Source organism: Drosophila novamexicana, unplaced genomic scaffold, assembly GCF_003285875.2.
Source record: "Drosophila novamexicana strain 15010-1031.04,08,12 unplaced genomic scaffold, DnovRS2.1 tig00000434-arrow-pilon, whole genome shotgun sequence".
In the NCBI taxonomy this organism is placed as follows: Eukaryota; Metazoa; Arthropoda; class Insecta; order Diptera; family Drosophilidae; genus Drosophila; species Drosophila novamexicana.
In genome coordinates this window covers 2,794,997-2,939,175 of record NW_020824802.1, presented here as the reverse complement: position 1 = coordinate 2,939,175, position 144,179 = coordinate 2,794,997, and the positions used below count along the sequence as shown (strand labels likewise).

General features: G+C 39.6%; 4 protein-coding genes and 1 long non-coding RNA gene across 9 annotated transcripts in view; 2 read left to right on the top strand and 3 right to left on the bottom strand.

Moving 5' to 3' along the window:
- The window catches only part of LOC115760371 (cytochrome P450 307a1-like), an 8,775-nt gene extending 2,707 nt beyond the window's left edge, over positions 1-6,068 (top strand). For 2 of the 4 annotated variants that reach the window (XM_030701666.1, XM_030701664.1), the window contains one exon: positions 4,364-6,068. In XM_030701666.1, coding sequence (XP_030557526.1) covers positions 4,364-5,673 — 1,310 coding nt within the window. In that variant the 3' untranslated portion in view covers positions 5,674-6,068. Of the gene's footprint in view, positions 1-4,363 lie in introns of those variants that run through there. The other 2 variants (XM_030701667.1, XM_030701668.1) reach the window with 2 other exon arrangements.
- Positions 6,069-28,893: 22,825 nt separating this feature from the next.
- Positions 28,894-29,866, bottom strand: LOC115760402. 2 transcript variants are annotated; one of them, XR_004017635.1, is made up of 4 exons: positions 29,576-29,866; positions 29,404-29,450; positions 29,277-29,342; positions 28,894-29,208 (listed from the first exon to the last, which is right to left on the bottom strand). It is a non-coding gene; the product is annotated as an uncharacterized LOC115760402 (long non-coding RNA). The 2 variants fall into 2 exon arrangements; XR_004017636.1 differs by having other exon boundaries at positions 29,404-29,447.
- Positions 29,867-60,821: 30,955 nt separating this feature from the next.
- Positions 60,822-79,236, bottom strand: LOC115760399 (ubiquitin-conjugating enzyme E2 G1). The gene is made up of 3 exons (XM_030701700.1): positions 79,062-79,236; positions 68,868-68,970; positions 60,822-61,262 (listed from the first exon to the last, which is right to left on the bottom strand). Exons 1-3 carry the CDS (start codon positions 79,105-79,107, stop codon positions 60,905-60,907), a joined length of 507 nt encoding a protein of 168 aa, XP_030557560.1. The 5' UTR covers positions 79,108-79,236; the 3' UTR covers positions 60,822-60,904.
- Positions 79,237-82,275: 3,039 nt separating this feature from the next.
- Positions 82,276-112,421, top strand: LOC115760413 (putative uncharacterized protein DDB_G0283779). Its single transcript, XM_030701717.1, has 2 exons — positions 82,276-82,580; positions 112,366-112,421. Exons 1-2 carry the CDS (start codon positions 82,307-82,309, stop codon positions 112,395-112,397), a joined length of 306 nt encoding a protein of 101 aa, XP_030557577.1. The 5' UTR covers positions 82,276-82,306; the 3' UTR covers positions 112,398-112,421.
- Positions 112,422-130,885: 18,464 nt separating this feature from the next.
- LOC115760365 (programmed cell death protein 6) lies at positions 130,886-139,847 on the bottom strand. Its single transcript, XM_030701653.1, has 3 exons — positions 139,687-139,847; positions 139,130-139,505; positions 130,886-131,168 (listed from the first exon to the last, which is right to left on the bottom strand). Exons 1-3 carry the CDS (start codon positions 139,743-139,745, stop codon positions 131,067-131,069), a joined length of 537 nt encoding a protein of 178 aa, XP_030557513.1. The 5' UTR covers positions 139,746-139,847; the 3' UTR covers positions 130,886-131,066.
- Positions 139,848-144,179: the final 4,332 nt, after the last annotated feature.

The following is a 144,179-nucleotide window of genomic DNA, read 5'->3' as shown; positions in this document are numbered from 1 at the left end:
GCCTTACTATGATAATTGTTAGCACTGGTAGAGTCAAATGACTGACGAAGTTACACCTTATTCCCCTCGTATCACTGACAGGCTAGCTGCGTAAACGATGCCTAATTAAGGCAATTATGATAATACAGAAATTATGGAAAAATTAACAACTTTTCTTCAAAGGGACAAGATTTAGACAAAAATGCTTTCAAATGTCAAACTTGTTGTTGTATTGAAAAGTATATATTTTAGGTTTTAGCATTTTTAGTTTCCGAAGTGGACGCGCTGAAACAGAAGGACAAACAAACAGATAACAGGTCGGACGAACAGACCGTCGGATGGATCGATTCAACTCGTCATCCTGATCAAGAATAGCTTATCTTACTAAAGTCGGAAGTGCTTTTTGCTTTATATAACATATAATTGCAAAATTAATCTCCTTTTTCAAAATCTGCAACAAGTGGGGTAGCTGCTACAGCATTTAATGCCATACCTTAAAAGTCTTAGCTTTGAATATGCTGAATATTTATGTCTAATAGCATGTGCGATGTATCTTATAAATCGGTTAGGTTACTTGAAGGCTTTACATAGTTTCGTTGATCCCATACCTTTGAGTTCAAATTGTTATTGTTATGGCTAGCAAGGTATATAATGTGCACATGCGGCTGTAGATAAGAATTTTTTGTTAATCTTTCACTAGTCTATGAAAATGTTATTAGGTAGCAGTGACCATATTTTTGGCAAATTGTTATTTTCTTAACAATGAAGTAATGCTTTCACAGTTGAAAAACACTTCGTTATCGCAATATAGTAAAACGGTCGCCTCTGGAAATAAGCTCACCATTTTCATAATGGGGACTGTTATACCAGCTATCATTTACGATGCGATGTGTTGTACAATTGATTATTTCAAAAACTTGTCAATACAAGAACTGTTTTTTAATAATATGAAAAAAACGTCTAAGTTCAAAATTTAGACACCATATGAAACTATCGGCGTTATTCTATGTTTTTATTTTGGGAAACTGTTCATATCTTGCATTGGTGTAATTTTTCAAGTTTATACCGGCTTTATAGGCAATCTTGTACATTTTAATACCATGAACCCATTGAAAATGGGTAAAAAGGGAATATTGTATTTGTGCAAACTGCAAATGTATGTAACAGGCAGAAGGAAGCATCTCCGACCCGATAAGGTAAAGTAAGTATATTCTTGATCAGCATCAACAGACCGTCCGTCTGTCTGTTCGTATGTATGTATGAACGCAAGGATCTCAAGACCTATAAGAGCTAGAGACTTGAAAATTTAGATGTATGTGCTCCTAGTCGATGCGCAGATCGAGTTTGTTTCCGATATTCGATAACTTACTCTGTTTCCAAGCAATCGAGAAGAATCGATATCGACACCCAGTGTTTTGAGCAAATTGGGTAAATAATAAGAGCTAGAGCCACCAAACATGATATGTTGCTTCTAGAATATTTTAGATATTTGAAGTATCTTTCATTTCATACCTATTGCCACCTCCCCGCTACTATCCCAGAGCTATAATTCAAGTTAATAACCCAACTTTTGTTGCCAACCAATTTAAACCACAATTTAAATGCAATTGACTTTTTCATAATACACAAATATTCTATGGTAGAATAAGATATACTGTAGAAAATTTCATAAATAGATCGGTTAAGAAACACCAAAGTTATATGCAACTGGGCAATTAAATGGGGCAGCAGCTTTAATAATTTCTGTATACATGTACACACACACATTCATGCGCGTCTGCTTCGCATTCTAATAGCATGGTAATTGCATTTTTTTTATACCCATTGAAAATGGGTAAAAAGGTTATATTGTATTTGTGCAAAATCCAAAGGTATGTAACAGGCAGAAGGAAGCATCTCCGACCCCACAAAGTATATATATTCTTGATCAGCATCAATAGCCGAGTCGATCTAGCCATGTCCGTCTGTCTGTCCGTCCGTCCGTTGTCCGCCGGTATGTATGAACGCAAGGATCTCAGAACCTACAAGAGCTAGAGACTTGAAATTTTAGATGTAGGTGCTCCTAGCTTAGCTCCCGCGCAGATCGAGTTTGTTTCCGATAATCAATAACTTACTCCGTTTCCAAGCAATCGATAAAAATATATCCTGTTTTTTGGGCAATTTTGGTTAATAATAAGAGCTATAGTCACCAAACTTGACATATAGCTTCTAAAATAGAATATATATATGCATTTGATGTTGGAAGAAGATGGTTTAGGGTATCCCCTAGTCGGGAGCTCCCGACTAGAACCTCTTTTTTGTTTTCTTGCTGGTGTGGCTGTTGAGTAGAGTCGACAGCAAGTAATTCGGCCAGTGGCGAGTTCGAACCGTGCCAAGGGAACTTTTTTAAATTTATTTGGTGTTGGAATAAGAGAGTTCAGGGTATTCCCTAGTCGGAAGCTCCCGACTAGAACCTCTTACTTGTTAAAAATTCTATAGTAGTCGCGAAGGACTACATCAGGCTACGGTCACGTTAGCTTACTGCGCTAATCCTTGTCGGGGGACGTGTAGCGAAGTCTTATCGGCGTAAGTGCAGTCTAACCTAGCAATTATCGCATCAAAATTCAATATCGTGTTATGCGACCACTTGTAATGCTCTGCTAACTGCGCCTACTATTGAGGCTGTCACAGGTTGGTGTCCAATATATTTTGGTTTGGGGTTTGCTCTAGAGGACTACTTTGGTATTCGAAGATCAGATTTTGGTTTTGAAATAATGAATTATAAATATATAATGTCATTATGATGAATGATATATATATATATATATATTATATATATATATATATAATAATTATATATATAATCGATGTTTGTATATTTACAGATTTTAATTTTTGATCTAATTTCAGTTGGTCTTAAAATGATTTACATACATAAGTGATCTGTCACTTTACCTATGTACATTTGCAGGTGCAGGTGCTTGTTAAAAGTTTACCCTTTCGGTCCAACGGACTGCTACGGGAAATAAGGGGTCAACATTCATTTATCAATTGAAATCCAAAATCAAAAAAAAGAAGCGCTCGCGTCAGACGAGTGCCAATAATTAAATTTCCTTTTGCGCCCATTCATACACATTTGTGTGTGTGTCTGTGTGTAGAGGTCGAAAATCAGACATCTCAATCTTGCATCGGGGACAGACTGGCAAGCAAGCAACAAGCACACAAGAGCATAACTGCTTCTATTCATATACAAAAACTGCAAGTATGCGTGAATAGCGAGTCCAAAATATTTTAAATTCACACATGCCAACGCTTAGGTACCCTTACCAACGATAACGAGCTAAAATGTAATAATTTCGCATAGACGTGGCAAACCTGTTCTCTATTTCATATTACTCGTAGGGTAGAAATGACTGCGGCATTTGAAAAAAATTTAATTTGTGCGCATTTATGCTTGTCGGAAACATACACACACACATTTACACGATCCCTAAACATGAGAGAGCACTTAGAGTAAGTGCGAGCGAGATAAGAATAAACAGCGTTCTATCGATCTACCGTTCTATCTCACAAATGATAAGGAAGAGAGTGCGCCAAGCAGTTCCAGTAGTATTAGCGAATAAAAAGATATCATATGTATATCTTACTCCCTTACTCGCGATTTTGGACCAGATGCAAGCGATATTTTTGGGCCCAATTTCCCTCTATGAGATGTCCAGTCTACATGTTCTTTGGTTAGTGATTGTATGTAAGGGCTAGGTGACGTCACTATGTTTCGAATTCCTATTTATTTACTGGTGTTTCCCGGATGTCCATGTTTTTTACTTAAAATATTATACAATTTTAGACCCATTTCCCGCTCGTGGAAAACTTATATCTACATGAACTAAACGCTTTAAAATATATGTCATGGATACATTACAAAATATGTAAGTTTGCCAACTCTTGAATTTAAAGCCCAAACGTGTTTCACCCCTTTTAGTCTAGTGGTGTGAACCATAAATCTGAAAAATAGCCTTTTTGTCCCGCGTTTTTCACCAAAAGTGGTGGGTTTTGCGAAAAGTGTAAAAGACATCTCAAATAAATGTGTTTATACTTTTAGAAGTGAAGCGGGTAGCGTTGTTGTTTTTCATAAGTCATGCAAAGTTGCACAGCTGTCGCAAGTGCTCTTGTGAAGCTAAAACAAACTACAAATATGTTATTTTTTGCTTGTGATGTATACTCATTTATTTAGGAAAATTATGATACTGTCAATAAACTGACATAAAAAATTTGAAAACATTATGAAAATTATAATTATGATTTTACAATCCTAATCCTTAAAATTAAGATGTCGCAATATACACAAATAACCATTTTTATTCTTATTTGCTTCAAAATAGTCATATATCTTTCTATTTTACAGCTCTTGCCCTTTGCGACTGGTCATTGTTACAACAGAAACGTCGAAACTTGGCCCGACGACACTGCTCTCCTCGAGAAACATCATCATATTTCGCAAAAATGTCTCGTATCGGTTGCAATGAAATTGATAATTTAATGCAAAATTTACAAAACGCCATTAAGCCTGGCAAGCCCCTTGATTTGAAACCTCTTATTCTTAAAGCATGCGCAAATATGTTTAGTCAATATATGTGCTCAATGCGGTTCGATTATGAAGACAAAGAATTTCAACAAGTTGTTCTGTATTTCGATGAAATTTTTTGGGAAATTAATCAAGGACATCCATTAGATTTTTTACCTTGGCTTTTGCCTATTTACATTAATCACACGCAAAAAATATGCCATTGGTCTGCCACTATTCGCAAATTTATTTTGGAGCGGGTAATTAATGAAAGAGAGTTGCATATCGATATAGATGAACCTGACATTGATTTTACAGATGCGCTCCTGAAGAGTCTTATAGAAAATAAAAATGTGTCACGTAATACAATTATTTTTATGCTAGAAGATTTTATAGGTGGTCACTCAGCTGTTGGAAACTTAGTTATGCTAGCTCTTGCTTACGTAGCCAAGGATCCTGTTATTGGAAAAAAAATTCAATGCGAAATCGATTGTGTATCCGAAAGCAGTCAACGAACTATTACCTTACATGATATGGATAAAATGCCTTATACCATGGCTACTATATTGGAAGTCTTACGATACTCATCGTCACCCATTGTTCCCCATGTAGCCACAGAGGATACATCGATATCAGGTTATGACATTACTAGCGGCAGTATTGTTTTTATAAATAATTATGTGCTCAACATGAGCCAGAAGTACTGGAAGGATCCTGATAGATTTCAACCAGAAAGATTTTTAGAAGAAGTGACTAGTAGTGTGTCAATGCCACAAAAATGTTATGGCAAAAGGAGATGCTCCGAAGAGTCTGATTCAGGTATTGAGTTTGAAAAAGATGCAAGAATACACAATTCTTCTGCTGAACATCAATATATACCAAGCAAGTTAAATAAACAAAATATGAGAGAAAACTATAAGCCAAAAAAATTGCAGCTAAAAAAGAATATTCCCCATTTTTTGCCTTTCAGTATTGGAAAGCGCACATGCATTGGACAAAATTTGGTGCGTGGATTTGGATTTGTTTTGTTAGCCAATATAATAAAAACATACAATATAAATAGTGTTGATCTTTCAACAATTAAAATAAAACCTGCTAGCGTAGCTTTACCTACAATTTGCTTTCCGTTAGTATTAACACCAAGAGTATAATATTCAATTTTTTAACAATGGTTGAAACACGTATATAATATTCAACATACATTTAATATATATTGAATTATTTTAGTGCGGTAATGCAATTTAATTTGTTTTCATGGCTTTTTGTTTTTGCTCACACGTTTTAAGTATTGCATTAGGAAGTAAAGAAGCACATTGAGTTATTAAATATTATAAATAGCTCATAAGCCGATACCATGAAGCTTAAAGGCATATTCCAATATATATAGTTCTATATATGCATGTCTAACATATATATGTATGAAAATAAATAATATGTGTAAGCGAATGTTAAATATCTGCTCTTATATTTTAAACAATTGAAGAATATATCTTGTCCTATACGTATTTTAAGTCTATATTTTGAATCTTTAAGTTCTCTTCATGCACATAAGTAGGTTCATAAAGAGTTTTTCGAAAGACTGAAAACGTGTAGTTTTATATGCTTCTAATTATTTATTTAATAAATAAAATATATTGCAATCTTATATTATTATATTTGGCGGGTAAGAATGGACATAAAAATGAAAAATTAAGCAGATCGTATATATATATATATATATATTATTTTGGGGACATTGACATGATTCCGTTGTCCAAGGAAAATGAGAATTTGGGAGTGAAAGACCAGTGCGAAAATAAATACACTTGCCTAGCATCGATGTCTAGTATTTAGTGCTCGCACTACATGCCCAAGATCCTATCAATTCCCTAGAATTTGTAGTGTCTAGGGGTTGTATAACAACATCGCCAGACAAGATCCAAGTAATATCGAATATCCAACCACCACCTACGTTGTTCGGCCTCAAATCGTTTTTGGGCCTATCTAGCTATTCCAGATGCATTAAAAGACGTTTAAAATGGAGCAAACGGAAATATAGGCACTAACCATTTCTCCAACTAACTAATTTCTCCACCCCTCGTGAAATATCATCATTCAAAATAAATGTTTCACATGATATGTTCCCTATCATTTGTGAAGTTTAAGACTGCTATCGCATTTTATACGAGTTTACTGTAAATAAAAAAGTTTTCACAATCACTTTTGCTTATTTTTTGGCAATGTTATATGATTTTATGGGGCATCTGATATAGCTGCTGATGTGGGTTCCGATTCTATTAGTTGGGCGCCAGTTATGAAATTGGATGTCTTCTGGTTGTCGCTTGGGTGTACGTTAACTAGCACCGCCGGAGAAGTATATTTATTGGGACTTGTTTTTATCTACAAAGCCAAATATAACCAAGCGGAAGCGGTAACGCTGACCTTGCGCTCTGTGTAGGCCATCAGTCTGAGAAGCGTCGCAACTAGAGCATTGAGCCGATACCATGAAGCTTAAAGGCATATTCCAACATATATAGTTCTATATATGTATGTCTAACATATGTATGTATGAAAACAAGTAAGAGGTTCTAGTCGGGAGCTCCCGACTAGGGGATACCCTGAACCCTCTTCTTCCAACATCAAATGCATATATATATTCTATTTTAGAAGCTATATGTCAAGTTTGGTGACTATAGCTCGTATTATTAACCAAAATTGCCCAAAAAACAGGATATATTTTTATCGATTGCTTGGAAACGGAGTAAGTTATTGATTATCGGAAACAAACTCGATCTGCGCGGGAGCTAAGCTAGGAGCACCTACATCTAAAATTTCAAGTGTCTAGCTCTTATAGGTTCTGATATCCTTGCGTTCATACATACGGACGGAGGGGCGGACAGACAGACGGCCATTTTTAGTGGGTTCAGGGTATACAAAAAAGTTCCCTTGGCAGTTTTCGAACTCGCAACTGACCGCATTACTTGCTGTCGACTCTACTCAACAGTCACACCAGCAAAAAAAAAAAATAAAACAAGTAAGAGGTTCTAGTCGGGAGCTCCCATTCATACACATTTGTGTGTGTATGTGTGTGTGTGTGTGTCTGTGTGTAGAGGTCAAAAATCAGAAATCTCAAAATCTTGTCAAATTTGCATCGGGGGCAGGCAGGCAAGCAAGCAACAAGCACACAAGAGCATAACTGCTTCTATTCATATAAAAAATATGCAAGTATGCGTGAATAGCGAGTCCAAAATATTTTAAATTCACACATGCCAACGCTTAGGTAGCCTTACCAACGATATCGAGCTAAAATGTAAGAATTTCGCATAGACGTGGCAAAGCCGTTCTCTATTTCATATTACTCGTGCCTTCAAAAGAGTAGAAATGACTGCGGCATTTGAAAAACATTTGATTTGTGCGCATTTTTGCTTGTCGGAAACATACACACACACGATCCCTAAACATGAGAGCGCACTGAGAGTAAGTGCGAGCGAGATAAAAATAAACACCGTTGCCGTTCTATATCACAAATCATATGGAAGAGAGTGCGCCAAGCAGTTTCCTGTAGTATAAGCGAATAAATAGATATCATTTGTATATCTTACTCCCTTACTCGCGATTTTAGACCAGATGCAAGCGACATGAACTAAACGCTTTAAAATATATGTTATGGATACATTAGAAAATATGTAAGTTCACCCCTTTTAGTCTAGTGGTGTGAACCATAAATCTCAAAAATAGCCTATTTGTCCCGCGCTTTTCACCAAAAGTGGTGGGTTTTGCGAAAAGTGTAAAAGACATCTCAAATAAATTTGTTTATACTTTTAGAAGTGAAGCGGGTAGCGTTGTTGTTTTTCATAAGACATGCAAAGTTGCACAGCTGTCGCAAGAAAGTGCTCTTGTGAAGCTAAAACAAACTACAAATAAGTTATTTTTTGCTTGTGACGTATACTCATTTATTTAGGAAAATTATGATTCTGTCAATAAACTGACAAAAAAAATCTGAAAACACATTGCACACGTTATGAAAATTATGATTAATATTTTACAATCCTAATCCTTAAAATTAAGATGTCGCAATATACACAAATAACCATTTTTATACCCTGAACCCATTAAAAATGGGTATAAGGGTATATTGTATTTGTGCGAAAGCCAAATGTATGTAACAGGCAGAAGGAAGCATCTCCGACCCCATAAAGTATATGTATTCTTGATCAGCACCAATAGCCGAGACGATCTAGCCATGGCCGTCTGTCCGTCTGACCGTACGTATAAACGCAAGGATCTCAGAACCTATAAGAGCTAGAGACTTGAAGTTTTGGTAAATAATAAGAGCTAGAGTCACCAAACTTGACATATAGCTTCTAAAAGAGAATATATATATGCATTTGATGTTGGAAGAAGAGGGTTCAGGGTATCCCCTAGTCGGGAGCTCCCGACTAGAACCTCTTACTTGTTATGGTTGCTGTTTAATCAAAAACTTGCAGTCTGTACTCTGTACTCAGGCTATTAATTTCATACTCTTCGAAGAGCTGAGTACTGTGTCACAGGCCCGTACTCAGATTGTTCCTTTCGTACTCGACGAAGAGCTGAGTACTGTATCACAGGCCTCTATTCAGGCTGTTACATTCGTACTGGTTACAAAGCTAAGAACTATGAAGCTGATGTGTACTTTGCTGTTATTTTGAACTTGCAACACTTACAAAAACCGTATAAATTTGTGCGTACGTTTTTACCTTAAATAAAAATAAATAAAAAAACGTATGAAATTTGGTCCCTATATAAGGCTGTCTACGACAAATTTGCAAAATCCAACATTTGCAAGGAAAAGAACTTCTATAAGACTTCAACAAGTAGTTTGCATAAACACATTATTCGCAAGGATCCAACATGTGTTGTGCCAAAAAAGGTACGTACATTCGCACATGCGCATATTTATTAGAAAGCAAATTAAGCTGCAACAGCAGTCCTGCGTTTGAAATGATTGAAATCAATGCAAATAAAGAAAATGATCCGGAAAACAAGGAGGAAGAATTTGTGCAGAGCAAGAGCTTATGTGTCGTCAACCGACAATCAAAACTCTATTTGGTGCTCGAGAGCTTACGCCAAAACAAAGGCAATATATAGACTCAATATTATGCCAAATGTTTCACAAATATTATGCCAAATGTTTCCATTTAATATGTTGGACGACCAAAGATTTCGGAAACTTATTGCTCTGCTGAATCCGAAATATGAGCTGCCAAGTCGCCATAATATGTCGGAAATCACCGACCCGGTGGGGGAAAATTTTTTCAGCCTGTCCGGCAAGCTATGCCCCTGCTCATAGCTGGGAATGGTCAGCGACTTCCCGAAGGTATCCTGAAAGCAATGATTTTATTAGGGGTAGGGAAAGTTCGGTAGAGAAAACGTGATGCAAACTATTATAATTTTTACATAGCACGCGAAAAAGATTGTGCATAGCGTAGTCTATTGTGCACGTAGATAGGATATTTCGGGCGGTAATTTCTGGTTGGTCTAGCCGGAACAGAGAATTAAAGACGCCCTAGCAGAAAAGGAGAATCTATGTCACCAATAATCAACTTATGTAGAAGGACAACACCGGGAATTGTCCTACGGTTGGTTAACGACGGAAGGTTGAGAAGAAGCAGTCTGCTGGAGTAGGATGGCAACCGAAGGTTAGGGTTCCAATTTAAACCTCGTAAGGCAAAAAACAGAAATTGCTTCTGAACAGATTCAATACGATCCTGGCTATTGTTATACTGTGGACACCAGATGCAAAAGCAATATTCAATGATAGGGCGAACAAGAGAGATTTACAGACGTTTTGTTATAAAAGGATCGTTTAACTCTTTAGACCATCGTTTAATAAATTCAAGTACACCTTTTGCATCATTAACAATGGTATTTATGTGAAAATTGAAACAGAGCTTAAAATCAAAAATAACGCCTAGATCCTTAACTGTTAGTATACGTTGCAAAGGGATATTGTCGATTGTCATCTTAAAGACGAGAATGATGTAGGGGATTAGTGTATGATAGAAAAAGTTTGACATCGTCCGCATACATGAGTACACGGCGCATAATTTTCCAAGGAAGTAAACTCAAGCAGGTTGTTTGTAGTTGACCGACTCTTAACGAATCCATGTTGAGCAGGGGAAGAGGAATAATATAAGACTCTTTCCAAAGAGATGGAAAGACAGAAATTTCAAGGGAAAGATTAAAAAGCTTTAGCAATGGATAAAGAAGGGAAGAACTACACTCCTTGAGTAGACAACTAGGAAAATTGTCCGGCCCAGGAGAGTAAGAAGACTTTAAAGAGTTTTTAATTTAATAGGAGAGAGGAGTGTGAAATAATGGGAGGAGGTATAGAACTAGCGAAAGAAATAGTATAAGGGTAAGAATTAATATTATGACAGACTGATTGGAAAAAATTAGCAAAGAGGTTAGCAGAATCAGTGTCATTGTTAGCTTTATCCATCCCAAGAGAAAAAGAAGATAGCAAACTTGAAGATTTACGCTACATGCTTACAAAATTATAAAACTGTCTCGGATTTTGGGCAAATTGCCTTTTACGACGAGTTAGATAATTCTCATAGCATTGAGAATTAAGAAGTTCGAATTAAGAAGGTCGACTTGGCTATGGAATATTTAGCCAAGTCTGTACACGAACCAGACTTTTTAAACTTTTTAAAATATTTAGATTTTACACTTTTTAGATGTGATAATCTGGGAGTAACCAGGGTGGTTTTGAAAAAGTAGGCGAAGGAATTGACTTAGGAATGCACACATCTAAGAGTGAGTTTAGGGTTATATAAAAAAATTAATGGCAACCGAGTCATTAATTAATTAATTAATTAATTATCAACCGAGTCATATAAGAAAGACTAATCGGTTGCATAAATAAGCTGATTCAGCAAAGAAGAATCTCAGCGTCAGTAGCCGTACTAAAACAGAAAAGTTCTGACTGGAGAGTGGCTTTTACAGCAATTAACACCCTATCACCTAGAGTCGGCCGATCATTTCTATACAAAATAAAGTTATTCAATAAAACCTCAAAATCAGATATGGTTGAGTTTAAGCATGTTTCTGAAAATTCTATTATATCCGAATCGAAGGAAGTACTGGCCATGAAAAGATTTTTCAGCTTTGAAATGAGACCTCTAACATTCTGATTTTGAATAAAGATTTGGCCAGAAGATGAAGCTAGTTTTTTGGGGCAGAAATGGTACCCTGTATTGAAGGGACTAGAAAGGGTGACAGGCTGGTTACGCTTTTTAGGCTTGAACTCGTGAACAATCATGTGTGGAGGCCAAAAGTTGGGATCACAAATGATTGAAAACATATCATGTGAAACATTTATTTTGAATGATGATATTTCACGAGGGGTGGAGAAATTAAATTTGGTTATTGACACGCTAGCAGAAGATTTGCTAGCAATTGAGGCTGCAAATGACTAGGAAGTGGGGTCAGACGAAAGTCGAGATACAAAAACTTGCTTACGTTGGGCAACAACCTTTAAAGAAGGAGCTGATGGGGCTGCAGGTAATACAAGAGTTGGAGGAGCTAAAGAGGCACCATAATTGTATTTAACAATCTGGGCAAGATTGCGCGCAGGTCAACTATTGCGGCCAGGAGCTGACGGGGCTGAGGCAGTTTGATTAACTGGGACGGGATCAGGTACGGGCTCTACTGGGACTACAACAGGGGTTGAAACCGGGGTAATTGGACAGTCGCTTGGAGAAGGCGATAAAGACAACATTGGAGATACACCCAAGTTGCTAGGAAGGGACAAGAAAGGCGTAGGTGTCCAAGCTGGGCTATCTAGCTATTCCAGATGCTTTAACTACAGACCAACAGCAGGGATTTGACAGACTGAAGAATATACTGGCATCAGTAGATGTAATGGTAATGTACCCAGACTTTAAGAAACCATTCGACTTGACAACAGGCATTTCGGCACACGGCCTAGGGGCAGTGTTGTCACAGGACGGACAACCAACAAGTATGACTTCCAGGTTTTGATGCAATAACAAACATTTGCAGTACATTTGTAGTATCCGACCGGAGTCCTAACGCGTAAATTAAACGATGAGCATTTATAGACGAAGATAATGCGAACATTATTTATAAATACAGGGAAAAATTATTATGGCTGACGCACTATTTCGTTAAATAGTCAATTCAATTTAAGACTCTTCTGACTCGGATATAGCACCTATCTACAGTAAAGAATCACTGACCAGGCAAAAGAAGCAACTGACAAGCCACTTAATTGTTTCAGAATGAAATAGCTGTTGAGAAAGCCGAATTCTCACCAATTAAGACTTGGTTTCTTTTCAAAACAAAAACCCTACATGACATAGTAACATTGTAAACAAACATTGTATACTTCCAAGCCTGGCTTTTATTCATCATAGGATATTCAAAAAATTCCCTTCGACTACATTTAGGGACTCCAAATATACAAAAATATATTGCAGACAAGACAGAACAAAGGAAAATTACGATGAATGAACATAAAAGGGCACATCGCGCATCACAGTAGAATGTCAAACGCATACTCAGAAAATACGTTTTTCTAAGATGAGTTACGACAAGACTGACACTCGGAGAGACTTCCATTCCATTTTATGTTGTAAGACTCTTGCATCTTGATATCATTTCCACAGAAAATAAATATTGTTTCCGTTACTCGACATGTTTTCCAAGTTTGCTGTGCCAGTCGCTTTGCAAGCAATAGCAGTTATAAAAGATTCCATATTGCAACTGGTTAACATATTCCCAAGATAACAACAATAAGCTCAATATATTGTTCCCAAACGATCAAGTCCATGTTGGCAAATAACATCGATATTCAAGTCTCAAATGCGCCCCCCTTACTCTTACACTCTTCCCCAGCAAACTCATCGAAAAAGACCCGTGCCTATAATATGACAGACAACTGAACGAAACATTCAATTTAAAATTCCTCTCAACAATTGAGTACAATATAACAGTCTACTCTGTCACCACCAAAAAACACATAGAAATAATACACTCGACCCAAATATAATTTGAATAGCAAATTAGAGTCAGGATTTAGAAAGACCACGAAGCACATCTGAACCATTTGTGGCTGAGGCAGATCTAGGCATGAAAGTTCTTATCAAAAGGAGGGTTTTTCATAAGGACAACATTAATAAGAACAAGTAAGAGGTTCTAGTCGGGAACTCGCGACTAGGGGATACCCTGAACCAAAGACAATATAAACACTAAGATGAGTAACGCCATACAACAAAATGCTACTATGCAGCTTGATTTTTTGAAAATTGAGAACGAAAACGAAATCTGTAGCATTGCGCTCTAACAGCCGAGAGAACGAAAAAGCTAAGAATAGAATGTGCTGTCAGCTTCGGCTCTATGAGGGCCGTGCAAGCAAATATGTTTGTATGCGTGTGAATATACATACATAAAAGCATATTTGAATGTGTTGTTATCCACTGCTTCTGGCAAAGTCGCTGGCTGGCAAAGAAACAATTTTCTTAGTTTTTTAGCGCAAATCACGACCTACCCCAAATTTTTGTTGATATATGAATGCATTTTGTGTACTGAGGTTGGCTCCGTACAAAATATGTATTTTTGAGTCGATGCAAATATTTATGTAATTTTTTATGTTTGAAATTATTAATTAAATTATTATTATTTTTAACTAATACAACATAAATTAAGGAAATAAAAGTGCAAATCTGTTGTTTTCAAAGAAAAATTTAATTATTTTTTATTTTTTTTTTTATTATTTTTTGTTCGAATTATAAAGAACAAAGTCGCCGCTCGAATTAGCTACCGATGCAAAATCGGTACCCAGGGAACTCCGCGAGGAGGCCATTATAATTATAATGGGGTCATAACTAAATTTGACCTTCGAGTCGACTTGAAGTGCTTTAATTTTTTTAATGAAAATATTTCCATATTCCCCAACAATGTTATTTTATTATAGAAGTTCTTTCTTTTAGATCTGGCATATACCTGCATAACCGTTTTGTAACATGTTCATTTATGTCAAAGTATATTAAGTTTTGCTTTCTTTTTATAGTTATCCGTCATCACTGTCCATTTACAATATTTGAATAGTAAAACTTTAATAAGTTTGTCCAGAACAGATATTTTATGGGTGAAGCATGAATCATTTTCATCAAACGACGATGAGTAAACACTTTCTTTAGTGCACTTTATACATTGCTCTATAATGCGTTGTTTTAATGTTGAATTGCATCTTATTAGTAGAAAATACATATATTTTCAAAAACCTTTATGTGAATTTTGCTAACATTAAAAAATAAATCTGATGGTGCTTTTAAGTTTCCAAAGTCTGTGTCCTTCGAGTATTTTTTCAGATATAAATTGTTCTGAAGATGCTGTTAAAAATTCATTATTTTTAATAAGGTACGTTTGGCATTGTTCGCAATTTGATCCGTTTGCAATATAGCCTACAAAATATCTACTTGATGTCAACTCAATCGGTAAATCATTTGTCAACATATTGTCCATATGTTCGTCAAAATTGGTTTCATTACCTTTTAAAATTTGTGATAATGATACTGAAAATTCATTATCAGGCACTACCTTACTTTATTTATTTTCGTAATATTATTGAATGAATTCAACAGGCAGCATAACATAATGAACGGACTCGCAATTCGATTTTTTGGTAAAATGAAAAATGTGTAATAAAATTAATTTTGCTATAATGATGTTGAATTCATAAACTGATGGGTTTCTACAGATTCCACCTTTGGCTCGAACAGATGCAAATATATTTTCAAGTGGAGCAAGCCGTCAATGCAATATGTCAGATTGCCTTGGTATCTTATATTTCTTAAGTATACCTGCATTTCTTTTCATTTTTTCCAAACAACATTTTCTTTTTGGAGTGCACATTTCATGGGGTTGTTATCATTTAAAACTCTGCTATTCAGGCAATCAAAGTAGTCATTAACTTTTTCAACAAAAGAAGCGGTTGCGTTAGCCACTTCGGAGCTGCTTCGTTGCAATTGCTTGTTTTTATTACAAGTTCTAATAGCCGCTGCCACGGTGTGACTGAAAATTTGCGTAGCCAAACATACTTGCATTAATTCAAACCTTGTTGGATTCACGTGACTTTTCGTTAATTTAGTCATTCTCGTGATTGATCCTTGTTCAAGCCATCAGGAGTTTCAAATTTGGCTTTTAGGAGATTATTCCTAATAGATTTAAAAAGATGAGGAATGTCATAGAACATATAATATCTCTTATCTATCTATCATTATAAAAATATGGTTTCTCCTTTGTCACTTTAAACAATGAGGTACATTTTCTATTATATAAAATAAGGGCTTTCAAGCATTCTCCTTTTATATTTGTTTCAGGAACAAAATAGTTTAAAATAAATTTCCCTTTTGTAAAAATTCCTCGTATAACGAAAACGCAAATGTGACTGCCCATTTTGTTAGAACGTTCAAGTAAATGTTCCAAGCCATCAATAGCATCAACAGAGGTATTGTAGGGCAAATTTTTCTTAATTGCAACTTCATCGCATGTGAGAATGCATTCCTTGTCGCATTCGCTCATTCCTTTAATAGCACCTTTAAGAGCCGAGTACAAACATTCGTTGTCTCCAGGCTGTAGCTTTTTAATGCTGTTCCATTTTTGCAATGATGATGGACTGGGAAGATTTAATTGCAAAGAGTCTCTTAAAAACTTATATGTTGACGTTGACCTATAAAATGAACCGTGTGCGAATAGTTTTTCGGAATCGTTCCATCTTAAACATGTTCCTTTTTTTTCTTTCAAAAGCATTTTAATACGAATTTGTTCATTTCCTGTAAGATCCATTTTATCAAATTTTGAAATAAGACTTTCATTTGCGTTGACTTTCAATCTTTTGATCTTTTGTTTAAAATTAGTATTTTCTCTTTTTAATAAGTTGATTCTTATTTTTCTTGCTTCGGCATTTTTTTTAAATGAGAAATATTGCTTTTGATAATATTTAAGCGTCGTTTTGTTTTTATGACACTTAACATTTAAATAATTTGCATTACTAGTGCAATTATTACCAGCGTCCATATTCCGATCTGGTATTGCTCCTTGTTTCAGATATCTGCATCTAATTTTTTCCGGAGCAAAATGATATTGGCACAAAAAAAGAGCAGATGTGTTCGCAACAAAATCTTCACTAAAGTTGCATTTTCAGCCCATTGTTTTAAAATTGATGGATTCCTTTCTGGAAACTTAAATAATTTTATTCCTGGAAAGTCGTGCCTAGATTTTTGCCAGTGATGAAAGCTACACTTGCTGCTACTTATCTGATCTCTCCTTTTTTCAGCCATTACAAAAATAACACACACAATATTTATGCAAAAAATAAAATTATATAATTAAAATCAAAATTATTTGTATTAATATATAAAATATATATAGTATATATAAAGTGTATAAATAATTCAGTAAAGCCTTAAAAAAGGCTTTTATATTAGGTTAAGATACTTGCATCCTTTCCAGTCGTATCAAGCAGCAACGGCTAAAAGTGGCAAGCAGAATTCCCTTGAAAGAACGAGACACACCGGCACCCGAAATTTGCGCCAAAAGAATTTCTGCTTTGGAATTTTGCAATTTTGGCACTAAACACTAAATTATAATTTCAAATTAAATTTTCCTGTAAAATTAATCGTTATATCTAGGGTAATATATCATTTAAATAAAACATGCATTTCATGGATAAAACACAAGCACTTTGCGTCGCTCGTATCTTCTAAACTTTTTCGCTCAATGTACTTCGAAAACGAAGCGACGCAAAGCAGCATCGACAAGCTTTGCTGAAGGCAGCCTGGCGACTAACATCGTTGCTCGTGTCAGCATCAGCAAGCCGCGACTTCGGCATTCGTTCGTCTGGTCTTTGGAGAACGAACAACCAGTCGACAGGCATGCCGCACGAAGCCTCAAAGGCCAGATGAAATGCCAGGCTAGAAATTTTGCGTCGCATTCAAATGTATGGGCGTTACTCATCTTAGTGTTTATATTGTCTTTGCCTGAACCTTCTTCTTCCAACATCAAATGCATATATATATTCTATTTTAGAAGCTATGTATATGTCAAGTTTGGTGACTCGAGCTCTTATTGTTTACCAAAATTGTCCAAAACTCAGGATATCGATATCGATTTTTATCGATTGCTTGGAAACGGAGTAAATTATCGATTACCGGAAACAAACTCGATCTGCGCAGGCACTAGAAGCACCCACATCTAAAATTTCAAGTCTCTAGCTCTTATAGGTTCTGAGATACCTACATACGGAGAGACGGACAGACGGACGGACGGACAGACGGACGGACGGACAGACGGACAGACGGATAGACGGACATGGCTATATCGACTCGGCTGCTGATGCTGATCAAGAATATATATACTTTATGGGGTCGCAGATGTCTCCTTCTATGCGTTACACATTTCACAACAAAATTATAATTCCCTCTGCAAGGGTATAAAAATGAAGTTGTATACAATACTATATATCTATATAATTAAGTTTTACACGTTTAGTTACTTTAAAAAAATATATTTTGCGGTCGTTATATTGTTGCGGTCGCTTAGCAAACTTCGCTTTGAGAGAGCTTGAGTCAAAATTGAGTGAAGTTTGAGCTGCGTCAGCAATTATGCGTGGGATAGTGCTCTGATGGGAACATTGACAGTGGCGTGATATTCAAAGGGGGACACTTTGATCTTGACCAATGTCGATGTCGATGTATCACCAGGTTCTTTGTTTACAATATTAGAAATGTTATACTTGTGCTTATGCTTATGTGCTAAGTTATGTTAAAGGGTGGGTGCGACTATGGATATGTCACTATATATATATATATATTACATATTACAAAACTATATTCTTTTTTTACATATATGTACTAAAGTAATAAAAATATTTCAAGTTATAATAGTTATAGTATTTGTTTTCATCATATTAATCATAATAATGTATCTAGTTAAAATTAAGTTTAACAATTAAGAGGTTCTAGTCGGGAGCTCCCGACTAGGGAATACCCTGAACTTATTCCAACTCTTATTCCAACACCAAATTAATTAAAAAAAAAAAAGTTCCCTTGGCTGGGTTTGAACTCGCAACTGCCGCATTACTTGCTGTCGACGCTGCTCAACAGCCACACCTGCAAAAAAAAAAACAAACTTTCGCCCGCAGGGCTCGAACTGGCGACAGACCGCACATTTTTTCAGCATTTTTCATTTTTCATTTTTTAATTTTGCACAAATACAATATACCCTTTTTACCCATTTTCAATGGGTTCAGGGTATAAAAATATACCCAAACGAATATTTATTAAGAAACTAAATGTTATTGATGAGCAATGTGTACAACCCCCAGCTCAACTTGAAATTGAAAAAATGAACAAGAAAATGTAAGTAACCAAAATATTATCCAAGTATTTAAACAACATTTTTTATTATACTTACCTTTTTTATATACCCTACACGTGAGGACACGCTTTATTTTTAGTAGCAACGCTGGGCATGCTATCCGCGATGCCAAAAGGGGCGATTGCTATTGGCCGCCCGGTTTGCTCTTAAAGAGATTATATTGAGAGCGGATCGCCTGCCCTTGGATGTGCCCTTGGCCTGCATTTGGGACGTTAACCCAACAAAATGCAGCTGTGATGGGCAGTTGGGCAGCAACGGTGACCATATTTGAATGTATGCGTGTGCCGAAATTCGGCTTATGTCTCTTATGTCATTCCTCTCCACAAGTAAGGTGGAAAGTCTGATATACAAATTACAGGGGCATTGCAAAACTGTCCGCTATTCCTAAATTATTTGAAAAACTAATCACTTCGAAATTGCAGTATTTCTGCAAATCAGTTGTTTCCCCTGATCAACATGGATTCGTTAAGAGTCGGTCAACTACAAACAACCTGCTTGAGTTTACTTCCTTGGAAAATTATGCGCCGTGTACTCATGTATGCGGACGATGTGAAACTTATTCTATCATACGGTAATCCCCTGCATCATTCTAGTCTACAAGACGATTTGAACGCTATGCACATTTGGTGTTCAGCCAATCAATTGCATCTGAATTGTTTAAAGTATGATTAAAACATTTAATCGTACTACACCTTATCTTGTCAATTATACAATCGACAATACACCATTGCAACGTATACTAACAGTTAAGGATCTACGCGTTCTTTTTGATTCTAAACTCTGCTTCAATCTTCACATAGACATCATCGTTAATGAGGAAAAAGGTATATTTGGATTCATTAAACGATGGTCTAAAGAGTCTAACGATCCTTTTATAACGAAACTTCTGTACATCTCTCTTGTTCGCCCTATCCTTGCATACTGCTCTTGCATCTGGTCCTGCGGAGACAACAATAGCCAGGATCGTATTGAATCTGTTCAGAAGCAATTTCTGCTGCTTCCCTTACGAGGTTTAAATTGGGAATGTAATCTTCGGTTTCCATCCTATTCCAGCAGGCTGCTTTTTTTAAATTTTCCATCGTTAACCAATCGTAGAACAATTGTCGGTGTTGTCATTTTACATAAGTTGATTGTTGGCGATATAAATACCCCTTTTCTGCAAGAGCGTCTTCAATTCTCTGTTCCGGCTAGACCAACCAGAAATTACCGCCCGAAATATCCTATCTACATACGTGCACAATAGACTACGCTATGCGCAATCTTTTTCGCGTGCTATGTAAAAATTATAATAGTTTGCATCACGTTTTCTCTACCGAACTTTCCCTACCCCTAATAAAATCATTGCTTTCAGGATACCTTCGGGAAGTCGCTGACCATCCCCTTTGGGCAGGGGCATAGCTTGCCGGACAGGGTGAAAAAATTTTCCCCCACCGGTGATTTCCCATTACTTTTCTCTTTGTCCTATCTACTTAACACTCTTTATCTAACTTACATTACTTTACTTTGTTAACAATCTTCTTACTTTATTTTTTTCTATTTATTGTATTTTCTGAACTAATATAGCAAATCAAGATTATTTTTAATTTGACTTAAGAACACTTTTTTCCTACTTACACTCTTCTTCTTAGATGTAGGCTATAACAGCGTCACTGACAAAATTAGCTGTGAAAAAGGAGAAAAACGGGCCGGACTGGCAAATGAAACTCCTTCATCGGTCGGTGATGTTATTAGAAAATTATGTTCTCCGACTAGGCTCTTAATATTTAATTTCCATTGTGTATGTATAATCTATTGAATAATGAGGAAGAACTCTTTTTTTCGACCATTAATAAATAAATAAATAAATAAAAAAAAGACTAGCTTTCGGAACAGAAAGGCCAAACGAGTCTCACCCAGGCCAGTATTCGGCCCAGCGGCGCATCTCTGCCATATCAGCGGAGCACGGCGGCTAAACTCCGCGCACTTGTCAACGGCACAAGCATCCCATCGGCGAGAAGAGCTACCCAAGCGGGGCTCCAACGACGACGAAGCAGCCACAGGCGAGACCACGGCAACCTCATCCGAGTGAGTCTGTTCTAAGTCGCCCATCCACGCCCTAGTAAACGGCAGAGGTAGACGCAGACTCCTAATTTGAAATTGTTAAATTTAGTTTTTTGTTGTAAATTAAATACAAAATATACTTACGCCTGTTTTTTTTATTCGTTGACTGACAGTAACTGTTGAGTTACTAATGTTTTTTAACAACTGTTTGGAACCTAAGCCAAAAAATAAGAAAATTTTTGGCTTTTCACAACAACACGTTATGGTTCAGTACAATACAAGGTTATTTGGCTGTGGCTCAGAATTAGTTAATCGCTTCACCTCGATCAACAACGAACTGAGCTGATAAAGGGAATGCAAGTTTATAGAAGCTGCGACAAGTGCAAGAGGGGCTTGCCAGCCTTGTTCATAATAAACAGCTGTTTCAGTAGACTAAGATTACGACCTCTTCTTATGTTTACATGAATGTTTGCTTATGCTGATTTGATGCGGCTGCTGCAGAATCCAACATACTCCCCCCGTTGAAAGCCTGGCTTTCAACAGAATCCTTAAGGGCAGCAAACACAGCCTGTTTACGGCTCTTCGGATAATTCCAGCCGTGGTCTTCAGATCAGCTACACGATTTACTCCATCCTTCCCAGGAATCAAGTTAATTATCCTACCACACGGCCACCGCATGGCAGGCTGATGTTCGTCTTTAACGAGCACCATGTCGTTAATGCACAATGCTTGTGTTTGAGTGCGCCATTTAGCTCGCTGTTGTAGTAAGGAGAGGTACTCTTCACACCCAGAACACCTGTTGTAGCTGCGTCAACGCTGCCAGCCATCCAAACGGTCGTAGTTTAATTTGGTCAAGTCTGGCTCGATGATGGCTGTTGAAGGACGACCAAGCAGTAGATGAGCAGGAGTCAGGACATCTAGGTCTGCTGGGTTCTCTGAAAGCGAGAGTAATGGAATTGATTTAACAATAGCTGTGGTTTGGCAAACAAGAGTACGAAGCTCTTCAAAGGTAAGTAAGAGCGGCCGACAGAGCGATAGAAATGGGGCTTGGCCAACTTCACTGCCGCCTTTCATAGTCCACCAAAGCGCGGAGAACGGGGGGGATGAATTTCCACTCGATGTCATCAGCGAGGCAGAACTGCCGAACTGCTCTGAACTGATCCATGTGGGGATCGCTAACCAAGAGACGTTTCAAATCAACCAGCTCATTCTTCGATCCAACGAAGTTTGTTGCGTTGTCGGAGCAATATTAATTTACCGCGAGTGGCGATGAATCGATTTAGGGCACTCAAAACTGTAGCAGTCGATAGGTCCTTGACTAGCTCTAGATGCATTGCCTTGCTGGTAAAGCAAATGAAGACGCTGACGTAGCACTTGCCTCGTACGAACTTTCGACTTATAGGAGAAGACTGGACAATCAGAGTACGGCGATGGAGCCTCTCGTTTTCTTTTCGGCTGGCCCGTTATAATCATCCCATTAATGCAGTACACTTTCTGTGGGTATTTGAAATCTTTAAAATAGAATATAATTTCTTTAAGGTATTCATGGACAACATTCTGTTTTAGTAGGGCACACCTATACGGATTCCTATCAAACAAAACGTAACTAAGTATTAAGGCAATCGAAAAGTCTCTTAACTTTTTCAATACATGTGGCCATGGCTGCAGCACTTTCTTTGCAATCGGAAAAGCCACCAGAATCAATAACTGTTCATAATGCAGCCGCGACACTATGGCTAAAAACCTGTGTGGCATACTTAACTTTCATTTTTTCGAAACAATTTGGGCTTATATGCTTGGCAATCAATTTAGGGCAAAGACGCGTTAAATGTGTTCTTTCGATTTCAAACAATTGTCTTATTATACGCCAAGAAACTTCGCCATCTGGTGTAGAAGGATTGCGTGATATAATTATGTTTCTAGGCGATTTCATAAAATGTGGAGAATCGAATATAGCAAAAATTTCTTTGTCATTGACTCTAAAGCTAGGATTCTTGAAACCCCACCCCACCTATTGAAAGCCGCTCTATTATTAGAGCCCTGGTTACAAACAATGGCTCTCACGGTAAGTCCTAGAGTTTGAAAAAGTCCAATATTAGACACAATTTTTCTTCATGTTTTCTCCCATTTGCAGACACAGTGTAGCTTAAGACACATTTCCAATTTTTAAAAAAGCCCCTAGCAAGGAAAACACAGAGTTGCTGCCCTTAAAACTTTTTTTAACCCCATCATTTTCATTAAAACAAGAATAGCATCTTTTCCGTTTTCACTCATTTTGCTAACTATGTGCTGTAAGTTTTCTAGCAAGTCGGGATTAAGTCCCGGGGTCAAATTTTTAAACAGCGCCCATCGAGATATACTTTTTTTTTTAAGGAAGTCTTAAATTTAGGACGTCCCGTAAAAAATTCTAGACGAAAACAAGTTTATATTTTGTGTGAATGTCCTTTCTGCGCTTATAGGAAATTGCGATTTTCTTAGAAGCTTCGTCAGAAACATGAGTCATATTTGTTATTGCTGTGCAAACATTTTTAGATACTCTTGGTTTCCGAAATCTTAAGGACATGCCTCGTTTTCGTTAGGCCTTCTTTTTTAAAGGGAAACCTGTTTTTTTTTTAACTTTTCTCAGCCTTCCTGTGTTTTCTTTAGATCAAGCATCATCTTATAATATTTGTTCCTATAATATCCCTCGTTTTGTTCTCTTTTTAAACAATTAGAACAACATGGCAAGCTTTCCGCAGCATTTAAATCTATTACGCTAGCGTGGCTGTCTAGGTCTTTCCATAATTAATTTTTGCGATCATCTTTGAAACTCAGTAAAAGGGCTGTGCTTATATCTTTGGCACTTTCATCTTGAGGAACGCCGGCCGAATGTGTTTCAGAGCACGGAAAATCTAACTCTCTTGGGATACAGGGTTCTAATAACATTTTCCAGTTCATTCAGATTACCGGTACCCGAATGCAACAAAATGTTTTCGGACAAGTGTAATGTGGGAACTGCATTACCTTTTAACCTAGCTTTGCCAAAATATTTAAGTTCAAAATGTCAATCACATATTCTAGCCTTGCTTCCCTGAAAATTCGAGTTCAAATTACACAGGTAAACCCATTTGTTAACAAATCAAATTCTTTTAAAAGAAACAAAAATAATCGCACAGGGAAATTTGGTGAACTTTTCCTATAACTCCTACGACAATATGGGATTATGCACTTAGCTCCTTTATTTGTCCTCTTTTCTCTTATTTTTGGTTGTAATACACACAGATTAAATTTAGTTAAAAACTAATGAATTGTTGTACGTATATAAAAGTTTAAAAAAAAAACTGTAAGTCACTCGCTAACACCGCTCAACTCCAAAGTTTAATGTCAACAAAACCAGTGCCTGTCCTGGAAACTGTCAAGAAGTCTAATTTTTAGCAGTTTTTTAAAACGGTTTTTTTGGATTTTCTAGATTTTATTGCATTAAACGGGCGAAATTAACCAACAAAATATATGAAGGTGCAGGTGGTCATAAAATCATTGAAGTGATCAGTCACTTGACCTACATATACAGGTGCAGGTGTAGCGGTCAGCATTCATTCATCAATTCAAACCCGAAAAAGAAGGCGCGCGTCAGACCCGTGCCAATAATGAAGTTTTTATTGTGCCCATGATCTGCCCATTCACACACATTTGTGTGTGTGTGTGTGTACTTAGTGCCCGAAATACAGAAATCACAAAAACTTAAAATCTTGTAAAATTTGCATCGGGGACAGGCAAGCAACAGGCACACAAGAGCAAAAATTGTTCTTTCATTACAAAATATGCAAGTATGCGTAATAGCGAGTCCAAAATATGTTAAATGCACATCAAAGCGTTGATACCCTTACCAACGATAACGAGCTAATATGCAAGAATTTCGCAACGACGTGGCAAACCTTTTCATTATTTCATATTACTCGTCCCTTCCAAAGGGAAGAAAGCCACGGGCTTTTGTGAAAAAATTGAATTTGCGGGCATTTTTGCTTGTGCGTACAAATAGACACACAGACAGTACAACTGTAAATACATAAATTGAAAGAGCGCTGAGATTAAGCCAAAGCAGTTTTCAGCAGTGCGAGGGAATAAAAAAAAGCAGCGATGCCGTTTTATGAACCCGAACAAAAGCGAAGGCGACTTTGGACCAGCCGCACAGAATAAGAGAGGGCCCAGGATATCCAGGATAAGACAACGGACGAATCGCACCAGCAATAAAACCGGCTGACAAAGATGCCTGTGCGTTTGACTTTATGCATCAGATTAGCCAACAGCTTCGCTCCACATAATTCCAGTTTTAGGACAGTGAATGTTTTTAATGGCGCAACTCGAGACTTGGAGAAAAGGATACGACTTGTGGCTAGTAGACTTCTGGCCACCACGTATATGCAGGCTCCATAGGCCGTCACACCGGCATCGCAAAATCCATGTATTTCAACATCAGCTCCTTCGAAGAGTACCACTCTGGGAAACGATACATGGCGAGTGTTGCGAAAACTGGTGCATAGCTCTTTCCAGGTCGTATCACGTGCAATCGACAAGCTTTCATCCCAAGATAATTTGTCCTTACAAAGCTGTTAAAGAAATATCTTTGATTTAATTATGACTGATCCCAAAAGTCCAAGCGGATCATTAAAACGGACAACAATAGACAGAAGTGATCGCCTGCAGGGTTGAACAGTAGAATCTAGAACAGAAAATGAAAATAACAGCTGGTCGTACGCTGGATCCCATACAAGACCAAGGGCCTTGGTGACATAGCTTCCATCATCGAACTTCAATTACTGTTCCCTATCTTCATAAGCTATTCCATTGAGGACTTCATGGTGACAGGAACACCACTTTCGAAGATTGAAGATTCCACGAGACAATATCCAGGCCGTCTGACGAATTTTCTCTCTGGCTTCAGCAGCTGAGTTGGCTCCGGATATGAAATCGTTAACGTAAAGCTTCTGCTTGATGGCATCCGATCCAATTGGAAATTCATCACGCCTATCAAAGGCCAGCTGGTGCATTGCGCGCACGGACTGAAATTATGCTGATTTGGTCCCATATGTTACTGTATCCAATTTAAAGATTTCGATGTCCCTCTGAGGCGAGTCCCTCCACAGGATGCACAGGAAGTAACTATCAGGTGAAGTCACTCGGACTCAGCGATACATTTTGCAAATGTCAGCTGTCAGAGCAACAGGATATTTGCGGCAGCGAATCAGAATGTGAAACAACTTAGGTTGAATGATTGGTCCCGCCATCAGTACATCATCAAGAGAATGTCCAGAATCAGTAGTCGCCATCAAACGCAACTCGAAACTTGGTTGTGGTGCTGTCTTCCTTCAAGACGCAAAGATGTGGGAGGAAGTATTTACAACAGCCACTCAACTATGGACTAACTCGCGACATGTGATTTAGATCCAGAAACTCTTTGATGAATGCCGAATACTATTCCTTCAGATGCGAATTCCAACCCGATTTTCGCTCAGGACTGAAAACTACGATAAGCCTGGCCATAAGACTCTTCTTGAAGCTTTGCACTCGGCTTCAGAGGCAACCGCACTGAATACTCGCTGGATAGTAAGCGGGAGAAGTTATTGCTGCTCGCACTCCGACTCTTCTTTGGTGGCCGGTACTGTAGGCTTTTCCAAGCTTTCAACTTCCCAAAAACGCCGAACCAATTCATCAAGACTGACGTCCAACTGACTAGCTTCGCCGGCAGCCAACAGCGAGGTACTGTGTGGTCTCTCAAACCCACCGGTCACGACCCAGCCAAGACGAGTTTTTTGAAGAAGAGGTAGTCCTGACAAAACCACAATTTGCCCAACAGACAAAAGCTCATAGACGAGGGTCGCTCCATTTAAGGGATCCACTCGCTGTGGTTTGTTGAACGCAGGATCAGCCAACCTTATGTTCGAGGGAATTTTCCAGTCTGATGTATCGATGACGAAGCTGGGCTGACTATCGGTAACTGTTGGAACAAGAGCATCAAAGGTGGCTGAATAATCTGAGTCTTGTGACTTCATGTGAATCCTAACTGTCGACGACCTATTTTTCCTAATGATGTGGCCATGTGCAACTGCGAGCCTGAGTCTAATAAGCCTGAGGGAAGCAAAGGACCAGAACTATTGCTTACCATTACCACTGCAGTGGCCAGGAGCACAACACCAGACTGAAGAATATGGACAGCAATAGAGGTAGTGGAGTGAGAGTGTGTCGAAGTGGCGGCGCTCAAATCAGCCGATGTATGTAATGGTGTCGACGCTTAAGCTTCTCTTGATGCAGCAAAATGCAACAGTGTATTTCCTCCACAAGTACGACAATGACGACTACTGCAAGATAGAGTTTGGTGTCCCTTCCTTAGGCAGTTATAACAAATTGCCAGTTTCTTGACTTCCTTAAGCCAAAGGGATGGAGACAAATTTCCGAATTTACTACATGTGTAGATCCCGTGACCAGATACATCATAAAAACTGCACCCATTTTGGTTAGTCTCAGCTACAATCACTCTTTTGCTGTGGATAGTACTGTGGTGGGATTTGCATATCTGATATTTGGTTAAATGGAGTGGCATGGCATGTTGCACGCTCTCCAGCCTTTGACTACGCCTTTCCAGGAATGTGAAGAACTCATCGGCTGTTAGGATTTTGTCAATGCCTGCGGTCTCCTCCCATTTGGTCTGGGTGTCCAACCTTTGAAGCAGCGTGTGAACTTTTATGCATCCTGATTTTGCTCCAAACTGCCCAAAGTCTGTAAGGCATGCATATGCGAATTGACCTTGTCCGAGAACTCAAGCAGTTTTGAAGCCGACTGCGAATCTACCCTCTTAAGCCCAAGAATCTCATAAATGTGTGCCTGGAAATAAAGACGTTTGTTACTAAATCTTCTTTTTAGGATGTCCAGAGCCACACGGCACCGGAAAACTCCAAAGATCGAACCGAATCCAACGCAGGGCCAGACAAACATGAGCCAAAATGCTGCAATCTTTCAATATTAGACAGCTCGGTATCCTCGCGGCAATTGACTCAAAAATCGCGATGAAGTCCGAATATTCGGTATAGCCACCGGAAAACGTTGGTCATTTGAGATCGGGCAGGCGCGTTCTGTTGGCCAAGATCACGGTTTGGTTTGGCAAATCCTCATGACGAAGAAAGGTTGAGTGGGGCGGGTCGTTAGGTTGACGACTCTGAATAATTACGCAAACGCGAGCTTCAACCATGGCAATCAACTCGTCAAAATCATCGCGTAATTTGCTGCCAATCTCATCGCAATTTAGCTCCTAGAGCGAGATATGCGTGGCATTAAGGGCAGACTTAGTTTGTTCAATTAGCAATAGGCGCACTACTAAGTCGACGGCACAAGAGCTGTTAATTTTATCCTCAGATAATTCATTTTCAATATACTTGGCTCGCTCGAACAATGCAGCCGCCTTACGCTTAAGAAAATACACCCTGTTTGCCTGCATATCATTTGTGTTCTCGCCTTGCATCATTTTTCCACAAGCACAAAATCAGAACACCAAACTGAGCACACAACATGCGACGAATTGTGCAGCTTCTTATGTACAAGCGTATGTATGTATATAAGCTGAGCCGGTGAATGACCGCGCAAGGGGAAGAGTGCGAAAGTCAACTAGCGGCGTTTATGTATTTGCGAATATTTGGCGAATTTTGTAAATTGTCAGCTCACACAGGCGGTTTGCACTTGCCTAATTGAAACAATTTACGATGATTGTTTTACTTGAATAATCACAATTTTAATTTTGCAATAGATTTATTTTGCTTATATACACTGCAATGTGAAATCTCGCCGGGACCTCCAAAATGTTGCGTTACTTATGTTTTTTAGCAACTGCTTGGAACCTAAGCCAAGAAATAAGTACATTTTTGGCTTTTCACAACAACACGCTATGATTAAGTTTATTTGATCGAATTTATATAAATTTCAAGGTTATTTGGCTATGGCTCAGAAATAGTTCATCGCTTCGCCTCGATCAACAACGAACTGAGCTGATAAAGGGAATATGCCAGTTTATAGAAGCTGCGACAAGAGCAAGAGAGGCCTGCCAACTTTGTTCATAATAAACAGCTGTTTCGCTAGACTAAGATTTCGACCTCTTCTTATGTTTACATGAATGTTTGCTTATGCTGATTTGCTGCGGCTGCTGCAGAATCCAACAGTAACTTTGACAGTGTTTTCGATTTTTGACAGTATTTATTCTGTAAAAAAATTGAAATTTTAGATACTTACGTCAATAACAATGAGAATGTGCTACAATTATACGCACCTGGTGAAGAAACGTCCACGTGCATAAGAACGTAAATGGCTGCAGTTAGATAACCTGCAGAGATACCTTCAATAGAAGAAAAATCAATATTATTTATCAATAATTATAAGAATACACTTATACACACCTGTGAAGTTAACGAAAGTTCTGCATGCAGGAGATCGTAAATAACTGCTGCAAGAAATGAAATTATTTGTTGTTTATTTTAAGGAAACGCAACCAATTATACGAACATATTGATGGAAAAAAATGTCCGGCTAAGTTTAAATTGTTTTTGTAATTTATAATGAGCGTCTTACCTTTGTTGGTTTACATTTCTTGTCGTCAAAGCTTTTTACGATGTTCATTTATTAGAAGTGTTAGATGTTAGATGTTATCGATTTATGGTTCGTTTTGCATAGTGTTGTGTACAGAAGTTGTAGCTTTGTTGTTATCGATTGTGCGGACTGCGGGCCAGGGATGGGACTACACCCAGGGAAACCGATGAGCGAGCCGGCGCGGCCAACCGAGAAACAAGCAGTTCCGTAATAGTTAGTAGGTTTATATTATCAGTGAATAATTTTGTATATTATCTCCACTTATTCGTGCTGTGCACTACAGGCAGCGTCGCGTTTTTACATTTGTTCTAAAAAAGTCGTAAAATCATAAAACACAAAATTATTTTTCATGTGTTGAGTTGCAAGTGTTGCAAATTCTTATGTTTGAAACTTAGGTAAATGTTTAAGCCACAAAAGAATCAAAGGTGGCCGAATAATCTGAGACTTGTGTCTTCATATTAATACTTACAGTTGATTCTTCAATAGAGACGCTTGTATTTGCAAAGCCCGCAACAGTTGCCGATGATTTTGTTGTTTTGAACTCAATCCTCTGTGCGAAACGGGATGTGACCATGTGAAATTGAGAACCTGATTATAACATGAAACCAAGGAACCTGAACTATTTTTATCATTAGCACTGCAGTGGTCAAAAGCACAGCACCAGATTAAAGAAAGTGAGTCGAGGTGGCAGCGCTCGAAGTGCCGATGTATTTGATGGTGTCGAAGCTTTAGCTTATGGAGGCTTCTCCACAGGTACGACAATGATTTCTTGCGCAATATCGAGTTTGATGCTTGTTTGGGCAGCTTAATCAAATCGCCAGTTTTTTAACTACTTTATGACGAAGGGATGGAGACTTATTGCCAACATGTAGTAAATGTGTAGATTCCATGACCAGGTGCATCACAAAAACTGCTGACATTTTGGTTAGTCTCGACTATATGCACCCTTTTGCTGGGGTTAGTATCTCCAGATAATATGTGAAAATTATATCCACGATATTCTCGACATCCAGGACAATGAAGAATTAGGCATACATCGAAATACCGGTATATAATTATATTACAGACATTGCTGGTGCAAGTTGATATGTATGTAATATATTAACGGTGTAAGTCCCACTATTAATGACAACAATCCCGACACTGTTCAACTCATTCGTTTGGGGGCGACAGTCGAAATGTATAAATTTACCGCCGTCAACGTCGGCGTGGAAGGGCCTTAAAGGTCGTCTTTTTGGAAATGCTGTACTATGACATTGGGACGAATCCAGTCTGCGTGCGGTAAATAGAGAATCGTCAGTACAACCAACAAAAACGGTGACAATTATTTTTTTTTTTTGTTGAGCGTACTGTTCAGTGAGTAATAACACAACAAATAATAATAAATTATTTAATAAATAAAAGCCATCAAAATCGTTGACAGTGATCTTTTGTTGAATAATAAAGTAAAAATGAATATAACCAAAAGAAATAATAAAATTAGTGAGTTATAATAAGAAGACCAATAATAATAAATCAAAAAGTCGAATGCTGGACAGCTGCTAAGCATAAATAGCTAGCCAGGGTGAACGGCGAATTCCCTACGAATAATTAAAGTGATTAGTACAAAAACAGTGACAGTGGTGTGTCCTTTTTTTATTTTACTTTTAAGTTAGTTTATTAAAGAAAAATAAGAATAGAAAAATTACAAAATAAAAGGAAAACAAGTAAGAGGTTCTAGTCGGGAGCTCCCGACTAGGGGGTACCCTGAACCCTCTTCTTCCAACATCAAATGAATATATGTATTACATTTTAGAAGCTATATCTCAAGTTTGGTGACTCTAGCTCTTATTATTTACCAAAATTGCCCAAAAAACAGGATATATTTTTATCGATTGCTTGGAAACGGAGTAAGTTATCGAATATCGGAAACAAACTCAATCTGCGCAGGCACAAGGAGCACCCACATCTAAAATCTGGATCTGGCTCCGGAACTGAAGGAGCTCATGCATGAGATCTCACACATTGCGGACCATAGGATTCGGGTAAAAGACAAGTCTTTGAAGCAGAGATATTATTCGAAAACCCCTGCCATAAAAAGGGGAATCGATGAGCAGGTGGATGAACGGCAGGTACAGTCGAGCTGAACACTGGAGCTATAGGCAACTTAATGCATTCCATTCTGGATCAATCAAATCCTTTAGCGGTGGCGTCATTTACTTTTCAAAAAGACCTGACACCTTGCAACAAGTGTTCGCGTTCGCCTACCTAGACGACATTGAGGTGATAGGCGCGGCGCGAGAGCAAAATTTCGATATGTGATGGTATCGTCGGTAGTGTGAAAAGGGGTTGCGGGTGTGAGGCGGCTTTTATAGCGTGAAAGCATTGCAGCATTGCTGCATTTTACAAACAGTGCGGCAGAGTCTGTAAACAATAGTGAGCTGTTAATAGTCTTATCCTAATAAAGATAAATAAACAATAGCTGTGAGATAAATAAACATATTGAAATCGAATAAGACTAACTCCTGTTAATTCTTCATCGTTGAACATAACCCAAAACTAATCTAATGGTTTTGTATTACTCTATAGTACTTGAGCAAGGCACGTCCCGTCATCCGTGAGAACAGTAACGGCATTTCGTTGACTTATTTAACTTAAGAGTGATATTATTAATTTACGATATTTCAGCGAGGTAATTTCCATCGTCCGTGATAGTTGATATTATATTTTATAATTAAAACAAGCTTTGTGGTGGCTTTACAAGCAGATTATGCGTTTCGTCCGTAATGCAGAGCGAGTGATAAAGCTTTATTTTATTTATTTCCTCCTTAAGCCTTACTTACACTAGACTTTAAGTTTTAAATTCGAAGCAATGCGCGGAAATGCGCCAACACCGGCCACCATGAAGCGGGCCAACTGTGGACCTTTTAAATTTTCCGCCAATTCCCGTCCTTATTTCTTCCACTCTAGCGATGCGGTCTTCTTCTGCGTGCACCGCCGTCACTCTGCCGATCACACACACGGCAGATTGTCCCCCGATTGTCCTCGGCGAAATGTACTAGTTGATAAGTCAGATACTAGTCTAAGTGAACCACTTCCGAAGCGAAGCAACCAAACAGTGGTATGTACGAATTATACGTAGGCTTTCCACGCATTCGAAAGGTCGTGCTAATTGGGCCACAAAAACCGACTCCACAGATAGAAAATGGGTGGAACGCTCCGAGTCGATCTGCTGGTAAATTTCCCAAAATTTGTGTTAGCAGACGTGAATTGCATTTAAAGCAGCGGATACATGAGTTTCACAGCTGACCGTTGAGCGTTGATTATCCAAAGTCATGACAATTCGTCAAATGCAGATATCTAATAAAGTTTCTAGTGAATTGCGAGCTTTTTTTTTAAGTAGCGGAAACTTGGCATCCTATGAAATAGGAGCATTTGCAATTAAACGAAAAGGAGCACCAAGATCCATTGTACGCATGTATAAATGGATTAAGATACTGCAGGCTACGAGCCCTTTCGAACTCTATCTATGTTATCTTTAAGTTCAACTCGTTGGATGACTTCAACTATATTGTTGAATTTTGTCAAATTGTCTTTCTCGATTTTTACATTTTTGAATAAAGCGGAACACATTAGCAAACACCATCAGCAGCCTGGCATTCGATGAGAAACTATCGATAGTTTCCAAGATATCTGGTCGGTGTACCTTAGCTGCTAGTCCAACAGCTGTTTTGCGTACTTCTAAGTTCGCATCTAATCTGTCATCAGATGCTGGATAATCGGCCAGGATTCTCCTGGTTCCTTCAAAAATGAAGGCCCATCGAACCACATCGACGCAAGTAACTCATTAACATCGCAGTCTATTGAAATATTATCTGCTGGGGTTTGCATTGAAGGTACATGTCGCCATTCAGCTTTCTCTGTCCATTCTTGGATTTCAGCCAGTCGATTTGATACAAATGTTGCCAAAGACGAAGGATGTGACCAAATCCAGTGAAGCGTGCTGTAAGGCGGCTACCCAGAGTGGCCACCCCAAAGTTCTGTTTCGCGGCAAGGAGCCGCTAGATCTGTAATCTGATTGTTTTGTTAGTTTTATGAATCATAAGTATTAGTAGTAAGAAAGGCAAGGAGCCGTTAGATTTGTAGTTTTATTGTTGTCAGTATTAATACTAAAGAAGCCAAGGAGCCGTTTTTAAAATAAGTATTATTAAACATTTATTGAAATATGGAATAGGATAGAATAGATTTGAATTTGAACTTAACCGCCGGTCGCCGTAGCAACCGTGCGTTGCTGATCGGTCGCTCAACACCGCCCTCGACAGCGCAGCTTCGATTCGGCGGCGAAGAGCGAAAGCTCCGAAGCGATCGAGCCGGCACTTATGCAGAGACCCTCACAGTAAGTAGACTTATGTCGGAGTAGCGGAGCAGGAACATAACCCCAAAAATGTGTAGCGGAGTGCTAGGGTTCCAGGCAGTGCGGCTAAGTTTTATCGTAAGGAAACTCGGGTTCCGTTGCTAGCCGGTATTCAACATAAACTCCCGTACCTAGCTTAAAGCATAGTATCGCGAGACGAGGCTTCATTGCGTCGCTCGACATAACCCTTTCCTAATTTAAAGCGTAGTATCAGAGACGAGGCTTCATTCCCTCGCTCACCATAACAACCCCTTTCCTAACCTAAAGTGTAGGGTATCGAGAGAGATATGCGCAGGCCTTTCCACCAGAGGGATCGAAGGCAGAGCAGCGATAGATTGTAACACTTCCCTTCTCCCTAAACCCTCTACACCAGCAACTAACAAATGCCTTGTAGGCTTGCTGAACCTGACGAGACCGATATTTGTACCCCGGCCAGTAGCTTCCTCACAAGTGGCCCCGAGCAGGGACCTAGAGGCGTTTAGGAGCTTGGCATGCATGCCTTTGCATGCCCAAAAAGGTGTTTTTAAAAAAAAATTGTTTGCATACAGGGTATTTTTGGGCTGGGCATAGAATGTATGTATCCCAGCAGAAGACAAGAGAAAGAGTTGACATCATATAGGGCTAAAATGCCGGTCTATGGTAGTAGATAGTCGAGTATACCATAGTAAGTGCATTCCAAACCCTCTGTTAGGCAACAAAATGAACATCTGCAAGATTTAGGCAACCAAAAATGTGCACAGAAGTCGAGCTTACAAAGCAATAAAAAAAGGAGAGATAACGGTCGGTCGAAAAGTACAGCGTGTTCGCTCCAGACGACCGACGTCGAGACCACGCTTGCACACGTGTGCACCAACGCGCGCCGCAGTCAACGTCGGAGTCGAAGGGTCGTTACGGCGTCGCGTCTGTACAGTGGGACGAATTCAGTTCACGCGCGGTGATAACTGGCAAAGAGTTAGGGCGAACCCCAAACTTACCCCTAACCCCTTTCACGAAACAAAAAGTGGCTCTTATATTCCCCGCCATATTCTCAGTCGGAGGCTCAGCCTCGCAAACGTTCCGGAACATGTCCGAAAGTAGGGCATGAGGTACGATGACCGTTCCGACCTCCTTGGGTTTAAAGAGGACTGAGGGGAGCGCGCCATCACGTACGGTATAACCCTCGATCGATTGCCTCAGGCCATGAGCAAGGTATTCTGCGACCGGGCCGCTCGTTGGTTTTTAAGCAGTGTACTGAGGGATGTGCCATGGTCGGTATTTAGGAGGGGTTTCTTAGAGTTCTTTTTACCACCACGCTACTTCGAGAGGCTGGAGGAAGAAATCCGATTCCGCCGGCAGCGAGTGGGGGAAGAATTTAAGGAATACCTAATAGAGCTAAGGGCTTTGATGCATCGTACCAGATATGAGACGTCGCAGGAGTTGCATCGTATATATGAGAATGCCGCCACCGAATACAGGCTTTGTGTGCGACGGCAAGATGTTTCTACCTTGTCCCAGCTGACTTAGCTCGCTGTGGAGTACGAAACGGTGATGAGACAGAGAGCGGAATAGTCCGGAAGCAGGTCAGGGAGTCAGGTTGTCACGAGCTCAAGTAGCGCGGAGTGGGCAAGGACGTTACAGCCCCCGGGAGGACACCTCAACCCGTTCTACTCCCATCGGATCCGGAGTGATCGCTGTGGATAGACAAGTCTCCGCCCCGCCGGCAACGGCCCCTGCGGAAGTGGCCCATGAAATGACGAACCAAGAGGCCAGAACCGAGTATGATCCGCGACGAGCATGACGTAGGTGCGCACAGGAGAGGCACTTTGCCAGGGAATGTCCCAACGCACCCGTCTTGTTTTGTTGGGTATGCGGGCAATGGGGCAGAAGTGGCCAGGATTGTTATCGCCACACGGAGGCGGGAAACGGGCAACGGCGTCACCCAGGTCAGGGTCGGGTCGGTGCCGACACACAAGGAACTCGGAAGTAGAACACCCGCTTAAGGTGGAGGGTGGCCGGATCGTCGCTACGGTGAAGATTCGCAGGCGGACGATGCCTGCTACCATCGATACAGGGGCCACTCGCAGCTTCACGAGTGAAGACTGCGTAAGCAAGTGGGGATTCGGGGGAGAGTGGAAAACATACAGGAGCGCATTCGTCTGACTGATGGGTCCACGCTCGAAGTAGGGAAGGCATTGAGGTAAGACGTCGGCCTAGCGGGGAAGGTGATCAGCAATGTTGGACCATGTCATCCTAGGGATGGATTACTTAGGTGCGATGGGCACTACAATCCGCTGCGGCAATGCATAGCTGGACCTATAGACGGTGACGGCACCGATCGTGGGGCCAGGAACGAGAGAAGAGCCGAAAGAAGGTCTCATGCCTCAAGAGGCGGGAGCACCTGCACGGTGACAGGAGAAAGAGGATACGAGCGAGGAGCCGGTGGAAGGCCTCCCGGGTAATGGAAGGGGAGCAGCTGCTCGGCAACAGGGAGAGAATACCAAGAGGGAACCGAAGGAAGGCCTCCCAGGTCATGAAAAGGGAGCACCTGCTCGGCAAGCGATGGAGAAGACCGTGAGGAAGGAGCCGAATGAAGGTTTCCCAGGTCATGGAAGGGGAATACCTACTCGTTAGCAGAGAGATGATACCAAGAGGGTGCCGAAGGAAGGCCTCACAGGTCATGGAAAGGGAGCACATGGTTGGCTTCAGGAGAAGGAGGATACGAAAGATGAACCGAAGGAAGGCCTCCCAGGTCTTGAAAGCACTTGCTCGGCATCAGAAAGAGGACACCAGGAGGGCACCGAAGGAAGGCCTCCCAGGTCAGGAAAAGGGAGCACCTCACTCGGGATTGGACTGAAATCTGGACGAGCCCAAAAAGCGGCGCGTAGAGCTGCAATGGCAGATCTACACTGGTCGTGGAGGCGGCACGGTGGTAATGTGCCAGGGAACGGAAGGACTGGGAGCAATGGCTGGAATCCACCCGGACACAGTGGATCAGGAGCGACGGCCAGAGTGGAACGATCATGGAGTGGTGCCCGGGATAGACGAGGCACAGGCCGAGTACAGCACCGAAGAGGCAGAGTGGCCAACGGATCTGGATCTGGAACTTAGGGAGCTCATGGAGTCGGTACTGGAACTCTTCGAGGGGCTGCAGGGAGTCTCGCATTGAAACAGCCATTGAAACAGAGATACTACCCGAAGAATTCGGCCATGCGGAGGGTGATTGACGAACAGGTGGATGAGCTGATCCAGGCAGGTGCCGTCGCGTAGTCCGCACAGCGCCCCAATCGTCTTAGGCAAAAATAAGACTGGTGAGTGGCGCATGTGCATCGACTACCGGCAACTCAACGCGCATTCCATCCCAGATGCTTTATCTGTTCCCAGGATTAATCACATCCTTGAGCGGTTGCGTCACGCCCGGTTCATCTCCACTCTGGATTTGAAGCACGGGTACTGGCAGATATCTATAGCAGCCGATAGTCGGGAGTGTACGACGTTCACAGTCCCTGGAAGAGGTCTTTTCCAATGGCGGGTGAAGCCATTTGGCTTACACTCGGCGTGTGCGATCTTTCAGCGAGCCTTAGATACAGTAATAGGGCCGGAAATGGAACCTCATGCGCTCGTCTACCTAGACGACATCGTGGTAATAGGGGCAACGAAGGAGCAACATGTAAAGAATTTGAGGGAGGTGTTCCGCCGGTTAAGGGCGGCCAATATCAGGCTGAATAGAAAGAAGTGCAGTTTCTTCAGGGAGAGGCTGGTCTACCTAGGGTATGTCATTTGCGGGGAAGGCATACGTATCGATCCAGAAAAGGTGGTGGCGATACGTAATCTGAGGGCCCCGACTAATTGTAAGGAATTGCGGCATGGTCTCGGGATGGCGCCATGGAAAACGGCTTGACGGACTGATTTAGAGGACAAATAAATAAATATTATTTTATTCTAAATAATAAATTTGAGAAAAATAATAAGTTCAAATCATCACCGATTGCGCGTGGCTGCCCTTTCGCGAATGTGGATACTTTCCCAACTCATTGCATAGCTTTTGCAGTGGCATTTCACTGTTAACTTCCTTGCCCATAGGTGGACAAGTAGTCTGAGTCGTGTGCTTTGTCGTTTTCAAGTTTTCGCAGTTATTGGCATACTCTCGGACTTGTATTAACAGACAGGAACAATAGTATAGCTGCTTGACTCTGGCCAGTCTTCGCATTCGCCATCGCCATCTCACCTTCATGCGCCTTCACTGTGCACTGTTGAACTGGGTTCTCTTAAATAACGGACCCCTCTCGATCCGTAAGTCTAGAAATTTGTCCGTCTGCTCCTCGACAACCGTCAGCCTTTCCAAATACTCCCCGATCTCAAAATCGTTGGTCTTAAAATCGATCACATAATTTTCTTCCACTTCGAACGGTATTGTCTTTTTCTTTGCGATTTTCAAAGTTAAAGTTGAATGATTGAAGAGCTAGTGACCTCCGAGCGGGTCTCCCACTGACATCTTTCAGTGTCATAATAACTGTTAACAGCATCAGTTCTACATATGGGCGGAAGCGTTCAACAATTTTGACGGCGGCCAGGAATTCCTTTTCGGTCACAGTATAATTCAATTGTGCTCCCCGCATTTTGGCTGAAAAGAAAGCAATCGGTATATCACCTCCACTGTCATCCCCCTGAAAAAGAAACTCTCCTATTCCAAATTGCATCGAACAGCTTAGTTTGCCTTCAGGCAATCTGTTAGAAGTGCAGTCAGTCTAAAAAAATCTTGGATAAATCTTCTGTACTATTCCGCTGTTGCGAAAAAAAACTTCGCAGTTGCCTAGTGGTCTTCGGAAAAGCGATCTGCAGTATTGCTTCTACCTTCTTTGGCTCAGTGTGCAATGCGCCATCTCCTATTATGTAACCCAAATAGCGCAATTATTTGAAGCAGAATTTTGATATTTGTAACCGAATAGTTAAGTTCGATTTTTTTTCAGACAATCTTACTTCCTTCAGCACCTCGTAATGCTCCTCAAATGTCCTACAGGTGATTGTGCTAGCGTTAAGAAATCACCTTGTCCATCAATCGGCAGAATCTCTGAGCTGCGTTGCATAGCCCAAATGGCATCATTCGGAACTGATAGAGAGACATGCCGGGTATGGTATGTGTATTTGCGACATTTGGATTCCAGTTTTATCAGATCTGCAGATCTATGATACTTATGAATATTGTGTCGTCAATTTTGCTTAGTAAGCACTTGATGTTCTCCAGCCGGTAAGCGTCTTTGGTGGTCAAATTATTCATGTTGCGGCCGTCTAGACACAATCGATTCTGTCCAGACTTCATGACGAACGTCATTCGGTTGTTTCACGGAGTCTCGTTCGACTCGATGAATCCCACTCCTTTACCGGCACTGCGTCTTCCACTAGTTGAATAGTTTGTATTTCTATGTTTGTATGCCTCAACCTTCGAGATTCGTAATCCAGGTAACCTTCTTTTGCTTCTTATTGTAGATGTTGTTGGTTCGTTCAGCTTATGGGCTACTATTGGTTTGCCGGGAAAAAGACGCCAAGGTCCACTCCAAGGAACGGATTAAGATAAAGGCCAATTGGTGAGTCTGGGCGTTTTACGATATTACGGCATAGACTCGACCCAGAATGTGATGTTGCATGCCCATGATTAAACTGTCGATCATACCTGGTGTATTTCTAATTCCAATTCTTTTATCAATTGCAGGCAACCTTCTCCCAGCAAACTGACGGATGCTTCTGTATCCAGCAGCCCAGCGATCTATCTGTCGCAGCTTGACCGTATCGAATGCACAATCGTCGCCTTTGACTCTCTATTGAATCTCAGTGAAATTGGTGTCTGCTTCTGATTTGCGTGCCTGATCTTATGCTTCAGTGGCTTCAAGCGAGTTTTCAGCAGGTGCCCTGCATCATGACACTCCTCCCGCACCCTCTCCATGTTTGTGATGTATATAGGGTATATAATTCAGGAAACAGCATCCCTAATATTCATTTTTATTACTTTATTTCAGAGCATAATCGGAAAACGGCATCGCCTAGATGTACTCATTGATTGTCTCGCCTGGATTCTTCTTCCTTTCGCGCAATTCGAGCTTCAGCTCAAAATTTGAACGCCTCGTCTGGAACTTTTGCTGTAATGCGTTCCTCAAATTTACCCAATCGGGAACCCCGGAGGTACGAAGGTGCATCCAGTACCACTCCTTCGCTTCGCCACTAGGACGTGGAAATCGCGCAACACTTCTCTTAATGGAGCCTGGTAAGTCAGTTGCATATGTTCCAACCGAAAGATGAATTCTGACACCGACATACTGCTAGTTCCGCCATCAAATACTAGTCCCCATCTCCGGATTTACACTTCAGTCTTCGGCAGAGGTTCTTGCGTTCTTTTGCTTCGGAAATTGGGAGGTACTTCATCTGTCCAACTCACCGGATTTGTTTGGGCCCCTGAACGGCTTCTAACAATCGAAGATCGATCGCTCTGGCCGGATGTACAGACGGTCATCTATGGTTGCTGCTACAACGGGATTCCGGCTTGTGTCCCTATTCCTGTGCATACAGCATCTGTTGAACTTCCTAACGGTGGTGTGTTCAGTTTTATCTCGCATCTCGACTACGTGGCTGAGCTGCTTCATGAAATGAAGCATGTCTTCTCTCATTTGCGCTTGCAACGATGAGAAATCAGAGGCCATAGTGTACGATAGTCTTTTATGCTTGGAACAATGCCAAATTTATAGCCGATGTTATTTCGCTGGGGATTGTGACCACTCTGTGCTGCTCCTGAGGTGCTGTCGACGTTAATTGTCCCTCGCTGTCTCCCACGACACCCATTGTTATAGGATTCTATCCAGTTCTGACAGATATCGGGTTTGGATTCTCTGAAATTGGGAGCGCGTTATCGGAGTCAAAATTCCGACCCTATACCTCTTATATCCTGCTCCTAAACCTTCTATCCAAAGCATGTTTCTCCTTTTCCCACTTCAGCATCAGCAAACTCAATTTACCTAACTATTTCTACTACTTTTAACACTTACTAAAGATTTCTATATTTTTGTAACTTTACAGATACACACTTGCATATAACAAAATTTGGTAAGGTAACTTTGATGTCAGTAAGTCTTTTTCTACTAATTTAAAATATAAACTTTTAATTTCCGTTTTCCTACATTTTTTCCTGGCTATGGCAACGAATTGTAGCTAGAACAAGGCTTGTAGCTAGAACAAGGCTGGATAACGCTTGAATGTGGCATCTTTTAAGCCACCTGCCAACACCACAGTCTATGTTCTGAAAGATATAAGCTGTAATTTAAAATGTTCTCTCATTAAAAATGTACGCAAAAAAATACTATCGGATATTCTTGTTATTCCTGGAAAATACATCAACAGCAGCGTAGCAATAAATTTATTGCGTCCAATCTGGGACCAATTAAAGTGTCTTCACCTTGGATTATTCGAATTTTGGAAATTTGCTCGTCTCTTTAATGTTTTGTGTTTGAATTCCAGCCGTGGCAGCAATAGGTGAGGGGTTAGGATTATCCCCGCGGTCACAACAGCTGACTATCAACGGACAGACTTGATAAAAACGTACGACTATTGCAACAAAGGCTAGACAGAGATCAACCAGAAGTGAGTAAGACCTCGATAAATGGAAGAGTCGGTTAACAAAATAATTTATGTATCAAATCGGAGTAACGAAATTCGGTTACTTTGCGAACACACAATCGGACAGCCTTATAAAAATCATATGATGGATCCCTCTCCACCATGAGTTGGCCATATATACACCAGCCAAAGACAACATAAACACTAAGATGAGTAACATAAAAAAATTGTATATGTAAATATTTGCATCGACTTAAAAATACATATTTTCTACGGAACCAACCACTGTACAAAACATGCATTCATATGCCAACACAAATTCGAGATTAATCATGATTAGCGCTAAAAAACTAAGAAAATTTATTTTTTTGCCAGCTGAGAGTACATTCTATTTTTAGCTTTTTCGCTCTATCGGCTGTGCGCAATGATACAAATTTCGTTTTCGTTCTCAAATTTCAAAAATCAAGCTGCATAGTACCATTTTGTTGTATGGCGTTACTTATCTTAGTCTTTATATTGTCTTTGCACCAGCCAACTCCCAAATCCCGACGGGCACTTGTTTTACACCCATATCTCACCCGCCATTAAATTCCTACTCGGTCATATTTACTCTGTTTGCACATATATACTTATATAAACACTTCACATTATTCACAATTTTATTTATTTATTTTTATTTAATCATTATTTCGTTGGCTGGCTCGAGGTCCAGGCGTTTTTAACCCATTGAAAATGGGTACAAGGGTATATTGTATTTGTGCAAAATGCACCAATAGCCGAGACGATCTAGCCATGTCCGTCTGTCTGTCTGTCCGTATGTCCGTCCGTTCGTCTGTCCGTATGTATGAACGCAAGGATCTCAGAGCATATAAGAGATAGAGACTTGAAATTTTAGATGTAGGTCCTCCTATTGCCTGCGCAGATCGAGTTTGTTACCGATATTCGATAAGTTTCCCAGTTTCCAAGTAATCGATTAACATCTATATCGAAATCCTGTTTTTTTGGGCAATTTTTGTAAAGAAGAGGGTTCAGGGTATCCCCTAGCGGGAGCTCCCGACTAGAACCTCTTACTAGTTTTTTGATTAAAGCCTTAGTAATCTTGGCAAGTGCGTAGTGCGAGCTATTTCAGGTTAAATTTGTGTATGTATGAGAGTATGCGTAAATATGCATGCATCTTAATCAATAAAATGTCAATTTACGCAAAATTTAATTTCCTCATTCAGAAAGCATGATCTTTATTAAATCTTACAAAAGAATTTGATCTTATGTACATACGTTTTAGGCTTAGGCCTAACCAGTGAATATACACATACATATATAAATTATAATAATCTACATGCATATGTGTGTTTCTACACATTATTTTCTTCCCGCAAGTAGTCGAAGACCACGAAGTGAAACTTTTAAACACTGTTACTATAAATCTGCGCGCGTAATTTGAGAATTTTATTTTAGTATTTATAATAATAATACTAAATCGTGGCGGTAGGAGAGTGAATATTTCCCAACACTCTCTCATCAAATGTGCTATGAAGAAGCAGTAATCGATTTGGTCTGTAGCCTGCGATTGCCATCACACTACCACTACCCAAACAGCATATAGCTGCGACGGGCCGTAAAAGCAAAATGGGCACAAAAAAAGTTTTTTGTGCCTGTTGGTGCCTGCCTGCCTGTCTGATGCAAATTTGACTATATTCTAGGATTTCTGATTTTCGACACACACACACAAATGTGTGTGAATAGGCAGATCATTGGTGCAAAAAAAGATTTCATTATTGGCACGCGTCTGACGCGCGCCCTTCTTTTTATACCTTTAACCCATTGAAAATGGGTAAAAAGGGTATATTGTATTTGTACAAAATGAAAATCTATGTAACAGGCTGAAGGAAGCATCTCCGACACCATAAATTGTATATATTCTTGACCAGCATCAATAGCCGAATCGATCTAGCCCTGTCCGTCTGTCTATCCGTCCGTATGTATAAACGCAAGCATCTCAGAATTTATAAGAGCTAGAGACTTGAAATTGTAGATGTAGGTGCTCCTAGTCCCTGCGCAGATCGAGTTTGTTTCCGATAATCGATAACTTATTCCGTTTCCAAGCAATCGATAAAAATCGATATCGACATCCTATTTTTTGAGCAAATTGATATGTTGCTTCTAGAATATTATATAGTTGTCAAGTATCTTTCATTTTATACCTATCGCCACCTCCCCGCTACCACCGCAGAGCTATAAACCTATATAAACCACAATTTTAATGCAATTGACTTTTGAGAACACACAAATATTCCATGGTACAATAAGATATACTGTACAAATTTCATAAAGATCGATTAAGAAAAAACCAAGGTTATATGTAACTGAGCAATTGGATAGGGCAGCTTACGAAAACTTCAAGAATATGTGTATACCATAGTCGGGAGCTCCCGACTAGAACCTCCTACTTGTTATACCCTTGCAGGGGGTATTATAATTTTGTTGTGAAATGTGTAACGCATAGAAGGAGACATCTCCGTCCCCATAAATTATATATATTTTTGATCAGCATCAACAGCCGAGTCGATAGAGCTATGTCCGTCTGTCTGTTTCTATGCGAACTAGTCTCTCAGTTTTAAAGCTATCTTAATGAAATTTTGCAGAAGTCCGTCTTTCTGTTGCACGCAGCACATATGTGAAAACCAGCTGGATTGGACCACTATATTATATAGCTGCCATAGGAACCATCGGTCGAAAATTAAGTTTTTGTATGAAAAAACATTTTGTTTTTTAAGATATCTTGACCAAACTCGGCATTTATAAGTTTTACTTTACTCATATATATGCAAAATCCTATTAAGATCGGACCACTATATCATATAGCTGCCATAGGAACGGTCGGTCGAAAATTAAGTTTTTGTATGATAAAACATTTTGTTTTTCAGGAAGATATCTTGACCAAGCTCGGCATTTATTAGTTTTACTTTACTCCTCATATATATGCAAAATCCTATTAAGATCGGACCACTATATCATATAGCTGCCATAGGAACGATCGGTCGAAAATTTATTTTTTGTATGAAAAAACAGTTTGTTTTTAAAGACATCTTGACCTAACTCGGCATTTATAAGTTTTACTATGCTCCTCATACATATAGAAAATCCTATTAAGATCGGACCACTATATCATATAACTGCCATAGGAACGATCGGTCGAATATTAAGTTGTATAAAAAAACATTTTGATTATCAAGATATCTTGCCCAAACTCGGCATTAACTATTTTCCATGTGCTTCTTAGATACGGACAAAGCACTATAAGCATTATGTAAAGGTTGGGTCTGCAAGGGTATTAGATCTTCGGCGTGCCGAAATAGACTTTCTTTCTCGTTTTTATATTATTTTGATGTCTTAATTTGAAGTCCGATTTGTGTTGAGTTATTCTTGTAAATGACGTTGCTTTTGTCCATCATTGTTATTTTCTCATTTGTATTATATTTAAGAATCTTTGTAACGTACTTCTGGGCTTGTTGTTAACTTTTATTTCTTGTCTTTTATAGCAGCCTGAGTTTGTGAGCGGTGCCGATAATCGAGCTACATATGTTACAAATTTTTACATTTTTGTATATTCTGTAAGTTTTTGTGTTCTGATATGCTGTCTTTAAATTATGTTCTTATTATATTCTTCGGGAAGTCATTTATGGTCAATAGTATAATAATTTCTGGATCAATTTTTTTGTGGTATATTGTGTCCGACATGTTTGTCATTCTTCTCATACAGCATAGTGCTGTATTTGTTATAATTTTTTTGGCTATGACTTTCATATACCTCTTAATTTCGAGTGAGTTGTCCACTCTGTTTACCAATGCGTCTACAAATAGTAGCTTCCCGTCTTGTGTGATTTTGATGAGCTTGTGAAACGCTCTTAATTCTTTTAGAATGTTTTGGCAATCCACTTCTCTTGTGACCTGATCTTCTCTTGTCTTCCGCGGCACCTCCCGTGTAATGGCAATTTGGGTTCGGCAACACTTATTTTTATTTATATATATTTTCAAATTATCGCAAGTTCGTCTTATATGGGTTTGGATACTTTTCGGCCTGGATATAACATTCATTTGATATTAATTATAAGAGTTGTTATTTTATATTCTGATATTTGTTAAATTTTACGAAAGCCCTGAGGAAACCCAGAGGTGCTGGCCAATCCGCTCCTCTGGTGACCTGATATTCTCTGCGGCACCTACCACGTTATAAAAATTTAAGTTCGGCAACACTTTATTTTATTTGTATTCCTGTGCATGCAGCATCTGTTGAACTTCCTAACGGTGGTGTGTTCAGTTTTATCTCGCATCTCGACTACGTGGCTGAGCTGCTTCATGAAATGAAGCATGTCTTCTCTCATTTGCGCTTGCAACGATGAGAAATCAGAGGCCATAGTGTACGATAGGTATTTTATGCTTGGAACAATGCCAAATTTATAGCCGATGTTATTTCGCTAGGGATTTTGTGACCACTCTGTGCTGCTCCTGAGGTGCTGTCGACGTTAATTGTCCCTCGCTGTCTCCCACGACACCCATTGTTATAGGATTCTATCCAGTTCTGACAGATATCGGGTTTGGATTCTCTGAAATTGGGAGCGCGTTATCGGAATCAAAATTCCGACCCTATACCTCTTATATCCTGCTCCTAAACCTTCTATCCAAAGCATGTTTCTCCTTTTCCCACTTCAGCATCAGCAAACTCAATTTACCTAACTATTTCTACTACTTTTAACACTTACTAAAGATTTCTATATTTTTGTAACTTTACAGATACACACTTGCATATAACAAAATTTGGTAAGGTAAGTTTGATGTCAGTAAGTCTTTTTCTACTAATTTAAAATATAAACTTTTAATTTCCGTTTTCCTACATTTTTTCCTGGCTATGGCAACGAATTGTAGCTAGAACAAGGCTAGATAACGCTTGAATGTGGCATCTTTTAAGCCACCTGCCAACACCACAGTCTATGTTCTGAAAGATATAAACTGTAATTTAAAATGTTCTCTCAGTAAAAATGTACGCAAAAAAATACTATCGGATATTCTTGTTATTCCTGGAAAATACATCAACAGCAGCGTAGCAGTAAATTTATTGCGTCCAATCTGGGACCAATTAAAGTGTCTTCACCTTGGATTATTCGAATTTTGGAAATTTGCTCGTCTCTTTAATGTTTTGTGTTTGAATTCCAGCCGTGGCAGCAATAGGTGAGGGGTTAGGATTATCCCCGCGGTCACAACAGCTGACTATCAACGGACAGACTTGATAAAAACGTACGACTATTGCAACAAAGGCTAGACAGAGATCAACCAGAAGTGAGTAAGACCTCGATACCACGTTATAAAAATTTGGGTTCGGCAACACTTTATTTTATATGCATGTGCATAGAAATGTATATAAATTAAGTCTTCCGTCGTAACTTCGTTGTCTGGCGACGATGTGTGGTTGGTCGGACGGTGGTGACTTCTTCTCTTTGTGAGGTGGTGATGAATTCAACAGGTGATTCTTCTCCTTGTGAGGTGGTGATGAATCCAACAGGTGATTCTTCTCCTTGTGAGGTGGTGATGAATCCAACAGGTGACTATTGGAACGATGTGATTGGCTTGTGGGAACTTTCCCAGTTGCCTGTCTTGGACGTGGTCAACTATGATTGATAACACAAATAATGTTTATTGACGGCGGCCTGAGTTTAATCATTCACTCATCTTATAATGTTGCGATCTAGATTGAGACTGAAGGCTACAGAAATGTTCAAGCTTAAGTTTGCCCTGTGAAGCCAATGCATCACGCCATACGCTAGAGTCGGCATGCCGACTCAGCATTCTTGCGCAAGCAGCACGGGTGTCCGTTTTCAGTTGCTGTGCGCAGAATTCTTGGCAGCGGGTCAGCATTGTTTACAAGAATACTACTTTATTGCTGAGGGCAACCAAATACTTATGATTGTGTGTTGTGTACTTAGAAATAACAATGTATGACTGTGAGAGTGTATCTTATATGTTTAGTTGTTAACTTATACGTAAGTATGTGTACGTATTTAAAACGGCCTTTAATTGATTTCGTTTGAAAATGCAAAAATTAATTTTTTTGTCATACTCACCTTTTTTTACTGCTGCGCATCCCTTAATGACTTGCAACCATATCAAGAGTTGGTACCTGGTGATAAAAACTGAAGCAAAATAGAAGAACTTACACAGAGCTCAGGGTAGTGACGGGGGTGGCGATAGCTATAAAATAGAAAATACTTGATCTGTTTATACTTTTCAGGAAGCAACATGGAAAATTTGGTGAGGGTAGCTCTTAAAATATTAGAGATTTGCTCAAAAAACTGGATTCCGTTATCGATTCATATTGATTGCTTGGAAGCGGGACAAGTAATCGATCATCGAAAACAAACTCGTACTGTGCGTGCACTAGGAGGACCTACGTTCAACATTTCGAGTCTCTAGCTCTTATAGGTTCTGAGATCGAAGCGTTCATACGTACGGACGGACGGACAGACAGACGGGCATGGCTTGAACACCTCGGCTGTTGATGCTGATCAAGAATATATATATATACTTTGTAGAGTCGGAAATGCTTGCTTCTGCCTGTTACATATATTTCCAGAATTATATTTACATAAACCCTTATTACCTATTTACATTGGGTAGGGTATAAAAATATTTAAGCAAATATTTAAACTAGCAAGATTTTTATACCCTTGCAGAGGGTATTATAATTTTGTCGTGAAAGGTGTAACCCATAGGGGACATCATCGACCCCATACAGTATATATATTCTTGATCGTCTGTCTGATCCTATGCGAACTAGTCTTCCAGTTTTCAAGCTATCTTAATGAAATTTTGCAGAAGTCCGTCTTTCTGTTGCACGCAGCACATATGTATGTGAAAACCACCTGGATCGGACCACTATATCATATCGCTGCCATAGGAACGGTCGGTCGAAAATTAAGTTTTTGTATAAAAAACCATTTTGTTTTTCAAGATATCTTGACCAAGCTCGGCATTTATTAGTTTTACTTTACTCCTCATATATATGCAAATCCTATTAAGATCGGACCACTATATCATATAGCTGTCATAGGAACGATCGGTCGAAAATTAAGTTTTTGTATGAAAAAACATTTTGTTTTTCAAGATATCTTGCACAAACTCGGCATTAACTATTTTCCCTGTGCTTCTTAGATACGGACAAAGCACTAAAGGCATTAAGAAAAGGTTGGGTCTCCAAGGGTATTAGATCTTCGGCGTGCCGATTATAGCCTTTCTTTCTCGTTTTATTTCAAAATAGCACACCAGTCAGTCGAAGCGACTGTATTTTTTCAAAACATCAAATATCTCCTTATTTTGGATATATTTTTGACACGAATGATCAGTCATTGAACATCCCACTATAAAATTTTTAGGGCAACCCAGAAGCACAGGTTTAAATGCTTATAAGAAATGCAGGAAAAGTATATATGCCCTAAGATATAATCAGGTATAATTATACCCTGAACCCATTAAAAATGGGTATAAGGGTATATTGTATTTGCGCAAAATCCAAATGTATGTAACAGGCAGAAGGGAGCATCTCCGACCCCATAAAGTATATATATTCTTGATCACTACCAATAGCCGAGTCGATCTAGCCATGTGCGTCTGTCTGTCTGTCCGTCTGTCCGTCCGTCTGTCTGTATGTATGAACGCAAGGATCTCAGAACCTAGAAGAGGTAGAGACTTGAAATTCTAGATGTAGATGCTCCTAGTTCCCGCACAGATCGAGTTTGTTTCCGATAATCGATAACTTACTCCGTTTCCAAGCAATCGATAAAAATCGATATCCTGTTTTTTGTGCAATTTTGGTAAATATTAAGAGCTAGTGTCACCAAACTTGACACATAGATTCTAAAGTAGAATATATATCTGCAGTTGATGTTGGAAGAAGAGGGTTCAGGGTATCCCCTAGTCGGGTGCTCCCGACTAGAACCTCTTGTTAATTATTTAAGAAATGCAAAAAAGATAGTCTAAGTTTATATGTCTATTAATTCAGTTATTCATTTTAATGCATCAAGTTTTTAATATAAATATACAAATATAGAGTAAATCCAGTTTCTATGAACACTCCTTTTGGCTTTATCGGACACAGCGTGCCACCTTGCGCTTGAAATCAGTGTAGGATTCTCTCCATTCCTTGGCAGCATCAATATTTGCTGGGGATTTGTTGTTGGGATCCGCTAACATTGATATCACGGATATCAAAATAGTTTCTACTGTGTGCACCGGCAACCAACGCTCTGATGCTTTTTCGTAGCCCCATTTGTCATCTCCTGGTTCGTGCACTATATCATATCGCTGCCATAGGAACGGTCGGTCGAAAATTAAGTTTTTGTATGAAAAAACATTTTGTTTTTCAAGATATCTTGACCAAGCTCGGCATTTATTAGTTTTACTTTACTCCTCATATATATGCAAAATCCTATTAAGATCGGACCACTATATCATATAGCTGTCATAAGAACGATCGGTCGAAAATTAAGTTTTTGTATGAAAAAACATTTTGTTTTTCAAGATATCTTGCACAAACTCGGCATTAACTATTTTCCCTGTGCTTCTTAGATACGGACAAAGCACTATAAGCATTAAGAAAAGGTTGGGTCTGCAAGGGTATTAGATCTTCGGCGTGCCAATTATAGCCTTTCTTTCTCGTTTTATTTCAAAATAACACACCAGTCAGCCGAAGCGACTGTATTTTTTTCAAAACATCAAATATCTCCTTATTTTGGATATATTTTTGACACGAATGATCAGTCATTGAACATCCCACTATAAAATTTTTAGGGCAACCCAGAAGCACAGGTTTAAATGCTTATAAGAAATGCAGGAAAAGTCTATATTCCCTAAGATATAATCAGGTATAATTATACCCTGAACCCATTAAAAATGGGTATAAGGGTATATTGTATTTGTGCAAAATCCAAATGTATGAAACAGGCAGAAGGGAGCATCTCCGACCCCATAAAGTATATATATTCTTGATCACTACCAATAGCCGAGTCGATCTAGCCATGTGCGTCTGTCTGTCTGTATGTATGAACGCAAGGATCTCAGAACCTAGAAGAGCTAGACTTGAAATTTTAGATGTAGATGCTCCTAGTTCCCGCACAGATCGAGTTTGTTTCCGATAATCGATAACTTAATCCGTTTCCAAGCAATCGATAAAAATCGATATCCTGTTTTTTGTGCAATTTTGGTAAATATTAAGAGCTAGAGTCACCAAACTTGACACATAGATTCTAAAATAGAATATATATCTGCAGCTGATGTTGGAAGAAAAGTGTTCAGGGTATCCCCTAGTCGGGTGCTCCCGACTAGATCCTCTTGTTTATTATTTAAGACATGCAAAAAAGATAGTCTAAGTGTATATGTCTATTAATTCAGTTATTCATTTTAATGTAACAAATTTTTAATATAAATATACAAATATAGAACAAATCCAGTTTCTAAGAACACTCCTTTTGGCTTTATCGGACACAGCGTGCCACCTTGCGCTTGAAATCAGTGTAGGATTCTCTCCATTCCTTGGCAGCATCAATATTTGCTGGGGATTTGTTGTTGGGATCTGCTAACATTGATATCACGGATATTAAAATAGTTTCTACTGTGTGCACCGGCAACCAACGCTCTGATGCTTTTTCGTAGCCCCATTTGTCATCTCCTGGTTCGTGCACTATATCATATCGCTGCCATAGGAACGGTCGGTCGAAAATTAAGTTTTTGTATGAAAAAACATTTTGTTTTTCAAGATATCTTGACCAAGCTCGGCATTTATTAGTTTTACTTTACTCCTCATATATATGCAAAATCCTATTAAGATCGGACCACTATATCATATAGCTGTCATAAGAACGATCGGTGGAAATTTAATTTTTTGTATGAAAAAACATTATGTTTTTCAAGATATCTTACACAAACTCGGCATTAACTATTTTCCCTGTGATTCTATAAGCATTAAGAAAAGGTTGGGTCTGCAAGGGTATTAGATCTTCGGCGTGCCGATTATAGCCTTTCTTTCTCGTTTTATTTCAAAATAGCACACCAGTCAGTCGAAGCGACTGTATTTTTTTCAAAACATCAAATATCTCCTTATTTTGGATATATTTTTGACACGAATGATCAGTCATTGAGCATCCCACTATAACATTTTTAGGGCAACCCAGAAGCACAGGTTTAAATGCTTATAAGAAATGCAGGAAAAGTCTATATTCCCGAAGATATAATCAGGTATAATTATACCCTGAACCCATTAAAAACGGGTATAAGGGTATATAGTATTTGTGCAAAATCCAAATGTATGTAACAGGCAGAAGGGAGCATCTCCGACCCCATAAAGTATATATATTCTTGATCACTACCAATAGCCGAGTCGATCTAGCCATGTGCGTCTGTCTATCTGTCCGTCTGTCCGTCCGTCCGTCCGTCTGTCTGTATGTATGAACGCAAGGATCTCAGAACCTAGAAGAGGTAGAGACTTGAAATTCTAGATGTAGATGCTCCTAGTTCCCGCACAGATCGAGTTTGTTTCCGATAATCGATAACTTACTCCGTTTCCAAGCAATCGATAAAAATCAATATCGATATCCTGTTTTTTGTGCAATTTTGGTAAATATTAAGAACTAGTGTCACCAAACTTGACACATAGATTTTAAAATAGAATATATATCTGCAGTTGATGTTGGAAGAAGAGGGTTCAGGGTATCCCCTAGTCGGGTGCTCCCGACTAGAACCTCTTGTTAATTATTTAAGACATGCAAAAAAGATAGTCTAAGTTTATATGCCTATTAATTCAGTTATTCATTTTAATGTATCAAGTTTTTAATATAAATATACAAATATAGAGCAACTCCAGTTTCTATGAACACTCCTTTTGGCTTTATCGGACACAGCGTGCCACCTTGCGCTTGAAATCAGTGTAGGATTCTCTCCATTCCTTGGCAGCATCAACATTTGCTGGGGATTTGTTGTTGGGATCCGCTAACATTGATATCACGGATATCAAAATAGTTTCTACTGTGTGCACCGGCAACCAACGCTCTGATGCTTTTTCGTAGCCCCATTTGTCATCTCCTGGTTCGTGCACTATATCATATCGCTGCCATAGGAACGGTCGGTCGAAAATTAAGTTTTTGTATGAAAAAACATTTTGTTTTTCAAGATATCTTGACCAAGCTCGGCATTTATTAGTTTTACTTTACTCCTCATATATATGCAAAATCCTATTAAGATCGGACCACTATATCATATAGCTGTCATAAGAACGATCGGTGGAAATTTAATTTTTTGTATGAAAAAACATTATGTTTTTCAAGATATCTTACACAAACTCGGCATTAACTATTTTCCCTGTGCTTCTTAGATACGGACAAAGCACTATAAGCATTAAGAAAAGGTTGGGTCTGCAAGGGTATTAGATCTTCGGCGTGCCGATTATAGCCTTTCTTTCTCGTTTTATTTCAAAATAGCACACCAGTCAGTCGAAGCGACTGTATTTTTTTTCAAAACATCAAATATCTCCTTATTTTGGATATATTTTTGACACGAATGATCAGTCATTGAGCATCCCACTATAACATTTTTAGGGCAACCCAGAAGCACAGGTTTAAATGCTTATAAGAAATGCAGGAAAAGTCTATATTCCCTAAGATATAATCAGGTATAATTATACCCTGAACCCATTAAAAATGGGTATAAGGGTATATTGTATTTGTGCAAAATCCAAATGTATGAAACAGGCAGAAGGGAGCATCTCCGACCCCATAAAGTATATATATTCTTGATCACTACCAATAGCCGAGTCGATCTAGCCATGTGCGTCTGTCTGTCTGTATGTATGAACGCAAGGATCTCAGAACCTAGAAGGGCTAGACTTGAAATTTTAGATGTAGATGCTCCTAGTTCCCGCACAGATCGAGTTTGTTTCCGATAATCGATAACTTAATCCGTTTCCAAGCAATCGATAAAAATCAATATGGATATCCTGTTTTTTGTGCAATTTTGGTAAATATTAAGAGCTAGAGTCACCAAACTTGACACATAGATTCTAAAATAGAATATATATCTGCAGCTGATGTTGGAAGAAAAGGGTTCAGGGTATCCCCTAGTCGGGTGCTCCCGACTAGATCCTCTTGTTTATTATTTAAGACATGCAAAAAAGATAGTCTAAGTGTATATGTCTATTAATTTAGTTATTCATTTTAATGTAACAAATTTTTAATATAAATATACAAATATAGAACAAATCCAGTTTCTAAGAACACTCCTTTTGGCTTTATCGGACACAGCGTGCCACCTTGCGCTTGAAATCAGTGTAGGATTCTCTCCATTCCTTGGCAGCATCAATATTTGCTGGGGATTTGTTGTTGGGATCTGCTAACATTGATATCACGGATATTAAAATAGTTTCTACTGTGTGCACCGGCAACCAACGCTCTGATGCTTTTTCGTAGCCCCATTTGTCATCTCCTGGTTCGTGCACTATATCATATCGCTGCCATAGGAACGGTCGGTCGAAAATTAAGTTTTTGTATGAAAAAACATTTTGTTTTTCAAGATATCTTGACCAAGCTCGGCATTTATTAGTTTTGCTTTACTCCTCATATATATGCAAAATCCTATTAAGATCGGACCACTATATCATATAGCTGTCATAAGAACGATCGGTGGAAATTTAATTTTTTGTATGAAAAAACATTATGTTTTTCAAGATATCTTACACAAACTCGGCATTAACTATTTTCCCTGTGCTTCTTAGATACGGACAAAGCACTATAAGCATTAAGAAAAGGTTGGGTCTGCAAGGGTATTAGATCTTCGGCGTGCCGATTATAGCCTTTCTTTCTCGTTTTATTTCAAAATAGCACACCAGTCAGTCGAAGCGACTGTATTTTTTTCAAAACATCAAATATCTCCTTATTTTGGATATATTTTTGACACGAATGATCAGTCATTGAGCATCCCACTATAACATTTTTAGGGCAACCCAGAAGCACAGGTTTAAATGCTTATAAGAAATGCAGGAAAAGTCTATATTCCCGAAGATATAATCAGGTATAATTATACCCTGAACCCATTAAAAACGGGTATAAGGGTATATTGTATTTGTGCAAAATCCAAATGTATGTAACAGGCAGAAGGGAGCATCTCCGACCCCATAAAGTATATATATTCTTGATCACTACCAATAGCCGAGTCGATCTAGCCATGTGCGTCTGTCTGTCTGTCTGTCCGTCTGTCCGTCCGTCCGTCCGTCCGTCTGTCTGTATGTATGAACGCAAGGATCTCAGAACCTAGAAGAGGTAGAGACTTGAAATTCTAGATGTAGATGCTCCTAGTTCCCGCACAGATCGAGTTTGTTTCCGATAATCGATAACTTACTCCGTTTCCAAGCAATCGATAAAAATCGAGATCCTGTTTTTTGTGCAATTTTGGTAAATATTAAGAACTAGTGTCACCAAACTTGACACATAGATTTTAAAATAGAATATATATCTGCAGTTGATGTTGGAAGAAGAGGGTTCAGGGTATCCCCTAGTCGGGTGCTCCCGACTAGAACCTCTTGTTAATTATTTAAGACATGCAAAAAAGATAGTCTAAGTTTATATGCCTATTAATTCAGTTATTCATTTTAATGTATCAAGTTTTTAATATAAATATACAAATATAGAGCAACTCCAGTTTCTATGAACACTCCTTTTGGCTTTATCGGACACAGCGTGCCACCTTGCGCTTGAAATCAGTGTAGGATTCTCTCCATTCCTTGGCAGCATCAACATTTGCTGGGGATTTGTTGTTGGGATCCGCTAACATTGATATCACGGATATCAAAATAGTTTCTACTGTGTGCACCGGCAACCAACGCTTTAATGCTTTTTCGTAGCCCCATTTGTCATCTCCTGGTTCGTGCACTATATCATATCGCTGCCATAGGAACGGTCGGTCGAAAATTAAGTTTTTGTATGAAAAAACATTTTGTTTTTCAAGATATCTTGACCAAGCTCGGCATTTATTAGTTTTGCTTTACTCCTCATATATATGCAAAATCCTATTAAGATCGGACCACTATATCATATAGCTGTCATAAGAACGATCGGTGGAAATTTAATTTTTTGTATGAAAAAACATTATGTTTTTCAAGATATCTTACACAAACTCGGCATTAACTATTTTCCCTGTGCTTCTTAGATAGGGACAAAGCACTATAAGCATTAAGAAAAAGTTGGGTCTGCAAGGGTATTAGATCTTCGGCGTGCCGATTATAGCCTTTCTTTCTCGTTTTATTTCAAAATAGCACACCAGTCAGTCGAAGCGACTGTATTTTTTTCAAAACATCAAATATCTCCTTATTTTGGATATATTTTTGACACGAATGATCAGTCATTGAGCATCCCACTATAACATTTTTAGGGCAACCCAGAAGCACAGGTTTAAATGCTTATAAGAAATGCAGGAAAAGTCTATATTCCCTAAGATATAATCAGGTATAATTATACCCTGAACCCATTAAAAATGGGTATAAGGGTATATTGTATTTGTGCAAAATCCAAATGTATGAAACAGGCAGAAGGGAGCATCTCCGACCCCATAAAGTATATATATTCTTGATCACTACCAATAGCCGAGTCGATCTAGCCATGTGCGTCTGTCTGTCTGTATGTATGAACGCAAGGATCTCAGAACCTAGAAGGGCTAGACTTGAAATTTTAGATGTAGATGCTCCTAGTTCCCGCACAGATCGAGTTTGTTTCCGATAATCGATAACTTAATCCGTTTCCAAGCAATCGATAAAAATCAATATCGATATCCTGTTTTTTGTGCAATTTTGGTAAATATTAAGAGCTAGAGTCACCAAACTTGACACATAGATTTTAAAATAGAATATATATCTGCAGTTGATGTTGGAAGAAGAGGGTTCAGGGTATCCCCTAGTCGGGTGCTCCCGACTAGAACCTCTTGTTAATTATTTAAGACATGCAAAAAAGATAGTCCAAGTTTATATGCCTATTAATTCAGTTATTCATTTTAATGTATCAAGTTTTTAATATAAATATACAAATATAGAGCAACTCCAGTTTCTATGAACACTCCTTTTGGCTTTATCGGACACAGCGTGCCACCTTGCGCTTGAAATCAGTGTAGGATTCTCTCCATTCCTTGGCAGCATCAACATTTGCTGGGGATTTGTTGTTGGGATCCGCTAACATTGATATCACGGATATCAAAATAGTTTCTACTGTGTGCACCGGCAACCAACGCTCTGATGCTTTTTCGTAGCCCCATTTGTCATCTCCTGGTTCGTGCACTATATCATATCGCTGCCATAGGAACGGTCGGTCGAAAATTAAGTTTTTGTATGAAAAAACATTTTGTTTTTCAAGATATCTTGACCAAGCTCGGCATTTATTAGTTTTACTTTACTCCTCATATATATGCAAAATCCTATTAAGATCGGACCACTATATCATATAGCTGTCATAAGAACGATCGGTCGAAAATTAAGTTTTTGTATGTAAAAACATTTTGTTTTTCAAGATATCTTGCACAAACTCGGCATTAACTATTTTCCCTGTGCTTCTTAGATAGGGACAAAGCACTATAAGCATTAAGAAAAGGTTGGGTCTGCAAGGGTATTAGATCTTCGGCGTGCCGATTATAGCCTTTCTTTCTCGTTTTATTTCAAAATAGCACACCAGTCAGTCGAAGCGACTGTATTTTTTTCAAAACATCAAATATCTCCTTATTTTGGATATATTTTTGACACGAATGATCAGTCATTGAGCATCCCACTATAACATTTTTAGGGCAACCCAGAAGCACAGGTTTAAATGCTTATAAGAAATGCAGGAAAAGTCTATATTCCCTAAGATATAATCAGGTATAATTATACCCTGAACCCATTAAAAATGGGTATAAGGGTATATTGTATTTGTGCAAAATCCAAATGTATGAAACAGGCAGAAGGGAGCATCTCCGACCCCATAAAGTATATATATTCTTGATCACTACCAATAGCCGAGTCGATCTAGCCATGTGCGTCTGTCTGTCTGTATGTATGAACGCAAGGATCTCAGAACCTAGAAGGACTAGACTTGAAATTTTAGATGTAGATGCTCCTAGTTCCCGCACAGATCGAGTTTGTTTCCGATAATCGATAACTTAATCCGTTTCCAAGCAATCGATAAAAATCAATATCGATATCCTGTTTTTTGGGCAATTTTGGTAAATATTAAGAGCTAGAGTCACCAAACTTGACACATAGATTCTAAAATATAATATATATCTGCAGTTGATGTTGGAAGAAAAGGGTTCAGGGTATCCCCTAGTCGGGTGCTCCCGACTAGAACCTCTTGTTTATTATTTAAGACATGCAAAAAAGATAGTCTAAGTGTATATGTCTATTAATTCAGTTATTCATTTTAATGTAACAAATTTTTAATATAAATATACAAATATAGAACAAATCCAGTTTCTAAGAACACTCCTTTTGGCTTTATCGGACACAGCGTGCCACCTTGCGCTTGAAATCAGTGTAGGATTCTCTCCATTCCTTGGCAGCATCAACATTTGCTGGGAATTTGTTGTTGGGATCCGCTAACATTGATATCACGGATATCAAAATAGTTTCTACTGTGTGCACCGGCAACCAACGCTCTGATGCTTTTTCGTAGCCCCATTTGTCATCTCCTGGTTCGTGCACTATATCATATCGCTGCCATAGGAACGGTCGGTCGAAAATTAAGTTTTTGTATGAAAAAACATTTTGTTTTTCAAGATATCTTGACCAAGCTCGGCATTTATTAGTTTTACTTTACTCCTCATATATATGCAAAATCCTATTAAGATCGGACCACTATATCATATAGCTGTCATAAGAACGATCGGTCGAAAATTAAGTTTTTGTATGAAAAAACATTTTGTTTTTCAAGATATCTTGCACAAACTCGGCATTAACTATTTTCCCTGTGCTGCTATAAGCATTAAGAAAAGGTTGGGTCTGCAAGGGTATTAGATCTTCGGCGTGCCGATTATAGCCTTTCTTTCTCGTTTTATTTCAAAATAGCACACCAGTCAGTCGAAGCGACTGTATTTTTTTCAAAACATCAAATATCTCCTTATTTTGGATATATTTTTGACACGAATGATCAGTCATTGAGCATCCCACTATAACATTTTTAGGGCAACCCAGAAGCACAGGTTTAAATGCTTATAAGAAATGCAGGAAAAGTCTATATTCCCGAAGATATAATCAGGTATAATTATACCCTGAACCCATTAAAAACGGGTATAAGGGTATATTGTATTTGTGCAAAATCCAAATCTATGTAACAGGCAGAAGGGAGCATCTCCGACCCCATAAAGTATATATATTCTTGATCACTACCAATAGCCGAGTCGATCTAGCCATGTGCGTCTGTCTGTCTGTCCGTCTGTCCGTCCGTCCGTCCGTCCGTCTGTCTGTATGTATGAACGCAAGGATCTCAGAACCTAGAAGAGGTAGAGACTTGAAATTCTAGATGTAGATGGTCCTAGTTCCCGCACAGATCGAGTTTGTTTCCGATAATCGATAACTTACTCCGTTTCCAAGCAATCGATAAAAATCGATATCCTGTTTTTTGTGCAATTTTGGTAAATATTAAGAACTAGTGTCACCAAACTTGACACATAGATTTTAAAATAGAATATATATCTGCAGTTGATGTTGGAAGAAGAGGGTTCAGGGTATCCCCTAGTCGGGTGCTCCCGACTAGAACCTCTTGTTAATTATTTAAGACATGCAAAAAAGATAGTCTAAGTTTATATGCCTATTAATTCAGTTATTCATTTTAATGTATCAAGTTTTTAATATAAATATACAAATATAGAGCAACGCCAGTTTCTATGAACACTCCTTTTGGCTTTATCGGACACAGCGTGCCACCTTGCGCTTGAAATCAGTGTAGGATTCTCTCCATTCCTTGGCAGCATCAACATTTGCTGGGGATTTGTTGTTGGGATCCGCTAACATTGATATCACGGATATCAAAATAGTTTCTACTGTGTGCACCGGCAACCAACGCTCTGATGCTTTTTCGTAGCCCCATTTGTCATCTCCTGGTTCGTGCACTATATCATATCGCTGCCATAGGAACGGTCGGTCGAAAATTAAGTTTTTGTATGAAAAAACATTTTGTTTTTCAAGATATCTTGACCAAGCTCGGCATTTATTAGTTTTACTTTACTCCTCATATATATGCAAAATCCTATTAAGATCGGACCACTATATCATGTAGCTGTCATAAGAACGATCGGTCGAAAATTAAGTTTTTGTATGAAAAAACATTTTGTTTTTCAAGATATCTTGCACAAACTCGGCATTAACTATTTTCCCTGTGCTTCTTAGATACGGACAAAGCACTATAAGCATTAAGAAAAGGTTGGGTCTGCAAGGGTATTAGATCTTCGGCGTGCCGATTATAGCCTTTCTTTCTCGTTTTATTTCAAAATAGCACACCAGTCAGTCGAAGCGACTGTATTTTTTCAAAACATCAAATATCTCCTTGTTTTGGATATATTTTTGACACGAATGATCAGTCATTGAGCATCCCACTATAACATTTTTAGGGCAACCCAGAAGCACAGGTTTAAATGCTTATAAGAAATGCAGGAAAAGTCTATATTCCCTAAGATATAATCAGGTATAATTATACCCTGAACCCATTAAAAATGGGTATAAGGGTATATTGTATTTGTGCAAAATCCAAATGCATGAAACAGGCAGAAGGGAGCATCTCCGACCCCAGAAAGTATATATATTCTTGATCACTACCAATAGCCGAGTCGATCTAGCCATGTGCGTCTGTCTGTCTGTCCGTCCGTCTGTCTGTATGTATGAACGCAAGGATCTCAGAACCTAGAAGAGGTAGAGACTTGAAATTTTAGATGTAGATGCTCCTAGTTCCCGCACAGGTCGAGTTTGTTGCCGATAATCAATAACTTACTCCGTTTCCAAGCAATCGATAAAAATCGATATCGATATCCTGTTTTTTGGGAAATTTTGGTAAATATTAAGAGCTAGAGTCACCAAACTTGACACATAGATTCTAAAATAGAATATATATATGCAGTTGATGTTGGAAAAAGAGGGTTCAGGGTATTCCCTAGTCGGGTGCTCCCGACTAGAACCTCTTGTTAATTATTTAAGACATGCAAAAAAGATAGTCTAAGTTTATATGTCTATTAATTCAGTTATTCATTTTAATGTATCAAATTTTTAATATAAATATACAAATATAGAGCAAATCCAGTTTCTATGAACACTCCTCTTGGCTTTTTCGGACACAGCGTGCCACCTTGCGCTTGAAATCAGTGTAGGATTCTCTCCATTCCTTGGCAGCATCAACATTTGCTGGGGATTCGTCGTTGGGATCCGCTAACATTGATATCACGGATATCAAAATAGTTTCTACTGTGTGCACCGGCAACCAACGCTCTGATGCTTTTTCGTAGCCCCATTTGTCATCTCCTGGTTCGTGCAAAATCGAAATGCACACATCTCCATTTTTTTCAATATTTGGATGCCAAATTTCCGTAACAAACTTCATTCGAGGTGGGCGCAGAGGGTACTCCTTTGGAAAGTATAAATGCGCCTTGAAGAATCCTCCTTCGCTGTTGATAAAGAACACAAAAAAGCTAATCAATAGGTATATACAAATAGTATTTCCCGGCCTTATCCGGTCCAAGCTTTTTGCTTAACATTGAGACACGAATTTTCCACATATTTCCCGTCCGTGAAAAATTTAGCTAAACATTTTTAGTTGCTTTAGTGCTTAATGCTTTATTAAGTTTGTGAAAATATATGTCCAGGCATGCTGCATAAATTAAATATATTTTTGACGAGTACAAAATGTTGAGTCAAGTTATGTTCGTCTGTGTGATGAGCGCGAGTCGATTTAACCATGTCCATGTATGAAGTTGTACAAAGTTGTAATTTAAAATATATAAAATATATATTTAAAATTTTAAGTTTGTACCATACTTAAAACAGAATTTTAATTTTGTATCGCTATCTCGTCCAATTTGAATATTCAATATTATTATACATTAAATTTTAAAGTGTTGCTGCGCAGGCGCAGATGAACTTGGGTGTTGTGTATAAATGAATCAATAGGTAGCTGCATAAGCATTATGTAATTCACATTGGGCTATATTTTGTGATTTCAAATATTTGTTTCAAGGGATTTTGGAGTCGAGCGCAAAGTGTTTTATCTTGCTTTAGCCATTAAAGTTGGATTCAAAGTGTTCCGTCTGTGGTGCGTGCTTGGAGCCGAAAACTAAACTATCGCTGAATTTTCCTCATGTCGTAAAGTTTGACAGCAATGTTTTAAATTGAGTTTAAGTCTACTCGAATGATAAACGAAAAAGGTACATAAAACCGTTTTCCCCAAATTTGCTGGTTGATTGAATTTAATCTATTTAACATGGAGGGTGGGTGGGTGAAGTTTATGCTTAATTCTTTTAATTGAAGAGGTCAAATACATTGGGGTAAAAATATAATGGAAAAATATTTAGGATACAGTGAATATGGGAGCTATTAGTATGGGTATTTTAAAGGTAGTCATATCAATAAAAAAATTTGTTAATGTTAACCATATTAGCAACGGAGCTCTTTGGAAATATTCTCTAAAACGATAGTAGCATCGATGCCGTTATTGTTCATCTTTTAAATTTAATACACAATTTTATTTTTTGTTAAAAAAATAAACAAAAACATTTTTTATTGGGGAGGTTCACAATTCAAACATATATTTTGGACTGAAAGAATAATAGATGTGATCTACTAATTAAGTAATTGACATTTAAAATGCGTTAGTCGTATGCCCCTATTAAATTAAATAAATTAGAAAGCATTTAATACGTTAAATATAAGCTATTGATCTTGATGATATTTTCGCTTCTTTCATGCATAAAAGATCTAACTTTCGAGCAGTGTGGACAAGAGTATTGTCCTACATTTTTATTTAATTTTTATACCCTGAACCCATTAAAAATGGGTATATTGTATTTATGCAAAATCCAAATGTATGTCACAGACAGAAGAAAGCATCTACGACCCCATAAAGTATATGTATTCTTGATCAACATCAATAGCCGAGTCGATTTAGCCATGTCCGTCTGTCTGTCCGTCCGTCCGTATGTATGAACGCAAGGATCTCAGAAGCTATAAGAGCTAGAGACTTGAAATTTTAGATGTAGGTGCTCCTAGTGCCTGCGCAGACCGAGTGTGTTACCGTTAATCGATAACTTACTCCGTTTTCAAGCAATCGATATCGACATCCTCTTTTTTGAGCAAATTGGGTAAATAGTAAGAGCTAGATTCACCAAACATGATATGTTGCTTCTAGAATATTATATATATATGTCAAGTATCTTTAATTTATACCTATTGCCACCTCCCCGCTACCACACCAAAGCTATAAATCAAGTTAATAACCCAACTTTTATTGCGAACCAATTTAAGTCACAATTTAAATGCAATTGACTTTTTCAGAATACACAAATATTCTAGGGTACAATAAGATATACTGTAGAAAATTTCATAAAGATCGGTTAGGAAAAAACCAAAGTGCAATTGGATGGGGCAGCAGCTTGAAGAATTTCTGTATACATGTACACACACACATTCATGTGCGTCTGTAGTATTTTTTTTTTTTTTGTGCTGTTGAGTAGAGTCGACAGCAAGTAATGTGGTCAGTTACGAGTTCAAACCCTGCCAAAGGAACTTTTTTTTTTATGTTTTTTTTTTTATTTATCTTTGTCACTTCTAAAGCAAAAGAGCGCGTAGCGCGAGCTGAATTTGGTGTTGGAATAAGAGGGTTCAGGGTATCCCCTAGTCGGGAGCTCCCGACTAAAACCTCTTGTTTTAACTTTAACTGTGTTGTAGTAAATCTTTTCAGTTCAATAGAATTGAGGTTTCAGAATAGTCTTTACCTTTGAAGGACGTCCACATTATATAGTTTAAATATGTTTTCATGATAAATGTGCACAAAATTATACTATCCTCGGAATATGATAGTACAAGTGTGTAAATTACATAAAAGAATTTTTATTTGAGTTATATACTATTGTTACTGACTATTTAATTTACAAAATAAAATTAAATTAAAAACAAGCTAGTTTAAAAGAAAGATAATGTTCTCTGGTAGGTATTGCTTGACTAGCGGATGCCCTAATCCCATTGTCGCTGTCGAACTCGAAACAACCTTCAACAGACCAAACTACTTGCCATGCTCCATACTCCTAATACCCTGAATTTACTTATAAAGGTAAAAATACTTGATTTGTATATAATATTTTAGAAGTTACTTGTCAAATTTTGTGTCTTTATATTTTAAGTAAAAAGATATTTGCTGTAAAGAACTGAATTTTTAAATCGATTTTTATCCATTGCTTGGGAACGGTGATCTACACAGTAGTAACAGCTCCTAGAAGGCGGGCAATACTTAAATACAAAACCTTTCTTAGCCTAGATTCGCATTTGTACATACGGAAATAATATATATATTAACTCGACTGTTTTTGCTAATCTATATGGTGTATTGGGTTGGAGAAGTCTCCTTATGGGCGTTACACATTTCGTTAAATGGCCAGTTTGGGTAAGATAACTTGATGAATAAAAAATTTGTTCAAACAAGAGCTTAATATTCGACCAACCATTTTCATGGCTACTATATGATATGGTGGTACCATGTCAGTAAGATTCTAAATATATGATGGCAGAAAGGCAGAAACATAAATTCGATTTCGATTTCCATCTTACGACCGACAAACGTAATTTGTTTAATCAGTTTCGTTAAGCGTTGGATCAGTGACTTTGCCTAACAAACTAAGTTTGGCTCGTGGGCCTGGTTCTGATAATGGTAAATTAATCAAGACTGAATTAAAAAATTACATAAATAATTCTTATTATTTGCTTATCGTGAAAAATTAAATGGGATCCTGGTCCATTTGATTTCTGATGATTAATCTCTATTTTTCAATAATTTGTATAATTATGATAGGTATAATATTTATTCATAAGTTGCTAGGTTGACTAGCCAAATAAACTTGTCTGTCCTTACTAGACTAACACCCTACTAGACTAACGCCTAATTATTCACCTTTGTCGATATAATTATTGCACTTCATGCGTGGTTTATTCACGCTGATAAAAGTTGCTAAGTAACAAAAAGTTAGCTGGAAATAAAAAAACAAAAATGAAAAAAAAATAAATAAAAATCATGCGTGGTAGGCTGCCAACATGGATACGTCCGACAGTCACGAGTCCTGTAGACCAGCCATATCCGGGCTCCTTGCGATCAGCAAAGGTTCAAGAACTAGGTGTTCCGATGGCTGCTAAATCTAAAATCTACAAATTTTCTTAGTAGTTCCTACCGGCTGACAGATGCAGCTGATTGCTAATATTGTTGGACACCTGGAAGGGAACATTTGCCCCTTAGTGAATTCTAAAACTCTATAGAGTATTAGAGTATTAGATAGGAGTAGAAATAGCCAAACAGCTTACAGGCGACCAGATAGGTCTTCAGCAGCTCTTGTATTTTTTTTTTCGAACGCCATTTGCATTGGATATGGTTAGGATGTCCACCACGTATAGTGGCTCACGCCCCTGAATGTTGAAAGTGCTCTGGTTTGCATAATCGATCTGATTTTCAAGAATCTTTTGCTGTTGTCGCTGCTTCTTGAATATACGCTGCAAGGCTAGTAAGCCTAAAGCTAAATTTTATAGTTGGTTCCCAAACAAATGCAAAGTGTCAGCTGTAACGTAGTCTACAGATTTGTGTGGTTCAACACATAGAACGCCTGTTCGTGTTCATAACTTGTGAATTCTGTCCACCCGCCTGCAAGGCAGACTCATGTTACACACCTTCTATAGTCGGCAGTATGCTTATAGAGATTTATTGGCTATTTAGGGATAATATTCTTAGGGAATATGGAGGTCGAGAACCGAATGCGATTGGGGATTGAGAAGTGAGCGATATGGTTGATCTTTTTTAAGCTCAGCATATATTTGTTTCAATTGGCGAGTGATGGTGTAGTAAGCATCAGAATTAGGGATGGATTTTTGGTAAATCTCAAAGGTCACCTTACTTGGGTCAGCTCCCGGATAGAACACCAGTGTAAGATTCAATTACCGATAACGCTTATTAAGGTAGATTTGGGCTCGCCCTGGAAGCGTCGGGAAATACAATAAAAGTACAAAGTTCACAGTGATAGAATCGGCTTCAAAGATATTGGTAATCTGCTGAGCAACACAAAATGCACATGTGAATACACGCACACAAGATATTTACGTAAATACACTGCAACATACATATGTGAACAGGATTTTGCATATATATGAGGAGCATAGTAAAACTATTATATGCCGACTTTGGTGAAGATAGCTTCATAAACAAAAATGTTTTTCATAATACAACTTAATTTTTGACCGGTCGTTCCTATGGCAGCTATATAATATAGTGGTAGGTACATATGTACTGCGTGCAATAGACAGAGGGATAACTGCAACGTTTTATTAAGATAGCTTTAAAACTGAGAGACTAGTTCGCATAGAGCTATAATACCCTCTGCAAGGGTATAAAAGTTAGCAAAGAGGTTAGCAGAATCAGAATCAATCCCGAGAGAAAAAGAATATGGCAAACTTACAGATTTACGCTTCAAGTTTACAAAATTATAAGCCTGTCTCCGATTTTGAGCGAATTGCACTGGGAATTCAGTAAAAGATAAGTTTAATTTGGCTATAGAACATTTAGCCAAATCGATACTCGACACAGACTTATTAAACTTTTTAAAAATATTTAGACTTTAAGTTTTGGCAGTCTTTGAGTAAACCAGGGTGGCTTTGAAGAAGCAATTGATGGAATTGAGTTTGGAATACAAACATCTAAAAGGGAGTTCAGCTTCTTATAAAAAAGTTGATAGCAATATTCACATCAACTGAGTTATATAAAACAAGTAAGAGGTTCTAGTCGGGAGCTCCCGAATAGGGGATACCCTGAACCCTCTTATTCCAACACCAAATAAATTAATAAAAAAAAAAAGTTCCCTTGGCAGGGCTCGAATTTGCAACTGACCGCATTACTTACTGTCGACTCTACTCAGCAACCACACCAACAATTAAGTACTTATGATAAAAAAAGGAACTAAAATAACATTACAAAAAAAAAAGATGTAATTACCATGCTATTAGAATGCGAAGCAGACGCGCATGAATGTGTGTGTGTACATGTATACAGAAATTCTTTAAGCTGCTGCCCCATTCAATTGCGCAGTTTCATATAACTTTTGTTTTTCTTAACCGATCTTTATGAAATTTTCTACAGTATATCTTATTGTACCATAGAATATTTGTGTATTCTGAAAAAATCAATTGCATTTAAATTGTGGTTTAAATTGGTTGGCAATAAAAGTTGGGTTATTAACTTGATTTATAGCTCTGGGATGGTAGCGGCGAGGTGGCGATAGGTATGAAATGAAAGATACTTGAAATATCTATAATATTCTAGAAGCAACATATCATGTTTGGTGGCTCTAGCTCTTATTTACCCAATTTGCTAAAAAATAACAGGATGTCGACATCGATTTTTATCGATTGCTTGGAAACGGAGTAAGTTATCGATTAGCGGAAACAAACTCGATCTGTGCGGGAACTAGGAGCATCTACATCTAAAATTTCAAGTCTCTAGCTCTTATAGGTTCTGAGATCCTTTGGCTCATACATACGGACGGACGGACAAACAGACGGACATGGCTAGATCGACTCGGCTATTGATGCTGATCAAGAATATATATACTTCCTTCTGCCTGTTACATACATTTGGATTTTGTACAAATACAATATACCCTTATACCCATTTTTAATGGATTCAGGGTATTAAAAAGGAACTAAAATAGCATTACAAAAAAAGATGAAATTACCATGCTATTAGAATGCGAAGCAGACGCGCATGGATGTGTGTGTACAGAATTGTGTATACAGAAATTCTTAAAGCTGCTGCCCCATTCAATTGCGCAGTTGCATATAACTTTGGTTTTTCTTAACCGATCTTTATGAAATTTTCTACAGTATATCTTATTGTACCATAAAATATATGTGTATTCTGAAAAAATCAATTGCATTTAAATTGTGGTTTAAATTGGTTGGCAATAAAAGTTGGGTTATTAACTTGATTTATAGGATGTCGATATCGATTTTTATCGATTGCTTGGAAACGGAGTAAGTTATCGATTATCGGAAACAAACTCGATCTGCGCGGGAACTAGGAGCATATACATCTAAATTTCAAGTCTCTAGCTCTTATAGGTTCTGAGATCCTTGCGTTCATACATACGGACGGACGGACAGACAGACGGACATGGCTAGATCGACTCGGCTATTGATGCTGATCAAGAATATATATACTTTATGGGGTCGGAGGAGATGCTTCCTTCTGCCTGTTACATACTTTTGCACATATACATTATACACATTTTTCCCATTTTGAATGGGTTCAGGGTTTATCAAATATATTAATGTATTATCAGCATTTTTGTGTGGATTAATATGGTAGAAAAGTTTATTTTTTATGCGTACTTTGGACATCTGTAATTACGACAAGTTTACATATTACGTGCAACGGAACGTAATGTCTAAAGTTTGTGAAATTATTTAATTATTATTTAGTGCTGTAAACACGATAATAAGTACGTTGCCCAATTTTCTCTCAAGAAGTTTAAACTGAAAATATTTTCACAGAATTACCTCGAATTAAGAACGTTTGAAATTGATGTTTTTTTTTTTAAATAATATATTACTAATATAAATCATTTATGTTATGTAATCACTGGTCTATGGCTTGTACACAGTAGTACACTGTTAATTTTTGATTAATGATGCAGCGATTTACCGGTTTGAGTACATTATGGACAGGCCTCGAAATTTGCCTTGGACCGTATTAATATTTTTCGAAATAGAAATATATCCAAATTTCCAAAACAGAACGAATCAAAAGTAAAGTAAGCAAACAAAACAAAAATATATTGATTTTAAAGGGCAGCATGCCATTTTGATGTGCTGGAGTTAGATGTTTTTTATATTTTGTGATACAATTTTTGCTGAAGGAGAAGTTAAGGCCCCTAAATGTGATTGCAAAATAAAATCGATGCTCTCCTTGAAAGTGAAATGTATTTATTTTATTGTATGTAATATAAATATGTTTACTTGAATAAACCTACTAAAGCGTGTCTGGTGGTCCAATTATGAGGACTTCCCAACGGAATATATCATTTTCATCAATTAATCCAGCTGAGAAACCTTCTACGGGGTTTTTATTTAGTTCTGAAATAAAGAAATGGTAAGAATTTTGCAGATTAAATAAAGTCTCATATATATTATATTATATTATATATTATATATATTTATTAAATCTTAAATTTTCATCTTTATCCAAAGTCTATTTTCTTAACAGAAAGTAAAAAATAAAACTTATTTGTTATTTTTTTGTTATTTACAAATATATTCAAATATAATAATTATTAATATCCTTGAGTAATACTATGTATCTCTAAATAAAACTGGTGATCAACGAACGGCCAAACTGTAACTGAAAAGAACTCGATCTGCGCATGGACTAGCCTAAAATTTCAAGTATCTAGCTCTTATAGGTTCTAAGATCCTTAAGTTCATACATACGGACGGACGAACTTTATGGGGTCGAGGATGCTTCATTATACCACAAACCAAACAACAAAGAGAGACTGGACAATCGAAGTACGGCGATGGGACCTCTCCTTTTCTGTGCGGCTGGTCCAAAGTCGCCTTCGTTTTTGTTCGGGTTCATAATACGGCATCGCTGCTTTTTTTATTCCCACGCAATGCAGGGCGTTGCCATGTGTGCGTTTAAAATATTTTGGACTCGCTATTTACGCATGCTTGCATATATTGTATATGAATAGAGGAATTTGTGCGCTTGTGTGTCTGAATCGCGCAGTTATGAGAATTTTTCTCTCCCAAAGTGAACCAGTGCTCAGAAGGAATAATGGCAGATCTTAGTATAATGACTACGTACGTACGTACGTGCTAGGAAATACAACGACGATTTACGTCGTGCGAAAGACGCTATAGACGCAAACGAGATGATCGGAGCATGAAAATTTTGGGAATAATATCCTGCACTCAGGCTTTGACGACTGGGAGCACTAAGTTTATGCAAGGATAATTAACTGACTCAGAAAAAAGACGGTTAGAAAGAAAACACAAAATTGCATACAATTAATAATCAAAATTTCATTAATGTTGTATGTGTTTTTTAAAACGCTGTTGTTGCATTTTTGAACGTTCCACCACATGCTTGTTATTAACCAGCTGCAGCACGTTGAGCCCCAAATTGGAGTCGCTTACAGCTTGTCCAAATTCTGAGACAGATCGGGCAGACCCTCCCTGAGACCCTTACGCTTACGGGTGTCTGGACAATCTGGTAGGGCTTGCTGGATGGCTCGCACGGGTCACCGGGCAGAACCTGCCAATGACCGCTAGTGCTGGATCGCAGATCGGCGGTGAAGCCGAACGACTCGTTGACAGGCAGATAAGCCTTGATAATGGCTGTGCCCACGACATGGTTCTCCTCGACGACATGGCCACGACGTTTCTTCAGCACACCGTAGAGTCCGCCAACGGCGACCTCTGGGCACTGAATCTCGCACAGATAGTCGGGCTCCATCAGGCGAGGACAGGCTGTAATGGCAACGGCGTACAGGCAATGACGTGATGGATGGCGTTAGCGTGCAGGGTAAAGTGAAGCAACCGCCACGTAGATTCTCATCGGCCATGATACCCTCCTTGGAGCCCCACTGGAAGCCAGCGACAACAGAGTCCTTAATTTCGTTGAGGTACTGCACGGACTTGGTGCAGTCGAGGATGAAGTTGGGTCTGGTACTATCGGTGCCGAAGCACCAGATCTTACGGACCTCAGTCACATCGTTGTCATATTTCTCGGTCATATAAGGGGCGCGGACCTTGAAATCATCCTTGCAGCTAACATCATCTTTATCAATATCTTCGGACAGATCGTCGGGCATGGACAGAGCCTTCATGAACTTCTGGTTGGACTCCTCACAGACGGTTTCACGATAGGAGACCACAGGATCGGACTTCTCATCACCCTCATGTTGTGGGCATTTTTGAAGGTAGTGATGGTAACGGTCATGACCAGGAATTAATCGACACCGACAAGACCGCAAATGTTACCCAAAGGGAACATCCTCAATATTCTCCACATAGCGACCCATCATCAGGATGGTATGCTGAATGGCCTTCTCATACAGATCCTTCTGCTTGCCAGGAGTGTAGTTGTGGCCCATGATGCGGCATTTCTGGCGGGTGGCCACCTTGCTGGAGAACACACGGCCAAAGGCATAGAAACGTCCCTTACCGAAAGGTCGGTACTATTTTGGAGATGTACATCATCAATGGACCATCGGGATCGGAGCTCTTGACAGCTACGGCAGCCTCATTATCATGAGGACCCTCTTACAGCATCTCCATACCACGGGCCAGGGCAAATGGATGGCAAACATATGAAGCAAGGCCTCATCGGCTTGCAGCCAGGTGCGCATCACGGTCTTCAGCAAAGACTTACCATCCTTGTCCTTATCCTCGTACTTCAGGGCCACGCCGATCTTCTCCAGCAGCGTGTTGATCTCCTCCTTGTGATCCAGAATGTACATACAGAAGGAGCGCTTATTGTACACCTCCTTTTGCTTCTGCCATTTCTAGGGTCTTGGCATTGAAGAAGTTCTCACCCCACAGTCGGTTTATAATCTTGACAACATCAATCTTGAACTTCTCGGAGAACTGCTTGAGGGTGAAGGCCCAGCCGTGCAGACCGGAACCGAAACCGACGGAACCCTTGCTGGGATCCACATGCACCTCACCCATTGGACCGACATCGTCGTTGTAGGGGGCAATGATAACGTTCACGTTTTCCACAATACGCTGGAAACTCTGGTAAAGCTCTTTAGCGTCCAATTGCAGCTCCAGTAGAGCGCGATCCATCTTGTTCATGAGCAGAATGGGCTTGATACGTTCGGCAATAGCCTGATGCAGCACAGTTTCCGTTTGCACGCACACACCGGAAACGCAGTCCACGACAACGAGGGCGCCGTCGGTCACACCTAGGGCGGCGGTCACCTCAGAGGAGAAATCCACGTGACCGCGTGAATCGATCAGATTGATCAAGAAACCCTTGCACGCTCATCCTGCTCATCCTTGCGCGTATCGGCGAAACGCGTCTCTCCAGCTTTGACGCCGGCAATGATACCAGCCTTGGACGCAAGCGAATCGGTCAAGGTGGATTTGACCATTTTGGATGTTAATTGATTTGCTTGCACCAACTTTAAAAACGGTACACGCCTGCACTGGCGTATCGACAGGAAATACATACAAGACTTAACGAAATCATAAGATATTGGAATAAACCTCCCAACAACAACTGAACATATACTATATCATTTTGGTAAAATATAAGCAGAACGAGTATTACAAACTTAAAAGGTTTAAAAATGTCCTTAACATTGGCAAAAATAGACTTAATCAACCCTAATATTCTGGATAGCGTAGAAATCAAAGAACTGGCAAGTGAGCACTTTAAAAATGTATCATAGCTTTCAAAAATTAAGTATCCCTAATCTAATTTAGTTTATAGAAAAATAAATGTTTATCCATTATTTAAAAACGGGATTTGTTTACTTGTACAATTGATGTCTTAGAAAAAATTAGGACCGCTCAAGGCTTAGAAATATCATCTATCATACAAATATTTTACGACGAGTTATGTTCACCCGCGTCTCATTTTTACCTATATAACTATACCCATTAAAAATGGGTTAAAGGTTTTGTGCAAATGCTTGTTAAAGGCAGAAAGTCGAAAAAAAAAGCAGAAAGTAGTCTTTTCGACACGATAAAGTCAAATTATTCTCGATCAGCATTAACGGACTAATTGATCTAGCAAAGTATGAGAGCCTATATTAACAAGAGGCTCTAGTTTGAAATTCCCGGGGAGACCGCGAACCCTTTTCTGCCAACACCAAAGGGAGCTCGCGCGACGCGCTTGAGGGCAAAAAAAAAGTTAGTTCACTGTAACGGAATCAAGCTCGTAACCACCGCCTCATTCCTCACAGCCGTTCCAATAATTTTTATTGAAAACAAATTGATCTAAAATAAAATGAAGGCCACTTCATCTGTATATACTATTATAAAAGCTGCGTAAAATTTTGTGACTACCTCTTAAAATCTAAAAGATTTGCTCCTTAACCAAGTTGCTTTATTGATTTTTAGCGATAATCGAAAAACAACTCGTACCGCGCGGGCACTACGACGACTAACGTTTAAAATTTTAATTCTCTAGCCCATTTAGGTTCTAAGATTGACGAAAGAGGGCTATTGATTCTGATCAAGAATATATATACTATTTCAATGAAAAGTGTAACCCCTTTTTAACCATTTTTAATGGATTCAGGTACCAAAAATATCAAACGTCAGCGTGACCAACCCAGCTACTTGCCACCGGCTCTGCTCGATAGCCATACGAACAATGTATTTTCGGTGCAAAAAAAAAAAAAAAAACGAATTAAAATAGGAGAGCATACACACAACATAGAATTCAATCGCATTCCAATGCTGTTGATAGAACGCAATAAAGATGCGCATGAATGTTTGGATGTATATGTATACAGATAGTCATGCGGTTTAAGAGTTTTGCTAAAGAAAAACATGATTTAGATTATATTTTGATCGATTGCTTGCAAATGGGACAAGTTATCGTACTGCTCGGGCACAAGGGTGACCTACGAGTAATATTTCAAGTCTCTAGCTGTATTAGATTCTGAGATCGATGCGACATATGGCCTGGCGGACGGAAAGACAGGCGGACAGGGATAGATCGACTCGGCTGGTCGGAAATGCTTTCTTCTGCCTGCTTACATATACACACAATAACATTATAATCTTTTTTCCTACTTTTAATGGGATATCGAAATCTTGATCTTTGAGCAAAAGAAAATTTGACATGTATTATAGCTTCCCAAATAGTATATACAGATCAAGCACCTTTCATTTTATAACTAACACACACACAAACAATGCTGAGGTCCCGATGCTGTCCCACCGAGTGTCGATAGAGTGCTAGGACCTGGACGAAATCACTACCAGAGCGGACATCTGCGAGGCGCTGATGGGCCAAATCCAAATATTGGACATATCCCCAGAAAACATCAACCTGCGAAAGGTGAGTTTGGACACACAAGAGCGAACTGGACAGATCAAATCTTTGTCGTCGATGCGGAGAAAATGACCGGGCTAACGACTGCCAACAAGAGGCACAGTGTATGTTCTGCAATAATGGCAATACTGACTCCAAACACATTGGCGGCAGTGGCAGACGACCCGTGATTAGGAGAGCCCTGGCTAATAAAAATGAAGTTCACACAGCTGAACCTGAAAGTGGCTGGGCAGCAATTAAATGCGGAAAAGTGGCCATTTGGTCCCTCAAATCACCGCTTTAGGAAGTCAGAGCAGCACACGACGGATTCGTAAAAGCGAAAATTAATTAATTAATAATAAAACGCACCCTCAAGCTGGGAACTGCGGTGGTTCAGAAATATGCTGGAGGAAATATCAAAAGACGCTCGCAACAGAGCTCTCCTCTTCATAGCCAGGGACTTTAACGACTGTGCCGTGGGTTGGGAAAGCAAGGAAACCGACGTGAGAGGAACCAGCCTGATAGAAGAGTTCGGGGCGATCGACGTAGGCCCTGCAAACGACGAGCAGGCGTTCACGTACTGCAAGGCCGGTAGAGGCTCTATTATAGACCTGCTCAGCAGCTCACTTTATAGACGAACAACATTGAAAGTCAGCGACGAATTTACATTCAGCGACCACCAAGTAGTCCATACGAGATCTACGGGAAAGGACGAAGAAATCATCAGCCCAAATTAACAGGCCCCAAATGGAAAGATAACTGCCTATACGAGGAAACCTTGCCCAACGGACATGGAGCACGGAGTTAGCAGAAGACATATCGCGACAGCTTATGGAAAACATCTCGGATGCGTGTGACTTATCCAAGCCCAGTAGGAAGCCAAATAGAAGAGGATCACCTTGTGGAACGAGGAAATCAGCGACCTAAGGATGGCCTGTCTACGTGTGAGAAGGCGCTCTCAATGAACCCGAGGCCGACCAGACTTTGCATTTAGGCTGGAAGACCTGCGGGCAGCCAAACGTGACCTCAAGATTAGCATAAAGCACCACTAGATGTGTACATGACGGTGTATTTCGTTGGCAACGACAGAAATTAATATATCTACCGAAAGGGGACAAAGCAATCGAGGAACCCACGGAATACAGGCCAATCTGCCTACTGGGCACGGCGGGAAAGGTCGTGAAACAACCGACTACTGAGTGTCGTTAGGGAGAAAGAGGCACGATAAACCAAGGACAATATTTGATGACACTCAATAATAATGCTTTTGTTTTTCGACGACATGCGAATCATTTCTTCTTTCTTCATCTGCATCGCTAATATATTTGATTTAAAAAAAAAATAATAATAAAGACCAAAAACGGTCACACTATTGGTATAATATAATTGGAAGAAATCACAGGTGTTTCTCAAGTCATATCAATAAGTTTATGTATGCAATTGGTACTGAAATTGTTAGTGAAATTTGTGCCAATTTCTGGCCGATACAAGACCTATGTATTCGCCAGGACAATTGTCCTATTTGCAGCCCAACTATTTTTATTTCATTATTTCTGAATTTGTCTATGTGGATAATAAAAAATTTAGTAACCGAATATAAATATTGATGACTGCTGTTGAGTCTTATTGATCTTATTGATGACTGATTTGAGTCGGCGAACTCTCGCTTGTAAACGCCTTAGTCACACAGGCTTATGGTGTCACGTATGTACGAGCTTTTATGTTCTCTTTTCTAACTCATACAATTTATATTTCTACCTTTTATAAATACTTACTGTAAGTTGGTGGATTATTCAGTAAGAATTAATTTTTCAATTATAATAACTTGTTAACCTATTAAAAGTTAAAACACTTAAAAGTCTTCTTTAACAAAGTGGCGATGCATTATTTTAAAGTTTACGCTGTCAATATGAAATAAAAACTGAGAAAAGGGTGCATAGGAACAGACGGACGGACATATTGTCCTATCTGTTGAGCCTGATGATTTAAATTAAATATAAATTTTTGTGCAGACGTCTTCAAGGCTTTAAACTGTATTTTATAAAAGGGTGGCAGTGTATATTATACTAGCGGCCCGGCCCTGCTCGTGGCACGTATAAAATAAATGTTCTCAAAAAGCTTTGAAAATGATTTTAAAACTGATCGGACGGTAAACAACCAACTTTCATACAAACGTTTTCCGCCAATTTACCACTGTTGCTGGTGGAATTTCCAAAATCGTATTCTTCGTATTCATTAAGTTTTTATGTAGAGCTTTGAAAATAATTTTGAAGTTAATTGGAAAAAAATTAAAACGTCACCAAAAAAATCTATGAACTGCACTTTTTACCGAGGATGCTTTGATTTTGCCAAAAATGTGAAACAGGTCTCAAATGATTTTTCTTCTGGAATCTTGGAAATGAATTTAAGCGCGAAACTTCACCCCCCTAATCTTTGACCCCCATTTCCACCAAGGAGGAATACATTTTTGGAAAAGTGTGAAACACCCCTCAAATTCATTTGAACAAAGAACATTAAAGTTGAGTTTGAGGCCTATCGGCCTAAACAAAAAAGTTTGATACAAACGTTTTCGCGATTTTTCCATACTTGCGGGTGGAATTTCTCGAAAACCCGTCTTAACGTGCATCTTCATCACATAAATAAGGCAACTAAAGTGAACATTTCAGCTTCCTAGCTTCTATGGTTTGAGCTGTGCGTTGATCACCAATCAGTCAATCAGTCAGGACAAACAGTTTTATATATAGAGATAACACATTTATTTACATATATATTGTCGAGAAACCTAAATTATTAATAGAAATTTTTTAATTCTGGGGAAATGATGATTAATACAAATATAACATACGAGAACATAGTAAAACAATTTTGGTGTACGCACCTACCCATTAATTTTAAAATTAACGTAGATTTTAGCTAATTGATTTCTGCAATGTACTCAAGTAGCGATAAAAATCTCTATGTGTAAAACTGTTGCCCTGACCATAAGAGTTAGGAAGCTGAAATTTGTACTTAAGTTATCTTATGTAACTGTAGTGCACACTAATACAGGGTTTTGGGACATTCCAACCGTAATTGTGGAAAAAACTTTTGTGTAAAAGTGTTTTGTTTACTATCCAATCGCCTTAAACACATTTCCTCTGTGGAAAATGGGAATCAAAGACTAGGTTTCGGCCTATCGGCCTTTAACTTACTTTCAATGCCCACATATTAAATTAATAAATAACTGTTTCAGCAAATTCGAAAATGTCATGTGCACCTGTGGCTGAAAACAGTAGTATGAGAGCTTTTTGTTTACCCTCCGATCGGCTTTAAAATCATTTTCAAAAATCTAAGTGAAAAATCGGGTAAAAAATTGTCAAAGTTGTGTCCGATATGCTTTAAACTTATTTTCAAAGCGCAACATAAAAATTAAATTAATACGAAATTCAGCGATTTTGGAATTTTCACTCGAAACTATGAAAATTTGGAGGAAAATCTGCAGTATTTTTGTTTATAATTGGCTTCAACTGTTCAATGATCTTTGTAAAAATTTCGTTTATATTTGTTGACAAAATCATCGTTGCTGGATGAAAATAACGGGTCAAAGCTTTTATTCTGCTTCAAGACTCTCGTCCAAAGACTAACATGGGCGGTGAACGTTGATTCCAACGTTTGGTTCTTAATTCGATGGTTCAAGATAGAACGGACAGATTACACAAAACTTTCCATGGCCAGGGTATATATATATATATATTTATATATATATATTCAAAATTATAACTGTGGCTCAAATTGGTGGGCAATACTAGGTGGTTTAACATTTGATTTATAGCAAAGTGGTGGTAGTGGGGAGGTGGCGATAGCTATTAAATGAAAGATACTTGATATATGTATACATATGTGTATATGTATATACTATTCTAAATGCTATGCAAGTTTAGTGACTCTAGCTCTAAAACCATAAGGGATTTGCTCAAAAAACAGGATTTCGACATCGATTTTTATCGATTACTTGGAAACGGGGATCCTAGGAGGATTAACATTCCAAATTTCAAGTCTCTAGCTCTAATAAATTCTGAGATTCTTGCGCTCATAAATACATACAAAAGGATGGACAGACGGCTACATTGACCTGGGTATTAAGATTATATATACTTTATGAAGTCGGAGATGCTTCCTTCTGCCTGTTATTTGCATAAACACATTTATACCCTTATGACCCATTTTTAATGGGTTCAGGGTATAAAATGGAAAGGTCGCCAAAACCAGCTTTATATTAGAAAAACGTGTTTAGATTTATCGATAATTGTGGATGTTAACGCCAAATGCAGTGCAGTGGAAAATCACTTTTGTCTCAGAACGACCCATTCACAGAGCCGTACATGGCTACAACTTGTCAGATTGTGGATGTGACGGTAGACAATACCGTTCGTATCATACATTTATCGCATATTACATTTACATATATAACAATCTGCAACTAATTTTATTTGGTTGAAACATAAACACCTACTTCTTAGGTGATCCAAAATATCCCTATTGCCTATTACATATGCGTGTTAAGATTATATTAAATCACGCAGTGCCAAAACAAGATGAATAAGTGTTTGGTTATTCATGTGTACGTATTTATGTATGTACATATGTATACAGATCATCAATAAAACCCTTCAAACATTTATACATGCATATATGTATATATATTCAATATAATTAATTAATTATATATATGTATAAATTACAGTACATATATATACTAAAATACATTAATATTAGTCACAAAACGTATGTATATCACATTAAATGTCCATTATTCATCAGACAACCTATTAAATATACCAGAGCTACTGATGAATACATTATGTACATGTGCTCGTAGTACATGAGCACTGGTGGTTCAGGTAAATAATGTTCACCACCAACAATAACAAATATACGTTGGTGGTGTACTTATTAATATATAAGTATTAATAAAAAGGATGCTACAGCCAAGACAAGACCTGGTCTATATATAGATATAGATTTCTACAATATAATTGAATATACATAAGTATTTATATATATTTTCTCACATGCAGTGTTTAAGCATGCACATATGTAGAAATACTTGCAAATGGCGCTAATATCACTGATGTTCTTCCGTATGTATACACACACATTATTTCGTAAATGCATTTAGGCATGTGAAACGTACCTGCCAATTGTTTCTTCAATAGCAATGATGATTGAAGTTCAGACATTTTTTAGTTTGTCTGAATTATTTAATTAAAATAATGCACTCTTAGGTTACACAACTAACTTATACGCGGCTAACTTTTAAGAAAAATTTAATAATACACTTTTACTCATTCTTCACAAGGCAAGCAAAGTATTTAACTAGAGCAAAATGAAATGTATTTAGAACCCCACAAGATGTTATATGAACTAGTTCAGGAAACGGTGGAAATGAAATATGTTTTCAATTATAAGTTTCCACGCACTACATTCTGGAAATCAATGCCTGTTTAAAGTGTACATGTTGGATAGTACAACAATATTTTGGATAAATTTACTGCTTTATGGGAGCTCTGAACATGTGGGAACAGGAAAGCTTAGTATTATGTTGTACTTTTTGAATCACTTTGAATATTTGTTTAAAGATTTATAAATTTTGACCGCAACCTGACCATTTTCAATTAGATATTCAACTACATTAGATCAATATTTATATTATATATATCTATATATATATATCTTAGCAGGTATTGCCCGGCATTGGTCGTGCAACGTTTTATGTTACAACATTTTTAGATATTACCACTAACCAAACAATATATAGACTGGACAATCAGTGGACGGCGATGGAGCCTCTACGTTTTTGTGCGGCTGGTCCACAGTCGCCTTCGTTTTTGTTTGGGTTCGAGACACGCTCGCGCGTTCAGACAGCACGAGAGTAAGAAATATACATGACTTGTGCGATAGAACGGCATCGCTGCTTTTTCTTATTCCCTCGCACTATTTCCACAAATTCAATTTTTCTCAAAAGTCGGTGGCTTTCTTACCTTTTGAAGCTATGAGTAATAGGAAATAATGAAAGGGTTTGCCACGTCGTTGCGAAATTCTTGCATATTAGCTCGTTATCGTTGGTAAGGGTACCTAAGGGTGGCCATGTATGCACGCATGGTTGCCTGCCTGCCTGTCCCTTGCAAATTTGACAATAATTTCAAGATTGAAGGTTTTTTTTATTTCTGAATTTCAGACTCTAAAAAAACACACACACAAATGCGTGTGAATGGGCAGATCATGGGCGCAAATGAAAATTCATTGTTGGCACGCCTCTGAAGCGCACCATTTTTTGTTATGATTTCGGGTTTGAATTGATGAATGATGATGATGAGCAAAATCGAAAGTGACAAGCAACAGAATCAACGACAACAGCCGGGAAACAATTTTAAATTTAACAACAACAACAGAAGCAACTTAACAGATGACACGAACGAGTAAACCAAAGACAGCCTGCGCGATGACCAGCACCGGCACCGCCTGAGCCAATAGGCAAACGTTGGACTGGAAGAAGCTGCTCCCGTTGAGCAAAGGGATGCGTCAGCCTGCAAGAGGCCTTAGAGGTGTACCCCAACGATGGACGGAGAGGCGACTAGTCAAGGAAATGATTCAGTTAGCCAAAGATGAATCAGACCGACAACGCTACACAGAGCGTCTTCAACACCTAGATCAGCAGCTTCGCGTTGGTGCGAAACAACGCAAACGGGCTGCATAACTGCGAATGTCCCAATTTGCTTTAACATTAAGTTCTAATTTCAAGCCTATGTGGGAAACCGATTAGCTTTCGACTAACAAATGTGGTTGGAGAAATGAAATGAGAAATGAATTATAAACCGAAATTTGAGCCAACCACATTCTATAACAACTAATATTTTCATGTCTCTGGCTCTGGGTATCTATATACTCAGCTGCAATAAAGCCAATGATAAAATAAAGAAAAATAAAATATCTTTTCATAAAAATTATCGCCTAAAATTCTATTTATGATTTTCAAAGAAGAAATCATATTTCTTTCTTTACGTAATCCCACAATTAAAAATTAAGAAAAATACAAATTTTCAATAGAAAACCTTACTCTTTCTTTCATGAAGGAAAAAAAAATTTTTTTTTCTCATTGAATATATATATAAAAACAATTAAAGTACATCTTGGGATGGTTGAGTGATTCTATTAAGGCAAAAGACAATACTGCCAACGTTGTAAACAACGTCAAGATAATTGATCACACATACGATATAAAATTGTTGGGAATACTGTTAATAATTATCAAGATAGTGTCAGTTTTACAATTTCTGCTTACAATCTATGTTAAGCATAATAAAATTATTAAGAAAAGATACATTAGTAGGGCAAATAATTTAGATAAGATTTTAAAATGAATAAGGAAACAATGTCTGTAGCCCACTTATACACTGTTATAAAGAAGAAATGGCAATGATACGTTCAACATTACCATATTTCAGGGTAAAATTAACAGAAAAAGAAGACCCATATTTAGGTGTAGCAACTACATGGTTAGTACGCTTACAAAAGTAAGAAAAGTCCAGTAAAAGAATGGAATTGAACGAAATTGCGAAACATATCGACGCATTTCGTTACAAATTTGATAAATCGTACAAATGCATCAATAAAGATGCAGTTATAAAAGCGGAAACACTAAAAAACCATATAGAAATATTAATAAGGGAATACAATAATATAGTTACCTTAGTAAATAGATATGAAAATAAATTCACATCTGAGCACAATAGTGAATGTTTAAGGGTAATAAATCCCTAAACACAAGATTGATTGCTGTCACCAATAGGCGACATATTCAGATAAACGTGCCAGAAAGTCTAAATCAATTGGCGTAGTTTGATCCCGACCAATTAAAAGAATTAAACGAATCAATTCAACCATGAGACGCTGAATCTGATACTGACATTGAAACACTAGAAGAAAGCGATCCAATCGAAACCAAACAATGGCACAAACAGTTGTAGAATTTATCAAGCTAGCCACATCTCTGGTACCAGTTTTCTAGATTCTTTAAATCTATTAGAAACTTTCAAAGGCACACATGAGCTAACAGCCATAAGCCTTATAAAAACAAAGCTAAAAGGCCATGCGAGAAATTTAATAAGTAATGAGCAGACAATTGCTGCAATCATCACGCAACTGTCAATTGCAGTAAAAGGAGAATCGGTAGAAGTTGTATCTGCTTAGCTTCTAAATCTGCAACAGAAAAATAAAACGGCTAACCAATACACCCAAGAGGTGGAAAAACTGGCAAAGGCCCTTGAAGGCGCCTATATCAGTGAAGATCTAAGCCAATCACTTGCAAACAAATACAGCACTACAACAGCTGTAAAAGATATGACCCAAAATTGTTCAATTGATAAGTTAAAACTTATCATGCAGGCAGGCACATTCACAAATATGAATAATGCCGATTCCAAATTTATTAATAGTTGCACGGAGATAACAGGTCAAAGTAACACTGTCCTGTATTATCGACGAGGTGTAAACAACAATAATAGAGGAGGCCGAGGTTATAATCGTGGCAGAAATTACAACCACAACAATTACAACCGAGGCGGTAACAACAACAACAACAACAATAATTACAATAACCGTGGAGGAAGACGAGGCCAAAATCGAGGAAGAGGCCGAGGTAATTCCAACCAAGGTAATATTAATAACAATGTGAGAGTGGCGCAAAATGCGTCGGAAAACTCTCAGGACCCTTTAGGAAACAACCAGTAAATGCAAAGGTTCATTCCATCAATTACAGTCTTTAATATATTTGTCACATTTTATAATAAAATAAACTCACATTCCTAATATATAGTGATGCAGATATGTCACTTTTAAAAATAAACCTAGGTAATTTAAAAATTCAAGAAGAAAAAATTATTAACATCCAAGGCATAGGCCAAGGTGTAATAAAATCTCGAGGAACAACTTCAATAGAACTACAATCAACAAAATATATTATTCCACACGAAATTCATTTAGTGGATTCCGATTTTTCAATACCGTGTGATGGAATAATAGGCATTGATTTTATTAAAAATTAAATTGTCAATTAGATTTCAAAACAAGTGAAGACTGGTAATATATAGTGCAGGCAACAATACAGTTCTTATGCCAGCCAGATCCCAAGTAATTCGAAAAATATACATTAATACTGTAAATGATTATATATTTGTTTCTAATCAAGAAATACATAATGGAATTTATGTTGCAAATACAATAGCAACATCCAAACATGTATGCATTCTCGTTCTAGACACAACTAATTTCGACCAATTGGTCAAAGTAAACAAAATCATATATGAAAATTTAACAGATTATGTCATTCAAAACACTAATCTAGAAAATAGAAGCGAACAAGTACTTTCAAAATTAAAGAAAAATTTTCCAGAACAATTCAAAAGTCTACTAACAGAACAATGCGCCAAGTATAGTGATGTGTTCGGACTGGAAACCGAACCAATAGCGACAATTAATATTTATAAACAAACATTAAGACTTAAAGATGATGAACCCATTTATATTAAAAACTACAGAAGCCACGTCGAAGAAATTTAAAAATAAGTAGGGAAAATCATAAATGAAAAAATCGTAGAACCATCACTCCCCAGAATGGATGATATTCTAGACCAACTGGGCAGAGCTAAATACTTTTCATGCCTTGACTTAATGTCAGGTTTCCACCAGTTCTCGGGCTTAGAACCCTCTCAGGCATTCCTTTATATGGATGACTTAATGGTGACAGGATGTTCCGAAAAACACATGATTAAAAACATAACTGATGTTTTTAATGTATGCAGGACATATAACCTAAAGTTGCTTCCAAAAAAATGTTCATTTTTCATGCATGAAGTGACATTCTTAAGTGACAAATGCACTGACAAAAGAGTATTGCCTGATGACAAAAAATTTGACGTCATCAAAAACTATCCTGTCCCTCATGATGCGGACAGCGCGAGACAATTTGTAGCATTCTGCAATTATTATTGTCGATTTATAAAAAGCTTCGCCGATTATTCACGGCACATAAATAGATTATGTAAAAAGAATGTTCCTTTTGAATGGTCAAGTGAATGCCAAAACGCATTCCAATACCTTAGAGAAAAACTTATGCACCCCACATTATTACAATATCCCGATTTTCGCAACGAATTTTGCATTATAATAGATGCTAGTAAACAAGCTTGCGGAGCGGTTCTAACTCAGAACCGTAACGGAATTCAGATCCCAATAGCTTATGCATCTCGTTCATTTTAAAAAGGGGAAAGCAATAAGAGCACAACAGAACAAGAGTTAGCGGCAATTCATTGGGCAATTACCCATTTTAGACCATATATTTATGGCAAACACTTTACTATTAAAACGGATTACAGACCATTGACATATCATTTTTCTATGACTTATCCCAGTTCGAAATTAACTCGCATGCGGCTAGAGCTCGAAGAATACGACTTCACAGTAGAATACCTAAAGGGGAAAGATAATTTCGTAGCAGACGCACTTTCGCGTATTAATATAAAAGAACTCAAAGATATGCAACATAAAGTCCTGAAAGTCAGTACCAGGCGAAAAAGTAGGCAAAATAAAAACTGTACAGTAGAAAATTATGAACTTCTGCCAAGGCAAAGTCATAAAAACGTATCTAAGCCCAACGTACTTGAAGTCATTAGAAATGATAAAGTACGAAAAGTAGTGACCTTGTGCATAACAGAATCTAAATATTTATTTAAACATGGAAATAATATTATCGCAAGAATTGAGGTTAGCGATTTATATACTAATGGAATCCTCGACTTAGGTCAGTTCTTCCAAAGGCTTGAAACAGAAGCCGGTGTATTAAAAATCAGCCAACTCAAAGTGGCACCGAGCGAAAAGATTTTTGAATCAGTTTCAATAGATTCTTTTAAAAACATGGGCAATAAAATATTAAAATCTTTAAGAGTAGCGCTACTCCAGCCGGTGACCCAAATAAACGATGAAAAACAGATACAACAAATACTGTCTATATACCATGACGACCCAATTCAAGGAGGTCATAGTGGCATAACAAGAACGCTAGCGGAAATAAAAAGACACTACTACTGGAAAAATATGACACGTTACATAAAAGAGTACGTACGTAGATGTCAAAAATGCGAAATGTCTAAAACAAAGACGCACACAAAAACTCATTTGACTCTCACAGAAACACCTGTGAATGCTTTTGATATAGTGATAGTGGATACAGTTGGTCCGCTACCTAAATCGGAAAATGGCAATGAATACATAGTCACATTAATATTTGACCTTACAAAATATTTAGTAGCCATTCCAATAAAACACAAAGGCGCAAATAATGTCGCAAAAGCAAAATTCGAAAATTTGATACTCAAGTTTGGTCCAATAGAGACGTTCATCTTGGACATGGGAACAGAGTATAAAAACCAGATTTTAACTGATTCATGCAAGTATATGAAGATCAAGAATCTCACCTCTACTGCATATCATCATCAAACATTAGGAACAATAGAGCGAAGTCATCGAACATTTAATGAATACATTCGTTCATACATCTCTGCAGATAAGGCCGATTGGGATGTTTGGATACAATATTTCACTTATTGTTTCAATACAACACCCTCGGTAGCACATAATTATTGTCCATACGAACTAGTTTTTGGCAGACTACCAAAACAGTTCATTGATTTTAATAATATAGATAAGATATATCCCCTATATAATCTAGATGATTATGCTAAGGAAGTAAAGTTTAGATTAGAAAACGCGTATAAGAGAGCTCGTATTATGTTAGAAAAACATAAGGTTACAAATAAGAAATACAAAGATAAGAACATTAATAATTTTACAATAGAAATAAGAGACCAAGTTTTGTTAAAAAACGAAACTGGTCATAAACTAGAATCAGTATATACAGGCCCATTTGAGGTAATTAGTATAGAGGATAATAATAACATAATAATAAGAAATGAGAAAAAGAAGAATCAGAAAGTAAATAAAGACAGACTAAAAAAATTCAACCCAACACAACAATAGAGTTTATGAAATCGTTCAAATTAAATTATCCAGTCAACAATAAATAATCCAAAATATAATAAATATATATATACATATATCAGTAATTTTTTTATTTCAAATATATAAATAATTACAAAAAAAATTTTTTTTTAATAATATATATACATTATATAATTTAAATATAATTTTTAATAATTACACAATATAATATTAAATAACTACATAATAATATTTCATTATTTCTCAAAAAAGGGAGGTGTAGCATGTTACATGCAAATAAGCATATGCCCACAATATTGCAGTATATACAATATGTTAAGTGGTCATATGCTCAATCTCAAAGTTAGAGTCTCAAGCGCATTGTTTACAAAATACAACTACCGCCAAGTGCCGTAATATGATCAGCCACTTATATGTGGACTGGCCTGCAGCGTGAGATCTGCAGCGTAAGCACTATGACGGTTTGACCGTTCGGTCCCAAGCGCATTTCAATGTATATGCCTTCTGCATGTACATATAACAACATATATACAAATACATATGGTATGCTATGTACTCCCGTTCCGCCGATGCTTTGCGCGGCAGAACTCCAAACTATATTATGTACTTTAGGCTAAGTCCATTTTAAATAAAGAGACACGATTTATTCTGAATCTGACAAACAAGCGAACCAGACTTTATATTCCTTACAGAATAGCGGACAGTTATGCAATGCCCCTGTAATTTCGTATATCAGACTTCCCACCTTTCTTGTGAAGAGGAATGATATAAGATTCTTTCCAAAGAGATGGAAAGACAGAAGTTTCAAGGGATAGATTAAAAAGCTTTAGCAATGGATAAAGAAGGGCAGAACTACACTTCTTGAGTAGACAACTAGGAATATTGTCCGGCCCAGGAGAGTAAGAAGACTTTAAAGAGTTTATAGCTAATAGGAGAGAGGAGTGTGAAATAATGAGAGGAGGTATAGAACTAGCGGAAGAAATAGTATAAGGGTAAGAATTAGTATTAGGACAGACTGAAGAGTTAGTTGATTGGAAAAAATTAGCAAAGAGGTTAGCAGAATCAGTGTCATTGCTAGCTTTATCCAAGCCAAGAAAAAAGAAGATGGCAAACTTGAAGATTTACGCTTCAAGTTTACAAAATTATAAAACTGTCTCGGATTTTGGGCAAATTGCCCTTTACAACGAGTTAGATAATTCTCATAGCATTGAGAATTAAGAAGAAAGAAGTTCGACTTGGCTATGGAATATTTAGCCAAGTCTGTACACATACGGACGGATGGACGGACGGACGGACGGACGGACAGACAGACGGACATGGCTAGATCGACTCGGCTATTGGTGCTGATCAAGAATATATATACTTTATGGGATCGGAGATGCTTCCTTCTGCCTGTTACATACATTTGGATTTTGCACAAATACAATATACCCTTAAACCCATTTTTAATGGGTTCAGGGTATAAAAAATAGTTCCCTTGGCAGGTTTAGAACTCGCAATTACAATGTTTTTGATAGAATTCGAAGCAGACGCGCATGAATGTGTGTGTGTACATGTATACAGAAATTCCTGGCATTTCCACCGCAAGCACATGCGCAGTCAAAATACCGAAAAACAAAACAAAACCCGATCTTCAACAAATTAGTAGGTGGCGATAGGTATAAGATGAAAGATACTTGACTGTCGCGTGCAATTTGAACACTGCAAGGTTAACGCCTGGCCATGTTTCTCCGATAGAGACAGCGTAATGCAACATCCCCTCCCCTGTTAAGGCCCTGTTTCACTCACATCCTGGCTAGTTTAGCCACGGGGCCAGTCATCTGTCGCACTCGATTGCCATCCGCCACGCGAACGCTGGCTCGTCGAGGCACTCCATCTGGTCCAGGGTAGAGTTCCTCAACGGTGCCCTTTCGCCACTCCCTGCGTGGCACGCCATCACAATGGCGTATTGACTCAACGCGCGAACACCATTTCACGCGTCGCACAAGTGTAGGCAAGTACTCCAGGACCCACCGCTTTCAAAAACGGTCTCGAAATAGCCGCGCTATGCGCCAGTGCTTCTTTGTGGCGCATCTCTCGTTCGGGGGCTCGTGGATAGTGGCTGTGTCAGGCAGATTGGCTACTCCCTTGAGTAGGTCGTTCGGTGTTAGTGGGGCTTCCTGGTCCACAGACACCGGCAAGTGGTTAAGCGGGCGCGAATTCACAACAGTCTCAGCCTCAATCAGGCAACTCTCCAATACGTGTTGCTTTGGTGCCATCTCCTTTACTGTGTGGCGTAGCACTCTCTTTACACACCCATCCTTTCCAAGGCTCCCCCTTCGGATGGGTTCGCTGGGCAGTTAAAGATCCATTCAATGCCTCTAGAAGATAGCTCACTCTGAATCTTCTCCGGCTCGAATACATCTATGAGCCTTTTGGCTTTTCTGTTGGCCCCAACAAAGTTCCCTCCGTTGTCACTGCGCAACCTCAGTACAGGCCCGCGATGGCAAAGAAAGTTCCTGATCAAGATTATGCAGGAATTAGTTGACAGTTCATGTGCCAACTCCAAATGTATGGCCCTTGTTGTCAGACACGTAAACAAGGCAACCCATCTCTTTTTTTTTCGACGTCCGATCGTCACAAGGAGTGGTCTAAAGTAGTCTAGACCCTGCGCTGCGCTCTATGTAGCTTGTACACACTACATCCAGATATTACTGTACGCAACAGTCGACGCAGTTTTGTTATCCAAAATCTGGTCCTGATATCGCCTATCGTTGCATCCACATTTTGATGCTTTATTTTCACTTAGTAGTGATACACAAATGTTTGGCCATCTAACCATCGTGACCGTTGGCTAAGGTCTACGTGGCAATGCGGCCTCCTTTCGTCGTCTGCTGCATTTTCAGCAGTAGGTACCCATCTCCATTGGGGAACATTTGTTGACTCCAAAATTTCTCCTATCCAACGCAGTACTGTTTCGGAGTCAGTCCACAGTATAGCATCGCTGATCGCTATATTGTGCTCCATTTTGACAGTGTCAATCAACCTCGTTCTTAACACGGCTGCTTGCGATTCCAGTCGTGGAATTGACATCGTTTTCATCAGGGCGCACTTCGTCTTGGCACATAAAAAGCATGCTCGCACGTCGTTGTTGTTGTAGGCGAATCTCAAGTAAGCTATAGCTGCGAATGCTGACTGGCTAGCATCGACAAAAACATGCAGCTGTATTGCCCGCACATGTATTGGGCCAAAGTAACGTAGCGAGCTCCGAAATCCTTCCACGTTGTTCATATCCTGAAGCCATTTACTAAAGGCGCGGGCGATCTCATCTGCTAAGGGTTCATCCCATTGCACATTTTGTCGCCAAATATCACGCATTAGTAACATTCCAGTTATCATGAGACAGCTAAGAAATACCAAAGGATCAAATGTTGACATTATCAAGCTCAAGAATTTCCCCTTGGTAAGGACTCGCTCCAAATTTAGCACACATTGGCTGCCAACACATGCCCGGATTCCTTTCTTCAGCTTCGCCCCATCCGATGCTCCTAGCGGACCCATGTAGGCCCAGGGAGTCAGCTACAGTTGGCAAACTGGAAGTAAACTGGCACAATTCAAATCCAGCATTTGCATGTATTTCTCTTATTATTGTTGATATGGCGATGGTGTCGCCTTAACTATCAAAACTATCCACATAGTCGTCCACAGAGTTACATTCAAGAATACCTTTAACCGCGCGAGGATCTGAATCCTGATACTGTAGGACATTCAAGGTCTTCACATAGTGCGCGGCTCTTGGCGAGCATGATGCTCCAAACGTCATTACCCTCATCTCATAACATCAGGCTCCCGGCGATTAACGCCGTTTCGCCACAGGAATCCCTGGGCTCATCTATCCTGCGGCTGAATCAACACTTGATGGAACATCCTTCGGATGTCTCTACAAACGCCAACGGCACCTTCCCGAAAATGGAGGAGACCGGCCGGCAGCGACTTGTAGGGCTGCCGGCCGTTGAATAACACCAGTCGAACACCAGACTTAGGAAGTCGTGCACCGTTGTCCATCGACGCAACTTAAGTTCCCTTGTTGCGTCAATTGAGTATTCACTGGCTGCGGTGCCCTTGTGCGCGGATCCGCTGGCTGCGGCATCCGTCCAGTATTCATCACTCTGTCACCAGCTGGCTGCGGTGTATTGTGACTCAGAGCATCATGGTCATGTAAAAGTCGATGATGCCTCTTCCGGCATCCATTGACTTAGCATTCGTTGGCCGTTCTGCAGACTCTTGCCATAAGGCCATCTAGTAGACACGAGAAACAAAGCCGGTGCCTTTTTACAAACGTCCACATTTTTAGTGGAGAGGCTAAGTTAAACTCGTTGCAGTCTCTGACTGCGTGTTGCCATTACAGATTGGACACTGTTTGGTGAGACGTCGTTGTCGCCCTTCATTATTCCGGTTAATGCTGGTATGCAGCACGCTTTTGCTCTTTACTATCGACGTCCACAATCGTACATACCACATTGGCGTAGGCCGTTAACTACGCGCTAAAATGAACGAAAAAGGCCCAATCGTAGCTGCATGTCTGGCCCATTTCGCTCTCTTGCTTGGTGGTAGCTTAGCGACCAAATCCTCCATCAGTGTAGGATTCGCTAAATGCTGTTCCCCGTTTGCAGGCGGCAAGGTTACTCACTCGTGTAGCAAATGGCAAGATTTTAGCTATGCTGTGCTCTTGAATTGCCTGCACCTCTCTCTTTTGGGCGGCCATATCTAAAACGTAATTGTTCACAGATTCACGTGCTTCGCCTTTGAGTGCCTTCAACAATCGCTGATTATTCTCCAAATTCGTACAGTTGCACTCCAAAGTTGTTTCCGTAAACGCGAAGAAGAATATAGCTCAGCTTGGCCTCCAAACTGGGGTAGATGTGGTAACTTGCGTAGCAGGCATACATCGTTCCTGGGAGTCGCCCATGCGAAGTTCCCAGTTGCCTGCGTTGGCTCCAAAATTATCGCTTGTTGGTTTTCTTGTGCCGGGGTGTATTCCTGCAGAACAATATGGCGTCGAGCGACTTGATGTTGTAGAACAGTTATCCACAAGTGTAGTCCGCTCTACCGTTTGCAACTGTGGTCCCAAATTTCCACTCAATGACGTAGGCAATGCCTCACACAAAGATGGCGACATACTCAAAATGGCAGTTTCTCTCAAAATTGTTGTTTCACTCAAATTAACACTTGAATTTGGGACTTCACTCATAATTGGCGGTTAACTCAAATTTCCACTCGACGATGGCTTTTCACTACGTCAACATTACTCAACTTAACGGGATTAGTAACTGTACTCACATGTGCTTGACCTCTTTAACTCGTGCTCTAGCGCAGCGACTCTCTTTATAAAATCCATGACTTGCGTACTTGAGAGTTTCGTGCGTGGGCGTGGCCCTCCTGTCAATATGCTGGCTCGTGCACTCACTCCCGCGGCCACAGTGCCGGCAGGTTGTACACTTGTGTCCACTTCCACGGTGCTAAGGCTTTATGGCGCGCTTACAGCGATACAGTGCTCACCATATTACTTGTCCGCTTAGGCTGCGCTCTACTTGCCGTGGTAGCTATCTCCTGGCCATTGTTCAAGCGTGGGCTTTTCCTGGGTGACCGTTGTGTAATCCTACTTAGCTTGGAGATAACATATACTATATTTTACGCTGGCTGCGTACAAATGGTAACTCTATAAATGGTATGGAGGCCCTGCCTGTGCTGTGTCTATGTACACTCACTGCATTTCTGATACATTCCTCACAATGTTAGTTGTCCGCTTAGGCTGCGCCCCACTCGCCGTGGTAGCTATCTCCTGGCCATTGTTCAAGCGTGGGCTTTTCCTGGGTGACCGTTGTGCTCGGAGATTACTTGTACTATATTTTATGCTGGCTGCGTACCAATGGTATATGACTATAACTGTGCCCGTACATTCAGAGGGCACAAATACATACTTTCAGAATATACTTAATACTATTGAAATATATATAATATTCTAGAAGCAACATATCATGTTTGGTGACTCTAGCTCTTATTATTTATCCAATTTTCTCAGAAAACAGGATGGGTTTCAGGTAAAAACTCTAGCTCTAATTATTTACCCAATTATCTCAGAAAACAGGATGGGTTTTAGGTAAAAAACAAAAAGTAGGTGTAATATTGTTTAATAAGTAAAAAGTAATAAGTAAAAAAAAATAACCTTTCAAGAAGGAATGGTTGGCCACCAAAAAAATAAGAGAAGAACAAAAAAAAACAAAAGAATTTGTATTTAACATTAATTTATTCAAATTTTATATTAATTAATCAGCTATGCAATTATTATAATTTCAATTCTAAATTATATTATCAAAAAAAAAAACAAACAAAAAAAAACTTTCACTACATGTTCCCGCACTGCCGCTCTGGCGACAGAAGCATTATATACTATATATATATATATTTGTACAAAATGCAAATGTATGTAACGGGCAGAAGGAAGCATCTCCGACCCCATAAAGTATATATATTCTTGATCAGCATCAATAGCCGAGTCATCTAGCCATGTCCGTCTGTCTGTCCGTCGTCTGACCGTATGTATAAACGCTGGGATCTCAGAACCTATAATAGCTAGAGACCTGCAATTTTAGATGTAGGTCCTCCTAATGCCTGCGCAGATCGATTCGATTCCGATCATCGATAACTAACTCCGTTTCCAAGCAATCGATAAAATCGATATCGTCATCCTGACTTTTGAGCAAATTGGGTAAATGAGCTAGAGTCACCAAACATGATATGTTGCTTTTAGAATATTATACCTATCGCCACCTCCCCGCTACCACACACACATGGCTATAAATCAAGTTAGTAACCCAACTTGTATGGCCAACCAATTTAAGCCACAATATAAATAATATATATATAAGATATATATATATAATATAAAATAAAAGTTATATGCGCAATTGGATGGGGCAGCAGCTTTAAGAATTTCTGTATACATGTACACACACACATTCATGCGCGTGTGCTTCGCATTATATAGTATTCTAACAGCATGGTAATTGCTTTTTTCTGTAATGCTATTTTAGTTTTTTTTTCTCATAAGTACTTAATTTTTGGTGTGGCTGCTGAGTAGAGGCATAGCAAGTGGTGCGAGTTCGAGTCCTGTATTGGAAAGTATTTTTTTTTCTGGTGTGGCTGTTGAGTAGAGTTGACAGCAACTAGTGCGATCAGTTGCGAGCTCGAACCCTGCCAAGGGAACTTTTTTTTTTTTAATTTATTTGGTGTTGGAATAAGAGTGTTCAGGGTATTCCCTAGTCGGGCTCTCCCGACTAGAACCTCTTACTTGTTTAACATTATATTGTTGCATAAAATTATTTAAATTAAAATTGAGCTGGTTGTTACTAGTTTCGGAAGCAATTAAAAGCCGCTCTTATATACATACATATGTACGAGCAAGTGTCAAGCGGGAAATTGGAGTAAGGCGGAGTCTGTCTACATATATACACCTACATGCATTAACTGTTGCGCGCGCTTAAGAGTACAGTGCTGACAATAAGTCAACGGTCAACGAACTTTCGTGTGCAGTCTTAATTTGTTTTTTTATTACCTTTTTTCATTTTCTTCGGTTGCCATGGAAAGTTCCAGTGCTGTAGGCCAATCTAGCCTCACCTAAACGCACTTTGCCAATAATGATGAAATTGCATTGTCGGTGCTGCTCAAGCGGATTGAAAAAAAGGAATCTGCATTCGAAAACGCTCAAAACAAATTGGAACAACTAGACTTTACGAAATCGGCAGTGAGTTACGCGACGCTTTTGATGAGCTTTCAGTAACTTTGGAGACTTCGGTGCGGTTTGAAATCGCTAAGCGCAGTAGAGCATTGCCGGCCAGCTCCACATTTCTAAATAAGCCTATTGCTGCTCCGTCAATGACTAGATCCAGAGCGTGGTCAGATTTCTTTTCAATGTTCACAGCTTTACTCCCTTACTCACAAACATTGAAAAAATGCAGCACTTGCGGCTCTGGTTGAAAGACTTTGCGCTGGATACCATTCGGTCATTGGAAATATCAGAGGCTAAATTTTCAATAGCATTAAATTTATTGCAAAAACGATTTGATAACCGTCGATTAGTATTTCAGGCACACATCGTTGAACTGCTGGGGCTCAAGAAGGTAGAGAATGGCTCCGCTGGCATGCTGCGTGAATTGTCGGATAAGTTTAATGCCCATATTCGTGCACTCACCAGTTTGGGTAGCAAGGAGCAAATTGCTGGTTGCATCCTTGTTCAGGTGCTACTGCAAAAACAAGATCCTGCTACGCAGGCGAAGTGGGAAGAGAAGCAGGAGGATCCCGCCTTTGCAAATTTAATTCTATCATGGGCAAAAATTGCCACATTTTTGGATCAACGCTGCAGAACCCTAGAGAGTGTGGATTACGCTATGGGAACCTATACGCCGAGCTTTCAGGTGGGCAAGAACAAAAAGACTAACCCCAGTAGGACATCACTCGTTGCTACTAGCTCAATGGCTGATGTTTGCGTATTTTGTAATGATGAAGAGCATAATATATGTCAATGCCCAATATTTGGCAATTTGTCTCCAGAGATGCGTCTCTAGGAAGCAAAACGATTATCTTTATGCCTCAACTGCCTTAAAAGGGGACATCTTTTACGAACATGCCATTCCGGAACTGGTCGCACATGTGGCTTGCAGGTGGCGGTTCCCAGCACGGCGGTACCTCTCTTTTGGCAAATCGTGTATCGACTGATGCCTGCACTGAGTCTGATGGCCGAACCGATGAGTTAATTCAACGATTTTGGGAAGTAGAAAGTTTTCCAGAGCCTGTTGCTAAAGCAACAAAGGAAGAGCTTGACTGTAAGGAGCAATATGTTAAGAACATTTCGCAGATTTATATCGCTTGAGAGAAAGATGTATCGTCATCCCAACCTTAAATCCCAGTATTGCGCGTTCATTCAAGAGTATATGGAGCTCGGACATATGACTTTTGTCGAGAGTCGTTACGTTTATGCAAATATTTTTTCCCTCATCATTGCGTGAAGGAACAAAGCACGAGCACCAAACTTCGTGTCGTGTTTGATGGATCAGCTGTCACCAGCACTGGATGTTCGCTGTATAAAGTGTTGATGGCTGGACCCGTTATATAACCGAAGCTGTTTAACATTTTGATCCGATTTCGCACATTCCCTGTTGCTCTTACTGGAGACATTGGCAAGATGTATCGCTGTGTCAGAGTTACGTCCCAGATAACTACCTACAATGCATCTTGTGGCGTAATTCTACTGATTCTGAAATAAGTGTCTTTAAGTTGGACACAGTTACGTATGGCACAAAATCAGCTTCGTTTCTTGCTGTTCGAGCAATGCATCAATTGGCAGTCGACGAGCAACAATCATTTCAAATTGAAGCAAAAATTCTTCGACGAGATTTCTATATAGATGACCTTATATCTGGCGGAGCTTCGGTCCAAGATGCGATCGACGTATTAAATCAAACAAAGGGCATCCTCTCTAAAGATTGCTTTGAGCTCAGAAAATGGTGCTCGAGTCACTCTGCAGTGCTAAAAGGCGTCCCTGACAAGGTTATGGACTCGTTTTTAAAATTTAGCGATAAAAGCGACATTACTAAAACCTTGGGCCTTGCATGGGATCCTTCAACTGATAGACAGATACTTAAACCTTGCAAGAGATCTGTTCTGTCCACTATAGCTCCTTTTTACGATCCACTAGGATTAATTGGACCAGTCATCGTTAGGGCTAAAATCCTTATGCACCTTTTTTGGAAGGGAAACTCTGATTGGGATGAGAGTCTTCCAACTTCTCTAAATACTGCCTGGCAGGAGCTTTGCCAAACTTTCAGCAATGTTCAATTATCAACCTTCCCCCGGTTGGCTTGCAATACAATGTGCGATGTAGAGGTTCACGGGTTCTGTGACGCCAGCATTATCGCGTACGGAGCTTGCATTTATGTAGTTTCAAAGAGACATCATTCGAGTTCACGCATATTTTGCTCTAAAGCACGAGTGCAGGAAGTGAAATGAAATTATTTACCGGTACAATCTATTGTTGGTCAGATTCATCAATATGTCTATTATGGATCCGAGATGAATCGTCTAAGTTCAACGTATTCGTTGCAAATCGGATCGCCACTATCCAGGAGCTCACCGCGGGCTTCCAGTGGCATTATGTTTCAGCAGCCAGTAATCCAGCTGACATTCTTTCCAGAGGGGCCACTCTCAACGAGCTTGTACAGTCAAAACTTTGGTCATGTGGTCCGGAATTTTTGACTGGTCCACAAAGGTGATGGTCTGCGACTTGTCTTCTTGAAAAACCAAAAGAGTGTTGCTGATCACAGATCCTGCAGATGATGCCATATTAAGGTGCAAATATGTGAATTCCTTTTCTGCTATTCAACGAGTATTTACCTATGTGTACCAGTTTATCCATCGTATTCGGCGCCCCGGACTTTTGGTCCCCAACATACGTTTTGGGTCCTTCATACTTTTTTACACTCACATCATTATTTCCCTTTCAGGATGAATTTGGTATTCTTCGAGTCAAACCTTCCTTATGAGGCCCATCATCCTATTATACTGCCTAGACAACATCCAGTTACCATCGTCCGTGTCACTCACTTTCATGAGCGGAATCTCCATGCTGGACCACGAGCTTTGTTGTGAGCAATTCGTTTGCAATATTGGCCGATTGGTGGCCGTAAAACTATTTCCAGCATGGTAAACAAATGCATCAGATGTTTCCGGAACAAGCCCCGCTTGGTGGAGCACGTAATGGCTAATCTTCCAAAGGAGCGATTTGTTGAAACTCGAGCGTTTGATATAACTGGTGTGGACTTTTGCGAACCATTCTTCTACAAGCCTGACACTCGAACCAAAGCTCCTATAAAATGCTACATCAGCGTATTTATTTGCTTCGCCACAAAAGCCATTCATTTGGAGTTGAACAAGGATCTATCTACGTGTGCATTTCTCAATGCTCTAAAGCGCTTTATATGCACTCGTGGCAAGCCACGTCAGATTTGATCTGACAATGCCACCAACTTTGTCGGCGCCAAAAACGAGCTGTTGGAGCTAAAAAATCTTTTCCTCAGTAGCTGTCATCAAGAGGCTGTGCTCCAGTTTTGTTTGGCGGACACAATTCACTGGCGCTTCATTCCACCGCGCTCCCCTCACTTTGGTAGCCTTTGGAAGGCGACGCTAAAAACTGCAAAACATCACTTCTATCGGGTCGTGGGATCAACTCTTCTGGGGTTCAAAGAGCTTCGTACCCTTGTGTGCCGCATAACGGCAGTCAGTAATTCTAGACCACTGCATCCCATTTCAGAAGATCCAGAAGACCTTGCTGTTCTTACCCCAGCTAATATTTTGGTTGGTGGCCCACAATCCACGTTCACAGAACCGAGTCAATCTAGTCTTGTCCGTCTGCCTGTCCGTCCGTCCGTCTATCCGTATGTATGAACGCAAGGATATCAGAACCAACCGAACTTGTATTGCCCACCAATTTAAGCCACAATTTAAATGCAATTGACTTTTTGAAAATATACAAAAATTCTATGGTACAATAAGATATCCAGTGGAAAATTGTATTAATGTCGGCTAAGAAACACGTGTTTGCGGCAGATAGCGCAAATTCCAAGAATTTCTGTACCCATGTACACACATACATTCATACACGGCTGCTTCGAATTCTATTAACAGCATTGCAATTGCGATTGTACTGTGCTGCTATTTTAATTCGTGTATTCTCATTACGAATTAATGATTGGTATGGCTGTTGAGTAGAGGCGGCGGCAAGTAGTGCGGTTAGTTGTGAGTGCGAACCCTGGCAATGGAATTTTTATTTTTCCTTATTACTAAAAACTAATGTTTGGCGAGGAACATATATGTATTTAAATTAATTTGTATATTTAAAGTGAAAAATTAAGTCGTTAATAATACCTTTTTTGAACAAAAGACAGGATTGTTTGACGCACAGAAGTCGACTTAGCTTTATTCGACAAAAACTCTTCCAAGATCTCCTATTATTTGTATCGATACATTGAGTAATAAACAGACAGAGGAGGCATTTGGATCAAAAGATCTTTTTCAAAATACTTCTTGAGCGATACCGAGGTTGCTAACACAAATTGCAAACACAACACCCGGCTGTCTAAAGCTACTTTTGCCGATACCCAAAATTCTAAGACAACTTTACAACATGTTCTATAAAAACCAACAACAACCATAATCTAAACAGTCAATCCTTGCTATTTTTTTTGTTTTGATCTTCTTTCTCATTGTTGTGGTATCTTAGCACTGATATGCCTATAATTCGCAAAGTCACAAAGTCATGACTTCTTCTTCTCCACTCGCTTTCAACTTGGCATTTGTTTCTCATCGGGATTCGCGTTAAAAAAAAAACACAATTTGACCTACTAATAAGGGCTTTAACCAAATACCACTAACCTTCTTATATAAATTAAGTCTTCTGGGCAGGCTGCTGGTCAGATTGAGTTATAGTTGAATCCAATTAAGTCTTCTGGGCAGGTTGCTGACCAGATTACCATAGTTAAATCCAAATAAGTCTTCTGGGCAGGTTGCTGGGCAGAATGGCAGAATGACTGAATGTAAATGTACTCTTAGGACGATTAGGGTGGAAAGCTTGACTTCGCTTTCTTATTACTAGCCTTGTGCTCAGAAATAAAATATCAAATAATATTAATAATGATGATTTGATGAATGACTAAGTATGACTTTAATGTTTCACAATCGAGTGTTTTTACAAAACTAAATATTGTTGGATCTTAAAACTAAAGCTAAAGCCAAAACCAGAAGTTTAAGCTACCCAAATCATAGCCGGCAATGCCGACTCAGCATAAAACTTAGCATAACTGATTAACAATTCAACTTGCGACATAGGCAAGTGTCATGTTACGAGTGACTACTTTTTAGCCGGGCATTGTACTGATTCGTCAACACAATGCCCATGCGAGAGAACTGTAAATATAAGGGGTCTAGCAAGCGAGGGTTATTTGTTAACTTGTGTGTATATGTCGGCGTATAAGGAATGTCTGTGTGGTTGCACGTAGAATGTCGCAATAATGATTGTTGCGACTGTTCTAGACATCGAAACTCGCTTCGCTCTGAAGCTTTATAGAATGGAGTATAATACTCGCACTCCGACATCAGAAGTGCATCTCATGCATAAAAGGAGTTTCAAAGAGCGGTGTTTTATGGAAAATAATTAATAATTTGATGAATCTAGGGGATGATGAACACCCTTTATAAAGATTATTTATAGTAGATTTTTATATTATAACATACTGATAGTAGCTTTAACGAAGGGTGAGGCCTTGGAAAGGCTAAAAATTACTCATGACGTTCTCACTAAAGCTGGATTTTCATTTAATGTAAAAAAGTTTTCTTTTCTTAAGTCATCTGTTCGATATTTAGGATATGAAGTGAGTGCTGGTGAAATTCATTCAAATTCGCTTAAAATTTTAGCGTTGACTGCCCTACCACCTCCTCAGTCGGTCTCTGCTTTAAGAAAATTTATTGGACTAGCGTCCTACTTTCGGCAATTCATGCAAGCATTTTCTTGTTTTATGAAACCGTTATTTCTTTTAACATCAGAAAATAACGATATTAGTTGGAATCCGAAAAAAAATTAATTTCTATTCTTACACAAAAGCCTGTATCCAATCGAGTTACATACCGATGCAAGTCCTATGTTGTTGAATATTACAGTAAGGTTGTTTCACCTGCTGAGCCACGATACCATTTATATGAATTGGAGACTCTTGCTGTTGCCATGGCAATCAAATATTTTCGCCACTATTTGTTGGGCAGCGAATTAATTTGGCAATAATTTTCTAGCAATTAGCGTATGGCTGAACAATGTCATTATTCTGATATTTTTTATATCAGGAAATTTTCTTGCCGACGACATCGGCTGTATCTTTGTTTTGCGTACCAAGCCGCATAATAGCGGATCAGGAAAGATGTTCAGTAAAAATGTTTCAATTATGGCAGCATATAATTAAACGAGGCTTGATAAAAACAAGGAGACTATGTGTTATTATAAAAAAATGAATGAGGAAAGAAATTGTGGTAGTCTTGAGAGCTGATGAGTGTGACAAACTTGAAGACATTTGTCATGACACTGTGGCACTGAGAGAGAGTGCGGTTGGACTCATACACGATGGCTAAGACCGCACCATGATAGTCACGCCGTGCACAAGTGCTCGATCACGGCGTGCTGAAGCGGGTGATATCGTGGCAGGGGTCAGAGGTTGACAGACCTGTATGGATCCGCTTCATGTTATCGTTGCTGGGCAGCAAGAGCCTATAGACGTGTAATGACAGAACAACAAAAAAAAAAAATAGAAAGAATAAAAGAAAAGAAAATCTGCAATAAAGTATGATTTTAAGAGGCTTGGTACTAAATTGTGAAATTGTTAGAATGATATGTCTTTATGAATTATTGTGCACGAGATCGTGTTAGAGTCAAAATGGCCATGTCGACGCATAATGAATGTCTGTGTGGTTGCACGTAGAATGTCACAAAAATGTCAAAATATTTGGTAGTTCACAATGATTGGGAATGGCAACTGAAGTTGTATGTTGCGACTGTTCTCGAAGCATTATTGTCGCTTTGCTTAGAACTGTCAGGGCAAGGCGACAATGTCACCGAGTGTGGTTCGATGAGATACGAAGGTAAAAGGAAAAACGTTGAGTTCTGTAGCTTCCGGAGACGCTACTCGCTTCGCTCTGAAGCTTTATAGAAAAGAGAATATTACTCGCACTCCGACATATACATATTTATCCAATGTCTGATAGAAACATAATTCCGTATTTAGTGTGGAATTATTAGTACAATCATTAATAATAGTTTTCTTTTTTTAATTATATACCAATATTACAAATAGGGGTATCACTGCATCGACGCCAAATAGTTGTTGGTCTGTGTGTCTCATCTCACACATTTTGGTAAAAAATCTGCATTAATGTGTCTGCCAAACTGAGGAAAGTCTAAAAATTTAAGAAGATTGCAATATTCTGTTGCGTATGTGACGTCTTTTGTGTGCAATCACTGCGTACAGTAAATTTATACATTTTTAAAAAAATTCATTTTTAAATGACTTAAATGTACATATAAAAGATAGGAATTTATTCTAAACAACACAAGAAATAAAACTCGATGAAATGTGACGTCATTATTTGTGCCTTTTGTGTCTGCGGTAGCAAAAGGCACATACATTCAAATGCTCTATCATGTAAACTTAAATGACTTAAATGAAATATTTATATTTTATATTCTAATTTTTTGTTTGCTTTGGGGACCTATTTTGCTTTAAAAAAATCAGTAAATAAATAAATCTAAGTCTTTTCTACTTGCAACCAACCGACAACTTTTGTGAGATCGTGATAGGTCTGCCTATGCTGTCCTCCAGTTCCTGCCCATGCTGTCCTTCAGTTCCTATCTGTTCGCTAAGAAACGTCCACACTCGAATATGATGTTATTGGCGTCCTCTACGATTCCTCTGCCGCACCAAGAACACTCGTTTGCTTTATCGTAGCTGAATCACTGCAAGTAGCTGCTGAAGCATCCATGGGCAGATAGGAGTTGCGTTAAATAGAAGTTAGTATTACCATACTCCAGGCTTCCAAGTTTGGGATAAGCCTATGCGTCCAGCGTCCTTAAGATACGCGATCCCAGCGTGATTGCCATCGTGCTATCCTCTGATCTAGTTCAGTTTTATGCTCAGCCAGTTCATTGGGCGGAACCATCCCTGATATCGTCCGGAAGGCGCAGCTGATCCGAAGAGCGCTTAGGCGATATATAGAGGTTACGCCTTGGCTGTAGCTAGGAACCGCCATTGCTCCGCTCCAGATGGGGGATGCGCTCGACAGGATTCTGCTGCTTTTTTGTGTACATTCTCCAAGTACTTTCTGAATGACATTCTTACCAAATTGACTTTGGGACAAGCCACAATTGTCGTCGACAGCTGCTTCAAGCCTGGTGCAGATTAGCTTCTCTAGGACTTTGCCCAAAGTGTCCAGGAGGCAGATCGGCCTCTATGATGATGGTTCGTCTGGGGGCTAACCTGGCTTCGATAACTGGACGAGCGCTTGGAGTTTCCATATTGAGGGGAAAGTTCTCTCCTTTAGGCACATGTTGAAAGGCTGCGCGGGCTGTAGACACAGCGCTCGGTTGAGAATTCCATTCGGACCTGGCGCCTTACTGGGATTCAGGCTTCTGGCGATCGTCAGCACCTCATCGACTGACACTTCGTCGTTAAACACCGGGGTGGCTGCAGCATGGTTCGATGGGCCAGTTTGCAATGGGTTTATTTGCCATTTGGGAGGCTCGACTCTCTGCGTTGCCGGCTGTGGCAAACGATTGGACTGCATTCGAAAGGGCCGCGGGGTCGAAAGTATCAAAGCGGTAAGCTTTCCACCCTAGGCTTCTCTTTCTTGCAGTTCCTTCACCCATCGTGCATATTATTGCGGAGTGGTCGCTTGCGGTATATACGTCGCTTACTTTCCATTTTGTTGCGCTAAAAAGTGACGAGCTTGCGAAGGTGAAATCGATTATTGGTCCGGTACCATCCCGACTAAAGGTGTTTTCCAAGCCGAAGTTTAACAGGGCTATATCCAGGGATGCGAAGCTTTTCAACAGGGCCCGACCTCTTGCGTAAGTTGCTTGGCTGCCCCATTCCACTGCCCAGGCGTTAAAGTCATGCGTCTAATGCAGCTTAAACTTCGCTAAGCTGCATGCTCGGAGAGCAGCTTTTCCATCCTGATCTGCGGTCCATATTCTCGGGCAGTTGGCCTCTCGGTGGTGAGGTTCGCTGATAATGGCGATATCTATGCGCATTTCGCTAACAGTCTGCTCGAAGAGAGCTTGAGCAACTGTGCAGTGGTTAAGGTTTAGTTGGAGTAACCCTCACATTTCATTTTGCGTACAGCCTCGCGGGAAGCCGGACACCTGAAGCTGCCTGTCCGTTGATTTCTCGCCTTTTCGTGTGCAAAGGCTACATTTTGGCGGCTTTGAGCATTTCTGTGCACGGAGAGGAAAAGATAAGATACTGATGGCCCGGACCAACCGTATGCACGATTTGCTGACTCCGTCAATACCTACGTACTAAACCTCCCCCCATTGATATTGCTCTCTCCGAACATCGGATGACGTACATAGAGACGGCGTCTTCCGTCGCTATTCAGGCTATGTATATTTTCTCCATTGCCTTCGCCAATATATCTACTGGCAGCATACTTGCCAATACTGTGTCTGCCTCGTGTGTGGAGTGCACTGAGCCTATAGGGGTCTGCCATCTTCATTCTGAGGCTGCTCTGGGTCCTCCTATGGTGGGTAGCATCCTCGAAAAGGCCGCCTCCATTTTGGCTGCTTTATGGCTAACATACGTGAGATCGAAAGCTAAGCCTGTTGTCTTACATGACCCCAAGATACTTAATGGATGCCTTTGACTCGATACTAACACTGTCTACCTGAAACCTAGTGTGTGTGTGTGTGTTTTTTTCATTATTTTTTTTTTTAATATTGAATAGGGAAAGCACTTAAAGCCGAAAAGTGTGGGACTTTTACCCACTAAAACTACCACCTATTCTTCGTTTCCGTCTCGCTGAACAGCCGCTAAGTATTACCTCGCTAGGGGGAGATGGCATGAGTTAAAACTTGAATTGCGCTGTCTTTCAGCGCGATGCAAGGATTTGATGATTTCTGCAGCCATATGGATAACTAAAGCCCAATTGTTTTGCCAGCTAAGTAGGATATCTATTAAGTCCGTGACTGCAAAATTTGTCCAAATTTTTTGGCTTAGCATTTCCCGTTCAGCGGAAAATCTGGGTCAGACAAAAAAGACGTGCTCTGCGTCCTTTATGGTCCGCGCACATTGTGTGCAAAACGGATCCGTCTCATTCCTAAACCTAAAGAGATAGGTTTTAAAGCATCCATGTCCTGTCATTAGCTGGGTCAAATAGAAGTCGGTTTGTCCGAACTTCCAGCTTACCCACGGCCGTAGGTCCGGGACTATGCGTTTAGTCTAGGTGCCATTGGAAGCAGACGCCCATCATGCTTGCCATTCTTCTAGTGTTGTCTCCGGCTGCGTGCTGCGGTGCGGCCTCGGAGAGGACTCGGAGTGCGCATCTTCTGTACGATGCCCCACATTTGCAGTGTTAGGAACGGATCCTCATTACTGGTCCCCAGATCGATGACGCGTAGAGGAGCATCGGCTGAACCACGTTGCAGATCAGCCATCTGCTGCGCTGTCTAGGGCCTCCAGTGTTTGCCATTATGCCGGATAGTGCATTTGTAGAGTATCTTAGATGATCTTTGCAATGAGCCTGTGATCCAGCAAGACGCCTAGATATTTTATAGCAGGCTTGGAAATTACTTCGGTGCCGTCCACTGTGTTGTTTGCAATTTCCACTTGCTTCCGGCTACTGATAAAAACTGCCTCTGGTTTTTGCGCAGCTAAGTTGGGGCCATTTTCTAAAAGCCACCTAGTCATCTTTTGGGATGCTTCATTTGTTTTCCTCTCCACTTGCACTTTCTACTTCGCCACCGTGACAATTGCGATGTCGTCTGCGAAGCCTACGATGCTGCAGCCAGGTTGTAGTGTAAGTCGGAGCACTCCGTCATACATCACGCTTCAAAGCAAGGGTCCAAGCACCGATCCTTGAGGAACGCCCCCAGTAATGGCGTACTTGCGTCGTCCTTCAGTCGTGTCGTATATGAGTACCCGGTCCTTGAAGTATTCGGCAACAAGACTGATGAGGTACTCAGAAATCTGCAACCTGGAGAGTGCCAGGAGTATATTTGACTAGCTTGCCGAGTTAAACGCGTTTTTTATGTGTAGTGTTGTCACAAGGCAGTACTTTTTGGATACGCCGTGCCATCGCGTGCCTTCTATGGCCTTCCGTGCCGTGTCCGCTACCAATTTGATAGCGTCGACAGTGCTCGTCTGTTTACGGAAGCCGAACTGCTGGTCCGACAGTCCGTTGCGGTCAGCGATCTCCTTCTCTAGTCGATCGCAGATGATACGCTCGAAGAGCTTGCCCTTCGCGTCCAGGATGCAGAGTGGCCTGCATGCAGAGGAGTCCTGCGGGTCCCTTCCGGCTTTAGAGATGAGGACCAGTCTCTGCAACTTCCAGCTCGTCGGAAAAGTTCTAAAAGCGCTAGCGATGGTCTTCACCACTGCATTGTGGATGCCGTCGGGTCCTGGCGCTTTGTTTGATTTAATACGCTTTAGCGCGGCAGTTATGTGTTCTGTGTCGATGGGAGGAAGAGGATGGTGGCGTAGCTCTGTCTGCGAGTTTGCCCATTACCGTTTTGTAGGCTTGACCGAAGGGCTGAGTGTCTACTTCGTCGCATCCAGCATTTCCGCTTGAGTCGCTTAATAGCCAGAAGTGGTAGGCAGCGCGAGCTTCTTCAGATTCGTGCTCCAAGGCCAGGTTTGCTATTTCCCGTCGCGCTCGCCTTGCTGCGCTCTGGTACAGCCGTCTTGCGGTGTGACACCTTTTACGGGCATTCTCAATATGTGGTTGCATATTCGTCGAGTTGAATGCTGCGGGGCAGATAGCAGCTGTACCGATAGATGCTGCCGATCTTGGCTCTTGCGTATCCCAGGGCCATTTTTGTGTCACTCACTAGGAGTAGTGGTTTTCCGCAGCTTCATATAGCAGCACCATGTTCGGTGTTTTGGACCCAGGTCTCTTCAGACATAGCCGTGTATGGTTCGCTCAGTAATGCCACGTCGGATCGTATCTCTCTGGCTGTTTGGGTCAGTAGTTCCTGCGCGGCTCTGTAGAAGTTTAAATTAAGCTGTAGAATCTTCATTTTTTAGTTCCTTTTATTTACGGCCTTTACAAATGTTACAAGGGTTATGTCCCATGTTCTTCTGTCCCTTTCGATAGTATGCACGCTGGTCCCTCATGGCATGCTTTCGATACCTGGTCTGTTCCACCACAGTTGTAGCACTTGCCTGTTGGCTTCTTCTAGGCACTTGAAGCATCTCTTCTACGAAAATGTCTCCGTCGATTTTTGCAAAAACTGCATACAAGACATAGGTAGGTGAGCACCACTCGGGGATATCTTTGACCTCTACAATGGCATATTCAGAGTTTTTACTTACGCGAGTTTTTCCATCTTCTCTTGTACGGCCTTGAGCTTTTTCGCTGTCGGATCGTCTCCTGCTTTTTCCATCTGTAGCAGCAGCTCTCCAGCGGCTGCTCGCCGTATTTTAGTGACGTTCTCTATATACTTTTGAAGGGATTCATCGGATTCATCATTTTGCACTTTCCGAAGGACCTCGGCAATTGAACCCATATCCTTGCACTTGACCAGCAGGGCATCTGGTCTGATTGGCATTTTACGTGGCTTTTTTGGTCGACGGTTCACTAGCTGCCACGTGCTCTCTATGGCGGTTCCTTCCTTAGGGCGAACGGCGATCGCTTTTTGTAACTGCGCTGCTACGAGTTGGTGGCTCTTCTCGTTTTCTTTGCCTTAGTTGTTTGTCTGATTACTGCAGGGCTTACTGTCTTCCCTGTCTTGTTGATGCGGTTCTTGATCTGCGTAACAAGTTCCGTGTCGAGTTGCTTCTTAGCGTCGTTTTAGCTTTTTGGGCAGATTGTGTCTATCCGCACCTGGTCTTCTATTTGGGCGTACACTGCCTCCTAGATCTTCTTTATTTGTGCCAGCAAATTCTTCATTCCCTGGCTTACGTGTCGCACCACAGGCTTTTTCTCATTGACGAGATAGATTATCTCGTTCACGATTTTTCCCAGATGCCTCATCTGGCTGTAGCAGGAGTCTTTAGTGTCGTTTTCTTGCTTAGGCGGTGTTTTCCGGGCCGTGCTGTCCGTGCTTCCCGAATTTCTGCCTCTCTTCTGCGAATTCGAACTTGCGCCTGCTGAGATGCAGTTGGTAGCGTCGCATTTGGTCGGAAGAGGTGCATCGGCTTGGTCGGCTTGCGGTGGAGTTTTACCAAGTCTGCTAAATTTCACAAAGGCGAGACCATCTTCGCACTATACGAGCTCAGCCTCGCACGTTGTTGTTTTTGTTGCGTCTATTATTGCTGGTGGAGGTATCCCCCTTGTGGTCTTGTATTAATTTTTTGGTGTTTGGTCAGTTTGTAGGTCTCAGGGTATTTTGAGAAGCTATGCATGGAGAAAGAGATGAGCACAAGTGCGCAAAGCAATGAGTGAGAGCGAGGCACACTCTGCATATGCGTTTAAGTTAACAGAGACCAACGACACCAGCTCCAGATGCTGATATCGCACTGGCCCGGATGTTCTTATGAGCTAACATGGGTCAGCAAAATGCAATATAACACCAGCCACAGATGATGGCATAGCTCTGGGCCAGATGTTATTGGACGTCGGCAGCGCACGAGGCGCAAGCTAAGCATTCTAGCGGCCGTTGTGCACACAATAGCTAAGGTCATTTTGATCAATCTTTTGTAAGTTTAGTTTTTATACGGCTTTCACTGAGGCACATCGGCCGAACGACTTCGCGCATAAATTAACTCACTCACTACGGCGTATCGGCCCAGTGTTTTATAAACAATAATTAATTAATTGATTTTGTGTTTCTTAAATAATCAAATAATCAAAAATAAAGTACTATAACGAAACTCCGCGAGGAGCTTTTATGTATATATTAATTGGCGCCTAATGACCATTTTGTTCTATAATTATTTTGTGTGCTGTGCAGTGTAAAAAACTAATCTACCAGTACAAGACTCTTAGCGCTGGGTAAAAGCAAAACCCAACATACCAGTGCAAACAATAAAATCTGTGCCTGACCTACATCAATTTACGTCAGCGGCACAAGCCCAATAAAAAGCCATTTGATACACCGAAGCCGCTGGAGCTCTCAAGCGGGTTTGGGCAGCGAAGTAACCCAACACGCATAGATTTCAGCGAGGGATTATAAAAGAGCATTCGCGACTGCAGCGTGGGAAGCAGTAGTTTTAGACGTAGAGCATACTAGGATCAAATAAAATGTAAGTGGGCCATCATTTGGCACAAACTTTTTTCAATTTGCGTGGATTATTTAAAATAAAATCCAAAAATACATAATTGAGAAATATTAAAATTGCAGTAATTGTGTTCGAACTTACTTTGAGTAGCACAATTTTGCATCCATCAGCAATTTTCAATAAACTCTTCTCTGTCAGCATTCATTTAATTTACTTTTGTTATTTGCCCTTGAAATTGTGTTGTTATTATTGTTGACAGTATAGTCCATGAACAGAACAGCTTCTCAGGTACAGAGACCGGTCTGCGTGGGGATCTGAGTCAGACGACTCCACCACCTTAGACAGGGAAGCCGTCCCGCAAAAAATCGCTGACAACAGGTGTAAAATAGGAATGGATCCTGAGCAGCTTAGGACTTTTGTGCAGGCCGCATTGGCTCCGCCTTAGAAGCACAGTGCGCAGTATTGAAGCAAAGAGATGCAGAACTGAGGGCTTCCTTAAACGCTCGGATACAAGAATTGGCAGGCAGAATATCTGCCAGTAGTATAGAAACACCGCCGATCTAAGCATATGAGCCGGTGGAAATCAGAAATGACGTCCAATGTAATGAATAATTGGACGCCGTTAAATGCTTACCAGAATTTACGGGGGTGCCAGAGACGTACGCCTCTTGGAGACAAGCTGCAATAGCGGCATATAAAATTTACAAGCCATATGACGGCAGCTCACGCCACTACCAGGCGGTCATTCTTAAGAGCAAAATTAGAGGGGCAGCTGACACAGTAATGAATTTTGATGCCATAATAAACCGTCTCGGCTTCACATACAGGGATAAGAGAGGCATTCACGTCATAGATCAAGAGATGAGCACCCTAAGACAGGGCTCATTAACAATTTTACAATACTATGACGAGGTTGAGAAAAAGCTTACTCTTCTCATCAATAAGGTCAACATGTCCTACGAACCAAGCATGGCACAAGGGCTCTGTACGAAGTTCAGAGATGATGCGTTGCGTGTTTTTGTCTCAGGCCTAAAGCGTAGCCTGACGGATGTCCTGTTCGCGGCAAAGCCTAAGGACTTACCATCGGCCCTAGCTCTAGCGCAAGAGGTAGAGGGTAACCATAAGAGGTACACTTTTGCCGCTAGCTTCGCTAAAGGGCAAGAAGATAGGAAACGAAAAGTGACCCCGAGGCCGCAGGCCCGTCAGCAAGATAGGGGTCAACATCAGTGGGATCCGCAATCCCGCGGCTCCAAAAATCCTCACTTCACTAAACAACAGAAACAGCAACAAATTCAATTTGAGCAACAGAGTGGCAGGTGGAACGAAGGTGGCGGGTCACAGGAACCAATGGACGTCGATCCATCTGTGTCAAAAATTCTACAACCATCGCAACCATCGTAGGCTGGTGCCTACGTTAACTCTAGCGCTCCTCAAGCCTACAAAAAAAAAAGGCCACGTCTGGGCGATTAAGCGGACAGAGGAGTCAGAGAGTCAATCACACAGCTCACGAGCCTGATCAAGTTCGTATGCTAGCTCTGCAATAGCAGCAGAACAGCAAATTGCCGACGATAATGGTAGCGAGTATGACTCAGACACTCTCAATTTTTTAGGGGAAGCTCCCTGCTGCCCTACATCAGTAGGAGAGTTGCAGGGATCCAAATGAGATTTCTCATCGACAGGGTCGCTTCCAAGAATTATATCATTATATCAGAATTAAATTTAAAAGGTGTGCGCCCAGTAAAATCTTCTTTCTCTACCCATTTTATACCAATGTTGACTGCGCCGACGCACCCGATGCTGTAAAAGATGCATTCCTAAAAATGCTAAAAAGTAAACATAAGGCCTTTGCGGATTCGGAAGAAGCACTTCCCTATAACACATCAGTGGTGGCCACTATCAGGACCACTGATGAACAACCAGCTTATGTCCGACTGTACCCCTATCCCAAGATAACAAGAATATGCGCCTCGCATCCTATGCCTAATATTCCAATGATTTTAAGGAATCTTGGCAAAGCTAAATACTTTTCGACATTGGACCTGAAATCCGGCTATCACCCGATCACGCTAGCAGAGCGTGACCGTAAAAAAACAGCTTTTGCAGTTAACGGGTGAAGTACGAATTTTGTCGACTTCCCATTGGGTTGAAGAATGCGGCCAGCATCTTCCAAAGAACTGTTGACGACGTACTGCGTGAGCAAATTGGCAAATATTGTTATGTCTATGTTGACGATGTCATCGTCTTCTCAAAAGACGAAAATTTTCATGTCCAACATGTAGAGTGGGTCTTAAAGAGCTTGTACGAGGCAAATATGAGAATCTCCATGGAAAAATCGCGTTATTTTAAGAAAATCGTAGGTTTTCTTGGTTTCGTGGTAACCAGTAATGGAGTCAAAGCGATTCAGGAGTTCCCGGAACCTAAGAATATATTCGAGATCAGATCATTTTTAGGACTGGCCAGTTATTATAGGTGTTTCATCAAAGACTTTGCCTTAATAGCAAACCCCATTTCTGATCTTCTAAAGGGTGAGAATGTAAGTAAACATAGATCGCGAAACATCCTGGTGGAACTCTCTGAGCTTCACCATCACGCATTCCAAAAGCTACGCAACATTTTGTCATCAGAAAACGTCATGCTCAGATACCCTGACCTTAAGAAGCCGTTTGAACTAACGACAGACGCTTCAGCTTGCGTCATAGGGGCAGTGCTTTCTCAAGAGGGTCGCCCCATCTCAATGATTTCCAGAACATTGAAACCAACGGGAACTTTTGGCTATAGTTTGGGCCCTTAGCAAGCTACGTTACTACCTATATGGGGCAAAAGACATTAACATTTTCACGGACCACCAACCGTTAACTTTAGCCGTTTCTGATTCAAACCCGAGCGCCAAAATTAAAAGATGGAAGGCGCGCATTGAGAAAACGAATGCGCAAATATTTTAGAACCCAGGCAAGGATAATTTAGTTGCTGATGCGTTATCGTGACAACGGCTCAACGCTCTTGACGAGCTGAATACTAATTCCTACGCAGCCACAGTCCACAGCGAGCTGTCCTCGATCTATACAATTGAGTCAACCGAAACTTAATTGTTTCCAAAATCAAATTGTCATTGAGGAGGCACGCGTCCCCACTTAACGCAACTTCATTCTTTTCGGGGACAAGAGGCGTCATGAAGTGAGCTTCACTGATCGCACAGCCCTTCTAGATGACCTCCCTGACTTGATTAATCCAAATGTAGTTAGTGCCCTCTATTGCAGCCTGCACACACTAGCACAGTTGCAGGATGGCTTAGTTCGAAAGTTTCCAGGCACTAAGTTCTGGCACTGCAAAAACCGAGTTGCAGATGTCTTCAACGTTGATGAGAGTAGAGAAACTCTCGTTGCCGAACATAATAGAGCGCACAGAGCAGCTCAAGAAAGTGTTAAGCAATTGTTATCAGAATACTATTTCCCTAAAATGGCGAAGTTGACTAAGGAAATTGTGGAAAGTTGTAGAATGTACTCAGCAGCAAAATCGATAGGCACCCGAAAAGACAAGAGCTGGAAGAAACTCCGATCCCTGAGACTCCTGGGGAATTTCTACACATTGATATTTTTTTCTACGGACGAACAATTTTTGTTGACCTGTGTTGATAAGTTCTCTAAATTTGCAGTCGTACAACCAATTCAGTCGCGTAGTATCGGGGACTTAAAAGCTCCACTACTGCAGCTCATGAATTTCTTTCCAGCCAGAACAATTCATTGCGACAACGAGCCTTCGATGAATTCTTAAACGATAAAGACCCTGTTGTTAAACAACTACGGAGTCCATATTGTTAATGCGCCGCCGCTGCATAGCACCTCCAATGGCCAAGTCGAGCGCTTCCATAGCACTCTAGCCGAGCTTGCACGTTGCCTCAAGCTGGAGAGAAACATCAGTGACTCAGTCGAAGTCATAATGCTAACCACGATTGAATATAACAAGACAATACATTCAGTCATCAACAAGAGACCTTTTAATGCCCTCCATGTGCTCTCAGCGAACCTGAAAGGGAAATATCAGCAAAGTTAAGGAGTGCGCAACATGCGCTCCGGACCAGGCTGAACGACAATCGGTAAAATAGAGTCATTGAAGTAGGTGAAAAAGTACTAGTAAAAAGAAACCGCAGGCTTGGCAATAAACTCACGCCCTTATGTGAAGAACGGATCGTAGAGGCAGACCTTGGTACGACCGTTCTCATTGGAGGGAGGGTGGTCCACAAGGACAACCTAAAGTAGGGCGAGAGCTGAAATATAACATCGATTCTATGCATCCTGAATTTAACTATAAGTTTCAACATTTGAGCCACAAGGCTTCACCTTTAAGTTTTAATATTTACGCCCTTGGCATTACCTTTAGACACGTAGTAATGGTTTGGTCCATTTTGTCTGTCTTCCGCAGGTTCGGGTCTCTGCTGTTTCTATTTTTGGTAAGTGCGGCAGCGCGTGTGACTAATTACTCAAACGCCAAGTATATTCCCATTGTTGAGGGCCAAGTTCTGGTCTGGGAGGAATTCAATTTCGTCAAGCACACAGCAAACATCTCTGAGTACGAGAAAATGGTAAGTGAAACAATTGAGCTATGTGAAATGTTTCCGCAGTCACACATGAGAAAGCTTCTAAGCGTAGATGCGTCCCACCTCAGAGATCAGTTAGAAGCTCTTGGCGTGCACCACAGGGTGGCAAGATGTTTAGATTTCTTGGGTACAGCCCTCAAAGTAGTTGCGGGAACACCTGACGCCAGTGACTTCGAGAAGATCAAATTCACTGAACTACAGTTGGTGAACTCTAACAACAGATTGGTAGCTATCAACACAAAAGTTCAGGAACAAATCAATCAACTCACTACAAGTGACAACACATTACTAAAAGCTGCAAAAAAGAATCAGATAGATTTCGGGCATTTATACGAAACTCTTTTAGCTCGGAATAGAATGTTGCTGATGGAAATGCAAAATTTGATTCTCGCTGTTACCCTTACAAAAATTAATATCATAAGCCCAAATATATTAGATCACGCAGATTTGAAATCTGTTTGGATCGATGAACCCACAGGTACTTCAATAGCTGACCTTATGTCAGTTGCGTCCGTGAAAGTATTACAATCTGTTAATGCCCTTCACTTTATCATTAAGTTCCCGAAAATCAAAATGGCTTGCAGAAAGGTTATGCTGTATCCTGTTGCACATGAGAATACTGTGCTACAATTGACGACATATACATATACATTATAGCTGAGTGCGGAGATCAAGTGCTTGCCCTTAAGAATTGCGTTTCCACGCCGGAAGGAACCTTTTGTCAACTTTCACCGACCAGCTCTTGTGCCAGAGAGCTGCCTGCTGGTGGCTTGGCAAACTGCCAAATTCAGCCGAGTCACTTAGACCCGATCACATGGGTCGATGACGGAATTCTGATCATCAATAACCGGCCTGCTAAAGTTTGCACTGACAACGGTACTGAGACTTGGGTTCACGGAACGAATCTAATCACGTTCAATAATTGGGCTCTAATCAACGAAACTAAATACTTGAATCCGAACAACGTCCAGAGTTAGATCCCCGGCATCGCGGCATCTCCCCTTCTGAACGTCATCGGCTACCAAGACGTGCTGAGTCTCCCTTACCTTCATCGCTGGAATGAACGTAACCTGGAGATCATCAAGAAAGTCAATGACGATATTGGAAGCGTCGACAACGTGGTAATAGCCTTCTTGTTGGGTGCTGTGTTGCACCATAATTTGCGTCGGAGTCACCTACCGTCGGTTCACCAAAAACATGACATCGGCCAAGGAGATTAAAAAGATGATCGCCGAGATTGAAGCGGCCGAGAACGGCCTTAACTTAAAAGGGGAGCAGTTAACAGAGGCCAATGACACCAGCTCCAGATGATTACATAGCACTGGGCCGGATGTTCTTACGAGTTGACAGGGGTCAGCGAAATGCAATATAACACCAGCCACAGATGATGACATATCTCTGGGCCAGATGTTATTGCACGACGGCAGCGCACGAGGCGCAAGCTAAGCATTCCGTTGTGCACACAATAGCTTAGGTAATTTTGATCAATCTTTTGTAAGTTTAGTTTTTATACGGCTTTCACTGAGGCACATCGGCCGAACGACTTCGCGCATAAATTAACTCACTCACTACGGCGTATCGGCCTAGTGTTTTATAAACCAATATAAATTAATTAATTTTGTGTTTCTTAAATAATCAAATAATCAAAAATAAAGTGTTATAACGAAAATCCGCAAGCACTTATTATTTAAATATTTATTTATACACATATGATTTTGGAATTCAAAATTAACATACATACATGTATTATGAAAAGGCATCAACCGCAGCGACGCCGTGCGCTGAGCGAGATGCGGTTTCATACTGAACGTTCGGATTTTGAGGCCGGCGTTCGGCTGCCACTCTCAGCAGTCTCACTCTCCCTGGGCATAACAAAATAGTCGAAGGCACCCTTGGAGCTGACTCGTTGCGATTTAACATGTTCCGAATATTCGGCTGCTTGACGTATCTATACATTGTATGGTTAGTGGTAGGAGTTAATGTTATTCACAATGGTGGACAAAAGTATTTGACATTAGAAAAATAAAATAGTTAGAGCGATTTCTTATGATTTGTTCAGCTTATAATTTTAACGACTATTAATTAGCGACAAATAATTGTTTGTTTGGCTGGCTCGAGGTCCGGGGTTTCTTTATTTGACACAAATTTAAACGCAATTTTGTTTGAATCTAACCAATATATTTCGGCTGCACTTCGGTTACCGTCTTCATGGCACTAACACAAAAAACAACAAGTAAGAGGTTATAGTCGGGAGCTCCCGACTAGCGGTTACCCTGAACCCTCTTATTCCAACACCAAATTAATTAATAAAAAAATGTTCGCTTGGCAGGGATCGAACTCGCAACTGACCGCATTACTTGCTGTCGACTCTACTCAACAGCCACACCAGCAAAAAAAAAAATAATAATACTTTCCCCGGTAGGGCTTAAACTCGCGACAGACCTCACCACTTGCTATGCCTCTACTCAACAGCCACACCAACAATTAAGTACTTATGATAAAAAAAAGGAACTAAAATAACATTACAAAAAAAAAAAATGCAATTACCATGCTATTAGAATGCGAAGCAGACGCGCATGAATGTGTGTGTGTACATGTATACAGAAATTCTTAAAGCTGCTGCCCCATTTAATTGCGCAGTTGCATATAACTTTGGTTTTTCTTAACCGATCTTTATGAAATTATTACAGTATATCTTATTGTACCATAGAATATTTGTGTATTCTGAAAAAGTCAATTGCATTTAAATTGTGGTTTAAATTGGTTGGCAATAAAAGTTGGATTATTAACTTGATTTATAGCTCTGTGGTGGTAGCGGGGAGGTGGCGATAGGTATGAAATGAAAGATACTTGAAATATCTATAATATTCCAGAAGCAACATATCATGTTTGGTGGCTCTAGCTCTTATTATTTACCCAATTTGCTAAAAAAAAAAACAGGATGTCGATATCGATATTTATCGATTGCTTGGAAATGGAGTAAGTTATCGATTATCGGAAACAAACTCGATCTGCGCGGGAACTAGGAGCACATACATCTAAAATTGCAAGTCTAGCTCTTATAGGTTCTGAGATCCTTGCGTTCATACATACGGACGGACGGACGGACGGACGGACGGGCGGACGGACGGACGGGCGGACGGACGGACGGGCGGACAGACAGACGGACATGGCTAGATCGACTCGGCTATAGATGCTGATCAAGAATATATGTACTTTATGGGGTCGGAGATGCTTCCTTCTGCCTGTTACATACATTTGGCTTTCGGACAAATACAATATACCCTTATACCCATTTTTAATGGGTTCAGGGTATAAAAAAATAACATTAAGTTACATTAAATAAAATTTAAACAAATAACAATTAATTAGCAACAATTAAAAAATGTAAAAACATACATTGTTTTACACGTCTGCATTCTTTGACGTGGAGGCTTAAACTAATTGACAATTCAATAGATGTCTGTATAAGCACTAACCAAACAACATATAGACTGGACTACACATAGAAGAAACGTTGGCACAAAAAGTATCGGAGGCATCTGGTCTACACTCGCGAGTAACGGAGTAAGATATACATATGATGTATTTTTGAACCGCTTACTCTACAGGAAAGTGCTTGGCGCACTCTTTTCCATGATTTGGCAATAGAACGGCAACGCTGTTAATTTTTACCTCGCTCGCACTTAATCTCAGCTCAATGCTCCCTCTTTATGTTTAGGGATCGTTTAAATATGTGTGTGTGTATGTGTCCGACAATTAAAACTGCGCACAAATTCAATTTTTCTCAACTGCTGAGGCATTTCTACCCTTTTGAAGAGACGAGTAATATGAAATAAAGACAGGGTTTGCCACGTCGATGCGAAATTCTTGCATTCTCGCTATCGTTGGTAAGGCTAAGCGTTGCCATGCGTGCATTTCAAATATTTTGGACTCGCTATTCACGCACACTTGCATATTTTGTATATGAATAGAAGCATTTATGCGCTTGTGTGCCTGTTGCTTGCCTGCCTGCCTGTCCCCGATGCAAATTTAACAAGATTTTGGGATTTTGGATTTTCGACCTCTACGCACAGACACACAGGAGCGACAATTTCTGGTTGGCCTTGCCGGCATAGAGAATTGAAGACGCCTTGCAGAAAAGGAGAATCTATATCGCCAGCAACCAACTTATGTAGAAAGACAACACCGAGAATTGTCCTACGGTTGGTTTACGACGGAAGCCTGCTGGAGTAGGATAGAAACCGAAGATTAGGGTCCCAATTTAAACCTCGTAAGGCAAAAAGCAGAAATTGCTTCTGAACAGATTCAATACGATCCTGGCTATTGTTATTCTGCGGAGACCAGATGCAAGAGCAGTATTTAAGGATAGGGCGATCAAGATAGATGTACAGAAGTTTCGTTATAAAAGGATCGTTTAACTCTTTAGACCATCGTTTAATTAATCCAAGTACACCTTTTTACGATGTTATCTATGTGAAGATTGAAACAGAGTTTAGGATCAAAAAGAACGCCTAGATCCTTAACTGTGAGTATACGTTGCAATGGAGTATTGTCGATTGAATAACTCACAAGATAACGATTAAATGTCATAAACAGACACTTTGAACAATTCACTTGAAATTGATTGGTCGAACTCCAATATTGCATAGCGTTAAAATCGTCTAGTAGACGAGAATCATTAGTGTATGATAATTTTCACATCGTCCGCATACAAATTATTATTAAGAGCGGTGTCCCACGTTGTATTGTTCGGTGAGTATGCGTGTGACTTCCGCGCTGTTCTCCTTGATATATGTAAATCAATGTGAATGTTGTTATACTACTCCTGATGTCCCACGCAGCAGTCATATACTGTGTTGCATTCAGGGAAGATTACGTTGCGAGGGTTAACTGACCCTCTATTGCTAGCCTTGGGCTTAGACAATAATAACAATTATATTTTTAACGACCAAATGTCGGAGTACTTTATTTTTGCTGCTTATATTTAGTGCGCTTCACATAAGACTAAATATGACAAACAAGAGTGCTTAGCTCTAGACCCAAGTCTGGCACTCGCAACACGCCACAATGTCATGGTTGGCAAGCCGACTCAGCATAATCATAGGCAATAAGCGGAAGACTCTTGCGACATAAACAAAAGTGTTCGATTACCGCCTCTGACCATTGCAGCTACAAAGTGCTGATGAAGACGTTCAGCGCTGTGATTGCTTAAGACAACAACAAACAATTATAAGCGAATCCATCGAATCTCGTCTTTTCCTTAGCGCCTGGCAAAGTAGTAGAGAAAGGGAAAATATGATGCCAAGACTCACTCCAGCTGCGAGCCAAATTTTTATCTTTTCGTCAGACTCAAACTCATTCTTGAACTTTTGGATAGTTTTGATGTTATGGCTGTTTAATCTATAGAGGAGTGGCATGCCCAGGACTGCGTCGTGGCTGATGATGTTAAGCAGCGGTGATACTGCTATTCCTGGGATTTTGCTTAAGATTTCACGCTGGTTTACGTACTTTGTTCCATTGATGACTGCTAGGCGCTCGATATTATATTGATATTACAGGGCCACCGTCAACGCTGATTGATGCGGGGCTTTCATTGATTATTATTGCACCATCGTCTACGTACGTGACCAACTCCAGATGGCTGGGCTGCGAGTGGCAAAGAGCAGTGCTCCCAGCGTGCAAGGCCCGCGCGCAAGTATCATGTGCTGCCAGTCTGCAGAATGTGGAATAAGTTGTTGTGGTACATTCCGTGACCGCAATGACGTCATCCTTACACTCGGCTATGATGTCGTCTTGTAGTTGCAGTATGGTGTGTTGGTGTGATACGGGGAAGACGGTGATCTTCTTACAAATAGATTTTATTTTAGGGTATGCGATTAGTATGTGAATAATATTTTCAGACTGAAAGACTTTAATATTAGATGTCTCTAAAAGACTAACTACGGGTATGTCGAGGGTTTGCTCAACTAGAGACTTCAAATCGTCATGGTTAAAAATGGTAGGACTGATTATATTTGACTTAGCCAAAGTGACTGTTAAAATTAAATTTTGAACTTCTGTAAATAACATTCTGTTTCTTGCCAAATGTGCTTCGTATAAGTGTGGGGTGTCAACAAAATCATTTTTCTTTGCCTTAATTATTTCATTGATGGTATCTGTTATTTTATTAATCTGTTTCTGAATCTTTTTTTACTACCTGTCTATTGTTTGATTCTATTAATTGAAACTCGGACATTTCGATTTTTTCGAAATCTGAGGCATCTGGAGTACCTGTTACTACCTTAAGTGCTGTGCCCAGAAAGTCCAGACTTCTGGCTATTCTGTAGAACGGACAAAAGACAAAAGACTATGTGATCTGTATCAACATCTAATAGTTTTCGCATGTGTGACTGCGGGAATAATTTAGCTAACCTTTCTGTCTCGTCTGCAATTGCTGTAAAATCAGACAGATTGCTCGAGTGCCTCAAGTAGTCCCTCTGTTCCCATACTAACGCATAACCATCTATTACTGGAATGTACTTAGAGTGCGAATAATCGGTGATCCGACCGTTCACTACTGTCACTAGTACAAGTAATCTGGCGATATTAATCCTGCAATATGGAGAAAAATGAGAAAGAATAAAATTTGTGCATCTTATTTATATCACTAACTTATTTACTTGGTGCGTAAAGTAGATTTTATTTGAGGTTGTCCTTGTGGACTACCCTCCCCTTAACAAGAACAGACGTTCCTAGGTCCGCTTGTACTTTTTCCTCTGAACATAAAGGGGATAACTTGTTGCCCAGTCTCTTGTTGTTCTTTAAAAACACTTTTTCGCCTACATCAAATACCCTGTTTTGTCTATTCGGGTTGCATCTCTCGATATTAGTTTTCTGTGCCTTAGCTATTTTTTCTTTGGCTGCATGAATGACTTCCACAGGTTTAAGGTCTGTGACTGAGTGCAGAGTTTTGTTGTACTCTATTGTTGCCCTCATTATAAGTTCCGTTGTGTCGTCAATTTTCCTATCGATTTTTATGCACCTTGCGATTTCAGCTAGGGTGCTGTGGAAGCGCTCTACCTGACCGTTAGAAACACTGTGGAGGGGGGGCGCGTTTACAATATCTATGTTATAGCTGTTTTTGAGGAGCGATGTTATCGTCTCTGATTTGAAAGCTGCCTCGTTGTCGCAATAAATGATTTTAATGCTTGGGAATAAATTTACTAGCTGGGAGCTTTGACGTCAACGCGAGACTAATGGCTGGACAACCGCAAATTTTGAGAACTTGTCGATGCAAGTCAGAAACTGTTTTTTGTCCGTATTGAATACGTCAACATGAAGCATCTCCCCTGGGTAAGAGGGAATTGGTGTTGTTCCTAGCTCTTGTTTTTTGGGGTGTCTATCGTACTTTCCTTTTGTGCAAACTTTACAATTTGCAACGATTTCACTTGCTAGTTTATTAATTTTTGGAAAATAGTAGTCGCGAAGGACTTGCTTGGCATTTTCCTGGGCCGGACGATGCGCACGGTTATGCTCGGCAGTTAGTATTTCCCACTGTTCGTTCTTGTTTGTGACGTCGCACACCAAGTTTTTACAATGCCAAAATTTTGTTGACGGAAAATTTAACACAATGTTGTGTTGAAAACTGGCAAGTGTTGGCAAATCGCAATGTATTGCATTTACAACGTTTGGGTTGATCACTTCTTTAAGTGTTTCAAAGATAGTGTTTTTGTCAGTGCAATTAATTAGATGGCGAGTTTTACTGCCAAAAAGTATAAGATTTCGTTTTAGTGGGAAACGTGCCTCTTCTAAAACTATTTGGTTCCTAAAGCAGTTTATAGGCTTTTCGGTTGTTTCGACCGTGTAGGTCAATGACAGTTCGCTGTGTATGGTTGCGACGTCGGAGTGAGGTCTGCTACAAAATTTTCTTTACCTTTTTATGTCTTTGGTACCATACAGAAAATTCTGCAGCTTACCTAGAGCCCATACAATAGCCAGTAACTCTCTTTCGTTAGTAGCGTAATTAAGCTCGCATTACTTTAAGGTTCGCGATATCATTGTAATGGGTCGGCCCGCCTGGGACAGTACAGCCCCGATGCCATTAGCGGAGGCATCGGTGGTTAAATCGAAAGGCTGTGTAGCATGCGTACATACATATGTATATACATACATATGAATAAGGCTGCAACACTTTGTTGTTATGCCAACAGAATGCAAACATAAGCAGCGACTTTGTCGCAGCGCGCCTAACGCTAGATGCCCTCTGCGCATATTCAAGTGCAGACGAAATATGAATTGCACTTGATAACAACGACCGCCCAAATAGCTAAGGCAGCGTTCTCACGCTTGACCGTCGCTGTGTATACATATGTGCGCGCGTGACTCTCTCTGACTCTCTTGTTGTGTATAATAAGCCTAAAAACCATGTATGTAAAACGGCTGCTCACTGCTTCACGGTGGACAGCTCTAACTCCAGGAATCATTAAATAAAGAACCATCAAGAAAGACTGACGTCTTCTCATCAGGGAACTATTATAGCTGTTTGAAGTCTGGGTACATAAGAATGACATCTTCTGATGCCAGAATGTTTCTTAGGCGTTCGAATGCATTGCGTTGTGTGTCATCGAACTCCACCGGGACTTTTCGGGACATGTGTTTGCTAACAGTTCCGTTTTGGCCTTTTAGAATATCCGTTAACGGCTTTGCAATTGCGGCGAAGTCTTTAACGAACCTTCTATAATAACTAGCCAGGCCTAGGAATCTTCTTAAGCTCAACAAATTTTTTGGCTTAATGTATTCCTGCATGGCTTTGACCTTTTCGGGGTCAGTTTTTGCGCCGCCCCTGGTCACTATGAACCCTAAATATTCGACGCTTTCTTTAAAGAATTTTGTTTTTTCCTGGGATACCCTCATGTTAGCGTCGCTCAAGCACTGAAGTACTGCGTCGATGTGCTTAACATGGTCGGTTTCATTTTCGGAGAAAATGATCACGTCATCTACATAGACGTAACATATTTTTCCTATAAGCTCCCTGAGCACGTCGTCTATGGTTCCTTGGAAAATACTTCCCGCATTTTTCAGACCGAAAGGTAAGCGGCAGAATTCATATTTCCCACCGTTTAGCGAAAACGAGGTTTTCCCGCGGTCTTGTTCCGCCAGATAAATTTGATGATACCCTGACTTTAAATCCAATGTTGTGAAAAATTTAGCTTTTCCCATGTTTGCTAAAATCATGGGAATAGAAGGCATAGGGTATATATCGGGGATGGTTTGTTCGTTTAGTTTCCTAAAGTCGATAACCAGTCGTTTGTTTTTATTGCCGTTGGCATCTGTACCTTTTTTGTATGGGGATCTCGATGGTCTTATTATGCCATCTTTACTCCCATAGGGTGTGGGTACATTTTAGAATATACCGGCTCGTTGGTTTCAGTTCGAATTGTGGCGACGACTGAAGTGTTAAAGGGTAAAGTCTCGCAAGAAGTCGAAAACACCTTTATTCTTTTTAAAATCATTTTTTTTTAACTCTTTCTTGGCGGACTGTGGTACTACAATGTCGTCTACGTGTGTAAAGTTCACACTATCACAATTGTAAAACAGAAGCTTTTCTGCTGTGTCCTTGTATTCAAGGGTGGCGTTATTCAAATTAATTGTTACTCCTGCCTGCGTTAAAAGGTCGAAGCCAATTATGGCATCAAAAGTGCCAAGCGTGTCTAGAAGGAAAAATGGAGACACTTGTCGGAAAACCGACATAAGGCATTTATTTTTAATTTGGCTGGAGCCATGTATGGAACTCACAGTGAAAGGGTTGGCGACAGGCATTATGTTTTTTAGCTCCTTTACGGGCTTGACATAATTTTTTGCCGCGCCGGTGTCTATTAAAATTATTAAAGTCCTTCCAGCCAGCTGCCGTTCGATGACGGGTAGCCAAGAGCGTTCCCTAAAAAATTTAATGAGTCAACGTCGGATACGGATTCGTTATCCTCATCTATGTCATTGACTTCCTGCTCAGCTACGCTTTTATTGCCTTCCTCGATGTTGACCGGGGCACTTTGGACAACTTTGTTCACCCTTTGACGCCTTTGGCCGGACACTCGTTCTGGCGAGTTATGTCTCTTCATCGCAGTCGCGTTGCTAGCCTGCTGCTTACCAAAATCAGTGGGCTGCCTAAATTTTGAGGAGGAATCTACATCCATCGGCTCGGGCGCTTGGGCTTGCTGTTCTTTTTTATTGTGGCTTCTCTCATCCTTATTGCTTTTCCCCTGCTTATACTGGGTGCGAGCCCTATTGGCTTCTAAAGCTTGGGCTTTTTCTTCAAGTGCTTTTATCGTATGAGGAAGAAAATAGGCTTCGCTCAATGCTTGCTTCCGCTTCTTTGGCAAGTGCCAATGCAGAGGGCAAGTCTCTGGGTTGAGCCGGGAAAACGATAACTCTTAAGGATTTTTTCAGACCTGAAATGAATGCATGTAGCGCATCCGCTCTAACCTCTCTGTTGAGTAGGTCAGCGCCTTCCTGGTCGTGAGACATGATAATTTTGTTAGTGACAAGGGTAAGCTTTCGCTCAACTGTATCATAATACTCCATGAGCCCTAAGTCGCCTTGACGGACCATCTCTAGCCCTTGACGCAGGGTGCGTAGTGAAGTTCTATCAGCATACGTGCAATCTAGCCTTGCTATTATTGCGTCGAAATTAAGTACAGTGTTGTGCGAGACTAACAATGCCCTTGCGGACCCTCTGATTTTGTTTCTGATAATTGTCACAGCTTGGTAGTGTGCGGTGCTGCCATTGTATGGCTTAAAACGTTCGTACGCGTCAGTGGCTGACTGCCGCCACGCCACGTAGTCATCTTGGGTCCCGTCAAACTCTGGGATAGATTTTATGAGGTCTAGGGGAATATCGCACCTAACCGTTGGGTCGACACTAATTCTTTGAAAAACCTCTACCTGAGGAGCATCTACGCGCAAACTGGTGATTTGTTCTTGAACTGCTGTAAGCTGCGCCTGAAAACTCACTTGTTGCTGCGCCAATGCCTGGGCAACAGCGGCTTGCACCAACGATTGAATCTGATCTGCATTCATGGTTGAGTCGACCTGGCACTCCTGGTTTTCTGGTTCCGAACACCAGCTGTCTTCACTATCGTATTCTACCTTTACTTCCCTATAGGTATTTGACCAACTCATCAATCATATCACTGAGGTGACACCTTTCACATGCACGGTTTTGTTATATTGCCGATTGTTTTAAATCGGTTGCCATGAAATTTAATTGCGAAAAAAAAAAATTTTTTTTTTTTCCACCGCGTTGGCATAAAAAGTAAAATGCAATCGCAAAGAGACAAAAGAAAATTTCTTCTTCTTATTATTTTCTTTATTTTTTTAAATTATTTTTAACACTGAGCCTGAATGAAGCCTTTAGTTGAACTTGCATGTTTTTGTGGGTTCTAATATGTTGGGCGCCAATTATTATTAAGAGCGGTGTCCCACGTTGTATTGTTCGGTGAGTATGCGTGTGACTTCCGCGCTGTTCTCCTTGATATATGTAAATCAATGTGAATGTTGTTATACTACTCCTGATGTCCCACGCAGCAGTCATATACTGTGTTGCATTCAGGGAAGATTACGTTGCGAGGGTTAACTGACCATCTATTGCTAGCCTTGGGCTTAGACAATAATAACAATTATATTTTTAACGACCAAATGTCGGAGTACTTTATTTTTGCTGCTTATATTTAGTGCGCTTCACATAAGACTAAATATGACAAACAAGAGTGCTTAGCTCTAGACCCAAGTCTGGCACTCGCAACACGCCACAATGTCATGGTTGGCAAGCCGACTCAGCATAATCATAGGCAATAACCGGAAGACTCTTGCGACATAAACAAAAGTGTTCGATTACCGCCTCTGACCATTGCAGCCACAAAGTGCTGATGCAGACGTTCAGCGCTGTGATTGCTTAAGGCAACAACAAACAATTATAAGCGCTTGGATTGCTTAGGGCAACCCAACAAACAATTATTATCGTTACTTATCAGTTAACTTACATGAGTACATGGCGCATGTGATATAGCAGAGATCATTTATAAAAAGAGTAAAGAGTAAAGGTCCAAGATGACTACCTTGCGCAACACCAGAAGTAACGTGAACCTGTTTAGAGGTAGTCAGCCTCAGCATTACTCTTTGGGTCCTACCTTTTAAATAAGAACAATCCAAAGCAAAAAAGATGGATAGAAAACTAGTCGGTCAAGTTTAAGAATTAAAATCTTATGGTGCACAAACGCCTTACTGAAGTCAGTGTTAGTGACATCAGTCAAGAGGATTTGCCGTTGATGAACTATTCTTTACGAATCCATGTTGAACAGGGGAAACAACTGATTTGCAGAAATGCTGCAAGCTTGAAGTGATTATTTTTTCAAATAATTTAGGAATAGCAGACATTTTTGCAATGCCTCTGTAATTTTGTATATCAGTCTTTCCACCTTTATTGTAGAGAGGAATGATATAAGATTATTTCCAAAGAGATGGAAAGACAGAAGATTCAAAGGATAGATTAAAATCTATAGCAATGGATAAACAAGGGAAGATCTACACTCCTTGAGTACCCAACTAGGAGTATTGTCGGGCCCAGGAGAATAAGAAGATTTTAAAGAGTTTATAGCTAAAAGGAGAGAGGAGTGTTAAATAATGGGAGGAGGTATAGAACTAGAGGAAGTAATAGTATAGGGATAAGAATGATGATTAGTACAGACTGAAGAGTAAATTGATTGGAAAAAATTAGCAAAGAGGTTAGCAGAGTCATTGCTAGCTATATCCATCCCAAGAGAAAAAGAAGATGGCAAACTTGAAGATTTGCGCTTCAAGTTTACAAAATTGTAAAACTGTTTGATAACTCTCATAGCATTAAGAATTCAGAAGAAAGTCGAAAACTTTGCTATGATAAATTTAGCCGAGTCTGTTCTCATCGGCCCGGCTTATTGGCTGATGAGCACGAAATGAAAGGATTACAATTGAACATGCTCTGAATTGCAGTTCAGATGATTAACTTGGAAGCCGAGAAGGAATAATTTCTGAAGCAATAAAAAGTGATTAACGAGGTGGAAAGCCTTATCAAAATCAGTATATATGACGTAAGTCTGCATTATTTTTATCGTCAATTACCAGAGAAGTAAACTCAAGAAGTTAGCGATCTGAAAATCTAAAAGTCTCGAAAGAGAGTAATAAATGTTGCAGTTAAGATTCTCTCAAAAAATTTAGGGATAGCGGATAATTTGGAAACACCTCTATAGTTCTCGACTTCAGATTTACTTCCTATCTTATCGACAGGAATAATAAACGATTCTTTCCAAATGAGCACACGAGCTAGAGTACTATCAGGGCCTGGTAAAAAGTAAATGTTCAGATCGGCAATGCCACGTTCTTATCTGCAACCTAAAACGAAGTTATTAACGTAGACGTATTCCGTTTGGAGCTAACAAAGTTAAAAACTTGCTTAGGATTACGTTGACTAAAGGCGACAACGGCGAAGGTAATCTTTGTAGCAAATGAATTTTGTATAGAAGAGTTTGATCAGGCAACTGCATAAAGGGAGAAATCAGAGAGATATCCAGAATTCCTACATATTTTACTCCACCTCTACTTCACATTTTTTTAATGTCCTTAGTTCTTCTGAGAAACTGGGAGATCTGTCGCTTTCGCTGGGTAATCAAGAGGGTCGCAGATATCAAAGAGCGATTACGAGGTATCAAATATAGTTAGTAGTGCATAAATGTACAATTGGGACCAATCAATTTCAAAATAAAATCATTTAGCTTTTAAAATTTAGACTTACGAAAACAACAAATATGAACAGCTTATTTAGATTCCTTGCAAGTTACACACCAAATCCAACGTTGAATGAATCTAAAACAACGAAATCTCTTTTTAGAGTTGACCTGCAATCAAGACATCAATAAACTGATGTGATATAAAAGGCAACAGAAGGGTTCAATCCATTGGCGATGACCAATCAACATCTGGAAGATTAAAGTCGCCTAGAACAACCCTGAAAGTAGAAGGGAGAAAGATTTAAAAGACATGGATAAGATGGCTCAGTTAAGTAGACATGTTAGATTGTGGCGGAATATTGGAAAAGTAATTAAAACACGAGAAGCTCAATGAGTACCAACCTCGCTTCTTATCGATATTACATTTATTTCCTTATCGATATATACTTATCATACTGTTATGATTAACATAGAAAGTGACACTTTTATAACATAGCTTGGGCTGGCTACCAATAATTATCTTATAGCCTCTGTCCACTGGCTTAAGAAAAGTCACATTTTCTAATTTCACATATTGGTGTCCCACCGGTTGTAGGTAACATGTGAGTAGGAAAAGTACAGCTTCTTTAAATAAACAGCTGATCGAGTTCCAAAACTTAAAAATTGCGCTCTCGAGGTAAGGGCCCATTTTAGGTACTCTCTTCGATATTTCGCCATGTTTAAGTTAAAAAAACTGTGGGTCCCCCGTTCGGCATAATCCTGGATAGCGCTCGATAGGATTCTGCTGCTTTTTTGTGTACACACTCCAAGTGAATAACATTCTTGTGTCTAGCATGACGCCCAGGTACTTTAACGCCCTCGCTGATTCTACTAAAGGTGTTTCCCAGTCCGGTGTTTAACAGAGCTATATCCAGGGCTGCGAAGCTTTCCAATCTATATAGAATAGTGGTAAGTGTGAGTGGTTGGCCGGTCCGCTTACCAGCAACAAGCATGGAAAATATCAATTTTAAACATTTTATAATAAATATCATTCAACCGCTTACTCGAAAGAGTGTGCGCGTGCACATGTATCAAGTCCCAAGATTTGCAAATGTGCAATTTCTGGTCTTTCCTTAAAATTCTTCGACAAGCCAAAAATGTATCACCCTTGCGACTTAGATTTTATTTATTTTTAGCTAATCAGGTCCCCAAAGCAAACAAAACAAGTAATAGGTTCTAGTCGGGAGCTCCCGACTAGGGGATACCCTGAACCCTCTTCTTCCAACATCAAATGCATATATATATTCTATTTTAGAAGCTATAGGTCAAGTTTGGTGATTTATTATTTCCATTATTTCCGAAAATTGGTGAAAAAAAACAGGATATTGATATTGATTTTTATCGATTGCTTGGAAACGGAGTAAGTTATCGATTATCGGAAACAAACTCGATCTGCGCAGGCACTAGGAGCACCTACATCAAGTCTCTAGCTTTTATAGGTTCTGAGATCCTTGCGTTCATACATACGAACGGACGGACAGACAGACGGACATGGCTATGGCATTATATACTTTATGGGGTCGGAGATGCTTCCTTCTGCCTGTTACATACATTTGGATTTTGCACAAATACAATATACCCTTATACCCATTTTTAATGGGTTCGGGGTATAAAAATTAGAATATTAAATATAAATACTTCACTTAGGACATTTAAATTCTTAATAAATAAATATAGATCAAATTCTTCTCATTATGCCTCGACGAATAAATACATGATAGAGCATTTGAATGTGTGTGCCTTTTGCTACCACAGGCACAAAAGGCAAACAAGTGTAGAAAAAATCTCTGGCTCCCGACAAACGCCGGGATTGACTTGTGCACATATCCATACAACACAAAGATATGTACTTTTGTAGATCTCGGGGTTCTTTGAGAAGCTATGCATGTAGAGATGTACACAAGTGCGCAAAGCAAGGAGTGAGAGCGAGGCACACTCTGCTCTTTGCAGAAGTCCCTCTTTGTGTTGCACGCAGCACATATGTCAAAGCCAGCTGGATCGGACCACTATATCATATAGCTGCAATAGGAACCATCGGTCGAAATTTAAGTTTTTGTATGAAAAAAAATTTTGTTTTTCAAGATATCTTGACCAAACTCGGCATTTATTAGTTTTACTGGACTCCTCATATATATGCAAAATCCTATTAAGATCGGACCACTATATCATATAGCTGCGATAGGAACGATCGGCCGAAAGTTAAGTTTTTGTATGAAAAAACATTTTGTTTATCAAGATATATTGACCAAACTCGGCATTTATTAGTTTTACTATATTCCTTATAAATATGCAAAATCCTATTAAGATCGGACCACTATATCATATAGCTGCGATAGGAACGATCGGCCGAAAGTTAAGTTTTTGTATGAAAAAACATTTTGTTTATCAAGATATCTTGACCTTTTATTAGTTTTATTTTACTCCTCATATATATGCAAAATCCTATTAAGATCGGACCAATGTATCATACAGCTGCCATAGGAATAATCGGTCGAAAATTAAGTTTTTGTATGAAAAAAACATTTTATTTTTTATATTTTTGACTTAATATTATTTTCCATGAAAGTCTCCATTCGAGATTCAAGCCAAGGAACTTCAGAGTTGCTTTTTAATGTAAATGTTATTTCAACCGATTTTAGGGCTTTAACTTTTATTTCCCAACAGAGAAAACAGGCTTCAATAAGGTTGAGTTCTGACTGCAGATGTTGGCAAGCTTCCCCATTCTATAAGCTAGTTGCTATAATGGCTGTATCATCCGTGTATGTTGCAACAATTGTTTTATTAGAAACTGGCATGTCAGCCGTGAACAGGGTGTACAAGACAGGCCCTAAGACGCTTCCTTGCGGAACACATAAATTTATTGAAAACAATGCCGACGATTCACTTTTTTGCTGCACGTAGGAGTATCGTTTATCCAAATACGACAATGATAATAAATAGTGTGGTGCAGGTTGCCATTTCTATATTTAATATAGGATACCGCTGTGCCAAACGCGATCAAACGCTTTTTGAACGTCAAAAAATGCTGCAGTACAATATTTTTTGTTTTCAAAAGCTGTTATGATTCCACTTTTTACTTTTTATACCCTTAACCCATTAAAAATGGGTAAAAAGGGTATATTGTATTTCTGCAAAATGTAAATGTATGTAACAGGTAGAAGGAAGCATCTCCGACCCCACAAACTATATATATTCTTGATCAGCATCAATAGCCAAGTCGATCTAGCCATGTCCGTCCCTCTGTCCGTATGTATGAACGCAAGAATATCAGAACCTATAGAGCTTGAAATTTTAGATGTAGGTCCTCCTAGTGCCTGCGCAGATCGAGTTTGTTTCCGATAATCGATAACTTCCCCCGTTTCCAAGTAATCTATAAAAATCTATATCGAAATTCATTTTTTTGGCAATTTTGGTAAATAATAAGAGCTAGAGTCACCAAACTTAACATGTAGCTCGTAGAATGGTATATATATTTTCATTTGATGTTGGAAGAAGAGGGTTCAGGGTATCCCTTAGTAGGGAGGTCCCAAATAGAACCTCATGTTTATTTTAGGGTTCCGTGGCCTCTTCTAAACCGAAACTGATATTCAGGAATGATACAAGTTCTGTAAAAGTTAGCCACATTCTATTTAAAAGTTTTTTTTAAATACTTTAGAAAAGGTTTACAGTAGGCTAATAGAACTGTACGAACGAAGCCCATTTTCAGGTTTGTTTGGCTTTAGCATCATGATTATCTCTCCAATTATTGGCTTGGGAAGTGGTATAGTCTGAGTTTTGCATTGAATATACAAGTTAGGAAGTGAATGCATTTTGGAGACAAATTTTGTATGGATTAGCCATCGATTTTGTCAGAGCGTGGAGCTTTTTTATTGTTTGTCTTAAATCCTGTTGCAAGTTCCTTGAAGCTAATGTGACGAATTGGCAAGCACATTTGGCAGGGTTAGTCAAGAAAACGTTCTAGTTCCCTTTCTATTAGAGTGTCAGCAATGTAATTTGTCTGAAATACCGAGTCAAAATGCTCTTCAATAGCATCATCTTGCTCGTCATCACCATTCGCCATTACTCTTACGAACTATTGTGTTTCTCTTAGCAGATCGCTTAAGATATTTAGTCGCTCTCCTTAGATTGTGATCGTAGTCGCAAAAATGGGTGTCTAGATTTCTAGGGTATGCAGCAAGAGACTCATTTTTCAAATCAGACAATTTCTTGAGACCAGATGCGGCTTAATAATACAATCTTTTGTCAGCAGGGCATCGGCTTTCTTGCCATCGTTTCCGCAAATTTCTTTTATTTTGTACTTGTCGCCGGACTTCAGCTAAAACATACGGCTGGCTAGCCTAAAACAGTGAACGGCGAATAGCATGCAGGGCGCTTGCGCTTAAACTGTTAATATGCGTGTGCCAACGAGCGAATATATATGCTTTGGCTTTTTTGCATTGACATCAATTAACTCGCATTTGACTTTACAAAATAACACATGAAATTTATATATATGTGATTTTTTGTTGAAGAGCTCAATCGTGAATATTTTAGTATTGAATTGCATTGGGAATACCCAAACAAATGCTTTTCTTTGTATAAACAATCAAATATATTTGATCACTTTTAAATATTTAAATACGTAAGCTTAAGATTTCTATTGAGGTTGATATATAAATTTCACAAAAAGTTTGAGTCACTCTCATTATTTACATTTATATACATATATTAAAGATACATTTTGTTTTATAAATTTACTTAAAACATTATTATATTTTAAGTGAGAAAACCATGCTTAAAAACTGTTCATAGTGGATTGTGATGACACCATCCATGTCGGTATCATGTTGCCGGAAGGCTGTAGTTAACGTCTGTAATTGGATCAATAATATTCGTTATTAGATTAGAATTTCATATATACTTATAACGCTTTCTAATAACGTTGGAATTACATGAATATGAGTATATTAAAGAACAAAATTGAAGCAGCACACGAATAGGGGATACCCTGAATGTTCTCCTACCAACCACATAAGCAACTCGCGGTCTGTGCTTGTTTGCCTTATCATTAATAAAAACAAATTTAATCAAGTAAGAAGTTCTAGTCAGGAGCTTCCGACTATGGAATACCCTGAACCCCCTTATTCCGACACCAAACGCAGTTCGCACAACGCGCACGTCTAAAGCAATAAAGATAAATAAAAAAACAGTTTCCTCGGTAGGGCTCGAACTTGCGACAGACCGCACAACCGAAAGCCGGCCTCGAAAGCTGAACGTTCAGTATGAAGCCGCATCTCGCTCAGCGCACAACGTCGCTGCTGCTGATGTGTTTTCTTAATATATGTACGCCATTTTTAAATTCTTACAGCCCAAAAGCATATGTGTGTATGCATGTGCCTCGCTCTCACTCATTGCTTCGCGCACTTGCGTCCATCTCTTTCTCCCTGCATAGCTTCCCCTAGATCTACAAACATTCATATGATTGTGTTGTGTGGATATGCGTACAAGTAGTTCGCGGCGCTTGTCGCGAGCCAGAGGGTATTTATTCAATTGTGTGCCTTTTGTGCCTTTTTCGGCTGCCACTCTCAGCAGTCTTACTCTGTCCGGGCAAACTAAAATGGTTGCAGGTACCCTTAGGTTGCCTCGTTTCGATTTTTTTTGTTTCTATAAAAAGGGCCACCTGGTATGTCAATACATTGTATGGTTAGTGATAATATTCTAGAAGTAACATAACAGTTTGGTGACTTTAGCCCTAATATTTACCCAATTTGCTCAAAAAACAGGATCTCGATATCGATTTGCATCGATTGCTTGGAAACGGGGGAAGTTATCGATTATCGGAAACAAACTCGATCTGCGCAGGCACTAGGAGGACCTACAGCTAATATTTTAAGTCTTTAGCTCTTTTGGATATGATATACTTGCGTTCATACATCGGTCAGACGACAGACAGACAGACGGTCTTGGCTAGATCGACGCGGCTATTGATGCTAATCAATACGTTATGGGGTCGAAAATGTTTCTTTCTGCCTGTTACATAAATTTACATTTTGCACAAATACAGTATACCCTTTTCTCTATATTTAAAACTGTTTGTCTTGTCTGAATGACTGATTTGTAATCAACGCACAGTCCAAACCGTAAGAGCTAGGAAACTAAAATTAAAACTGTAGTTACCTTATGTGATGAAGGTGCACGTTAAGACGAGGTTACGGAAAATTCGACCCGCATGTGTGGAAAAACCGCGAAAAACGTTTGTATGAAATTTTTTGGTTTACCATCCGATCGGCCTCAAACTCATTTTGAAAGATCTTTGTGCAAATTCATTTGGGGACGTTTCACCCTTTTCGAAAAATACATTCCATCTTGGTGGAAATGGGGGTCAAAGATTTGGTGGTTGACGTTTCGTGCCCAAATTCATTTTCAAGGGATTTGGGAAATTTCACTCGCCGCAGTGCTAAATTGGCGAAAAACGTTTGTATGAAAGTTTTCTGCTTACCATCCATCGGCTTCAAAATCATTTTCAAAGATCTTTCTGAGAGTTTATTTGATACGTTTTTAAGTGTGCAATTACGGAACAAAGGTTTTTAAACTTGTTTATTTTTAAGTTTCAAGATTCTCACCGCACATGAACATAACATGAGTGGAAACCGTAAGCCGCGGAAACGTCGATAAATCATACTTTTATATAGATGTGAATATCAAGATTTCAATTTTCCACGGACGTGTACCTAGTGGAAAGCTAATATTTACAATTTTTAGCACAAAAAGTTCCACGGGCAAGGCCGGGCAATACCCGGAAATCCCGCATCCTAGTATATATATATGTTTGTATACCAAAGCCCAAGATTATTTCTCTAAAAATTGGTATTTTTATACCCTTGCAGAGGGTATTATAATTTTGTCGTGAAATGTGAAATAGGAGATATCTCCGACCCCATAAAGTATATGTATTCTCTATCAGCATCAACAGCCGAGTCGATATAGACATGTCCGTCTGTCCGTCTGTCTGTTTCTATGCGAACTAGTCTCTTAGTTTGAAAGCTATCTTAATGAAACTTTGCGGAATTCCCCCTTTCTGTTGCACGCAACACATATGTCAAAACCAGCTGGATCGGACCACTATATCATATAGCTGCCATAGGAACGATCGGTCGAAAGTTAAGTTTTTGCATGAAAAAACATATTGTTTATAAAACGCGGCGTCAGTTCCGTGTTGTTGTTATTGCCTGTTTTGATTATTTTGCTTTGGTGCTCCCCTGTGCATACACTTGTTTGTGCGTGTGTTCGCTGCATACTTTCTGCTTGTGCATCGCGCTCTGACAAATTTTTTCAATTGCTTTTCGCTCCAAACAATTTGTTTGTGTACGAATAATTGTTTTTTGAGTATTTACTTGCTCTATCTTGTGCACCGTTTTCGTTTTGCTCTGCGCTCTCGCAAATTGCATACGCATTTAATAATTATGTTGTGCTGTAAGAAACAGTGCACGTTCAAGCAAGCTGATGAATCTGCACTGCCGCAATTTGTTAATTGCTGGCTGTGTGAGAATATAATGCATGCTAAATGTGCAGGTCTCACTGTGCGTGATTGCGACAAGATCGCTGCAATGGCCAAGAAGGGCTGCGGTGGCTTGCGTTGGTCGTGCCCAGAATGCATCGACAAGCAAATTGATTTCTCCAGAATGTATAATTCTGTGAGAAACCAGTTCTTATAATTGAATAGTGTGGCTAAGCAGCTCTCGAGTAATTTTGACTCGAGTTTCGAGTTGCTTGGCAACTATAAATTCGAGTCCCCAACCAATCGCCTGTTGGAGCCTCAATTTTTGCAAGTGCCCTCTACGTCTGTACAGACACCTACGCCTTTCATGTCCCTTCCTAGCAACTTGGATGTATCTCCAATGTTGTCCCTATCGCCTTCTCCAAGCGACTGTCCAATTTCGCTTATTTCAACCACTGTAGTAGTCCCAGCAGAGCACGTACCTGATCCCGTCCCAATTAATCAAACTGCCTCAGCCCCGTCAGCTCCTGGCCGCAAAGGTAGACCTGATTGTTCAAAACAATCATTGTGCCTCTTTAGCTCCTCCAACTCCTGTATTACCTACAGACCCATCAGCGCCTATTTTAACGGTAGTTGCCCTTCGCAGGCAAGTTTTTGTGTCTCGACTTTCGTCGGACACCACTTCTGAGTCATTGGCAGCCTATATTGCTAGCAAATCTTCTGCTAGCGTGTCAATAACCAAATTTAATTTCTCCACCCCTCGTGAAACATCATCATTTAAAATAAATGTTTCACATGATATGTTCCCAATCATTTGTGATCCCAAATTTTGGCCTCCACACATGATTGTTCACGAGTTCAAGCCTAAAAAGCGTAACCAGCCTGTCACCCTTCCAGTCCCTTCAATACAGGGTACCATTTCTGCCCCAAAAAACTAGCTTCATCTTCTGACCAAATCTTTATTTATTATCAGAATGTTAGAGGTCTCATTTCAAAGCTTAAGAATCTTTTCATGGCCAGCACTTCCTTCGATTCGGATATAATAGCATTTTCAGAAACATCGTTGAACTCAACCATATCTGATTTTGAGATTGTATCTAATAACTTTATTTTGTATAGAAATGATCGGCCGACTCGAGGTGGTGGGGTGTTAATTGCCGTTAAAGCCACTCTCCAGTCAGAACTTTTCTGTTTTAGTACGCCTACTGACGCTGAGATTGCCTCAGTTAAGGTGTCTTTTCCTACACGGAATGTCTATGTAACATGCTCTTGTGTACCACCTTCTTCTGATATTCAAGTTTATATGAAACATATCACTTGTATTAAAGAAGTTTTTTCACACGTGCATGATAATGACCTATTTATGGTGTTGGGTGATTTTAATTTGCCCAACATCTCTTGGTCATTATTTACTGCTAAAAATTATCTAGTGCCCTCAGCACAGCACGATTTTATAGACTGCATGCTTGATCTTTCGTTGCTTCAAATCAATTCAATTTCTAATCATTTGATTAGAACATTAGACCTTGTATTTGTTAACGACTACCTTATTTCTAATGTGTCTACGTCCCCTCCTTTATCTCTTCCTGAGGATGTCTATCATTCTACTTTAGAGATTGCAATGCTCAATTGTAATCCTTTCATGTCGTGCTCATCAGCCAATAAGCCCCGATGTTGCTTTCGCAGAGGAAATTATTCTTTGCTGAATCAGCTTATTTTTGCAACCGATTGGTCTTTCTTATATGACTCGGTTGACATGAACAGTGCCATTAATTTTTTTATAACACCCTAAACTCCCTCTTAGATGTGTGTATTCCTAAGTCAATTCCTTCGACTACTTTTTCCAAACCACCCTAGTTTACTCCCAGATTATCACATCTAAAAAATGTAAAATCTAAATATTTTAAGAAGTTTAAAAAGTCTGGTTCGTGTACAGACTTGGCAAAATATTCCATAGCCAAGTCGAACTTCTTTCTTCTTAATTCTCAATGCTATGAGAATTATCTAACTCGTTGTAAAAGGCAATTTGCCCAAAATCCGAGACAGTTTTATAATTTTGTAAACTTGAAGCGTAAATCTTCAAGTTTGCCATCTTCTTTTTTTCTTGGCTTGGATGAAGCTAGCAATGACACTGATTCTGCTAACCTCTTTGCTAATTTTTTCCAATCAACTTACTCTTCAGTCTGTCCTAATACTAATTCTTACCCTTATACTATTTCTTCCGCTAGTTCTATACCTTCTCCCATTATTTCACACTCCTCTCTCCTATTAGCTAAAAACTCTTTAAAGTCTTCTTACTCTCCTGGGCCGGACAATATTCCTAGTTGTCTACTCAAGGAGTGTAGTTCTTCCCTTCTTTATCCATTGCTAAAGCTTTTTAATCTATCCCTTGAAACTTCTGTCTTTCCATCTCTTTGTAAAGAATCTTATATCATTCCTCTTCACAAGAAAGGTGGGAAGTCTGATATACGAAATTACAGGGGCATTGCAAAACTGTCCGCTATTCCTAAATTATTTGAAAAAATAATCACTTCGAATTTGCAGCATTTCTGCAAATCAGTTGTTTCCCCTGTTCAACATGGATTCGTAAAGAATCGGTCAACTACGACCAATCTGCTTGAGCTTACTTCCTTGGTAAATTATGCTTTCCTTTTGAAAATGCAAACTGATGTCATTTACACCAACTTCAGTAAGGCGTTTGAGTCTGTGCACCATGACATTTTACTTTTTAAACTTGACCGAATAGGTTTCCCCCTGTCATTTTTGCTTTGGATTAATTCTTATTTAAAAAAGTAGGACCCAAAGAGTAATGCTGAGGCTGACTACCTCTATACGGGTTCACGTTACTTCTGGTGTTCCTCAAGGTAGTCATCTTGGACCTTTACTTTTTACTCTTTTTATAAATGATCTTCCCTCTGTTATATCACATGCCCGTGTACTCATGTATGCGGACGATGTCAAACTTTTTCTATCATACACTAATCCCCTACATCATTCTCGCCTACAAGACGATTTGAACGCTATGCAACTATGGTGTTCGGCCAATCAATTGCATCTAAATTGTTCAAAGTGTATGTTTATGACTTTTAATCGTACTACACCTTATCTTGTCAGTTATACAATCGACAATATCCCTTTGCAACGTATACTAACAGTTAAGGATCTAGGCGTTATTTTTGATTCTAAACTGTTTCAATCTTCACATAGATACCATCGTTAATGAGGCAAAAGGTGTACTTGGATTCATTAAACGATGCTCTAAAGAGTTTAACGATCCTTTTATAACAAAACTTCTGTACATCTCTCTTGTTCGCCCTATCCTTGAATACTGCTCTTGCATCTGGTCTCCACAGTATAACAATAGCCAGGATCGTATTGAATCTGTTCAACAGCAATTTCTGCTTTTTGCCTTACGAGGTTTAAATTGGGACCCTAATCTTCGGTTGCCATCCTACTCCAGCAGACTGCTTCTTCTCAACCTTCCGTCTTTAACCAACCGTAGAACAATTCTCGGTGTTGTCCTTCTACATAAGTTGATTATTGGCGACATAGATTCCCCTTTTCTGCTAGCGCGTCTTCAATTCTCTGTTCCGGCTAGACCAACTAGAAATTATCGCCCCTTATTCCTATCTACGTGCACAACAGACTACGCTATGCACAATCCTTTTCGCGTGCTATGTAAAAATTATAATAGTTTGCATCACGTTTTCTCTACAGAACTTTCTCTACCCCTAATAAAATCGTTGCTTTCAGGATATCTTCGGGAAGTAGCTTGCCGGACAGGCGGAAAAATTTTCCCCCACCGGGTCGGTTATTTCCCATTACTTTTCTCTTTGTCCTATCTACTTAACACTCTTCATCTAACTTACATTGCTTTACTTTATAAACAATCTTCTTACTCTCTTTTTTTCCTATTTATTGTATTTTCTTTATTAATATAGCAAATTAAGATTATTTTTAATTTTACTTGAGAACACTTTTTTCCTACTTACAACCTTCCGCTTAGAGGTAGGCTCTAATAGCGTCACTGACAAAATTAGCTGTGAGGAGGGGCACAGCTGGCCGGACTGGCAAATAAAACACCTCCATCGGTCGGTGATGCTATTTAGAAAATTGTATTCTTTAACTAGGCGTTTAGCATATAATTCTATTATCTATTGTATAACCTATTGAATAATGAGGAAGACACTCGATTTGTCGACCATTAATAAATAAATAAATATATAAAGATATCTTGACCAAACTCGGCATTTATTAGATTTACTTAACTCCTCATATATATGCAAAATCCTATTAAGATCGGACCACTGTATCATACAGGTGCCATAGGAACGATCGGTCGAAAATTAAGTTGATGTATGAAAAAACATTTTGTTTATCAAAATATCTTGCCCAAACTCGGCATTACCTATTTTCCCTGTGCTTCTTAGATACGGGCAAAGCACTATAAGCATTATGAAAAGGTTGGGTATGCAAGGGTATTAGATCTTCGGCGTGCCGATTATAGCCTTTCTTTCTCGTTTAATATTGGGATGGGGTGAAGATATCACATTTGGTTAATCTAGCTCATAAATGTAAGCTCCGAGATGAGATTCACGTTCCACATATTGGTGTTCCACCGATTGTCGGTTACAAGGGGGAAAATATAAAAGTAATAAACAGCTCGAGTTGCTTTAATTTACATAAGCGCCGCAAGGATTTCCTTCCAAAACTCAAATAATGCTATCTCGAAGTAATCCCGAAACATCACCCACCAAATCTTTGACCCCCTTTTCCTCCAGGAATGGTTGATTTCTTCGAAAAGGAAGACAGCTCTCAAATGAATTTAAACAAAGGTCTTTGAAAATGAGTTTCTGTCCGATAGGATGGTAAACAAAAAAGTTTCACACAAAGGTTGTGCCCGATTTTCAGTACTTCCGGGGGGAATTTCCCCGTTTTAGCATTACCTAAGGTAACTACAGTGAATATATCCTTCCAGCTCTTTCTGTTTGGGCTGTGCGTTGATCCCCAGTCGGTCAGTCAGCCAGGTCAAAGAGGTTTATATTTAGAGATCATTTGTGGAGTTGGAGATGCTTGCTTCTGCCTTACATTGATTTTTACAAAACCAATGAAAACAAGATTTTAAGGGATTATTGGACATTTTAAATCAATATTTACAATAGTCTGACTAATAAGCCCAGGCCAGAAAAAAATTGTTAAAAAATTTCAAATAAATTCATAAGCACAACTGTGTTATAGTAATATTTGTTGAATCACGACAAAATATTTGCTTAATACTTAATTTATGCATTGTGATAGATATAATAAAATGAGAAAAATAAATTAGGTACTCACATAGAGGACAATACAACATTGAATAAAATCGTCAAAGAGAATGGTTCCCCGGCCAAACCGGTCGAATTTTCGAAGTAAAATTTCAATGAGATGATCAGACAGACGATAACCAAAAGAAGTTAGTGCAGTTTTAAGTTCTTGCTTATCAATGTTCCCAGAATTATCACGATCAAACGAACGAAAACAATTTTGCCAATCAGTTACATATTTCCACAGCGCTCCAAAATCCTGAAATGACACAGTTCCTCTATTTTCTCGATCAAACATCCCAATCATAAGTCGGACTGTTTCCGGGTTGAAAGCAGACCACGTGCCATTAGAAAGGGCCACTTGTAGCTCATCTGCCGATATATGCCCGCTTCTGTCTTTATCAACCCTATAATTGCAAGAAATAGTATGAATATATTTAATGCACTTTGACGTCATACTTGTTTGTACATAAGAGACACACGCATGTATACTCATGCATATATACTTATGTATAGGTACAGCTATCATGAACATGAACGAATGTACTATGTACATACATACATATGTATAAACATATCAGCTTATACCTTTGAAATACGTCCCAAAGAAACGTTTGATCTGGCATTCCACTTTGTTGGTATGACATATTTTGTTAATAGGATAAACAATATTAAAAGCCTTTTAGTAATTTTACGAAAACTCCCCTGAACCTTAAATAGATACTAAGAATTCAATACTCAGGCATGACTCACAACTCGTATAAGTCGTATGGTTCAGCGATATTTACTCAATCAGTTACAAGTAGCAAGAATTTAAAAGTAACTAGTTACTACTGTTACACCTTTCAAAAGTAACAGCGACAAAAAATCATCCTATGACATGCACGGATGGTGGATCAATGTTGATGGCGAAATTTGTATACATTTGTCATGCCCCCTCTCCCCACCACCAGATAATTAGCCGGACATTTTCTCTCTTCTTCAACTGGTGCGTAAAATTATTTGCATATTCTAATAATTATGTCAATTAATCTTATTTCTTACTGCATTTATCTTCGTAGGATATATATGCATGCGGACATTTCTTTCCAACTTTAACAAGTGCGCACAATTATTTGCATTATCATATGGTTATTGACAGTTGATATAAATGTCTTAAATTTCCGTTATTTACAGAATACTTTTTTAACATCATCAAACTGGACAGACGACGAAAGTACGGCCAAAGGTTATTGCCATTCGCCGCAAAAATAAGGAAAGGAGACAATTATAAGGTAATCGTTACACTAATGGGAACAAGGTACCCACACAAATATACATACCTATAACTGAGTATGCTACGATAATCAGTCGTGTAACGGGTATGTGGTGTACGAAATCGCTTGGTAGCCTATTCTTCGTGATAACGTGATAGCGCCGGTGATAAGTGTGCCGAAAGGCATGGCTGACCTGCGCCGCTAAGCCGAAAGCTGGCCTGGGTGGTAACCTGTTGGCCTCTCTAGCTCGAGAGCTTCTTGGACGGCCCGGAGTCTTGAGCGTGGACTCTTGTGTTGCCAGAACCGTTCGTCGTTTCTTTTATTTATTATCTTATCTTTTGTTTGTTCACTCCGTGTCGCATGTAGGTTTAAAGTTTTGAACTTTCCATGACTCGGCCGGCTAGAAACTTTTTCTCGAGTACTTTTGTTCGGGGCCGACATGAATTGCTGCCCATATGCACAGCTGCACTTTGGGTTTAAAGGCCCAAGAAACAAAGACCATGCCAGTCGCCCAAATTTACGCACCCATAGAAGAAAATATCTCTGTCTCACACATTTGTGTATGTGTGTGCTCAAAATTCAGAAATGCCAAAAACTTCGAGTCTTGTCAAATTTTCATCGGGCAGGCAGGCATTCAGACTACCAACACGCACACAATCGCATAAATGCTTTCATCCATATAGAAAAGTGTGTAAGTGTGCGTGCTTGGCAGGCCCAAAATGTTATCATGCACACATGCCAACATTCAGGTACCATTACCCTTACAACTAGCATGAAAAATTGAAATTTTGCACATGAACAGGCCAAACCCTTTAATAATATCACACAGCTGCTTACTCGAAAAAGTGTGCGTGTGCACAAGCAGCAAGTCGCAAAAGTTAAACATTGTCAATTTTTGGTCTTTTCTTAAAATTCGTCAACAAGCCGACGATGAATTGCCATTGCAGAAATACGACTTAGTTTTTTTGTCTATTTTAAGCAAAATAGATCTTCACAGTAAACAAAAAATTAGAATATAAAATATAAATATTTCATTTAGGTCATTTATTCATTCATTTTCATCATTATGCCCGACTGGGCGAAGATATACATGATAGAGCATTTGAATGTGTATGCCTTTTGCTACCACCGGGTCTCTTAGCTAACTTACTAACTAACTTAACTAAAAATAACATGTTGGCATAATAAAATATGTTATACATCGTAACATGATTTCATTTTCTTTACTTAAAAGGCAAGTAACAGTCTCTGTTTTTGACATTTTTTTAACTCTCACAGTTGTCACTGTGACATGAAAATAGCACTATCAATCATCCCTAATGGTTAGTGATGTCGCTCGTCTCGAAGCATTGGGGAAAGTGTTGCCATTCATTGAGCAACCAAAAAGCTAGATCTGCTTTTAAAAAAGCGCTAAACAGTCAATGATCTCGAAAAAAAGCTGAACAAAAAGCTGAAATTTTCAATTTTTTTTTTTATATAAATAATAAAATAATAGATTTTTAAAAAAATTCAAAACATTTATTATTAAATTTATTTATAATATTTATAACATATTAATTATGTCATCAAGATTGTCATCCTCATTTCATAGGACCGACTAAATGCAAATAATTGGCCGGCAGCTTGTGTTGAAAGCAACACTCTCCATAGCGTTGCATTCCATTCCTGCAAATGGTATTAAATACATTTAGTTGAGTGTTATGGTATTAATTTGAATGATTACCTTATACATAAAATTGCATTAGGTGCTTCTACGCTCATTCTATTTCTTATTTTTGTTTTTACAATGTTCACTTGGCTGAACACTCTCTCCACTTCAGCATTGGACCATGGTAACGACAATAACTCGATTGGGAAGTTACATAATTCACGAAACAGCTGATTTCCCTCTGAGCCGCGATATTGACTAACCTCAATCCAAAATTTTTAGATGTCAATATTTTCATTCCACTTTATCAAGTGGGTATCATATTATTTATATATATATATATATATTGACGCTCTATTTTGCCAATAGCCTCATCTCCTTTCATAAAGATTTCTAAAATAGGTACGACACTGTCTTTTTTGGATCTTAAGACATTCTCCACTGCAAAATTATCAATTTGCTTCAGAATGTTGAAGTTATTGGGCATTCTAAAGAAGTTAAAAGTATTTTAAATTTTATATGTATTGGAAAGTAGTTAATATTGAAAATACCTTTGCTTCTGCTGTTTTATGAGCTCCATTACAAAGATCCTGCAGCATTTTAGAACTGTTTGCTCAGCACATGCCTCCAACTTTAATTCCTTTGCAGACTTTTCAAATTCATAGCCTAGGTATAAATTGTCTTGAACGTGTTTTTCAAAATCATTTTCTTCTAGGATATTGATTTCCATTTCTGCTGGTATTATTTTCATTTGTAAACAGCTCATAGCCAATACCAAGTCATTGAGCAAATATATATTCCCTCAGAATCTTACCGCAGTCTTCCCTCCTACGGCCTTCTAACTCACGACAATAATGAGCTTAACATTTAAGTGATGGCGGCAACAAGCCAAATACAATGTGCTCGTACATTCACAGGGCAAAAATACATACTTTCAGAATATACTTAATACTAAACAATCGATAACTTAATTCGTCCCGCAACATCCCCGCCCCCGTGAAGGCCCTGCTTCACTCACATCCAATATGGCTAGTTTAGCCACGGGACGAGTCATCAGTCGCACTCGATTGCCGTGCGCCACGCGTACGCTGGCGCGTCGAGGTACTCCATCTGGTCCAGGGTAGAGCTCCTCCACTATGCCCCTTCGCCACTCCCTGCGTGGCACGGCTGGGTCGCATATAAACACCACATCACCATGGCGTATCGGCTCAACGCGCGCACACAATTTCACGCGTCGCACAAGTGTAGGCAGGTACTCCAAGACCCACCGCTTTCAAAAACGGTCTCGAAATAGCCGCGCTATGCGCCACTGCTTCCTTGTGGCGCATCTCTCGTCCGGCTGCTCATAAATAGTGGGTGTGTCAGGCAGATTGGCTACTCCCTTGAGTAGATCGTTCGGTGTTAGGGGGGCTTCCTGATCCACAGATACTGGCAAGTGAGTAAGCGGGCGCGAATTCACAACACTCTCGGCCTCAATCAGGAAACTCTCCAACACATGTTGCTTCGGTGCCACCTCCTTTACTGTGTGGCGAAGCACTCTCTTGACACACTGCACCATCCTTTCCCAGGCTCCTCCTTCAGCTGGGTTCGCTGGGCAGTTAAAAATCCATTCAATACCCCTAGAAGATAGCTCACCCTGAATCTTCTCCGGCTCAAATACATCTATGAGCCTTTTGGCTTCTCTATCGGCCCCAACAAAGTTCTTTCCGTTGTCACTGCGCAACCCCAGTACAGGCCCGCGACGGCAAAGAAAGTTCCTGATCACGATTATGCAGGAATCAGTTGACAGGTCATGTGCCAACTCCAAATGTATGGCCCTTGTTGTCAGACACGTAAACAAGGCAACCCATCTCTTTTTCTTTCGACGTCCGATCGTCACAAGGAGTGGTCTAAAGTAGTCTAGACCCTGCGCTGCGCTCTATGTAGCTTGCACACACTACATCCAGATATTACTGTACGCAACACTCGACGCAGCTTTGTTATCCAAAATCTGGTCCTGATATCGCCTATCGTTGCATCCACATTTTGATGCTTTATTTTCACTTAGTAGTGATACACAAATGTTTGGCCATCTAACCATCGTGACCGTTGGCTAAGGTCTACGTGGCAATGCGGCCTCCTTTCGTCGTCTGCTGCATTTTCAGCAGTAGGTACCCATCTCCATTGGGGAACATTTG

Coding starts and splice junctions, on each gene's coding strand:
- LOC115760365 (XM_030701653.1), bottom strand. CDS start 139,745: ATGTCATACCAACAAAGTGGAATGCCAGATCAAACGTTTCTTTGGGAC. Junction 139,506..139,686: donor CTTTGGGACGTATTTCAAAG/GTATAAGCTGAT, acceptor TTGCAATTATAG/GGTTGATAAAGACAGAAGCG. Junction 131,169..139,129: donor AATGTTGTATTGTCCTCTAT/GTGAGTACCTAA, acceptor ATCCAATTACAG/ACGTTAACTACAGCCTTCCG.
- LOC115760413 (XM_030701717.1), top strand. CDS start 82,307: ATGCAGGCAGGCACATTCACAAATATGAATAATGCCGATTCCAAATTT. Junction 82,581..112,365: donor CCGAGGTAATTCCAACCAAG/GTAATATTAATA, acceptor TGTCTTCCGCAG/GTTCGGGTCTCTGCTGTTTC.
- LOC115760399 (XM_030701700.1), bottom strand. CDS start 79,107: ATGTCTGAACTTCAATCATCATTGCTATTGAAGAAACAATTGGCAG. Junction 68,971..79,061: donor ATTGAAGAAACAATTGGCAG/GTACGTTTCACA, acceptor TCTTTATTTCAG/AACTAAATAAAAACCCCGTA. Junction 61,263..68,867: donor GGACCACCAGACACGCTTTA/GTAGGTTTATTC, acceptor CTTTATCAACAG/CGAAGGAGGATTCTTCAAGG.